Raw genomic sequence first — 141745 nt, 5'->3', positions numbered from 1 at the left:
TCCATTGACTACTTGATGGCACAATTAAACCGGCCTCCAAGAGTCATTGTATTTCCTCTTTGATGAACAACTGATTCTGATGTGACGTCCGGTAAAACCTTTGCTTGATAGGGGTCGCACTTCCGGTATCGATATTGTGTGTGACCACCGATGTCCGACCAAAATCGTTTGAGTTCCACGCAAACAGATTATTATATTTTTTTATGAATTCATGAAATTGCTGTTGCTGGTTCTCATCCAAAGTTCCGGTATGGAAATTTCCCATCTCGATCTCTTTATACTGGTAATAATAATCGTTTTCGATCAGAGCCGTTCCCCTTAGTCCATCTTCGATTTCCTGGGCTTCCTTTTGGGTGATGAACTGCGTATGACAGTATAGCTGCTCTTGAGTGGTTTCATCTTCACTCTCGTATTCTTCATCAGAATCTTCTATAGCTTCATCATCCGGTTCATCATCTGGTTCCTTATCGGGTTCTATATCCGGTACTTCGATACTGATGATGTGATGTGGCGTCTCCCGACATTCGGTTGATACTTTAATTACATCACCTTTCCATTTAATTGTCATAGTATCATTATCATAATCCAAGATGGCCTTAGTTTTTCGCAACCAGTCATTACCGACTATTGCTGCGTAAGAATCAGCATCAGTCACGATAGCGTCCATAGGGATGATCTGATCGTGTATTTTTAAAGGAATATCTGATACGGCTCCTAGTGGTCTTCGCCGTTCACCATTTACGTTTACCATTACCGTTTTTGATGCTCTAGTTATCTCCATATCTAGATCTTTTAACAAAGACAGGGAGATAATACTACCGGCGGATCCAGAATCCAAGATCAACGGAAATTGTATATGTTTGATCGAGGCGTCACAATATAAGGCGGAGGACTTGCTGTTACTTGATGTGTTCGCCTGCATCAAATCTTGTAGTTCCGCTATACCTCCGTCTTCTGGCGTCTCGTTATTAACAGCGTTTTTGGTTTGAATTTTCTCGGAATCCTCATCTTTCTTTCGCATGACCGGTTTTCGTAGCTGTTTTGCTATCGTTAGACCGAACTTAGGATTCATCGCCAACAATTGTCCATTCGTGATGTTGGCTACCTGGTCGAAAAACTGTTGCGGGGTATAGGGTTCGACCATTTTATTGATCGGAGCGGTAGTGGTGGGTTTCTTCTTGGTATTTTTTTGTAATACCGTTCTTCTGGGCTCTGCAGTCTTTATAGGTTGTTTCTTTTTCGGATGAAATTGCGTAACCCGTATCTGAGCTTCATCCTCTTCTAACGTTTTATCCTTTGCTATTCCTTCCAAAGGATTTAACCTTGCCTTGCTCCTCGTAGTTCTGGTGGCGGGATAGGTTTCTAATAATGTGAGGTTTGAGGGAATTGTATGTTGGCTTGTACTCTCACCCTCATGAGGTACGCCTTCTAGTTTAAAGACTGATCCTTATCAGTTTCTTGTGGGACTAATTGGGCTAGTAATTGTTGTAATTGGGCGAGTTGATTATTGTTGGAATTGCCCACACTGGTTGGTTGAGGATTAGTTCTTCCTTCACCATTATTTGCGACTGATGTCGTATTGTTATTTCGGTCAGGGCAATTCCTTACTATGTGCCCAGGCTGTCCACAAGAGTAACAAACAATCCTTCTATTTAACGATTGTTGCGGCTGTGGCGTCACTTGCTGCGGATTTCGATAATTGTTTCCCCTATATCCCTTACTTCCGGTACTCAACTGTTGTACCTGTCTGGTCAAATCTTGAATGGCTTTGTATAGGTCTTCCGTTTGAGTATTAGTGCCTGCAGGAGCGAATTTATTAAGATAGGCGTTTACCGCATGTTGGTCTTGATGGGTTAACTCATAGGCCTTCGCTCTGTCTACTGCGGCGTTCCAGGTTTGATCGTTATGTGGTTTTACGGTGACGTACAAGTCAGGCAACAACCCGTTTACAAATTTACGAGCTTTAATAGCTTCTGGATATGCGAAGGCGTTAGTCTCCACCCTTCTATATAATTCTTGTAGAGCAGCGGCGTATGTGTTTACGTCTTCGCCGGGCTGCTGTCTTCTTTGTTCCAATTCCGTGGTCCAGATTTCGATCAAGGTTTGCGTTCTGAAGGCGGCAGGGAAATTCAATATAAAATCCGTATTGTTATTGTTGCCAGTCCACGCAACAATCTTGTTCGGATCATTATTCGGCAATGCTTGGTTGGCGTTCCACCAAGTAGAAGCAGCTCCCTTTAGGTATGCTGGTACGACTTCCAATTTTCGTACATTTGCAATACCATTTGCATTACAGGATCTGGTAAAATCCTCTAACCACGCAACTGGGTCCTGGTTGCCACCATAGAAATATGGCAACTCGGCCACCTTTCCTTCTCGTCTAGGCGGGTTGGCAATGGCCTGTGTATTTCCGGCCAAAGCATTGTTGGTGTTAGGTAATGCTTGGGTCAATGCAGCAATTGCTGCGCGTAATTGCTGAAAGTCCTGTTGGTTAGGTTGTGCCATGTTAATCACTTGTGGGATTACTGGAGCTGGATTATTCGGTGTGTTGTATATAGGTGGTAGGGGAATATGTAAATGGGGAATATTTTCCTCGGAATTTTCGGATGTAGTATCACTTAAAGCTTCAGGTTCTGGTGAGGTGGTAGTCTCACTGACTTGATAAAGGACTTCGTTAGGGTCCTGTTGAAATCCGTTAGTTAAGTTATAGGCGTTGATAAGGTCCTGACGCAATAGAGTATAATCTATTGTTGGTTCTATATCAGCGTATCGGATGCTGAACAATAGGTTATGTATAGCGTTATCGATATCTGTGTTAGTAATCGAATACGCAACCTCTTCAAAATATTGTTGAGTGTATCGGGTGTATTCTACAACCGGATAGTTGGAAGAAATCCAGTCCAAAAAGTGCTGAAAAGTGGGTGTTAAGGGAATTTCTGATGGGTAACAGTTATTACACGAAAGGTCACGATGATAGGCGGTTACGTTATCTAGCCCTAACTGTCTATGTATAGCGTCGTGTATAGTATTACGATCAAAATGGTTTTGGAACATAAAAGGGGATTAAAGGTAGGGATCGGAAATTCTGGCAGAAGGCACCAATTTGTTGTATCAGTTCTTTTACGCTTAAAAATATTAAGCAATTTATGTGGTTAGGTAGCAGAAGGTTAATTAGTGTATAATTAGACAATATATTAAACAATATATCAAAATTATCCGATCAGACGTGTTGTATAGCGCTGTACGTCGGCATATACCTCCAAACACGAATAAAGGATTTCACTTGATAAAAACTGTCACTTTATAACTTAAAAAAATGAAAACTTTATTTTTTCCCTTTTTTATTACAACAAGAAAATTGACCTATATTTATAATAAATTATACATATAAGAAGAAATTTAATATATTTACTATGTATAATATGACTAACATGTTCAATACGTTGATCATAACCAACATGTTGATTAGGTTCGACATGTTAATCATGTTCGGCATATTAATTATGTCCGACATGTCAATCAAGTTAAACATTTGCAACATCGATCAATTTCGGAGTGGCACATGACGATCACATGACACTACAAAAAGTTATTTGAAGTTTTATTTTAAAATAAAAATATATTTTGGGTAGAAGTTGACTTAATTTCATACAATCTTATATACCTTTCAATGTCTATACAATGCTCTCGTTCTGCTGAAATAAAATTGCATATATTTTGAATTGCAATTCAACAATTAAGTACTGCTAACTCAGTTTGATTAAGTACTATATTATTATTATTTATTTCCAAAGCCAACTATCAAAATTATTACGAATTTTTTTTTATAGAAGTCCTTTTTTTTGGGCCGTCGCAGTTTCGGTGAGATGATCTTGACTTGTAAATCAATTGACGAGGTTTAACTTTGAATTTTTTAATAACGCCTAATTTAATTTTTTTATTATTTAAATATGTACAACGATTTTTATAAGTTTTTATAGTAAAAGTTGTTTATTTGTCTGATATAGCTTTGTATTTATACATACTCTAATTAATAGAAAATCAAAGTATGACATAAAATAAATTATATGAACTGTATATTTTTAGAAAATAAAATAAAATAAAAATCATAAAGATTTATTTGATATTCGATATTTTCAATCATTTTTATTTTTACAGTTTATTTTTTTTCAAATTCTTTTTAATTCGTTTAATTAATTCATTTAACCGCCGCGTGTCCGCAGTAAGTCCACAGGAAATTTTTTTTTTTAAAAAAAAAATTATAATAACAGATAAATCTAAAATAATAATAATAAATATTTTGACTATACAATTATACAAAATACATTTACTGTATATATATATATATTAAAAAAGATATTCGATCTTAAATTTCGATTTCAATTATTTTTATTTTACAGTTTATTTTTTTCAAATTCTTTTTAATTCGTTTAATTCATTTAACCGCAGCGTCCGCCAGCCCAGCCAGCGTGTACGCAGCGTGTCCGCAGTAAGTCCGCAGCAAAAATTTTAAAAAAATTATAATAAATCTAAAATAATAATAATAAATATTTTGATATTTCCTTTTTACAAAAAAATTAAAAATTAACAAAATTAACTATACAATTATACAAAATACATATACATATATATATATATATTAAATTTTACAGTAAAGCAATTAGACGTAACCAGAGTAAATGTTTATTTGAGTAGGGTGGACACCCGGAACATCTCAGTCCAATAACTTAATATACTGCAAGATAATAATAATAATAATATCCAAATCGCCCAAGATAGCTCTTCCGGATTTTATGGTGATGGACCTTGTGATACACCTTGTGTGGGTGGTGGACTTTGCGGTACACTCTCCTTGTGATGCATCTGCTTGTGATGCATCTGTTTGTGGCGGACCTGCTTGTGGGGCATCTGCTTGTAGTGAACCTTGTGGTGGAACTTATGGTGGACCTTGAATTTTTCCCTGATTGTTAATGACACTACTTTGTAGCGAAGGTGGAATACTGCTCAAATTATTACTTTGTAATATTTGAGGAGGATATGATGATGGTGATGTTGTAGCAAATCCGGTTGAAATATTTGTAGACGTGTTAACAAATTGTTGATAATTTCCATTTCCTATTCCACTATTCCCTCCTTTTTGTTTCTTCTCCAAAGGAATTTGACCTACTACCACATTTGGATATTGAGATCTTTGTTCTTCCGGATTTAAATTATCATTACTTCTTTTATTACCAGGGATTAAAGAGGGAGGAATTTGAATATTTTTATGATTGTTTTGAACATTTGAATCAAAACTATTCCAATTATGATGATTTGCTGGTGGTGGTGTTAAAGCTACATATTCATTATTATCATCATCATATGATGTATCAAATCCCAATTGTTCCAATTTTTTTATATCATCATCATATCTACGTAATTTAAATCCGGAAAGGTAATGACGATTTAAAGTTTGTTCTACAAACCAAAGTTTTTGATTGATTCTAGTATCAATCTTTTTATTTAATTCCTTTACTGAATAATATGATGGTGAAATCATACTATTTGGAGATAGTGAATTGGTAACTCTAGATTGCGTTGGAGTTCCTGTAGATGAGAAATAATTTGCTGAAGTAGGTCGTTCATCAATATCATCAAAATTTTTTGAACCAACAAGTGTACTATTATTATCAACATCTTTTGATTTTTCATATGTAAACGGTAATAAACTATCACTATTATCTTTTTTTTTCGCATCTGGAGAATTACGTAACAAATATCTTTGAACTAAACCCCACGAACGGTACTTTCCTCTCCTATAAAAAAAAAAGTTAAAAAAAATTAAATATTAATCATATTAATTTGATTAATTACAAATAATTCAATTAAATAATTAATAATTTATAAAAATTTACCCAAATAAAATAAACCAAATCGCCAAAGCATACGTAGTCAAACCACCAACATTAGAGATTAAATCTGAAAATGATGAAAAATATCAATAATTAATTTCTGTATTACTCCTTTTCAGGTAAGCATCATCACATAATATAAAGACTTAATTACCATATGGCGTATATTGAACCCTTTCCGTATAAGTTTGTACCTAAATTTAATATATTTAAGAAATAGTCATCAATAAAAAGTAAACAAAATTTAAATTTACTATAAAAAGAATTGACACTTACTAAATATGTATCAGGAGAATATCTAAATCTTGCAACTAAACTTTGATTCGCAAGCGGCTCTAATTCAGTAGAACTTTGTTGATTAACAAAAAAGTAAGAATGAAATTTATTTGTAATATCCACTCTTTCATAACTCGTAAAAGTATAAGTATTGGTGGAAGGAACTGGACTAATAAAGGGGTCAACCGAAGTTAAATTTCTTTCATTATTAAATATACCAAATAATAACCCAGATGAACTTGGAATAGGCCCATTATTAGCCACACCATATAAAATGATTTGATCGATTTCACCAGGTTTAAAGAACAATGTATTTCCAGGATTAAATACGAAACAAGGCCAAAATCCGGTTTGATTTGTCCAATCGCCAATAGCTAAACCTTCCGTATTAAGCCTTTGAATATAACTTTGAGGTAAATCTGTCGCTACATTTCCTGAGAAACTTCTTTTTAAAGTTTGTGCAACAGCACCAGTAAAACGTTGTCCACAAATAAACGATGACCATACCGGTATACTTGGTGAATTTTTAATTTGTAGGGTTACTAATGGCTCAGCCTTTCTTAGTCCAAATACTATAAGAATTTTGTTCATTGACATTCCTAAAATAATACATACGAATATTAAAACTAAAAGACTTCTTAACGAAGTTTCTCTGTAATCTTTTTTAAAATGCTTTAGCAGAAACATTATTATTAAAATTATAAAGTTATTAATTATTATTGTTGTTGTTATTATGCTACAAAGATCAAAAAATTTTTCTTTGAAAAGGGAGACTTTATTATTATGAAGAGGAGTTTTTATATTTGTTTTAATTTTATTTTTAGATTGATATGCAATGTAATTATTAAGTTTTCTTTGTATAATTTTTTTTTTTTTTTTCTGAAAAGAAAAAAAAATGTAAAAAATAGTAAAGTAGGTTAGAAAAAAAAAGTTTTTATTTATAAATTCGGGGTTTTTGGCGGAAAATCCACTGTCTCCGAAAAAGTATTAGATTAAATTTATTAAATTTAAAAATAAGAAATCAAGTGCGAAAATTATTTGATTGGTTGATGTATAAGATCAACCTCAGGGACCAAAAAGAGTATTATATCAAGGAAAAGAATAATCGGAATTTTTACGCAAGATTTTAAAATTACAGAATTTACGAATTAATTTATTTGTAACTTTTTTTAGTAAAAAAAAAAATAAGAATTATTAATTGGATCCGGTTTAGTTATACAAGGATTATTAAGCATTATTCAGCAGCGTATCGTGCTTTTTTTGGTAATATATATACATAACCGGTTGATAAATTATCTTTTTTACATGATCTGAAACTTTATTATTATTATTTTTTTTTTATTATATATTCTTTACATTATATATATTTACATATATATATAGATATATAATTTATATATATAATTGTGTAATTGTTTATTAATTATCAGAATGATTTTTTAAAAAACTATGTAAACAATGATTTTTTTAGTAAAGTAGAGAAACTATTATTATCGTCAAATCACATTCTCAGATTTTTAACCACATTTTGATTATTAATCATTGCCTTTTTTTTCAAAAAAAAAACAAAAAAAATTTATTATTTATCTGAAATTGAAAAAAAAAATTATTCAAACATTAATAAAAAATTTCTCAAATTATTAATATAAAGACGCAGGATGTTAAGACAAAGAACAAAAAAACTTTGTTTTATCAATATTATTTATTACTTTTATTAATTTAATTATTGCTTCATTTTTTATCCTCAAACATCAATTAATTTATTGCTTTATTTTTTATATTTAATTTTAATAAATTCTCATTGAAAAAACCATTTGAGCAAAAAAATTATTATTTGATCAATTATTAGTTATAAAAGATTTTTAATTACTTGTTGCAAGGATTTATTCAACTAAAAACAAATATCCTCAAATGGAGAAGATAAAATTAGAATCCAATAGGAATTTTAGGACCGATTGAAAAAAAAAATATAATGCATGAAGCTATTGTTATAAATTAATTATATGATTAAAATTGGAATAAATAAACCAAAAAAAAAAAAAATTATTTTTAATTATTTTTACTTTTTTATTTTCATTAAACATGTGGTGTTCGAAACTCAATGAAACATCTATATTTGTCACCTTTCAATGGTGATCATTTCTGGAATGATAATCAATCGCCATCGTCTTCGCAAAATTAATTAAATTCGCTTCAGCTTGTTGAATTTAGCACCATCGGATCATTTAACTATCAGTATTAAACATTTGAATAATTGAGAACAATTCTTTAATATTATTATGATCTATCGCTTATCTCAATTCAATGACGATAATCGATATAACATAAATAAAATCAGAAATTTTCTTACTGAAGATATTAAAATTCTGAATTCATTTGAGAATGTTCTTGATTAGGATAACTTATTTGCACGATATGAAACGAAATTCCCGTAACCGAAACGAAAATAAACACACAATGCTGCATGATTGTAATAATGTGAGCCAGATGCTTACAGTATTTGTTTCAAGCGTAACTTTCAAGCGTATCGGGACATTTCGCCGAAAGCCATTTCACCGAAAATAATCTTTGGCCTGAGTTATTCATAATACTGCATAATGTTGGCCCTATTTTTCGGCAAAACGTTCTTTCGACGAAATGGCTTTCGGCGAAATTTCCCGTAACCTGTTTCAAGTATATCTGATATGGTTAATTTACTTGAATGTCATTTTTTATTTAGAATGTAATATGATTGTACAATTGTACACTTTTCTTCGTTGAGAAAACAGTGGTATATCTAATTCTAATCGCTACATAATCAAATATTGTGGTATATTGTTCTAGAACAAGGATAACCATAAAGCGGTGTATTTGTTTTAGAAATGAAACAAGTTCGTTTATTTGTTGCATTTGATATAAATACTTGCCTTTTATCATCTCATGATAAACTCGGACCGGATTCTTTTCGCTCGCATATTATTACTCAAATGTTAAAATTTAATACATGTCATATTTATAAAAAAAAAAATTCTTTATTTTTCTTTTTACGTGAGTAATAATAATTTTATATTGATCACTGACAGTCAGAAACTGAGTATCAAAAAGTCTGTTACAAACCATTTTTTCTACGTAAAATAACAAATTAACATCAATTAACTGGTACATACTTACACAGTACTACACAGTATAGTCAAATGATCAGGTTATTTGGCCATTTGAAAATTGAAATGACCCCTGAATATCCTTTCTCATTTGTAATTTATGTTATCACGTGATATATTATCCTCGAATAAAATTGATAACCGGATTTGTTGCCAGATTACACGATTATTATTATCTGTATAGTTATACAAATTTATATTAACCAAATCTATATATATAAAACTAATATAGTAATCTATATAAAAAATATTTTTGTGTCAAAATATTATGTTTCGATCATGAAACAATTTGTATGTATTTCTTCTTTGGCAAAAAAAAAACGTTAAAAATATTTTATGTACTTTTAATTTTATTATTTATTATAATAAACTATTAAAGTACTAAATAGTTTTTGTTCTTATACGTTACAAATATTATTAAACATGCTATCTTTTCCAATAAATTTAAAATTTGGCTAAATATTTTTAACCATAGATGAAATTTTGGCTTACTATGTGAGTACTCTAATAACAAATCCTTCACAATCCTTCAGATTAATAAAAAAAGCTTATAATTACCGAAACCAATTACCCGGATCATGTGCGCAGTTTATGGTTGCAAAATAATTTTTTAGCAAGAATTATGATGTAATTTTTAAATGATGATCCAAATGGCATGTGACCAGTCATTTGAGTCACTCAGAGGGATCGGCATGATTTTAGCCTAAAATAAGCAACTTTTCTGATCTGAAGTGATCTGGAATATAAAAAGATGCTATTTTTGTGATACGGTAATTTTGGGCTGATTTATGTAAATCCCGTGATCTAAATAAATAAACATAGTTCTACGAATCCATAAAGCATTCTTAGAATTCTAAAAAATGTGATCTAAATAAATAAACATTCCATTTACCTTATTTATAATTCTACAGATCCATAAAGCATTCTTAGAATTTTAAAAATGTTCTAGAATTCTGGAATCTGAAAAGCCCTGATTTATTATGTTGCTTTTATGCTTAATATGAAATATATTATGTTTAAACAAATAATTAAATAGTTTCTATCTTTTATAATTCTCCTGTAAAAAAAGTTAATCCGTTTTTTATATTTCATATTTTTTCCGTAAAAGGCTCATATCTCCGGAATTAATAACCTCATATTACGGAATTTATCAAATTATTTACATTTTCCGTGAATGGATCCGTGAAAGGCTCATTTTTACGGAGTTTTTACAGAAATAACGGATAAAATTTTTTATGGGGATCCGTATTCTAACTTGAATTTTACTTTCAATAATAATTGTAGGGAATTTTTTAATATTTAATGACGAAAAAAAAAGAGTCTTCAATCAGGTGATCTGCATGATCTACTAAATTTTTTTTTTTTGCTAATACTTTTTAGTAATAATCGATCATTTATTTTTATTTGATTTTTTCTAACACTCAGACAATATAAAATAGTTATTTATAATTTTACTTGTATTTGGGCTTTGTACAGTGACTTGCTGTCGTTGGTTCGTTTTCTTTTTTTTTAAATTTTTATTAAAATTAAATCAATTCATTTTTTTCCAAATAAAAATCAAGCATAAATACTGGTTTATTATTTCCTGTTAAGATTTTTTTTTTTTTGTTTATTCTTTTGAAGAATTTCGATTATAAAATTTTGTGTAAACATTCTTAGAATTCCATAGAAAGTCAATATAATTTCCGTTTCTAATTGATCAACATAAAATTCTATTTTTCTAATCATGATTATATAATGAATCAGTTAAAAACTATAAATATGTTGAATTTTCATATAATTGCTTATAAAATAATAAAATGGAACCTGCAAATATAAATGATGAAAATCCTTTTGATCCAACACCAAAATTAAAATCTAGTCCCGTACCAATTAATTTTGTTTCTTTTAATAATAATGATATAAAATGTTTTAATTGTGGAGAAAATTATCTTTATCTTTTTAATTTTCATCAAAAATATTGTAAAAAATGTTTATTGAGTTATTTAACTAATATAACTGATAATAATATTTACTTGGACTTATATGTATTCACGAGGAACTTAGAATGTAGTGAACATGAAATAAGTAAGACAAGGGAACCACAAAATATTCAAGAATGTTGCAGAAATTGTTTGGACATATTATGTTTTAAACAAATATTTATAGGTGATTTTCAAGTTAGTTTTTCATATATTGAACACGATATTTCATTCAGTAATATTATTGAAAGTGAAAAAGATTGCAAACTATGTGGAAAATCATTAGGTCAAAGAAGTGGATATGAATTGAAGTTATGTTCAGATTGTTATCTAATTTCTTCTGGATATGTAGAATCAGCTTTGACTAAAAAACCTACTACTCCAATTATTTATTTACCATGGTGGCATAATGTAGTTCATTGTGTTGTTTGTGGCAAATACTTAACATTTACATCAGACTGTCAAAAGTATTGTGTAAATTGCCTTATATTTTATATTGGATGTAGATATTGTTTAACAACAAACATCATTTTCGGATTAATAACTCAATCTCAATGTAAAAAATGCAAAAGAATATATAGTATTGTGATTATTTTTAGTGGAAATAGTGAATTAGATGAATTTCTCCTTAATTTATTCCCTAACGCTAACATTTACGATAATTTTGAAATAGCCGAGCTTACAGATAAAATAAAAAATATTGACAAATATTTTCTTCCATCAGAAATAAATTCTAATATTAAATTTATTTGTCAAAACTATATGAATACTCGACCAGAGAATTTGATAGATCAATCAGAAAAGTTGATGAAATGGATACCATATTCTCAATTTAATAATATAAAAAAAGTAGCAGAGGGGGGATTTAGCATCATATACCAAGCAATTTTGCATAATGGAAGTTATAATGAAACTGTTATTTTAAAAAAGTTTAAAAATTCTCAAGACTTTAGCAAATATTTTAAATGAGGTAAACATTATTTTAATCGTAAATATTCATATATTTGTTTATTAAAATTATATACTGTAATTTAAAAAATATTTAATCATGAAATTTTAGCTAAAGTCGAATCAACATTGTTATGAAATTAAACATCATATTATTAAAATTTATGGCGTTACAAAAGATCTTAAATTGGGTGATTATATGTTAGTTATGCAATATGCATCAGGAGGAGATTTACATAACTGGTTAAGAAAGAGTTTTAAAGATATTACATGGAATAAACAAAAATTGGCAATTTTATGGCAAATATCAGAAGGGTATTTATAAGATTATATTTGTTGTTTTATTCAATTTAATTCTTATAAATTTATTACATGTGTTTTTTATTTTAGACTTGAAACAATTCATAACTCAGATTTTATACATCGAGATTTTCATAGTGGAAACATATTATCCAGGTTATCAGGCATGAACCGATTACGACGACGAGGAGAAGAGGAATCAATTAAAAAAAGACACCAATGGCAAATTGGAGATCTAGGATTATCGCAACCTTCAAATAATACGTCATCAAATAATGAAATATATGGAGTGGTGCCTTATATCGCACCAGAAATATTTAGAGGATCTGGATTTTCTAAAGAATCTGATGTTTATTGTATGGGTATGATTATGTGGGAACTTACAACAGGCTGCAAACCTTTTTCTAATGTTGAGCATGATATTCAGCTTATTTATAAAATTATTGATGGAGAACGACCTAAAATTACAGAAGACACACCAGAATGTTACGCTAATTTAATGAAAGGTTGTTGGGATAATGATCCCAAAAAAAGACCTACTATGACAGAAATTCGTAAAACCTTTGGTAAATGGTTTTTTAAAAATAAAAATATTGAACCTTTTAATCAAGCTGAATTGAAAAGATTAGAATTAATAAGTTTAGAGAAACTTGGTCCTGAGTTTAGTGAAAACCCCCACCCAAGTGCTATTTATACAAGTAGATCATTAAAATCTTTTATTTCTAAAAGTTCGTCTAAATATTCTTCGAAGGGTATGTGCTATACTAAAATAAGATAGGCAAATAAATTTAAAATACTAATTTGGATGAATATGTTTAATTATTTTATAGATTATGCTTCAATCGAACTAGAGCTTGATATAGATATTGAAAGGTACTTAAAATTTTTCTCTTTTATCTTTAATTAACAATTTAAAATCATTAATACAATTTTATATAATAGTAGACCAAAGGTATTTGGAACTAAGCGAAATATTGAAGAAGCAAATATTATTTCTTGTGAAAATAACGGTAAATATTTATTTGACTAAATCCAATCCATTTATATTCATTTGCATTTTATTTATTTTTTTTTTTTCAATTAAAAATACTAGGGAAACACATTAAAATTAGCCCCTATTCAAGTACTTCTTTCACGGACTATTAAGTGGAAAAATAATAAATAAATGGGAATCTATGAAAAGAATAGAATAATTTTTGCGCATTATACGCTTGTTTAATAAATAAATAGTCCTAGCATATGACGAAATCAAAACCTATAGTATATTTAAAGATATTTTATTATAACGTAAACATTATTAAATAAACTTTTATATTAAACTATTAAATGTTACTGTATCGCAGCTAAGATCATCTAATAGAGTGATAAAGTGATGCAGCTAATTAAACTACAAAATACAGTTTTAAAACTTATTTAATTCATAGGGTTTACCTACTGTATACAGTCTAACCTCGATATACCGATATTCGATATACCGATATACTATTAAAAACTTGATATACCGATAAAATTTTATTTTCCCACTATATGTGAGGACATATAAATATCGGTATAACTTTGATATAACGATATTTTCTAAAAATTTCATATATGTCCCGACATATCGTTATATAAAGGTTTGACTGTATGAAGATAAAAAAAAGGACCGAAAAATAAAATTTGGAGAAATATTTATACACGGAACTAACCTTTTATTAAGGCTTTAATATAAGGCTTCAAGGAAACAATAAGTTTGTGATTACTGTATTGTAAATTCGCACATAATCCCGTCCATCCAGATAAAGATAACGGATAATTTTCTGGATGCATCATCCGTCACAAATGAATCCGGTTAATCCGTCAGATAATCTGGTATCCTTTATTATACGTGATGTATAGTTAGTGTGTAGAAAGAAAAAAAATACTTAACAATCGCAAAGCGGAGGCACGTGTTTTGTAATTCCGGCCGGCACTACCGATTTCCTGCCAACACTATGATTAATTTGATATCCGTAATCGGATATACGGATAGTACAATTTTACGTTTTACCCAATACGGATGTCGGATAAATTTGTTTTAAATCCATGATGGATTATCTACGATCGCATCTCTACTTTAGATAATTTCTGATGCAGTTTAAGAATTTAACATATCCATCAATGTGTTACAGATCACTATATTCATTACTGTTTATGGGTTATTGACACTTTTTTTAAATTTTTTGCATTGCGATTATATTTGTTATTATCTGCATCCAGTATAAAAGTATAAGATAATTTACACTATTGCTGCGGGGGAAATTACTTTTCAGGATCCGCAACGTTTTGCCCAGTGACTAAACTTCTGTAGCCCTAATTTGGAAACATTTCTGTAGATCAAATTGGGCGAAACTCGCTCGCAAAACTAATTTAAACAATGCCTTTAACAATTTTTGATGTAAATACTTAACAATTATGATAATCGTTTGAAATATAAAACTTTTCGAGCAATTTCCACAACATTTTTGAATATACCGTTATTCTACTTATTCCACGTTCATTACGTACATTCCATGCCCATTACGTAAATATATACCGATACGTCCAAGTATATACGTATATTATTTAGTGCAATAAATAACCTTTGCAATATTATTATATTTTTGCCAGCTATAAAGTGGTGCATCAGTATACTCTTCTTCTTAATAAATACAATTTTTATTTTTTCAACTATATTAAGAAACATATTTTAACCGGTATAGAACTCTTAGTTAAAATCATTTGTATTTACAAGCTATATATGTCATAAACAAGTATCATAATGAATTTATTTATTTCGGCGTATTTTATTTATATCATGACGATATATTAGTAAGAGATTAGAAAAAAATAGAACGTTCATCATGATACGGAAAGTATTTATTTTTCATGGGATTTTTTAAGGGTTTACCGTGGTACAACGGAAAATGAAGTCCGTTTCAAATTTAGAAGTTCATTATTGAATGTAAATGTGTAACGATAACGAACAACTTTATAATTTTTACTTAATTGTAATATTTGCTTATGGATGTGGGAAAAATGTTATTTAAGTATTGGCGTAACTATTTAAATTTTAAGCGCAGAAGTCGTAATGAAAAAAAAATGAAGTACAATTAACGAAAAAGGAAATAGAATAAAGTGAAAACTATTATGGTAACGAAAATGGAAATATTATTTTTTTTTTTTTCAATGAAAATAAGTTTGTACGACAAATTGAGTCGGACAGTTGAATGTTATTGTCCGCAAATCCACTGCTCCTGCAGCGGAAAGCTACATCAAAGGGAATATCCCAACAAGAACTTAATCGTCGATACGAAATTAAAAAATCCAAGATTTTAAAATAAATATTTTATTTTATTTTTTTTTTTTTCATTAAAACTTTTATTTATCAAAATAGTATAAGTATTTTTAGAAAATCGATCACGTGATTATAGTCTTGCACTACTACAATTGTATAAATAAAGGTAGGTCTACAGTCCATTAATACCTTATTTTCTTTTCGATTCAAACTTTAATTTAGTGTAATTTTGTTTTTTGTTTTTATAATGGCTACAATATTACATTCCAGTCTTTCAAAAGATTTATCTTTAATATTAAATGATGCAGATGATTTTAACGTAATTATTCAAGTTGGTGAAGATAATAATATAAAAGAATTTAGAGCACATTCGGTAATTTTACGTGCTCGTTCTTCATACTTTAAAAGTGCACTCTCGAATGGATGGGTGACAAAAAAGGATGATATGTACATGTATAATAAACCAAATATTGCTCCAACAGTATTTGGTATAGTTTTAAAGTAAGTTACATTTTAATTTATATTCTATCAAATTATTTTGATTGATTTATTATACAGTAATTACAGTAATTCTAAATTTTTATCTTTTAAGATACATTTACACGGGTGAACTTGACTTGGAAGAGCATAAAGGTAATGATATTCTTGAACTTCTAGTTGCATCTGATGAATTACTTCTAGAAGAATTATTTGAACATGTTCAAGAATATTTATTTAAGAAACGAGCAACCTGGATTCAGAAAAATATTTCTCTCGTTCTTAATACTGTGTTTAAACGTATGTGCATCAGTAAACTACAAGAGTGTTGCCTTAAGTCTATTTGTGCAAATCCACAACCATTTATTACTTCAGAAAGCTTTCTCTCATTAGATAAAGATATCCTCTATATTTTACTTAAAAGAGAAGACATGCAAATCGATGAAATTATTATTTGGGAATGTTTAATTAAATGGGGTATTGAACAAACTCCTAGTTTGGGAAGTATGAATAACGATAGAACTAAATGGAAAAAAGAAAATTATGAGGCATTAAAGAAAACTTTAGATAAATTTGTTCCTCTTATTCGATTCGTGGAAATTTCTCCTACTGATTGTTATGATAAAGTTCGACCTTATAAAACTATTATTCCAAATCATATTTATGATCAAATTGAAGAATTTTGTTTCAAAGGTACTTTACAAAAAGCAACAATTTTACCTCCAAGAGTTGGAAAGATTCAATTTGAATCGAAAATTATTAGAAAAAAACTTATTTATACAATCATTAATTGGATCAATAAAAAAGATGTAAAGAATGTCCTTAATAAAAAAGATTCATTATATAAGTTTGAACTTATTTATCAAGGTAGTAAAGATGGAATCTATAATCATTCATTTAAAAAGAAATGTAGTGCGGAGGAACCAATTTTGGTTTTAATTAAAAGTCAAAATTCACGAAAAATATTTGGTGGTTACACACCGATTGGGTTTAATCGTGTTTTGCCAAGAAGTATTTATACAAATAGTTGTTATATGTCTACAACAGATAGTTTTATTTTTTCTTTTGAAAAAAATGATGATAATCAAAATATTCAAAATATGAAAATAAGTCGTGTAAAATCACCTAGTTATGCTATTTATAATAATTATTATGGTAATTGTGGATTTAAATTTGGAGATGGCTGTTTATATATGCAAGATAGTATTTTGTATGTTAATAATGTTAATACTAGACAAGATTCTTATTATGAACAAAAATTAAAATGCACTGGTACCTATACTATCGATGAGATAGAAGCTTTTAGGGTAGTAAGCCAAGAATAAACAAGGTGTGTTATTTTGAATAAAATATTTTACGAAATGTAAGATTAAAATTCAACAAAGTTTGAAGTGTATAATTTCTAAGCTTTTACGTTAAGTGGGTATACAAACATGGATATACTGTATAAGTAGCTTAGAATAGCTAATCGTAGATAAATATCGTGTTGTTTGTGAAACTTCTTTTGTATTTATTTTGTTTGTTTTTTTTTAATATGTAAATTTGTGTTCATAATCTTAATAAAGTTATTGTATGCAACTGATTTAAAATAAAGCGTTGCAAATGGGACGGATATATATATATAATACCCCAAAATTTGTCCGTCATGTCAAATTAAATAAATATTTGACAGAATTTTAATCACCAAATTTTTATTTAAGTCCCAAATTTATTAGTGAACAGTCAAAAATGAGCTCTAAAAATTTTTTTTGTACCCAAATCTTGCGTCTAACCAATTTTCCCATTATCTTCCAGTGTTAAAGGCGCGTCATTATTTGACATTTTTTAGGAAAAAAGCTTAATGTTTCTATAAGTCAATTTTAATTCCCGATGGCGTGTTCCCTAGCGTAGATCCCGAAGTATGTGAAGCAGTATTTGAAGCCAATCAAGCAAATTTAGAACAAAGTATAAATGCTCTTTTGAGTATGTCTCAGCAGGTTTTCGCCAAATTTCATAAACCGCCGCAATGTGCAACAATTTGAGTAGTATTACTTATATTACGAAATTTAATTACTTACATTTATGATGCATTATAAGTTCTTAACGTATCTAAGAAAACTAGAGTTATTAGAAATTATAAATAATTGTTTATAAAATTGACTGAACACTTTTTTGAACAGATAAAAAAAATTGATTATGTTATTTTCACAATAAAGTCACGGTGGTGACCTCTGACGGAAAAGTCTCCTTACATTAACTTGACCCTTTGGAAAGATGGAGGTCGGCAGCTATATCGCCCTAGATCAACTTTCTTTTACTAACGAAGAGTTGGTTTCCTACAAGTTCAGACTTTCTGCACCAGAAATACCTTCTTTATGGACGGCCACGGCAGAGGACCGAGCAGAGACTTGGCTCTTTATCATATGCAAGAAGAGCTTCTCGAGTCTGACTACATACAAAACACCCTATAAAAAATTTTTCGGAAAAATGATCACGTGTCTGAGTTTCTTCGGAATAAAAATTAGAAAAATGATCATTTACCGGAGCTTTTTCCAGATTTTTTTTTATAGGGACAACGAACATATTTTTCAAAAAAACCCTGTAGCCCTTGAGCGATGGATATTGCATACTATCGCTGAAAACTTCGACTTTCCCACAATCCAGATGCTCGACAACGCCTACCACATGGCTCAGCTTCAAGATTTACCATTTGTGGAAATCTTCCAAAATTACGCTAACCTCCAATCGAATGTCATGTTGACATTCATGAAATTTCACTTTTAGGACACATCATTACATCACATAAGAACCTTAAAATTCTCACGTGACATACGTCACTCTAGAAGTTTTAAACACCACAAATTCCACTTCGACTTTTTTTTCGGCAATTAATAATGAGACGATCCAACCTCGAGTATAACTATACCACCGTCACGGAGTCGCTGACAAGACATCTCCGACTCCTCAAATACAGCATATTTCTGTACCCGGATTTCCTTTTTTTATTTTCGTGACGGATGTTATAGGGGTCTTATATGTCCCGTTAAATACTACACACATATAGATGATAGAAATTTATTCGGCGTCCGGGTCTATTATTACTATAGTTGGTTTTTCTTTTTTCCCTTCCCCATTTTTTTATTTGAGTTATATGGTACGTGAATCTGGCTATGCCTAGGATTCTTCGTGAATAATGGGTGGGGCAGCTCCTCTCCCAGTTCCTGGGGGTTGAATCATCCGGGGTTGTTTAGTTTTGTATCGTTTTTGTAATTCGTTCGAACCGGCGGTTCCGGTTTCCGTCTCTTATAATAAAAATAAAATAAAAAAAGCAAATGCTTATCCCGGGCCAGTCAAATTTGATTGGCTAATTCCAATCAATAAAATCAATAATAATAATTTTTTTTATACTTAGTCACACGACTTGGCAACGGTTTAAGCAAAAAAGGGCATAGTCTTATTACTAAATATCAAAAAGGCATTAAAGATAATTTAACTTTACATTACTAGATAATGAATTATCTTGCCTTTTTTGCAATCAATCTTTGCCTTAATCCTTACCAAAAAAAAATTACTTGATTATTTGAAAATATTACAGAATAAAGGTAGAAAAATAACATTTATTTATTATTATTTATTTTATGATTATGAAAATTACTCAATTTATCGTTACGTATTTGTTTTTAGATAAAAAACTGATCGCGCGGAATTTTGTTTTATGCACTATGCAGAAACTGCAATTGCACAGTAATTATTTTTGACGTAAATGATCTGTTAATGAAAAAGTTTTTAATAATAAAGTGTAATTCTTGCACGAAATAAATACATTATAAAAAATTATAGTTTAAAATTTAATTTTATTCAGTCTGTATTTTGTAGTGAAATTCTAATAGCTTGTGCTACAAAAATATAACAATTTTTGCCCAATCAAATTCGAGGTCCAGGAAACCGCAACTATCATGTGATCAGAGCAGCAATCAGGTGATTGTGCAGCATTCTATGTGCATTGGAAGCTTCCAATAAAAATTTATTGCCATTGGAAGGCTTGGAATTGGAAGAATTGGAAGATTCCAATAGCTTCCAATTTTCCATGCACATCACTGTGATTGTGTAACAAGTAAAAGATAGGTTGTTCGTTATTGTTGTTCAAATATTGGTTTTTATTTGTTTCCTTTCTTGGTCTGTGTTTCATTTCTGTTATTTTCTACGACGGAATGTTTAGTAATTACGCCCACACTTAAAAAAAATACTTTCTCTAGTTGATCATATGCGTCTTAACTAAATAAGTAAAAAATAATAAAGCCGATTTTTTGATTACATATTGTTATGCATTAGCTCTTCGATAAAGAACTTTTAAATTTCAAACGGACTTTTCCGTTATTTAAAAATTCCATGAGGAAATATAGAAATACTTTCGTATCACTAACAGAAAGTTCCATCTTTATCATAGTGTATCATTCAGATATAAATAAAATACGTTCAAATTTTTTCAAATTCATTATCATTATTGATACTTGTTAATAACATATACTAATAATTAACATAATAAAATGGAATTGGTGAATACAAATGATGAAAATTCATTTGACCCGACGCCAAGATTAAAATCTAGCCCTATACCAATTAAATTTCTTTCTTTTAATAATGAAGATAATAAGTGTTTTAATTGTGGAGAAGAATATATTGGGGCATATCTTTGTTTTTCCCAAAAATATTGCAAAAAATGTTTATCGCGTTATATTAATGATATAACTGATAATAGTACATACTTGGACGTATATATTTACACAATGGACTTGGAATGTAGTAATCATGAAATAAGTAGGACAATTGTACCACAAAATATTCAAGAATGTTGTGGAAATTGTGTGAGAATTTTATGCTTTAAACAACTATATGGGTATTTACATAATTTTGAAGATAAAGTGGTTGAAAGAGTAGTTGAAAGTGAAAATTATTGTAAATTATGTGGAAAGCCATTCGAACATCCATTTAAAGAATACGATTATTTGAGATTATGTCCAAATTGTTATCTAATCTCTTCTGAATGGATAGAATCAACTTTGGTTAAAAAGCGAACTTTGATTCTTTACTTACCATGGTGGCATAATAGTCCTTATTGTAACTCATGTCATTCAAGGTTAACATTTACATCAGACTGTCAAAAGTATTGTACAAATTGTTGTATATTTTATGTTGGATGCAGATATTGTTTAATAACAAACATTATTTTTGGATCTATACTTGAATCTAAATGTAAAAAATGTAAAAGAATATCGCTTATCATAAATAGTAGTGAACACAGCGACATTGATGATTTTCTTTTTAATGATGTTTTACACGATAACTTTGAGTTAGCCGACACTGTAAATATTGTAAAAAATATTGATAAATATTATTACCCATGGAAAATATTAAATTCTATTTTTGTAAAACAAAATAGTAAAGATAAACCAATTAATTGGACGCCATATTCTCAATTTAAAGATGTAAAAGAAATGACAAAAGGAGGTTATGGTGTTATACATAAAGCAACGTGGTTAAGTAATAATGAAACTATTATTTTAAAAAGATTTGAAAATTCTAAAAATAGTAGTAATTATTTCTTGAATGAGGTAAATATTTTAATATATTTATTGAATAATTTTTTGTCAAAAATTAATCGTTAATTAAAATCTTTAAATTTTATAGTTAAAATCATATCGACATTGTATTGATAAATCACTTTATAGTCACATAATCAAAATTTATGGCTTTACAAGAGATCCTGAATCAGAAGATTATATATTGGTTATGAAATATGCGTCAAAAGGAGATTTACATAAATACTTACAAAAGAGCTTTAAAAATATTACATGGAATAACCAAAAATTACGTATATTATGGCAAATTTCAGAAGGGTAATTATATTTTAAACGTATTCATTATATTCACAAATTTAAAATTATTAATTTTTTTTTAATTTAGACTTGAACATATCCACAAAAATCAATTTATACATCGAGATTTCCATAGCGGAAATATATTATTTGATTTATTTAATGACCAAAATGACCAAAAAAAAACTAAAGTAAGATATCAATGGAAAATTGCGGATCTAGGATTATCACATCCTGTAAATAATAAATCATCAAATAATGAAATCTATGGAGTTATACCTTATATTGCACCAGAAATATTTAAAGGGGCCGCATTTTCTAAAAAAGCTGATATTTATAGTTTGGGTATGATTATGTGGGAACTTACAACAGGTTGTAAACCTTTTGCTAATGTTAAACATGATCATAGTCTTGTTTATAAAATTCTTGATGGAGAACGACCTGAAATTACAGAAGACACACCGGAATGTTATGCTAATTTAATGAAAAGTTGTTGGGATCATGATCCAAAAAAAAGACCTTCTATAAAAGATATTCGTTTAACTTTTGGTAGTTGGGCTTTTAGAGGTAAAAATAAGGCAGAATTTGATCAAGCTGAATCAAAACGAAAGAAACTGATAGAATTAAAGAAGATTGGACCTGAATTTGCTGAAAAATATCACTCAGAAGCAATTTATACAAGTAGACTATTAAGTGATTTAATTTCTAAATGTTCATCTACCAATTCATCCTCAACAATTTCATATGACAATAAACAAGGTATTACTAAAAATAAAGATAATTATAATTTAAGTAATATTTTATAATTCATAAGATTTTTGTTACATACTTTAGATTGTAATTATATCTCACTTAATGCAGTTACTAAAAGGTATTTAAACAAATTTTTTTTTGTTTTTAAATGATATACTAACTAATTATTATATTGAATCTCTCAATTTATTTGTTTAGTTTTTCGGCACAAAATTTAAGTTCTATAATTCAAACTTGTTCAGCCTCTTTTGATTACATCTCAACAGAATTAGAGCTTGATATAGATACTGAAAGGTATTTCAATTATATTTTTAATTGGTATTACATTGTATACTAATCAATTGATATTTAAATGGTTATTTAGGTTATCGTCACAAAATTTAAGTATAAAAACTCAAATTTCACCAACCACTTTAAAAAAGCGAAACATTGAAGAATTGAATCCTGAAACTGATGACGATAATGGTAAATATTTATTTGGTTTTGATGATGTTTATTTTCATTTTTTTTGTTTATGTTAATACATATATTTTTTATTCTAATCAATTCTAAAATATTTAAAGTAGGAAAACGTATTAAAAGTTAAAACTAGATAAACAAATTATAATCCATAGAAGTCAAATATTTAACTATTTGTATAAGATTTGAAGAATATTATATTTGCTTTTGTATATTTGTAATAAATATCACTTAATTTTATTTTTATGAAACATAATTTGTGTTTTAAATGATTATATATTAACCAATGCTTAAATTCTATAGATTAATATCAAATATAAATTTCTTAACGAACTTGTTAAATAAAGTGAGGTGCATTCTTTAGAAGTTCTTGGTGGGTAAAGTATGATATTTTTTCAGTGAAAAATTTTCATTGTAAAAAAAAACAATATTCAAGAGAAATTTTTATTTGCAGAATGATCGCAAAAATCGTACTAAAACGGTGAAATATCGTTGATGCATTATATATAAATCCTTTTTCCTTTCATGAACGTTACATAAAAGTAGGCTTTGAGATATGCAATAACGAATTTCAACTCATCCGCTGTTAACGTTAACGGTATAAGAAACGGAATAACATTTCTTTGTGTTTTGCAAAATCAAAGATTACCAACTAAAACGCTGAAGTGTTGAGTTGCAAATACTTGAATTTAAAAAAATATTTCACCCGATTCACAAATTGTTTCTTGCAAAAGTTAATGATTTTTATTTCAATTATTTGATGATAGACGTGATCTTAATATTACTATTGAAGTTAGAGACAAAATAATTTTGTATCAACTCTCTTAGAACTTTACGAAAGCTCTTTCGTGGATTATATTACGAAAAAAAAAATTATCTAAGAGCCCGGAGTAAATCATTTTTCAATTAAATTTTCATTATCGAAATGTGCATCATTAAAATTTCTTAATTTGATATTATCGATTTCTATATTTTCATTATTTTTTTTATAAATCTTTTGGTAAATTGATGTAAATATTTTGTGAATATTTTTTACTACTTCCAATGTCCTCTTTTTGCTCAAAAGTTCGCTCCTCATCTAAGTTATATACCTTATAAGATCATTATTAATGTTTCTAATTCATTAAATTTTATTACAGTAATAATTTTTTTTTAAGATTTAGCAACAGTGAGTATAATGAATTATTATTACCATAAACTTTAATAATATCACCTGAATAAATACTTTCAATTAATATTCATATCTTGAATACGCATGTTGAATTTTAACCGTGTAATTAGTAAAAATGGTATATTGTAAGATCCAAAAAAAATTTTAAATTTCATTAAACAAGAAATAGATTTATCGGGGAATATCAGTATTACAATTCAATTATTCTTTCCATGTATTATTATTATTATAATCACAAGAAGTTAGTTTTTATTATCAAAGTTATTACCGTAATGATTATTATTTAAATGTTTCCACTATGGAAATATCGATGCACAAATTTGTTTTTATGAGTATATTTCAAGTCTGATAATAGCTTAATTTAAAAAATATAATAGATAAACAACTACGTTAAAAAGATTAATTCGTCAACTGCAAAGAAATCTGCGTAAAAAAATTATACTAATGATCGGCATAAATTTGTACCGAAAACATACATTGTGTAACAAAAAAAAATAAGAGACTGCGCCATGACGATCCCACTTAAAAGTTTATTGTGACGTAGGATATTAGGTATCATGTGGTTCAATAATAGCACTTGTCAAATAAAATTTTGAAAAACCTACATAGGTATTCACATGTAAAGATTATCTCCAACCCGACAAGTAGTCTTTCAGAGAGTATATCGCTTGGAAACGCTTCCTATGAAAAAGGGGACTCCTTTGCCTTGTGGAATAAACACCATGAATCTCATATAAAGTTACCCTTACTTAATGTACCTCCGTTAACGCTATCTCCACACTTTTTCAATAATTTAACTATAACGTAATTTTAGTAGCGTGAAATCTACAGTATTTGTCACGGTTACGCAGGGGTAATTATCGCTGATACTATTTAATTATATTACAATGAATGTCAATGATTTTAATATGCTATCATGGTTTATTTAAGGGATTAAGATAGGGTTGGATCGGTCCTAGCAAAGACCGGTCCTGAGTCGGTCTTGGGACCGGTCTTCACGGTCTTCCGAGATCTGAGGACCGGTCTGGACCGGGGACCGATCCATATGATTAATATCCATAAAATGACTCATTAAAATAATTAAAAAACGTCTCGAAACGTTTTTATTTGTTAAATTACTTACATGTCTCGCAACGTTCTTTAACTGTTTTAATAAAAAACGTTGCGAAACGTTTTTTATTGTTAAATTGCATGTTAAAAAACGTTTCGCAACGTTCTTTAACTGTTTTAATGAAAAAACGTTGCGAAACGTTTTTTATAGTTAAATTGCATGTTAAAAAACGTTTCGCAACGTTCTTTAATTGTTTTTAAAAAAAAGTTGCGTAATTTAGAGGCTTAAAATCATAGGGACATTTTTCTTAATTTAAATCGGTCCGGTCCAGGTGAAAGACCGGTCTTTTGGGACCGGACCGGACCGGACTAATCCAACCCTAGATTAAGATCCATTAACATGGTAGTATTTTTTGTAAACTTTTTTAAAATAATCAGTCTAGTAGTCTTAGTTAAGAAAAAAATTAAAATGGCATTTTCAATAATATTAACAAATTCGATTCGTGAGGAATTTTTCATCACCACAGATTTTTTTTGTGGATGATTTGATACTTAATAGTTATTCGGCACTGCATCAACTGATCAAACTTGATTCCCAATATAACAAGCTACCTTTAGGTAGCGCGTTAGTTATTCGGTTCGAAGTGCCGAATAAGTGATTTATCCGGTATCCCGTGATTTGATATTGCCTGATACACGAATTTTTGCCTGATACACGATTTTTTTTGCCTGATACACGAATTTTGCCTGATACACGATTTATTATAACCATTTTTAATTATAAAAAATCACGTGATACCGGATAATTAAAAATATCCCATCATATCTTCAATTTCTTTTCTACGTCTCTTAATAATTGTACTCAGTACTTGATTAAGAAATCCCATATTCTGAAGTATATCATCTGCTTTATTTTTAAAAAATGGGAAATTATATATATATATATATATTCTGCATTCTTACTATTTTTTGTCATTTTTTTGTTTTTTATATAAAAATTATTTGAATCACTTTTTTACAATAAAATTAAATATTTAATAATATTCATCCTTCCATATGTACTTTACGTATTTTTTCAATATTTTTATTGATACAATGGGATAATAACATTATTGGACGACAAATTAATGCGGTTTAACATTCAAAAAAGTCTGCCTGGTGACTTTAATACCAAAAAAATATTTTGTTTTAATGTAAAATATTGTTGATAAATATTTTTAATCATTTAATTTTATGATTTATTAAAAAAATCAGATCTAAAAATATTAAAATTTCATATAAAAACAGAAATATGAAAGTGGTAGAACTTTAAAATTCATTATAGAAATAATACTATTGATTATACCAAAAAAAAATTATATACTTATGTTGCAAGAATTCGAATCTGAATACAGTTTAAGCGTTAATAATGACTGTATTACTTCCATATTTGTTGCCTACAAAGAAGTTAACCGTTTATTTTTATTTAATTTAATTTGTTTACGACATTAGTACAAAATGGGTCTCGACCAACCATAGTGGAATATTATTACATATACAGTACATAGAATTTTGAAAGGTAATTATACATGTGGGCGTAATTATTTCAGATAATGCGGCATTAAGGCGGCGTAATTGTGAAATATATTACAACAAATTTTTATAACAGTATTACACCGGTATAATGCAGAATTGTGTAATGTGTCATAATATTTCGGCATGGTTTAAACCTAATTTAACCCATGTATAGATCGGTATTAAGAAGTATGATTGCCTAATCACTTACATAATTTTATGATTCAATGCATGTGTACGTTTTCGCAGAAAATTCTTTTTTTATTTTATAATTTCATTAATACATGAACCCTATTTTAATACACGTTATTTACTTGCATTTTATAAATTTCTATATGAAGAAATTATACAAAGATGAATATTATAATGTTTAGTGAAGTTTTAACATACGACTGAAACTGTGAATAGTCGTAACTAAATTTAATTTAGTACAATATGTAAATTTACTCATCTAAGATGTTGGTTATAAAAATTGTATTACCTATAATACTTTTTTTTTTACGCCAAAGTATTTTTTTTTTGTAATAGTGAACAATATAGATACAACAATGCGTTCATTATAGAATTTATTTAATCACGCGATCCGCAGTCATTTATGGAGATAAATTCTTAATATTGTATATTTTATAAGTTTCTGAAAAAAAAAAGAGAAAGTATAATGGCCTGCGCATTTATTATTTTTTTTGTGAAATATAAATATGAAGAAGGTGGCTGCATTCACTGATAAAACTTAACCAAAATTTGAATCATGAAACACTCCAATGAGATAAAACAGGTTTTTTACTTTTACAAATTTCTTATTTATCAATTATCATTAAGGAGTCGTTTTATGTGGTATTCAATTAATTAATTTTAATGATAAAAAAAAAAGTTTTTATTTATTACTGTTTTCGTTACTCATTTTTCTTTTTTTAGGACTTCCGATAATTTGTGCAATTTAGAGTATAGAATTGGCGATTAAACTGGTTATCATTAATAAACTTAATATTAATAAACCGGTTATCATTAAAACTTAATTTTAATAAAACCGGTTATCGTTAAAACTTAATATTAATTAATTGATAATTTAGGCCAATTTACATTACTAATTAAGGTAAATTTATGTCATTTGTATTACGTACAAATTTATCTATAAAAAATTTTTAAAGAAACACAAATTATGTTTAAGATGATAAAGGAAACACCATGTAAGTAGATTACATTTACATTAATATTATTTCCTTTGTTTTCAGAATTTCAGGGTCCAAAGCATACATTGATATTTTTTTTTTTTGCATAATAGCTGATAGGACCAGCCGAAGTGCTGTTTAAGGTAAAGTATGTACATCGTCACGTGACGGATGGACACTTCGGACTAATAAATTTGGCTCTTATGTATTACAAAAAATTTGATTAAATTTACTAAATTAAGGTATATCACGTGAATTGTAATTAAAGTTGTGTTATTTCGAAAAAATTGACGTCCAAAAATTTTAATTTCTTCGATTACCATTTGTATTTTTCAATATTTATCAATTAAATTCAATATCCAGGCGTAAATTATACGTAATTAACACAATAATGTTTTAGGAATTAAATTTGTTTATTATTAATAGTCGATGGATTGGTATCGATACCCATAAAAGAAATAATGAATGAGAACATGAATTTATATCATCATAGTATTTTTGACAAAAAAGTATAATAAGAATCTGCATCCATGGATATACAAAAAATCAACAATAAATAAACATTACCCTTATAAATTTTTTTTATTTATTTTTATTTGGTAGGGAAAGCCTTCTAAAATGTTTTGTCACACAAATAATCAATAGAATCGCAATTAGATTAGAACCGTTTACGATAAATCGGTTTAAAGCTGTTTATTGTTCAAACCGAATACCAATTAGTTGGCTGAATTCATAACAGTTGTACGGAAAAAAGTTATTTTACAATTTGTAATTTACTTTTTTTTTTTTGAAACACTATCATGAACAGTAATGATTATGGCGTTAAAAAAACAAATCTGTTATGTGATAAAAAAACGCCAACATACTTATAGCTTTATTCATGATCCTAAAAAATTTTTTTATGTTACATTATGAATTTTAATAAACTATAACACTTGTAATTATTTATTATGTATAAGACATAAAAACATATAATGTTCATTCTAATTTACTATTTTGTTAGCCACTATAACGCGTTTGTTCTTATAGTTTGACTATTATAATTTGTATTATAAATCCTAATTAAATTGCATTAACAAATGACTTAGATTTGTCTAACTTTTAAATTCTATATAAATATTACCCCGGATTTTCTTTTCTCGAAGACATTTACAAACTCATTTATAGCTTCGGATTTTCTTTTCTCAACTACATTTTCAAGCTCATTCATAGTCTCGGAATTTCTTTTCTCAACTACATTTTTATATTCATATAAAATGTTTATTCGCAGACGTAATCAAGAAATCATGAATAGAAGAAACAGACGTAGAATTATTAATAGAATACATAGAAGAAGAATACATACCAATAACGCAAATGCATTTGCAAATCTAGTTACACATTTGCCATTGCAAATTACGAATGATTCGTTCGCGAACCAATTATTTAATGGGGCCTCTTTTAAATAATTTTATAGTAATCATGTGATAATAATTTAGCTGACACTTTTTGCTGATTCACAGAATCGGAATTTCAAAAAATTTATGCATCATCCTATTTATTTTAAATAAGAGCATTTTTAAACAATTTACAAAAACTCATTTAAACACCAACAACATATGTAAAAAAAGACAAACAAACATAATCACCTTAAGTTTTCTTATAATACACCCGCTTACAAAAATATATACTTTATTTTTTACTCAACCACCAATTAATAACTTCTTTTCAAAAAATAATAATTAAACAGTACCCAAAAAAATTCTTCGATCGCGTGATCTATTTTTTTAATTTATCACATGTATCACCACCAGCTGATTTAAAATTTAATTTTAGGACATTACAATATATACTGTTTTTAATAATTACATGTTAAAATTCAACATACTTATTAGATATGAAAATTAATGATATCAACGGTAAAAAAATTTAATAGGTGATATTATTAAAATTATGTTAATCATTACAGTATATTGAACTATTATCCAAAACTTAGAAAAAATTTTTACTTTAGAAACATTATAATGTATTAATAGAAAATATTCACAAAATATTTATAGTTACGTCATCAATTTTAAGAAAATTTTAATGATGCACATTTCGATAATTGAAGAAACAATTTACTTCTTACTTTTTTTTTTGTAATCTAATCCCATGAAAGAATTATTTTTAAATTGAATTCTTAAGATTATAGAATGGGCACAAAATTATTCTGTATTTGAATTTTCTCTAATTTTAATGGTAATATTAAAATCACGTCTATCATCAAGTAATTGAAATAAATTCATTGGTTTTTTTTTTGCAAGGAATAAAAAAAAATGTGAGTCGTAAGAAATATTTTTTCAGCGCTCTAGCTAAGTTAGTAAGTCTTCGATTTCGTAAACACAGAAATGTCACTCCGTTCCTTATACCGTTAACGTTAACGGCAGATGACATTGTATATGTGCAAAATTTAATGAGATTATTTGTTAAATATAATATTATTATGTCCCTAGGTCAACAAATGCCTTATTGAAAAAATAGCAAAAGCTAATAGCGAAGTGTTACATACTTGATTTCTTTAAAGAATTTTTTATCCCTTTTTAGATTTGTATTCATTTGATATACAGTGTATATAAATACGCTATTTTGCCTTCCAGCTTCACATAAAATAAACGCTATTTTCCCTTATTAATGTATATCGTCACCAAATTACTGGCACGTGATCATTTTGCTGATCATGTCTAAAAATGGTTAGAATAATTTATCAAAACTTTTGTTCTTTTTGAATAAAACCTAATACAAATATTATTCAGCTTTCATAATCATAATTTCTATAAGAACAAATACCTTATCTACAAGTTTGATTAAGGCTAAAGGAAAGGGTTGTATATCATTTTTTGCTCTTTTATATTTAATTTTGAAAGTTAACCAATAGCAAAAAAATTGGCATTTAAAATCCATGTTTTTCTCTAAGTAAACTTGCAGAAAAAGCAAAAATACTTGTAGGATTCAATTTTTGGAGTCTGTATAGTGGTTTCGCTAAGCTTTATTTGAAAAGTAAAAACATAAAATTTTCTCGTTCACGGATTATCATCTATTTTTTTGGAAATGATCTATTTTTGATCACGTGCTGATGATTTTTTGTATTAAGGCACATGATTTTATATATTTATTCATGCTTCATGCATTGTATATATCAGATATAAACCTTAATTATTTCGGTAGTTTGACATATGTACAGTTTCTTGTTTAAAGTTTTCATTATATTATTATACGAAATTTTGTAATTTTCTATTACTTGAATAGACGCAATATATTTCTTCATTTATTAAATTCTATTTGCCTAAAAATATGATGATCAATTTAATTTCGATTGGTAAATGTGACATTTTAAGGTAAAAAAATTAGCCTTATAGGGTTTCAATCTGATTGGTCAAAACATATCCGAAAGTTTCAGAGAGTTTCAGAGAGTTTCAGAGAATTTACCCCTTTTTTCTTCAAGATCTTCAATTGATAGGAACGCCAATCATCATTTGCATTTATTTATTTTTTTACAGTATAACAAAAAATTAATCCTTAATAAGGTTTTTTCAATACAAAAAAATTATTATTTACTTTTAATACAAGAGATTTTAAAATAAATAATAAGGAATATGATACAAATATGCATTTCCTTTATTGCCTTTTGATTTTTACTCTAGTTATCATTGTCATAAAAAAATATATATATAATAAAATTAAATCCGTTGCTTTTAATGTTAACGGTTTTCTATTGAATGATTTGAATCTCGTTATTGATTGTGATACTTGAGCACAATGAACCAATGACATCTTGAGAACGGCCATAATCAATTAAGGAAAAAATAAAATTAATAATGAAAATTTTTAGCTTTGTAATTCTTTACATTATGAGACTGCAGAAATTTGAAAGAGACAGAACGCTGTAACTAGTAAATTCTGTAAAGAATATTGTATACGTTAGTTGAACATATATATATACTCATACAAAAAAAAATCAGAATGATTATTTAACTAAAATTTTACATTTATAGTTAATAAATCCACAGTTATGGTAAATTTTTTTAATATGCTATATTCGTAAACCTTCAAAGGAGTTATGCCGGCCAGAACCGAAATGTTACACAAAAATGTGGATCTAGAAAAAAAAAATTTTTACTTTGTATGATATTAGCAAATAAGGAAAATTAGTCTTTCTTTAATGCACAAACATTTCAATTACTAAGTAATTTATTGTATGTTGAAACATTATTAAATAATACAATATTCACCTTTGTTGTAATTTCTTTCAAATAGAAGGACATATTCGAGTTCATAGTAACCGAAATGAAGATTGTACTACCTTTAATACTTTTTTTTTTTTACGCCAAAAAAACAATTGTTTCCGTTATAGAATTTGTTAATCACACGTTCTATCCTTACGGAATATCGGAATACGGAGATGAGTTTTTTTATTATATAGTTTATGTTTTTCGAAAAAAAAAAGAAAGGATAAATTATTTTTTGTGTATTTAAACAAGAATTCATTGAAGAAGGAGTTTGTATTAAAAAGAGATTTTTTTTTTTCGTATAATACTATTTTATTGTTATTTTCTTTGTTAACTTTTCATTTTAGGACTTCCGAGAAAATTTTCCAATAATGGGTACATTCACAAATTCAACCTGTTATTTTGTGCTGTTATTTGTGTGACAAACCATTTTTTGCCGTTTTAGTAGCAGATCCTTTTTCATACTTATTAAAAAAAAGATAAATTTTTTAATTAATAGTCATTATTAATTTTTACATATCCATGAGATACTTATAAACAAATCAAATTTTAATAATAACAAATAAGCATAAATAAAGTTTTGAGGATCAAAAAATAGTGAAAATTGAATTCAATTCCTAAAAACATTAGTAATATATAAATATAATCTACGCCTGAAATGATAAATCTTGGAAAAATAAAAAAGAAGGGAGATTTAATATCTTTGGATTAAATATATTATGTATTAAATCAAATAACGTTAACAGTTAATCAAATCGCACGATCTAATAATATTATGAATTTAAAATTTATAAAGTTTTTTTCATAAATGAAATAAATGAAATAAAATCCGCTCGTAGAAAACTTTTCTTCCTGACGAGCCTAACATCTATAAAATAACAGGCATGACGTAATATATTGAATAGATATTAGATATTTCTAGTTATAGAAATTTTATAAATAAAAATAAAATCCGCTCGTTTCTAGAATATAATTTCCTAAATTAGTAAATTTAATCAAATCAATTGACCGTATTTAGATTAATATTTTTAGTATTAAAAATCTATGCAGAGGTCGGGCAGTTCCTCTCGCTTCTAAAAATAGATTTCACTAATTAAAACGTCAAAACACGTGACCGTGGGACAAACGGGACCGTTAATGGCTAATCTGCAGGATGCTGTACACGTCGAGGTTCGAAATATTTGATAATTATTGTAATATGTATATATCTCTTTTTATTTATATTTTTTATTATCTCTTTTTGTTTCTTTTAATCCTTTTTGTTCTTTTCATTATCTTTCATTGTTTATCGTTTCTCTATCGCTTCTCGTTTCTTTATAAATATGTCATGAACAATCGCAATTTTATAATTATTGTATAAAAAGGGATTCATTTGATAAAAAAACGCTGATTATATTTGAAAGAAAAATAGGTTCGTTCAATAATGAGAAGAATATATGGAAACAATTATTCTTGTGATCCTAAATGAGTAATTAAATAATGACCAATAAGATATTAGACCAATTTTGTTTATTTTATCAGGTGCAAAAGTCAAAATTCATGTGCTGATTTTTTTTGTGTTTACTACGTTCATTCATGATTTTACTATTTTGTTAGTTAATTGGTTAATCGGTCAGTATATTAAATTTTGTATATATAAATGCATGATTTTTTTTTATTTCCGTTTTCTTAACAACTACATCAACATTTTCATAAGCAGTAACATGCCTGTTCATAAACATCAACAAGAAATCACTAATAGAAGAATTAAACGTAGAATTACAAATAGAATATGTGCTAGAAGACAAACACCTACCAATAGCGCAAACATGTTTTTAACACTAGCTACACAATTACCATTACAAATTACTAACACTCCGTTTGCAAATCAATTGTTTAATGGGAGTAATTTTTAATATAGTAAGTATGATTCTATTACTTATATGTTTTATTAACTATAAAATTTCTTAATTATAACTGTGTTGCATTTATTTTTTGTATATTTTAAAGAAGTCATTCGTATAACGCAACCAATAGTATGCCGCCATATACAGTATAAGATCAAATATTTTAATAACATATGAAAACATAAGAGAAAAAAAATTTTTTTATGGAATTTAATGAATAAGATTAAAATATGGATTTATTATAAGACAAATTTGTTTTACATTAAGCTTATTAAGTTTTCACCGACCATATGATAATAATTTATGTGTATATCTACAGAAGGCGGATTATGTATAAAATATGAAAATTCAAAAAAATTTATATATTTTAACATCCTACAGTATTATTTAAATCAATCTAAATTATGGTCAACTAAAAGTTTTATTTAATCTTATGATAGTATTTTTACAAAAAAATGGGTTCAGATTAGTTAAGTTATTTTATTTTTATTGTATAGTACATATATATTTATCCCACAGTTTCTAGTTAAAATTTGTGATTTTTTTTTCTTGATATTCTCACGGGTGGTGTTTATTTAAGAGATGGGTAAAAAGTCTATCGATATTGGAATATAAGGTCTATCGCTATTAGTCAAAATAAGTATATTGAAGGGCTTTATGGTACGGATACCGTGGGATAAATCAGTTATTTCACGGAGTCATTGGAATATCATGATTTTCACGGCTGCGCCGTGAAATCTTTTGATATCCACAGTTCCCCATGAAATAACTATTACATATACTGTGTATATGTATATATTTCTGTAACTTATGTTTAAACTAAGCTGATTTTAATGATACTAAATAAAAATATGAGTTAAAAGAAATCACAAAAAGTTTCCCAACTATCAGATTTTAAATAATAAAAGTCCGTCTAATATTAAAATCAATTTATTACTTAAAATTTCTTCAGCAGGCAAAACTTGGTATGATTATTTCTTTTTTTTTTATACTATATTTTACCAAAAATTTAAAATCGCCTTTTTCCATTGCATCGCAATATACTGTAGCATAGACGTTTTATCATCATTCGGTCCAGCGGTATTTACTTGCACAAGGTCTGGTATTCCAGGAGCAGGTTTGTCTTCTGGACTTCATCATTTATTAATCCCTTTGCAGACTTCTTTTCCTGTTCTTCGCCTTTTCATTCAGATAACCGATTTCCCCACTGCGCGCAGACGTTACACCAAATTCTATATTAGGAATATTTTTAATTCTGACCGGAATTAATTTGACCAGAATTACTGTCAATCAGTCCACTGAATATCAGTGTGGCGCATATATAAGCCTAGCGTTTAAATAAGTGCACATCAAAATTTTAATATAAAATGTGCACATACCTTAATACTGTAATATGTTTTAATTAAAGTCAAAGCACTGAATGACAAAGTTTATTAATAAATTAAATAAAGGTTATAATCTATTTTAATGAAAATAATTCTTTTTTAAAATTGTTTATTATCATTAGAATTAATACTGAATTAATATTTATTTCTTATTTTCCATTTTTTTTTTTAATAACTACAAGATTTTCCTGCGCTGCCAGAAATTATAAAAATTTACATATAGATGACTGGATTTTTAATTATGATCGTCTCAAAACAAGCAAATCAACTCAATGATATCTTTATGATATGTACTACAAAGCTATTTTATAAGACTTATAAATATTTTTTTTGATAATTTTTAATTGTGTACACCAACAAAAAAGGAAATTCGTGTAACTGCACGATGAACAATTAAAAAAAATTTTGGACTTAAGTGTACGACAAACGTTTTTATATGGGAATCATATGAATTATTAATATTAAAATTAAATATTGGATATTTTTAGATTAATTCGGATTTTTTAGTTTATTTTCTGATATTAATTTATATTATAAATTGCCTATACTTTTTTTCTCTGGAAGCAATTTATCGCCTTGAAAATGAAGCCATTAAAAATTTCTGAAAATTTAATAATTTGGTAAATCGTGGATTATTAGTCTTTGTGCAATAATAAAAGATCCAACAAATACAAGCTTAAAAGGCTTGAATTATTTACTAGTTTTTTATTTGAAAAGGAATGTGTCGCAGAAATTGAAATGAAACCAATCTATATTTATGGACTTAATAAGAACTAGGAAAATGGGAACCGTTGAAGGTTCGTCGCCTAATAGTAACAGTATAACAGTATAAATGGTCATTACGGCGTAGTGAATTGTTTTATATTAATTTATGTATGATTAATAAAATTATTGTCATATTCATTATTGTTATATAAAAAGATTCGGAAGGAAGGAAGGAAAAATACATGTGTTAAACCGGTACTGTGAATTTATCTAGTTCCGTACAATAAATAATCTTTCGCTATGCTCCGGACAATCACTATAAATTATAATGATCGTCAAAAAAAGATGGTACACCCACCGGTTAGTCATAACTTTTCTTTTTTTTTAAATTTTTTAAAAAAATTGTCAAAAATTTTAATTAGTCCGAAAATTAATCAAGTATAATATAACCGATAACCAGTTCAAATCGGATAAAATTTTAAAATGCAAAAATTTGGGATGATTTCTTATCAAGGTAGTTTTAAATTTTCAAATAATGGTAGGGACCCTGAAAAATATTAAAACCAGCCAAAAAAAATTTATACATTTTTCAGGGCCGGAATTATGATAGTGTCAGTCAGTTACCAAAACAAATTCTGCCAAACATTATCAAAATTTGTCTAAAAAAGAAAGGATTTACATGGTTATTTTGGTCTATTCTACGCATTCTTTCCTCCTTACCTATTTCAGTATTTTTCGGGGTCATATCATAATGTCGATAATTTCTCAGCAACCAGTAATTCAAAATATTTAAATCACGATTAAATCCGTTCTACAAAACTAGGTAACGCGAAACTGCGTTGAAGTGATAAAATAATACACGTGTTCAAAATTAAGCATTTCCGATTGGTTTATCAAATGACTGACAATTCATGATTGTACTTGAAGACTTGAAGTGTCGCATCGGATAATAAAAAATTTTCTAAATTTGAATCACTGGTTATTTTTTAACAAGAAATTTAAAGTATGACTAACGGTGATTACGGTGATTAACAATACAACGTTTTTCTTCACACTACACGTAATGAGGCTTATTTGCCATTTTAACATCTTACAAAGTCCATTAGAGTTGTTAAATGTGGCGTTGTAGCACTTTCTGTATATGGCAAATCGCCGAATTACAATGTTACACGATGATTATCCCACTTATAATCTAAATGAATTTACAATTTTGGTATTAAAATGATCCTTTCCTTAAAAGCCACATTTTTCTATTATTGCTTTATTTCATTTACTTGATAAAATTACAGGCCAGGTAATATGTAAAGTCTGAAACATGTCGGAAATGACATTAATTGTAATTATCCGGGTATTATTAATTTAGTTCCTGAATAGTATTATAAGTATGCCTTAAAATAAGTCGACAAATGTCTTATTAATAAATAATGAGCAAAGTGTTGCATATTAGATTTTTAAAGGATTTTTCTGTTGCTTATTAGATTTGACGATAATATTTTTAACTGACGTAATCATTTAAAGTAACCAGCCTAAATCTTTTCATTTAAATATTTCCATACAATATGTTATTTTAATCGATCACTTATGATTTTGTTTGTTGCTCGATCATTATTCATAGTTCGATTTTTGATTAAGTATTATTGAATAAATAGAAAATAATGTGAATTATTTTACATAAAATCACACGATTTGAATTGTGATATATTAAACAATATATAAAATTTTTTACATACATGAATAAAGCCACTCGCATCATTATATAACTATACAGCTTAAATTAGTAAATTTAATACTGATCTTGTACGATTTTCGATTATTTATTGTAATACAGAAATTCAAAAGGCAATTTTATTATGCTGTGCAATGTTTTGAAGATCCGAGGTCCGATAATTATACATATATACTCTATATCCTACTATTTTTTTTTATCTTTTTTATCTTCAAAAAAAAAAAGGTATCTGTTGTATGATAGCGGAACGGACCCTGTTATCGAAAACAAAGGAAATGAAATTCAAGTAAACAAGAAATCTATTTATATGACGTTCTTTTATTATCTTAATATATAAATACATTCCTTATTTTTAATTCTTTTTTTTAAAAAAAAAAATATTATGTGTACCACTTTCATGCACAGCCACAAACTTTATGCGGTAATTATTGTGGCGTTAAAAAAAAAGTAAGTTTATTTGATAAGAAATTTCATATCTTACTTTAACTTTATTCAGAATAAATTTTCATCTACTTAAAAAGTTTCACTAATAAACATTATTAATAGTTATAATCCAAAAAATTTTAATAATAGACTTGCAGTTATCAAGAAGACAAAGAAAACTTAAACCATACAATGTCTTTTTCAATTCTGTTTGCATTTGAACGAAAAAATAGTTTCATTCAAACAATGAGACGGCAAAAATCAATAAATGAAAAACATTATCTTAAAAATGAAAACAAGATATAATACAAATGGACAAAACCTTTTTAATTCACATGTTAACTTTTTTTTATGTTGTACATTTAAGTGTTACAATTTATCAAGTATTGTTACTATTTATAATTTTTGTGCAGTACTTTATTCGTTAATTTAATCGATCGCGTTAGATAATCGATTAAATTTTGTATAAATATACCTCGCTTTTTTCTTTTTCCCAATTATATCTACTACTACTTCATATACATTAAAATGTCAATTAATAAACGTCGTCAAGTAATCATGAATAGAAGAATTAGACGTATAATTTCTTATAGTAGAAGGCAAATACCTACCAATAACGCAAACATGTTTTTAATACCAGCTACACCATTAGCACCATTGCGAATTACGAATGATCCGTTTGCAAATCAATTGTTTAATGGAATCTCTTTTCATTAACTTTTTAATATAGTAAGTATGATTCAACTACTTATGTGTCATATTAACTATGAAAATTCTTAATTTTAATTGACTTACATTATTTTTCGTAATAGAATTTAATGAAAAAGATTCTGAGCTATAATGATGTAAAGAAACATCAATTTTGAAATATAAATTTATTATTATAACAAATATTAAGCTTATTAGGTTTCTACCAATCATGCGATAATAATTTAACTGACAAACTTTTTATTACGTGGGCCAGATCTATTGGTCAAATTAAGGAATATGAAATATCATAAAATTTATTTGTTTATTTTTTATTTAAATATAAAAATATTTTATGTATATGTTATTTTAAATTTGTATAAATAGAGACCTATTTAAATATAAATTCAAAATTATGCAGATATTTTATATGAAATCATAGTATATATGGGATTATCTAAATATAAATTTACATATATATATATATATATATTAATGATTTAAATATGCTTTATTGACATTAAGTTTATATACCATACAAACAAAATTATCATGTATAAATTTACATATAAATTAAATGCTATGTAAATATCTATATACTAATTGTTAAATACAAGATACAATATGTGGTTTACTTGTATAGTAATAAGTTTAAAAAATCTTATTTCAATCCAAGTCTAACATGAATACTAATAATAAAGCTCAGGCAACTCCCCCAGCGTCACCATCAAAAAACTCTGGCACGTGATTTTGGTGGCTTAAATTAATAGTCCGTTAAATTATCCGGTTGATTGGTATTAAATTATCCGGCCGAAATAAAATATTTTTTTCTTTTGACGGCTTTCATACATTTTACCCAATTTAAATTTATTGAAATACAAAATGTAATTATAATAATAAAATATAAATTTATTTATAAAATATTTATATAACATACTAATCATTTTAATGTAAATAATGAGTGTTATTTGTATGCATGACCTTTCCATGTTAATGGCATAGTTCTCTTTCTTCGATATTGTTCAACTTCTTTAACTAACTTAATAATATCATTAAAGGACTTTTACATAATTTAATATTCCTTTAGGAAAGTAAGTGCCTTTTCAGTTGTATCAATTAAGTCATCAAACAATTCAATATCTCCTTCAGTTGATTCATCTATTATATTTAAATCTTTATGATAATTGTCTTTATCATTATCTGTATATGATAATAAATTATTTTCTATTAAAAAAGGAGGTTCGTAGTTTCGATACAATTCCTTTTTAGTGTTCACATAATCTAAACTGCTTAGTCAAATAATAAGAACATCCGCAGATCAGATCAAATTTTCTATATCAGTTATATATAATTTTTCCATTCTGATTTAAAATCTTAATCCAATCCGGCTTCTCTATTCCGTCACAAATCTGCTGCATTTTTGCTGTTGATGAGCAACAACTTGGTTCATTAAAATATATGCAACAGGATCCATCCATGGACGAAAAAACTTGTACAAGAAGTCCCTTTTGATTGTTTTCCAGTGTCCCTCAACGAACATTGTAGTTTTTAATATTGAGATCATATTTTCACAATCAAATATCGTATTTGCCCAAAAATAAGCAATATAATATTTGCACGGATGAATTTTTATAACTACGCTACTTTTTTTTAAAAAAAGAAAGAAAAGGGAAGGGGAACCAATTGATTATATATATATATACCTTTAATGTAATTCTTGGTTATTTGATGGTGTATCTTCTAAAAGAATTGTAATTACTTCACTTAAAAAATCAATATCAATGACTTCTAAGATATTAGGTTGGTTATTATTTATTTCTATAGCAGATCTTTTTCGTTTTTGGGTAAATCTTTGACGACAATTATAACACGTTTTAAGCTATTTGGAAATACCGTTAGCACCATGACCCATAAATTCATATAATGCTTTAAATGTTTCACAGCCATTACAACATGTATTTGTCAAAGAGGTTTCCATTATAACGTAAAAAAATAACACCAAGCTTCGAAAATTAAAAAAAAATGGAGTAAAAAAAGTTTCATTGTTATTATTTAATAATATAAAATTAGGTCGCACAAATTTTTTTATAAAGTAATCAACAAACAAAGTCTATAAAATTATTTAAATGATTTGCTATTATTGTTTTACGTATGTTTTATAGTCCACAGCCACGATAACAATATTACTGTGCCATTCAAATCACGTGCCTGAGCTTTTGCTAGGATATTCTGTTTAAGTCACATGACTTGTGTAAGGTTAGAATCCGTGTACGTAGCTAAACATGTGACTTTATGTTCTCACTTACGTTATCCACTTTCTACATACTCTAATTGAGTCCTACACTTATGCTTTGAACAACAAAAGAAATTTTGAGTAATATATCGACTTCAACATTTTTCCTAATACACTGTGATTACGAAGCTTATTTTATTGAACATCTTACAAAGTCCTTTTATATTGTGATATGATTATGAATCCATTTCTTTCTTTCAAGAATCAGCCCGATTAAGCAACTGAAATAAGAAAATTAAAGTACTTTTCTTTTAAAATTTTACTATATATAATACCTGCATTATAATATAACTAATAAACATCCTGCCTAATTGTTACAAGTATAAGACCTTAATTGTTGTATAAGTTTTAAACATCCTCCATTAATAATTGAAACTCGCGCAATAGAGGGAGACAAGGGTCAACTCTCCTAAATTTGTATCATTCCCGGGGTATTATGGCCCGCAAAATATGGTATTCATCAATACCTTTGAATTAAGGCGTAAAAGTCTAACATAAAAAAAGAAATATAAAAATCTTTCTTATTCAATATTACATTTATACCAATTTAATAAATCAGAAAAGTATGTACGGTAAAATAATTCGGGAGTTACTCTCCATGCATGCACGATTTGTTATATACAAAAAATACAGAAGGTACCATTACTCATTATTCCAATTGAACAATAACAAAAAAAACAAAAAATGAATTTTTAAAGTAGGCGTGGGATACTGTGGCTCGCAAAATACGGTAATACTTTATTAGATTTGATGATAACATATTAACTGACGCATTACTCATATGAAGTAAACGGTTTAAATAAATCTTTTCATGCAGTAAATAATATAATTGCGTTATTATAAAGTACTACTATAAATATAATATAATAGATAAGCTTAAATTTGAGTTAGTCATAAATTGGAATTTGGAAGTAAATAATTTTAACAAATGTACAATTCCTTACTTGAATAGACGCGGTTGGAAAAATATATTTCTTTATTTATTAAAAATTTAATTTACTAAAATATAAATAAGTAATAGTTATTCCACGGGGAACCGTGGATATTACACGACTGCACCGTGAAGATCACGTTTCCTAATAGTTGTCCGAGTTTCTCCTTATTGATGTTTTATGTGGATGTTTATTAAAAAAGATAAGCTAAAAAGTTTATTAATAATTTCAAATTGTATGCGGGACGTTAGTTTCAACCTCGATCACATTATCATCACAGCTCCGCCGTGATGAGCGAAGCAACTATTACATATTAAACCAGTACTTATGTCACCCCTTTTACTTGCAAAAATAACAGCCTACCATAGTTTTAATAGGCTGCACAGCAATATGATTTATTTGGAGGATAATCCATTGTCGTAACATCTAATCTCACAACCAGTTAAGGAAAATATAAAATTAAGAGGCTTTCTAATCGTATAAATAATAATGAAATCTTTAGCTTTGAAATATTTTACATAATGAAAAAACAGAAATATGAAAGAGGCCGAACGAAATAATTAAAATCCACCAAATAATTAAATATATTGAATATATATAAAAACGAATAGAAAATATATATACTTGTATAAAAAAAAAATAAATAAAAGTGATTAAAAATGCATGATTACCAGTATATAACCAAAAATTTTATATATGTGTTACTCGCACATACACAAAATTTCTCTTACAGTCTTAAGTTCGTAGGATAGCTGCGTAAAATTGCCGATTTACATGTGAGATAGTTATATATTATCATAAAAAGTATGACCAATGCATGTACATGTCGGTGTCAGTCCGTATCGCGCCGATCACATTTATTTCCACAGAAAAATATTTTCTCATTTTGAATCTGTCAGCAAATAAGGAAATTAAGCGTTTTTTTTTGTTACTTATAAAATGCAACATATGAGTTCACAGTAACCGTGGTTAGACCCAATTAAATCTATAACCAAGAATACTGAAATTGTAAAGAGTTGTAGCTAAATTTTATTTAGTACCATATGACCAACATTGTAAATTTACTATAATACAGTTATGTGCATTTATGCTTCCAATAGATAAAATTTGGTTAGAAGCTTCCAATCCAAATGATTTTATTAGAAAATTATGCTTCCATTCTTTCCAAAGGTGCTTCCAAAGATGCTTCCAATCTTCCAAGTGTACATCACTGCAGTTCAATACTTTATTATTTACTAATATTACAAAAAACAAATACTTTGGCGTAAAACATATATACAAAAATGCTTTCATAATATAGAATTCAATTAATCACTTTCCGTAATTCCGTTTTTGTCGTCAATTTTTTTTATTGTATATTTTTATGATTTTGAAAAAAAAAGAAAAGATAAAGAATCTGCATTTATTTTTGTACAATATAAACAAGAAATTATTATGAAGGAAGTGTTTATATCAGCCGATAAAACTTACGCAAATGAAGTCAAAGTTTTGAATTATAAAAGACGCCAACTGGTTTTTTTGTTTTGCAAACATTTTTGATTGAGTCGTTTTATGTAATATTAATTAATTAATGACAAAGAGGTTATTTTTCGGCAGAGCACTACTTTATTACTATTTACGTTATTAATTCTTCTTTTTAAGGATTTCCAACAATTTTGCAATTAATAGTGAGTATATTCGATTGGATTAGATTAGATTCTTATTTGTCCAACCCGCATTTACCAATAAAATAAATAGGTTATTTGTGTGACAAAAATTTTTACCTGTTTAAGTATTAGGTATTAAAAGGCTCTTCCTTATTAACAAAATCAAATAAAAATTTTTTAAATATTTTGATTTTTGTATACTCATGAGATGCTATCATCTTATTTATCAAATAATAAATTTATGTTGTTATTATTTCTTTTATGCTTATCTAATAATAACAAATAAGTTTGAGGATCAAAGTAGTAAATTTAAATTTAATTCCTAAAACAAATTAGTAATAAACGATTGTCATCTGCTGCGCTTGGATATTGAATTGATAAACATTGGAAATATAAAAAGAAGGAGGCTTAGTAACTTTTAATTAAATATATTATGAATTAAATCAAATAACGTTAATCGAAGAAATTAAATTTTTAGGTTCTCGTAACATGTCCGTGTCAATTTTTCGAAAAATGAAAAGTTTTTAATATAAAAATCACACTTTTCACATGCATAAAATAAAAGCCGCTCGCAACTTTGTGTTACAAGAATATAAGGTATTATTTAAATTAGTTAATCAATGGACTGTATCTCGTATGATTTTATCAATCATAGGTCCGAATATCATTAATACAGTATATACTTATTCTGCTTTTTTTTTAGAAAAAAAATGAAATTAAAGTAAAAAAGAAATCTATTCATATGGCGTTCCTTTATTATCTTAACATATACAGTTATATGAAATATATTGAAATTTTCTTTAAAAAAAGAAAAGAATACATGAACAATCACAATATTATAGTTATTGTATAAAAAAGTGAATCATTTGATAAAGCGCCAACGAAAGGACAAATAAACCTTGACTTTATTCAGAATAAATCAAAGAAAAATAGGTTTGTTCAACAATGAGAAGGCAAAATCAATAATATGAAAACTTTATTCGAAGATCTTATAATGAGAATAAATTAGTAGCAAATAATACCAATAAAATATTAGTTCAATTTTGTTTATTTTATTGATATAATCAAGGTGCAACCATTTGATAAACATTTTGTTTAATCAACAAAATTCATATTCTAACTTTTTTTATATATTGTACACCTAAATATTACAATTTATTAAGTAAATTTTTACATTCAATCATAATAATTTTACTATTTTGTTAATTACTTTAACGCGTTTGATTGGCTATGTATAATTATGCATTATTTTATTCGTTGATTTAATCGATTAAATTTTTTATAAATATCTTGTTTTTTTCTTTTTCTCCAACTTGTTACTGTTTTGCAGAAGAAATAGGACAAAAGAATTGCTAGATTGGATCTATTTGATTACAAAATCGTACCTGATCTAATCTATACAAAATACTGCAATCTTATTTATTTGTAATATACAATATAGTAAAATGTCTATTCGTAGTCGTAATCAAGGACTCTTGAATAGAAGGATTAGACGTAGGATTACTAGAAGGCAAATACCTACCAATAACGCAAATATGTTTTTAACACTAGCTGCACAATTACCATTGCAAATTACGAATGATCCGTTTTCAAATCAATTGTTTAATGGGAACTCTTTCCATTTCGTAATTTTTAATATAGTAAGTATGATTCCATTACTTATATATTGTTTTAACTATGAAAATTTCTTAATTTAACCCTCTTACATTAATTTTTGTATATTTTTAAGACAAATCATCAATAAATATGATCAACATCAATTTTATCACAATGGGTTTAAGATGCTAATTGTGTAGTAAAGTTATTAGAAGTTGTAATGTTTAGGACTTAACTAGAAATAAAATCACATCAAGTTTTGCCTGAAAAAATTTAAGCAATAATATGAATTTTTTACTAAGTACAAATGTCATTTAACTATGTAAAAAATTATTATATTGTGTTTCTTTTTTTGACCAATATTCATTCGAAGCTTTTTTTTAATTCTTTTATTATGATTATTAACAAATTTCAATTTATTAATAATTAATTATTATTATTTATAATCTATGAAATTTTCGCAAAGCTCTCATAACAAGTTTCAATTCATTCTTTAGATTCAGAAGGATTTGCTAATTGAAATTAAACCTGTTTTACTTTTACTTTTTTTTTAAAAAAAAAATACGTAAGTCTGTTTTTTTTTGTAGTTGGGATAATTTTTTTTATTGTCCCGATCACTAATACCTTCTGCTAGAAATCAGCTTTCCTCTGTTCTTGGCATGTACAGCATTTAAACAAGAATACTATCTGTTCAGTATTTTAGAAATTAAGATATAATCTTATTTTAATAGTATTAATGGCTAAAGAGTAACCATAAAATTCAGCCAGCCCTAACTAGAAAGTAAAATAATTTCTTCGTGAATATGCAATCTTTACAGGATAATCCAACTGAATTATATATGATTCCAGACCTGAAGAAATGCGTGCAGTACTAATTGAGATGTGAGGTTGTATTTAAATGAAACTTTATTACCAGTTGGTCGATTTAAAAATTAACAAACATTCGTTTATTTTTTATATCACATTGAATTATTTCATTTTTAAAGTATCTAATAATATTTAACATAAATATTCTCAGTTTTAGCCTCTTAGACATTCATTAATCTTCTTAAAATAGTTGATATGATAAAAGGAATCTAAGCATTTCATCAGTTTTTACTTAATTCGTTGTAGCGTGACTTAATCATACGACTTATCCTATTAATTTAATTTACAATAATTACCACCAACAGATTTTCTTTTAAGCAATTAAAGATTTTATTACTTTTTGTATCAATTTTAATTTGTGCATTTAATTAAATATTATTTTCAAATAATTTCTTTGCTCTATCGTTTTACTACTTTAAAGGCTTCAATCTCCTAGTGCTCCGCAAAATTCGGGTCTAACCCGGATAATTCAACCAGAGTGAATTTTAAATTGGGTCAGTACTAACAATTTTAATAACCCGTGACCCGCATGACCCGACCCGTCGGGTCGGGTTATTCATTTCCTTGACTCGGGTTTTAACCCGAATTAGACCCGGATGATCATTAAAATTACTGATCACATATTGATTACGCGTTAATATTGATTACGTTTATATAATTTTGTTAGATGAATGAGGTAGTATATCCTCACTTAGCGAAAATTGCTAGAGACACCTTGCAATTACAGGTATGTGTATGAATCATTATTATTAATTATTAACATTACATTAACTAATAAATTGATTTTGATGATTAATAAAGCAACCAGCGTTCCAGTAGAAAGAGTATTTTCCAGTGGAACCGATTTGATAGCTGCAAAAAGATGGTCTTAAAGAAGATACAATTAGAGCATGAATGTGTTCAAAGTCCTGGCAGACTAAATATAGTCAAATTTCTGTTAAAGCCAGTGATACAATTTTGATTTTATAGTTCAAATATAAAATAGGAATTGAAGATATCTTTAAATTCGTGCTTAGCTTTAGTTTTAATAATAAAAAGTTGTGTGACCTACTGTATATGATCATCTTGTAGATCAATTACTTTGCGTTATTGAAAAAATTATATTTGAAAAAACATTTTTGATATATTACTAAGCATACAGTATATTATCCAATGAAAATTACTAAAATTTCGGGTCTAACCCGGGTTATTCGAATTAAATATACTCGGGTCGGGTTTAAATTAGATCATTTCTATTTTTGCCGTGTCGAGTCGGATATATTCTCCAAACCCGACCAAATCTGACCCGGTAGGAGCACTACAATCTCCTCTATCGAATAAGAACCAGACCAACCCATGTCATACTATGCATTACGATTAGAAAGAAATAATTTATTCTCATCGTTCATACATAAATCAGCGTTTCCAATTTAATTACTATAAAAATTATTATAGATATTAAGTAAACGAAATGATTTCATGACATCATTTTCTTCATAAACTTGAGTGTTATCGCTTTCTTCATAATCTTGAGTATTACAGATTTCAAACCAGTTATAGTGGACAGCCTAATACTATACAAAATTTATAATTATATCTTTTATAAACCAACGAGCTTCTTTAATTATAATTTACTACAAAAAAATTTTTATATCTGAAATAATAATAAATTAAAAAAAAAATAAATTATCTAAATAAGTATTCCTTCCTGTTTCTCTTTTTTGGCCCATGTTACCGCGTATGTAGTTGCGCATGTTACTAAATGTAACATGCGTATATGGCAGCTCATGTTACCAAATGCAATTGTATTTTTTTTGTGCAAGTACCTTTTGAGTTATCTAAAATTTGCATGTATACCTTTAAGAAATGGTTTGAATTTATAATACTGTGGAACAGGCGACTTAAAAATAAAAAAATTTATTATGTAGATTATAGTGTACTACTGTACCTATGGCGATGAGAATCGCCATCGGAACGTACACATGATCCGACAGCCAGATTCGGATTTTAAGGTACTTGATATTTTACTTTATTTTGGTATTTATAAATTTATTGCTTCCGATCAAAATTATTTCAAATTTGTGTGATAATTGATAAATACAAAATTTATCATTTCGTGATTTATAAGCGTTAAGCGATATATTATTATGAAATGATTAGAATACGTATAATAATAATTGATAATGAAAATAAGAAAATTTTTAAAGAGTGTTTTTATAACTGCAAAGAATGTATCGTACATTTATACAGAATATATAAGACGTTAATAAATACAATACTGAATTTTAAATTTTTTTAACGTTTCCTATTAAATTTTTCAAGGTTTAATAAGTGAATCAAGTTCAAATTTATTATAACATTGCCTTCAATTACCCTTCAATTACTAACAAAAGGTTTTTTTAACTGACATATTTGACTTTTATATTTTATAATAAACTTGACGTTAGCAGAGATTGATATTAATGATAAATAAATAGTAATGTTAATTTAATTAACTAGTATTATATAATATTAAAAATATTTTGAAAGATCGAAAAAATAAAATGTTATTTGAGTATAAATTGTACAAGTTGTTGCTGCTCGATGCAGTTGCATCATGTGTAATAAATTATAAATATAAATATACTAAATGCTATAATAACCTACCTAAGTCATTTCACTGAAAAATAATACCACCTAATATAATATTCGCAGTTTTTATTGCGATGAATTAAAGGTTAATAGTAAATGTAAAAATGAATAGCTAATGATCCTTCTTATTATCAATATTAGATAAATACAATCCTATGAAGAACGTGAAAATCTTTTCGGAATTTTTTTCAAATTCTCACTTCTTATTACTTTATTGTTATTTAAATTTAATGCGTTTTCCTATTTTAAAATTATAAAATAAATAAAATGTAAACGAATATAGAAAATTTTTATCAATAAATATTTACCATTATTTTCATGAGAGCTAATATTTAATTTTTCAATATTTCGCTTAGTTCCAAGTACGTTTGATCTATTATTAAATTGTGTTTAGTTAAAGATTTTAAATTATTGAACTTTGCAAAATTATGAAATTTTAATGTTGAAATTGTACCTTTCAATATCAATGTCAAGTTCTAGTTCTAATGAAGTATAATCTAAAAAAGAAATCAATATTTATACAAAATTTAATCATGGTTAGTAGTTTATTGTATTTATATGCTTTTTTACCACATACCTTTAGAGGAATTAATAGATGAACATTTAGAAATAAAAGAGCTTAATGGTCTACTTGTAAAAATAGCATTTGGATGAGGTTTTTCGCTAAACTCGGGACCAAGTTTTCTTGAATTTATTAACTCCATTCTTTTTGATTCAGCTTGATCAAATGCTTTAATATGCTTATTTCTAAAAGTCCAACTACCAAGAGTATTGCGAACTTTCTTTATGGGTGGTCTTTTTTTAGGGTCCGAGTCCCAACAACTTTTCATTAAATTTGCATAACATTCTGGTGTATCTTCTGTAATTTCAGGTCGTTCTCCGTCAAGAATTTTAAAAACAAGCTGAATATCATGCTCTTCATTAGCAAAAGGTTTACAACCTGTTGTAAGTTCCCACATAATCATTCCCATACAATAAATATCGGTTTCTTTAGAAAATGGGGATCCTTTAAATATTTCTGGCGCAATGTAAGGTATCACTCCATATATTTCATTATTTGATGATGTATTATTTGCAGGTTGAGACAATCCCAGATCTCCAATTTTCCAATCATGTCGTCTATAAAGCATTGCAACTTCTGATGAGGAATAAGATGAATCAGTATCAAATAATATGTTACCACTATGAAAATCTCGATGTATATAATTCGCTTTATGAATAGTTTCAAGCCTAAGATAAAAAATCAACAAATTAGGAATTATTACAAGTAACTCAATTGAAATATTAATTCATTTACCCTTCTGAAATTTGCCATAGAATAGATAATTTTTTTTTATGCCATGTAATATCTGCAAAACTTTTTTGTAGCCATTTGTGCAAATCTCCTCCATTTGCATATTGCATAACCAGTATATAATCATCTAATTCAGGATCTTTTGTAAAACCATAAGTTTTAATAATATGATGCTTAATTTGATAACAATGTTGATTTGATTTTAACTATAAATTCATGATAATAAATTAGTATATTTATAAAACATTAATAGAAAGTGTAAATGTAAGATAACATTCACCTCATTTAAAAAATGTTTGTCAATATCTTTAGAATTTATAAATCTTTTTAAAATGACTGTTTCATTTCTCCTTCTAATTCTACTACCATGTTTATTGATACAAAATGAACCATCTAACCAAGTTGCTTGATATATAATACCAAACCCTCCTTTTGCTATTTCTTTTATGTTCGTAAATTGAGAATACGGTATCCATTCCATTGATAGTTCAACATCATGATAAATAATATTACATATATTATATGGATTAAAATGTGTTACTTTATTTACGTTATCAGCAAATTCAGTTATTTTTAATTTATTGTGAATACCAAGCCTCAAATTAGAAAGTAAATCATCTAAATCATTATTCCCGACGCTAATTTTTGTGATATCAAAATTAATAGATAATACTCTTTTGCATTTTTTACATTGAGATTGAATTGTAGGTCCAAAAATAACATTTGTTGTTAGACAATATCTACATCCAGTATAAAATATAAGACAATTTGTACAATACTTTTGACAGCCTGATGTAAATGATAAGGTTTTTTTACAAAAATCACAATGAGCTATATTATGCCACCATGATAAATAAATAATTGGAATGGGGTTTTCGGTTAAAGTTGATTCTATATATCCAGAAGAAATTAAATAACAATCTGAACACAATCTGTAATTACTAAGTATCATATTTTGAAATGATTTTCCACATAGTTTACATTGTTTTTCGCTTTCATCCACTAAATTATAATCAAAAGAATCAGTAATAAAATATTTGTATTTAAAACAATTCGTAAGAATTTGTTTAAAACATAAAATATCAAAGTGATTTCTACAGCATTCTGGGATATTTAGTGATTCATATATTATTCTATTTATTCCATGTTTGGTACATTCAAAATTCTTTGTAGACAAATATAAATCTAAGTAAATATTATTATCATTTATATCAGTTATATAACATGATAAACATTTTTTGCAATATTTCTGTTCACATAAAATCGCCTTAATATAATCTTCTCCGCAATAAATACACTTATTATCATTCTCATTAAATGAAACAAACAAGATCGGTATTGAGCTAGATTTTAATCTTGGCATTGGGTCAAAATAATTTCCTTCATATATGATATCCATATTATTGTTATAGGTAATTACAGAAAATTATAGTTTTGATTGTTCCATAGGGTTAAATATAGAACTTTCCATTGTCATACTATTGGCGTTATGGAATTTAAGAATTTTTCCATATCGAATAGTACAATGCAAGGGTATACGATACTACAAGTACGTTTGTAACACTTGAACTTTTTCATTTGTTTTATGAGCCGATCATTATTTGTAGTCTGTACTCATACCCTTTGTACTACTATTTTGAAACTCCGTTTGGTCTTTAATTTATGTGAACGTTATAAAATAGGAAGTTTGACAATCATAAAAAATTCGAAATAGAGAATGACACTTCGTTATAGAAAAAATTTATAATTCTAAGAAAATTGTTACTGTTTCACACACAGTATAATAGCTGAAAAGATTTTTCTGTAGTAGAAATTCCATATATAAATACAAACTTATTCATTTATGTATTTGGGAAAAGATATTCACATGTTACAATTTTGTTACAATATATAGCAACAGGACCCCGAGCAATATATGTATAGTAACAATATCATTTGCTTAGTCACATGCTATTTTAGCCACAGTTAGAGATTGGATTTACGTAAAATTAATGATATTTTTTGCTAACTTAGGTTTAATTCTAAATAGGAAGAATGTATTTAAACGTTCATTTCGAACGAGATTTTATTTATTATACAAGTGTCAACATTTACTACGGATTGAAGAATCTTTAATTATAAATCTAGATATTTATAATAGAATCTCATCGTAAACTTATGACACGTATTGTATTTTTATAGTATATTACAGACTTACAGTATATTTATAAAACATCCGGAAGTACTATTTTTGTTTTACGAAATGGTTACTGACAATAAATTTAATGGATTTTTAAGTTATCTATCTATATATTAAAAAACACTGCAATCACGTGGGCGTTATGTTTAGATTAACCATATAAATAAGTCATTTGAATTGTGTAACCCTACTCCTATTCGTCGCTAATGTTACACAAGACCAAAAAAGGAAATTTTATTTCTGGCGAAAAACTGAAATTTTGAGTTACGCAGGATTCCATAAAAGGAAATTTTCGGTTACACGAATTTCCAAAAAAAGGAAATTTTGTCTTCTGTTACTTTTCAGAGAAATTAAAAAAATTGTGTTGCTCAAATTTCCAAAAAAGGAAATTCTTTGCAGATCTTTTAATTCTGGCCGGAATTACATATTAACTGTTGTCGTAGACAACAGGTGAACACTAGTATATGTAAAAAATAATGGATTTATTGTCCGATTTGGTTAAGTGATTTAATCAATTTAAGTCATTCTTCTGATTAAAATAAATCCAATAAATTATCAATAAAAAAGAAATGGTATAATACTTGATTTCGAAAATTACATTTCTTTTATTACAGAGGAGGATTGTTCATTGTACTATATATTTTTTAAATTATAAAATTTCCTAAAAAAACATAATATTGAACATTTAGACGTTTCGCGTAAGTATTTAATACAGTATCATATTTAAGAATGTATAATGCAACTATATACTATAAACAACAATAAAGTTGAAGCTAGTTAATAGCTTATTCTACTCCAAAAGCTTCAATTCCTTCGATCTTATAATAATCACCACCCAAACTCTCTTCACAATATCCACTATAACTAATGCATGAAACCAGTAACCGCATCTGCATCGTACCAGAACCAATTATCTATATACCATATTATTAATGATTCTAACAAGAACCAAATAATGCTTGATGAAAACTAAAAAAATCAAAGTTTTAGTAGTGTATTAATTAAGAAAAAAATATTGGTTAGTTTATGAGTAGTAATAATTTTTTTTTTTTTTGATACATTTTTTTTAGAATTTTTCTATCACCGGAGGTGATGATCACTGGTGACTGAAATTATGACGATCGACCAGCATTAAAATATATAGTGCCGGTAAAAATTGATAATTCTGGCCAACGGTAATGATCACCCTTTAAAGTAAAAATCTCAAATAAAGGAATATAATTAGAAAATCGACCACGAATATTTTGTACTAATTAAAAAATAATATATAAATATGATCAAACATCATCAAACATCAACAATTATACCTTAACTATTTTTCAGTTCAAACTTTAATTTAATTTAATTGTTTTTAAATGACTTCAATGTTTCATTCTGATCTTTTTAAAGATATTTTTCCAATATTAAATGGGTGTAATGATATGGTTTCAATATTTCATTCTGGTCTTTCAAAAGATTTTTCTTTCGATACTAAAAATTCACTCACGAATGAATGGGTAAACAAAAAAAGGTGGTATTAGCTACTTTTTTGATTTTATATTCTAACAAATTATTTCGAATGGTTATTATAATTTCTTTTAAGATATATCTATACAGGTGAACTTGACTTGGAAAAGCATCAAACGTGAAGAAATTCTTGAACTTCTAGCATCCGATTAACTACTTCTTGAAGAATTATTTGATCATGTTCAAGGTTATTTAATTAAGAAGCTAACAACTTGGATTGAAGAAAAAAATTTTGATCTCGTCCTTAATTAAGGATGGTCACCGGTCCTAGAAGACCACGGTCTTACCGGTCCTACATCCCAAAAAAACGGATCGGTCCGTCTCGCGTAGGACCGCGGTCTTTCGGTCCTGGGCTAATTCTGGCCAGATACATAGTGTCGGCCGGAATTACTAAATACGGCAATCACGTGATCCCCGATAAATAGTTTAGCCACCGGGCAAAAATTTTTTACTGGTTCTGCCATTGTAACACAAAATTTTTGTGTTACACTTACTTGTAATTCTGGCCAGCACTATAAGTTCGGCTTGAATTAACAGCAGGACCGAAAAGACCGAAAGACCGCGGTCCGGTCTTAAGACCGGCAGTCCTGGGACCGAGTAGGATTAGTAGGACCGATGACCATCTTTATCCTTAATACTATTTTTAAACTTGTGAGCTGCAGAAAACTACGAGAATTTTGTCTTAAATATATTTGTATAGATCTACAACCATTTATTACTTTGAAAATTTTCCTTCTCGTTAGATAAAGATATTCTCCGTCTATAGTTTACTTGAACGGGAAGACTTGCAAATCGATGAAATTTAGTTTAGAATAGTTTAGGATAGTTTAATTAAATATGGTATTAAACAAACTCCTTGTTTGAAACGTATGGATAACGATAGTACCGAATGGAATAATGAAAATTATGAGGCATTAAAGACAACTTTATACCTCTTATTTGTTTTGTAGAAATTTCTTCTACTGATTATGATAATGAAGTCCGACCTTACAAAGTTATTATCCCTAACGCTAATTATATTTTTAAAGAAACTGAATAATTTTATCTTAAAGGTATCTTACAGAAAGAAACCATTTTACCTCAACGAGTTGGAAAAAATTCAATTTAAATCGAAAGTCATTAAAAAAACATATCTATAATCATCAATTGAATCAATGGAAAAGATGCAAGGGCTACACCTGATAAAGATGATTTCAGTTATCATATAACTTTGACCTCATTTATCAAGGTAGCAAAGTTGGAATCAATAATTACTATTAATATAGAAAGAAGTATAGCATAAGGGAACCAATTTTGGTTTTAGTAAAATGTAAAAGTTCACGAAAATATTTGGTGGTTATACTTCAATTGGGTTTCATAATAATTTATTAATCACTATTTTCATTATGAACGCAAAATAAAGTGCTCTGGTAAATATATAATTGATGAGATAGAGGCCTTTATGGTGGATTAATAAATAAAGAACAATAATCAAACAAAGTGAATTTTTGAAAAAGATTATCTTTTAAAATGGCTATATAATAATTGTAATGAGTTCCAAGTATCCTTGACCGATTAAATCATAATTTTGAAATTGGGCTAGTAATAATAATGGTATTGATAAGTTTATACATTACGCTCAGACATATGATTTGAATACTATGACGACTTATTTAATGGAATTTGTGATATTAATCAGTAATTGAGTAATTGAATAAGTTTAATAAATTGAAATTTTCAGCGTAGAAAACTATAAACTGAGTGATTTGAATTTATAAATTATAGTTTATAAAATAGACTGAATTTACATTTTTTCTTCTTCTTTTCAACTTTTTTAAATATACATTATAATCATTTTTTGAACATAAATTTTCATTCCTTACTTAGTAAGTATTTCTTATTAATGTGTTGGCAGATAAAGTAAATACTTTATGAATAGCTGATTTGCTAATTCTTAAACTACTATTCGTTGATTTATTTCTTTGAAAGTTTTTTTATTGTTTGAATATTTTCATAAATTCTTTCACTAAGACTTTTAATGGTATTTAAATTTTAATTGATCGTATTGCAGAAATGTTCAAAAGATAATTTCATCTGAACGCTTTTTGATTCAAGTTTTACTTGTATAAATATATTTAAAAGAGAATAGTTTGAATTTCAATAACTTAAACTAAATAATTTGGCCAACTTAAAAATAATGAGATGATGATAATATATATGTATCATTTAATACATAAGAAGGACCTTTTAAAAGGCCTAAATTTTAAACTAATGAGAAATAAAAAAAGATTAATGAAAGTAGCACAATCTTACCAAATTTATCTTAAAACATTGTTTTCTTATGTTTACTGATTTTAGCGAAATTTGCGAAATTTAAAATTATTTTTTTTTTATGTTCTAAGCCAATTTATTAAATGTGACCTATGTTTAAATAACAAATAATCTGATTCAAAGAATAATAATGACCTCATGTAAAATTGATGACCAAAATATTAACCAATCAAATCAAACAAGTCATTTTAATGGTCAAATAACCATATTACAGTGTTTTAAATTCATTTTATTGTTTATTTATTTAAAGTATATAAGCGTATATGAAATTTTGGATATCTTATTATTGAATTTATATTTAAGAAAGGCCCTATTTAAGTTAAAATTTTGCCAATTTATTTATTTTTGTAATAAATCATTTATTTTTGAAAAAAAAATAATTTCTCATTACAACACTTAACTAAAGGTGATTTTAATTCTGATTTTAATGGTATTAAATAAAATTTATTTTTAATTCGCCCTTCAGATTTTGAAACAATAAAATTTACCTAACTTTAAAACTATCAATAATAAAATTTTGTTATTGCTTAAAAACATGATTATATAAAATCATACCAAGTTTGAAGCTTAGCCTGAAGTTCTAAACCCTTTATAATTTCACTGCATGTTAAAACAAAAAAAAAATGGTTATTTAATAGATTCAATACGCAAATAACATGAAATTTTCGGTTATATCATAAACCTATTAAAACTTTAAAAACTGTTAATTTTCTTGTAGATTATTGTACATTATGAAATTTATTTATTTTTATTTCAAAAGCATTTTTTTTTATCGTACAGCACGGAAAAGAATGTTTAAATTTAGAATTCCATCATTGAAAGCAAATGCATAAAAAATAATGCAATTAATGCACTAACTTTATAGTTTTCATTTATTTTGTTGTGATGACGTAATTATTAAACGCTCACAAAATAAATAAGGAAAGCCATTATTTTAATAAAAATGGATATTTCAATGAGTTTTGTACGACAAATCAAGGTGCAGACTGCGGCTGCGGACAATATCAGATAGTGATATCATAATTCATAAAAAGCAAAGATTACCAAAAAAAACCGACCACATGATGATTGCTAATTTTTGTACTACTAAAATTATATAATATTCTATATAAATATGGACAGTTAATTATATCTTATCCACTTTTTCAGTTCAAACTGTAAATTAATTTTTAAAAAAATGACTTCAATATTTCATTCCGGTTTTTCAAAAGATTTTTCTTCAATATTAAATGATGTAGACGATTATAACGTTATTATTCAAGTTGGTGAAAATAACAATATAAAAGAATTTAAGGCACATTCGGCAATTTTATGTGCTCGTTCTGAATACTTTAAAGGTGCACTCTCAAATAATTGGGTAACAAAAAAGAATGGTATGATCATATATGAAAAACCAAATATTACCCCAAAAGTTTTTGATATGATTTTAAAGTAAGTTATATTTTTGAAATTTTATACTAATTTTATTTAATTATTTTATTAAATTCTAAATTATTCTCTTTTAAAGATATATCAACACAGGTGACCTTAACTTAGAAAAACATCTATTAATTAAAGATATATTTGAACTTCTAGTTGCATCTGATGAACTAATTCTTGAAGAATTATTTGAGCATGTTCAGGATTATTTGATTAAGAAGCGAAAAACTTGGATCAAGGAAAAAAATTTTGACTTCTTCTTTAATACTGCTTTTAAACTTGTTAGTTGCAAAAGACTACAAGATCTTTGTCTTGAAACTATTTGTAAAAATTCACACCTATATATTACTTCCAAAAATTTCCTCTTGTTAGATAAAGATATTCTCTATAGTTTACTTGAAAGGGAAGACTTACAGATCGATGAAATTATTATTTGGGAAAGTTTAGTTAAATGGGGTATTAAACAAACTCCTAGTTGGAGAAGTAAGAATAATAATAGAACCGAATGGAATAATGAGAAATATGAGGCATTAAAGAAAACTTTAGATGAATTGATTCCTCTTATTCGATTCGTGGATATCTCTCCCTCTAAATATTCTACTAGAGTCCGACCTTACAACGCTATTATTCCTAATCATATTTATGATGAAATTGAAGAATTTTATCTTAAAGGTACCTTAAAGAAAGCAACCATTTTACCTCCACGAGTTGGAAGAATTCGATTTAAATCAAAAATTATTAAAAAAAAACTTATTTCTATTATCATCAATTGGATCAATAAAAATGATGCAAAGGTTATTCCTGATAAAAATGATTTAACATATAATTTTAACCTTATTAGCAAAGATGGAATCAAGAGTCAATCATTTATAAATAAATGTAGAACTGGAAAACCAATTTTAGTTTTAGTTAAATGTAAAAATTCACGAAAAATATTTGGTGGTTATAAATCGATTGGATTTTATAATAATAATAATAATCCTTTACCAAATGAATTTATTTTTTCTTTTGAAAATGATGAAGATATTCAAAATATGAGATTAAGTCGTATAAAACCACATAATTATTTCTGTTATTCTGGATTTATTTTTGGAGAGCGTAATTTATATATGCAAGGTAATAATTTGTATGTTAAGTATGATCGTAAAATAGGGTGCTCTGGTACATATATAATTGATGAGGTAGAAGTTTTTAGTGTAGTAGGACGAAAAATTATCCAAAATTAAACAAATTGATTATCTGAAAGATATTTTATTGTAATCTAATCCTGCATTTCATAAAATAAATGTCATATTTTGTTCAAAATATCATTTGTATAATGCATGATAATGGACTTTAAAATTTTTTATTTGGACATCATACGCAGCCACATGGTCATAATTGATCGGCAGTAATTCCGGTCAAGTTATAATTTTGGCCAGAATTAACATATAAATTGTAATTCTGGCCGGAATTATAATTTGGCCCGAATTATGCCGATCGGAACGAAAAATGAATTATTCTTTTTGCAAAACATGGTGCAATAATTTATTACATACAGTGACGTGTCCGAGTAAATCATAAAGCGCTTGCTAAACTTTTATATTCGTTGTTGATTTTGTAAAAATAACTAGGGAATAGTTTTGATAAAATTCGCTCGTAATAAAGTTGCTTTTAAAGTAAGTGATTAGAACCTAAAAAAATGTTAGTTTATAAATTTATTGTTTATGATAATAAGAATGTTTTATTTAATTTCTTATTTATTAAATTGTTGTCGAAATAATAACGAAATATGGATAAAGATTGTAGTATACATGAATTAATTATACGGATCAATCGGATCATTATAATAATTATGATACCATTAAAAAATTTCTTAGACTTTTTTTTGAACAATTATGAACTTCTAACTTTTTTTTTTTAATCAAAGTTTTATTTCGTTAAATAATCTTTTTTCTATAATATTATACATTATAATTTATTATTTACTACCCAATCTGTTGAGTTTAAAATATTCAGAACGAGCACGTAAAATTACCGAATGTGCTTTAAATACTTTCATATTGTTATTTTCGCCAACTTATTCATCTGCATCATCTAATATTGAAGAAAAATCTTTTGAAAGATCGGAATAAAATATTGAAGTCATTTTAAAAAATCAGAGCTTAAACTGAAAGGTATATAAATTTTAATTGTAGACAATATTTTATGTATTATTTAGTAATATAAAACTAGTAGCCTTCATCACGTGTCAATTTTCCTCCTCTCCAACGACTCCACGACTCCACGTGATCTTTGTTAAATCATTGTAATAATTATAAGTTATTGTGCTTTGCAACGATTAATATCACAATTAATTGGTAAAGATTTGGCCACGTATTGCAAAGCACAATAATTTATTATATTAATAAGTGCGTTTTGACAATTCTCAATTTGTTTTTTTTTTTCGTTTACAGGTAAAATAAAAGTTTAAATAATCGGATGCGTCATTTAGAAAATGGTTCTTTTGTTTATTATACCTTATGATCAATAGTTATAATTTTTTATTTTTTTTCCTTGTTTTCCCGTTAGGATATATTTATTATTACATGTACTACAGTAATTTTAAATATCTCGATAAATAGAATAGGAATTTATATTTCCATGTTTTTTCCGTGAATGTATCGTTTTCATGGAATTTATAACCTTAAATCATGGAAATTTTCATCTCTCTAACACGGATCTCCGTGAATTGTATCATTTTCACGGAAAGACACGGAGAAATAATGGAAATATTTGGATAAAAATTTTTATAGGGATTCAAGGACTTTATTGTGAAAATAACGTAATTATTCTTTATCCGCTCAAAAAAGATTATAAATGCAGTGTGTATTTAACAGTACTATGTTAAATCTAACTTCAGGTAATTTTATAAACATTTGTAAATCTTAATCAATCATATTATAGTTTACTTCGATGTCTGAGCGTACTAAATAAATTTGTCAATACTATAATTACTATTAGTCCAACTTCAGCTTTATAATTGTCGTATTAAAGGATTATGATTATTGGAAGTATTTAAAATATACTGTAAATTCTTAAAGTATACAAGATGTATATTTATAACTTCAATAACAATTTTATATAATTAATTAAACGTCTCATTACCATGCATTAATTGCATTATACTAATTATAGCTATTACTTAAAAATAAAAACTCTTTTGAGCAACTATGAATTACGATACCTATTTTTATCAAATTTTATTGAAATTTAATTCTGTATTCCGTAAAACATCTCTTTTGTCATATCATAATTATCGATCCTGTTCTCCACTACTTTAAAAGCTTCTATTTCCTCGATTATATATGTATTAACGAATTTTATTTTACGTCCATAACGAAAATCATAATTAACATATAAATTATTATCTTGCATATATAAACTACGTTCCCCAAAATTAAATCCAAAATCACCATAATTATTATTATAAATATTATAAATATGTGATTTTACATGACTTAATCTCATATTTCGAGTATCATTATTATTTTCAAAAGAAAAAATAAAACTATCAGATGATGAAATAATTTGATTATTTTCATTTCTATTAAAACGTTTTTTAGAAATACGATAAAATCCAGCCGGTGTATAACCACCAAATATTTTTCGTGAATTTTTACATTTAATTAAAACCAATATCGGTTCCTTCATATTACAATTATTTATAAATGATTGATTATTGATTTCATCTTTACTACCTTGATAAATAAGGTTAAAATTATATGATAAATCATTTTTATCAGGAATAGCCTTAGCATCTCTTTTATTGATCCAATTGATGATTATAGATATAAGTTTTTTTTTAATAATTGTCGATTCAAATTTAATTTTTCCAACTCGTGGAGGTAAAATGATTGCTTTTTGTAAAGTACCTTTAAAATGAAATTCTTCAACTTCTTTAAAGATATGATTAGGAATAATAGCTTTATAAGGTCTAACCTTATCATAATATTGAGAAGGAGAAATTTCCACGAATCGAATAAGAGGTATAAATTTACCTAAAGTTTTCTTTAATGCCTCATAATTCTTATTATTCCATTTGACTATATCGTTATTAATATTTCCAGGAGTTTGTTTAATACCCCATTTAATTAAACATTCCCATAGAACAATTTCATCGATTTGCAAGTCTTCCCGTTCAAGTAAATTATAAAGAATATCTTTATCCAAAGAGAGGAAGTTTTCTGAAGTAATAAATGGTTGTGGATCTATACAAATAAATTTAAGACAAAAATCTTGTAATTTTCTGCAGTTCATAAGTTTAAAGGCAGTATTAAGGACGAGATCAAAATTTTTTTTCTGAATCCAAGTTGTTCGGTTTTTAATTAAATAATCTTGAACATGATCAAATAATTCTTCAAGAAGTAATTCATCAGATGCTACTAAAAGTTCAAGAATATCTTCATCTTGATACTCTTTCAAGTCAAGTTCACCTGTATAAATATATCTTAAAAAGAGAATAATTTTAAATTTTAAAAAAACTAAACAAAATAAATTTGAAGTAAATATAAAATTAAAATGATAACTTACTTTAAAAGTATATCGAAAATTGTTGGAGTAATATTTGGTTTATTATATAAGATCATACCATTCTTTTTTGTTATCCAATCAGTTGAAAGTGCACTTTTAAAATATGCAGAACGAGCACGTAAAATTACCGAATGTGCTCTATATTCTTTTATATTGTTTTTTACACCAACTTGAATAATAACATTAAAATCATCTGCATCATTTAATATTGAAGAAAGATCTTTTGAAAGACCGGAATGAAATATTGATGCCATTTTAAAAATTAAATTTTTAAATTTTTAAAATTTGAACTGAAAAGAGTATAAGGAGTATAAGGTTTGATTGTAGACCATATTTATATAATGATTAGTAATACAAAAACTAGCTAGTACAAAACTAGCCGTCGTCACGTGATGATTTTCACCTGCATTACATGATAAATTATTTTGTATGTTGAATAAAATTACAATTTATTAAATTAATACAAAGTGCGTTGTAAAGCAATCTATATAATTAAATAAATCTATGTAATTGAATAATCTATATAATTAAAAATTTGGATATTTTAGATTAACCCTGTATAAATTAATTTAAGTTGTGTAACGTGTAGCATATTTCCGTCAAATTTATTACGAATTTCTATGTCATGTTAAAATAATTTGGATCGGTAGATTAGTGTAATGAACGCCGATCATTTTCGTCGGCTATATCACTATTTTTCGTTAAAATGTTTTAATGTGACCATTTTTATTGACGATATCAACTAAAATTATGATAAATTAATAAATTGAAAAAGATTATTTTTGTTCATGATACACTGATTTAAGTTCATTGATCCCGGTGTGAACCAATTGGGTTGATGTTAGTAATAGTAATATTTTTTTTTCAATAATCTGCTGCGTCACTTACGATAACAGAAAAAGTCACTTTACCTTATGACCAATAAAAATTATTTATTTTTGTAAAAAAAATCCATATTTCTTGTAAATTCATAATGACTGTTCTATATTAAAAAATTAAAAAAAATACAATAAATTTTTGTTTCCTTTAAAAAAAATAGACCAATCATATATCTTTTTTTTTAAAAAATATAAGATATATTAAAATAAAAAAAATCTCAATCCTTATAACAAAAAAAAGTGAAAAAAAAAATTGAAAAATAAAATTTATTTTTTTTCTCAATAAAAGAGCGGAAAATTATAATTAATCAAGGTTTTTAACCCTTTTTTTTATAAAAAAAAAAAGTTCTGGTAAAAATTTTTTTAGTTAAAAACTCATATATAAAATTTTTTCTGAGAAAATAAATGAATCTTAAGAGTTAAGACTTTATATGTACAGTAATTTTATTATATTAGTAATTATTAATCCCAATAATTACTGTATACTAATTCAAATATAATTTATTGTTTAATTTATTTAATTTTTTTTTTTAAAAAAAAATGCATAATTTCTTATTCATAATAAACTATTTTACATTAAAAAATCATCAAAATTAATTTATGAAATAAATTTTGTTTTCTCTTAAAAAAAAAATAATAATTATCTAATCATATCATCATTAATTTGGTTTAAATTTAGAATTTAAATCTTACACAAATACAAAATACCAGTATATCAATACTATGATACTCTAAACATGAACACTCGTTTCATATTAAAATTCATATGAAATTCCTTTTTTAATTTTAAAAAATTCACACCAGGCATAGTAATAATACATAATTTTTTTCAATTTTTATAAAATTGACCCGATCGGACATGAGAACCTATTTTATTACTTTGTATTGCCCTATTTTCCTTATTTCCGTTAGAACAACGTCAAAATGTATTAATAATTACATTCATTTATTACGTTTCTTATTCAGTTTAATGCTCAATTTATATAGTTTAATTAATTTTACCAAAATGCAACACTAGAAATTTAACATGAGAAATCAAAGCCTTTAATTTAGACTAGCTGTAGTCTGTTGCGTTAAACCAATATAACAACAAAATTTAGTTAAATTGATCTTGTATAATATTGACCCGTTCTTTTATTTTTAAGTAAAAAAAAATATAATTATTCTAACTAAAAAAAATCATACAAAGCATGTTTATTTCATAAAGAAATATTTTATTTTGATTATATAACCGATCCAAATCTAGGAGGTGAAAGAATGAAAAAAAGAAAAAATAGAAAAAAAATTAGTGTAATAATAAAAAAAATAAATAGTCACGTTTACCATAGGATCGCAGCGTCTATCCAATCGATCCGATCACTGATCTAGATCTAAGCCTAAAAGACGAAATAAATAATAAGGATAATATAGGACCTATACATACTGTACATATATAGGTTAAAAAAAAATATGTATAAAAGTAAATAAAAATTATATAAAAAAAAATATTAGTAGAGATTCAGTTTATATTATGAAGAGAAAAAAATCGGAAAAAAAATATCAGATCTAACAAAAAGAGACCGAAAAAAAAATAATACTAGAAAAAAAAAAGATCCGGTCTATAAAAAGACAAAAAAAAAGAATATTATTAAAAAAACATACTTTTAAATCATCACAAGTGTCACACCCTCCACTGTTTATATAAATCTGAGGGACAGTTTTTTCAAGTTGGTGAAGTCCCACATTATTTGCTTGTGCATAATGCCGTAATGCAAGCCAATTGTGGAATTGTTTAAATGTTACTTAGACAGTTTACGGTATTAATGTTGTGCCCCAAATCTCAATATGCCCCAAATTGGCGATAATCATCGATGATTACTATATGTGAAAAGTAATGCTTTGAAAATTCTTAAGGTATTATAAAGATGGGCCGATAATTTAGGCCGATCGTTGATTTGGGGCAATCGTCAACTTGGGGCACAACATTAATAAGCAATAAAATTTCATTATCGGAATGACGGAACGTACGCATGACCCGACAGCCAATCAAATTAGATTGGATTTTAAGCCGGTTATCATATTTTGATATTTATAAATTTCTTGCTTCTGGTAAAAAATATATTAAATTTATGTGATAATTGACAAATACAAGTTTATCTAAGAGATAAAACTCAAAAGTTGCTCATGTTAATAATTTGTCATAAGGCCGAATTGAAGCCATTTCGTGATTTATAAGCGATATATTATTATGAAATGACTCAAAGTACGTATAATAATAATTGGTAACGAAAATAAGCAATAAACGCAGATATCGATCGATACTTCAAGTATGGAAAGTAAGACTTTGCAAAATTTTTAAAGAGTGTTTTTAAAACTACAAATAATGTATTGTACATTTAAACAGAATATATCAGACATGATCACTCGTTAATAAATACAATATTGAATTTTAAATTCTTTTAACGATCCCTATTAAATTTTTTAAGATTTAATAATTCAAATTTATTCAATTACTAACAAAAGGTTTTTTTAACTGACATTTTCGATTTTTGTATTTTACGTTAAAGAAATTGATGATAAATTAATAATAGCGTTAATTTAATTAACTAGTATTATTTAAAATTAAATATTTTGAAATATCGAAAAAATAAAATTTTATTTGAGTATAAATTGTACGAATTAAATAAATTGTTGCAGTACATTTATATGATAAATAAATTATAAATATAAATATACTATATGCTATGATATCTAAGTCATTTAAAAGTTTATGTAAAAATGAATAGTTGATTATCTTTCTTATTATCAATATTAGATAAATACAATACCATGAACGTGAAAATCTTTTCGGAATTTTTTCCAAATTCCCACTTCTTATTACTTTATATATTATTATATAATTTAATGTGTTTTCCTATTTTGAAATTATAAAATAAATAAAAATGTAAACGAATATAGAAAAATTTTTGTCAATAAACATTTACCATTATTTTCATGAGAACTAATATTTAATTTTTCAATATTTCGCTTAGTTCCAAGTACTTTTGATCTATTATTATTAATTGTGTTTAGTTAAAGAATTTAAATTTTTGAACTTTGCAAAATTATGAGAATTTTTAATGTAGAAATACCTTTCAATATCAATGTCAAGTTCTAGTTCTAATGAAGTATAGTCTAAAAAAAGAAATCAATATTTATCCAAAGTTTAATCATGGTTAGTAGTTTACATTTATTGTATTTATATGGTTTTTAATACATACCTTTAGAGGAATTGATAGATGAGCATTTAGAAATAAAAAAGCTTAATGGTCTACTTGTAAAAATAGCATTTGGATGAGGTTTTTCACTAGACTCGGGTCCAAGTTTCTTTAAATTTATTAACTCTATTCTTTTAATTTCAGCTTGATTAAATGGTTCAATATGCTTATTTTTGAAAAACCATTTACCAAAGGTTTTACGAATTTCTGTTATAGTAGGTCTTTTTTCGGGATCAGAATCCCAACAACTTTTCATTAAATTTGCATAACATTCTGGTGTATCTTCTGTTATTTCAGGCCGTTCTCCATCAAGAATTTTATAAACAAGTTGAATATCATGTTCAACATTAGCAAAGGGTTTACAACCAGTTGTTAACTCCCACATGATCATGCCTACACAATAAACATCAGACTCTTTAGAAAATGCAGATCCTTTAAATATTTCGGGCGCAATATAAGGTATTACTCCATATATTTCGTTATTCAATGAAGGTTTATTTGCAGGTTGTGATAACCCAAGATCTCCAATTTGCCATTGATTTCTTTTACCAAAATAACGACGTTCGTCTATCAAACTAGACAATATGTTTCCACTATGAAAATCTCGATGTATAAACTCCGCTTTATGAATAGTTTCAAGTCTAAATAAAATAAATAATTTAGTAATTATTATAAGCAAATACAATAGATATGCTAATATAAATACCCTTCTGAAATCTGCCATAGAATAGCTAATTTTTTTTTGTTCCATGTAATTCTTGTAAAATTCCTTTGTAACCAATTATGTAAATCTCCTCCTTTTGCATATTGCATGACTAATATGTAATCATCTAATTCAGGATCTTTTGTAAAACCATAGGTTTTAACAATATGATGCTTAATTTGATAACAATATTGATTTGATTTTAACTATAAAATTCATGATAATAAATTAGTTTATTCATAAAACTTTAATAGAAAGAGTAAATGTAAGATAACATTCACCTCATTTAAAAAATGTTTGTCAATATCTTTAGAATTTATAAATCTTTTTAAAATGACTGTTTCATTTTTACTTCTATATCTATCAACTTTATCACGATATTTATTGATGTAAGATGAACCATCTAACCAATCTGCTTGATATATAATACCAAATCCTCCTTTCGCTATTTCTTTTATATTCGTAAATTGAGAATATGGTATCCATTCCATTGATAGTTTAACATCTTTATAAATAGAATCACATATATCATATGGTTCAAAATATTTATCAATACCTTTAACTTTATCAGCAAATTCGGTTATTTTCAAATTATTGTGAATATCAAGCCTCAAATTGGAAAGTAAATCATCTAAATAATTATTTCCGACGCTAATGTTATTGATATCAAAATTAATAGATGATACTCTTTTGCATTTTTTACATTGAGATTGAATTGTAGGTCCAAAAATAACATTTGTTGTTAGACAATATCTACATCCGGTATAAAATATAAGACAATTTGTACAATACTTTTGACAATCTGATATAAATGTTAAGGATATTTTACAAGCATCACAATGAGTTATATTATGCCACCATGGTAAATAAATAATTGGAATAGGTTTTTCGGTTAAAGTTGATTCTATATACCCAGAAGAAATTAGATAACAATCTGAACACAACCTTAAAAAACCATAAATTTCTTGATATAATGATTTTCCACATAGTTTACAATGTCTTTCACTTTGGGCCATATTTGTAAATAAATTACGAAAAGATTCAAAAGATATGTATAATGTACCCGCATGTATTTGTTTAAAACATAAAATCTCCAAGCAGTTTCTACAGCATTCTTGAATATTTTGTGGTTCATACATTCTATTTATTTCATGTTCACTACATTCCAAGTTCTTTGTATATAAGTATAAGTCTAAGTAAATATTATTATCATTTATATCAGTGATATAACATGATAAACATTTTATGCAATATTTCTGTTGACATAAAATCGCCGTAATGTATCTTCCTCCACAATAAATACACTCTTCATCATTCTTATTAAATGAAACGAACAAGATCGGTATGGGACTAGATTTTAATCTTGGCGTTGGGTCAAAATAATTTTCATCATAGATTTTTATAATATCCATATTATTGTTATAGGTAATTACTGAGAATTCTACATATTTATAGTTTTGATTATTTCATAGGGTTAAATAGAACTTTCCGTTGGCGTACTGTTGGTGTTATTTCGTATGCACGGAATTTAAGAATTTTCCATAGTATAATTATATTGAGGAGTACATACGGTACTACAAGTACGTTTGTGCGTATTGTTGGCGCTAATAGAAAAATATTTCGTATGCACGGAATTTAAGAATTTCCCATAGTATAATGGAAGCAATTATATCGAAGATGGAGTACAATCGCAAGGAGTGTTACGATAACATGTAGTGCAAGAGTATACGGTACTACAAGTACGTTTGTAAAACTTGAACTTTTTCTTTTATTTGTTTTATGAGCCGATCATTATTTGTAGTCTGTACTCATACCCCTTGTACTACTATTTTGATACTCTTCCGGCTACCGTTTTGGTCTTTGTAATTTTATGTGAACGTTATAAAATAAAATCAAGAGTGGAAGTTTGACAATCATTTAATAATATAATTATAAAAAAATTCAAATAGAGAATGACACTTCGTTATAGAAAAAATTTGTAATTTCAAGAAAATTATTCCCATTATTTGTGTTGCACACACAGTATAATAGCTGAAAAGACTTTCTGAAGTAGAAATTCCATATAAATACAAACTTACTCGTTTATATATTTGGGAAAGAGATTCACGTATTACATATTAAGAAACTTTGTTACAAACTTACAATAATAGTAACTGTTTGTACAATGTATGAATATAAAGTTACTATCATACAACTGATTTGCAATATTTCTTTTCTTGAAGCTCTAATGAAAGTAAATTATTTAATTATTGCTTTATACCGAATTTAATTAAATATATCCTAATAACTAATTAATATAACTAATATCAATATTTTTATAAGAGCTTTAAACTCAAATATCCAATTATTAGGTTGATGACGATATATTTTTTTTTCTTTAGCGAGAATAGCGTGTGTTAACATTAAATATTAAGTTTTGATATATTGCTTTAGTACAAATTTCAGGTGTAGCTCTCAGTATCATACCTTATTACTTCCTTAGATTCTTGCAAATATAGTTCTTTATGTCGTTTATTATAAGTAAATGTGATATCAGATTTCTTCAAATTATTTGTTACTTTTTGTTATATAATTTTAATTTCTGGATGAATATTTTTATTTCGAATTTTTTTTATTTTGCATTCTAATAAATAATTTTTAATGCATGTGATGAATAAACAATTAACAGTATCATGCTTTTAGAAAATAAAATTAATAAACGAAAAATGATTTAAGTATCAATAGCCCTATAAAAAATTTTTATCCAAATATTTCCATTATTTCTCCGTGTCTTCCGTAAAAATTCCGTGAAAATGATACATTCACGGATATCCGTGTTAGCGAGATGAAAATTTCCATGATTTAAGGCTATAAATTCCATGAAAATGATACATTCACGGAAAAAACATGGAAAGATAAAACACGGATCAGATTTTTTACAGGGTAGTTGATTGATCAATTAATCACTCAAACACACTACTGTATTAATTATAAGAATCACGGGACAATGTTCGAAAAGTTATAACGCGATTGGTTACATAAACTAAAATCAACTGCGCCACACCTGTTTTTATTACCAAATATTTCTAGTCCAAATTTATTCAAATTAAAAGAACCCGATCTCATGATAATCCCAATTTGTAATAAATCTATTTTATACACTATGAGATTTTTTCTCATGGAGTAATTCCGTTTTCAAGCGTGAGGCGTGCAGACGAAATGTTTACATCATTTATGATTGACAATACAATAAATGTGGTATCGATAAAATTTCTTTTTTTATCATATTGTTAAAATTTCAACTTCGTTTATCAAAAATGACTTCAAAATCCAATTCGAGCCTTTCAAAAGATCTTTCATTAATGTTAAATGATTCAGATGATTATAATGTAATCATTTATGTTGGAAAAAATCCAAATATAAAAGAATTTCGTGCACATACAAATATTCTTAGAGCTCGTTCTCCTTATTTTAAAGGTGCTCTCTCAAATTTATGGATAAGAAACAGGAATAATGATAATATGATTGAGTTCAAAAAACCAAATATTAATCCTGATGTTTTCGAAATTATACTCGAGTAAGTATAATAAATTCTAGTTAAATAAGTTAATTTTATTTATTATTATTATTATTATTATTATTATTGAAATTAAATTTTCTTTTCTTTTCGAAAATGATAAAGGTATATATATACAGGTGAAGTAAATTTAACCAAAAAATCAGGAGAAAATATTCTTGCATTATTAATTGCATCTGATGAATTACTTCTTGATGAATTATTTGAATTAGTTCAAGATTATTTAATTAAAAGATCAATTTGGGTCGAACAAAATTTCGTTCTTGTTCTTCATACAATCTATAAACTTTCTAGATGTAAGAAATTACAAGACCATTGTATTGAATCTATTTGTGCAGATCCACAACTATTTTTTACTTCAAAAGACTTCCTCTCGTTAGATAAAGGTATTCTTTATTATTTGCTTAAACGAGATGATTTGGCAATTGAAGAAATTATTTTGTGGGAATATTTAATTGATTGGGGTACTATGCGAAATCCTAGTTTGAGACATAGGAAGAATCGTAAAACCAAATGGTCTAATATAAATTTTGAAACATTAAAGGAAACGTTAAGTAGATTTATTCCTCTTATTCGATTCTCGGGAATTAGTTCAGCTGATTTTTTTGATAGAGTACGTCCATTTAAACCCATTATTCCTAATTATATTTATGAAGAAATTATGGAATATCATATGAAAAATGCTTTACCAAAAACGACCTTTTTACCTCCACGAACTGGTAATATTCAAAAAATTGAATCATTTATTATCAGGCAAAAACAATTGAATATAATTATCAATTGGATTGATAAAAAAAATTCAGATTATAATCGTAATAAAGTGGATGGATTTTATAATTTTAACCTTATTTATCGTAAAAGTCGTGATAAAAATGACGAAATTCGAGATAGATTTGCTGATAAAGGACCTGTATTAATTTTAATCAAAGAATTATCAGGAAAAATATTTGGTGGATATAATCCTATTGGTTGGTGTAAGAATATTCGCAATAAATATTTATCCACTAAGGAAAGTTTTATATTTTCGTTTGAAAATAATGAGGATACTAAAGAGATGGAAATTGAAATTGGTCGTGTAATTAATTCATTATACGCTATCTATGATTATTCAAGGAATGCAGTTAACTTTGGTAAAGGTGATTTAAAATTGAAATATGATAAATTAACCTCATCTGATGGTGGTGTTTATGGACACTTAAAAAAAAATAATAATAGAGATGAATATGAAGTTGAAGAGATCGAAGCTTTCAGCGTAAGTATAACACTTTAGTTTTAGGCGCCTATCTGATTTTTATTAGATTTTAACTATTTAGTAATACAATTATATATTTGAATTAAGCAAATGTTTTATTTAAGTTGTAGATGTATAAAGTATGTAGTGTCTACTAAATTAAAATTTTAATAAATTCGTCTGCAAACTTGCTTTCATTTTCGTCAATAAGTATTGATTTTTTTAACAAACGGTTTGAGAACCTTACGTTTTACTATCCGTTATAAGTTTATTTGAGCATGATGCTGATTTTAATATTTTTATATTTACCAAAATACTATCCAATAGAAGACAAAGCTTTTCTAATATAATTATTAATTGATTAAAGGGAAAGATTCATAAATTTTATAGATATGGCCGAGTCATGATAGAAATAAAAAAAATGGGGATACAGTAGATTTTATCTCGGCTACCTTTATAAATAATATCAAACTTGTATGGTGAATCTATTAATATACTGATTCGTTTAAGAGCGATTGCTGAATGTGCTTTAGAAATTTTCTTGTATTGTTATTTTCGCCAATTTGAATAATAATCTGCATCCTAAAATCGGTTGGTTTTGTGAGTAAACCCCGTACTGCTTAATCAGTTTAAATATAACCAAATTAAATATTCTGAATGTTATTAAGAATGATTAAACAAAAACAGATCCTATAAGAATAATACTTAGCCTTTGTCGTCTTTATTATAGTACTACATATAAAATTCAAACATGTATAAACAAAATTGTCAGCCCAAAAATGCGAAAAATAGGTTTAACCTACCCACTTGTTCAATAACATAACATATTTCTAAAAAAAAACCAATTTTCGAATTTTTAATAAAAAAAACTATTTTTCATTTTTATTTAAAATATGAATTCTAGACATTTTTATAATTTATTTAAAGAATGAATATTAGACTTTGTTTTTATTTTTTGTTTAAAAAAAAAAAAATCTGGTTTTTTAATAAAATGAGTGAGTTTTTTTTAAAAAAAAGCGATTTAAATTTTTTTTTTTAAAATAAAAACTCTGAAAATTGGTTCCATTAAGAAAGTTTTGAAAAAAACATTTTTGATAAAAAATCGATCTATATATATTATAATATCATAAAAGAAAATTTTAAAAAAGGAAATCAAAATTTCAAAATTTCGATTTTCATAATTTTGTCACTTTTGGTCCCAACGGTACAGTGTTTACACTTTGAATTATAAAAGTACTTTGAATTACAAAAGAAATGAAATGATAAATGAAATTGGGATTAAATACAAATAAATTTCTTAGAAGTCAATACAAATTGAACTCTAAAATACTAATTCGAAGCCATTTGATTTCTATCAGTAATATTTTTCTTAAAAAAAATTGAAGGATCGGTGTAATGATATTACGTATCAAAGTTCACGTGATTATTTACAAGTTTATTCTCAAATAGCCGCTTTTAATAAAAAAATTGGTACGAAGAATTCTTAATAGTTTCGTTTGCATGATTTCCTTATATAATCCGAAAACGAAAAATTTTATTACGGATAGATTATATTTAGGGTTTTGCTAAAATTATTAATGAACATAAAAATTACAAAAAAGAAATGTTACTTACGCAACGTATTCATACCCTATTTTAAATTCAATAAATAATATCATAATTTTATTTTTTAACTACACTGAATACTTCAATCTCTTCAATAATAAGTGTTTTTCTTTCACCAAAAATATTCTCATAATAGTTGTTATCAAACCCAACATGAAGATTTTGTCCTTTAATAAATAAAATATTTCCAAAATTAAAGAAATTACTATAATTGTAAGCTTCATAAACAGAACAGGATGAATTAGTTACCCTACCAATTTTCATATTATGTATATCTTGATCATTTTCAAAAGAAAAGACAAAACTTTCTGTTGATGTTAACCATTGACTCAATTTACCATAACCTCCCGCATATCCAATTGGATTATAACCACCATAAATTTTCTTTGATTGAACTCTTATTAATACTACAAATGGTCCTTGTCCATTACATTTATTATAAAATGCCACGTTGTTAAGTCCATCACGACTCATCAAGTAAATAAGATTAAACTTATGTTTACTGTTATCTGCAAAAGGTGAGCTATTTCTATCAAACCAATTAGAAATAATATTTGCAAGCTTCGGTTTAATAATCGTTGATGTTAATGATCCTGATTTTCCTGTACGAGGTGGCAAGGTCGTGGTTTTTGGTAAAGCTTTTTTATAATAGAATTCTTCTAATTCTTCATAAATATGATGGGGAATAATAGTTTTATAAGGACGAACTTTATCAAAAAAATCATCAGAAGAAATTTCCACAAACCGAATTAGAGGAATAAATTGGTTCAAAGTTTTCTTTAATGCTTTATAATTTTCTTTATTCCATTTGGTTCTATCACTATTCTTACTTCCTAAACCAGGTGTTTGTTCAATACCCCATTTAATTAAATAATCCCAAGCGACAACTTCTTCAATCTGTAAATCATCTCGTTTAAGTAAACCAAAAAGGATATCCTTATCTAACGAAGGAAACATTTTTGAAGAGATGAATGGTTTCGGATCTTCACAGATAGATTCAAGACAATAATCTTGTAATTTCTTGCAACTAGTGAGTTGAAACACAGTGTGGAGAACAAGAACAAAATTTTTTTGAACCAAACTAGTTTGTTTTTCGATTAAATAATCTTGAACATGGTTAAATAGTTCATCGATAAGTAATTCATCAGATGAAACTAATAAACCGAGAATATCTTCACCCGATTGTTTAGTCAAATCAAGTTCGCCAGTATAAATATATCTTAATAAATAATAAAATAAGTTTTTTTTTTGAAAAGAAATTTTAAATTTAAAATTTAAATACTTTAATTTAATAATTCTTGCTTACTTTAAAACCACTTCAAAAACAGTTGGAGCAATATTTGGTTTATTAAATGTAATCATGTTATTTTTCTTTGAAATCCAACCGGAAGAGAAGGCACTTTTAAAATAAGGGGAACGAGCACGTAAAATTACTGAATGAGCACGAAATTCTTTTGTATTTTGGTTTTCACCAACTTGAATAATAACGTTAAAATCATCAGCATCATATAATATTGATGAAAGATCTTTTGAGAGACCGGAATGGAATATTGAGGTCATTTTTAAAGAAAGAATTATGAGTTTTTTTGTCAATGAAAATAATGGATTTTATAATTATTTGGCTACACTGCATTATTTGTGAAACCAAAGATCAACATCACCGGTCCGAAAATTAACCGGTTAAACTTAATTCGGGCCGGAATTAGATATTCAGCCAGTGTTAACATCTTCCTTAATTCTGGCCGAATTACAAATTAATGTCAGATTTTGTTTGTTTAGTAAACATGATAGTTTTCATCAAATATTTCCTAAATTTTAATTAAATTAAAATATCATTACTTCTACTTTCAATAAAAGTATAACTCGTGTTTTGGTATGTATGATTAGTAAGGAATGATGTATATGAATTGAATAAGAGACATAATTGAGTTAACATTTATAAATATTTTAATATCATGATGAATAAATTCATGAAAGTTTTCGTGGTTCAACTTAACTTTCGGTCAATAGTAAACTGTAATAATCTATCATTTTCATTAATTTGAATTATCTAAACTCTTGTTTCAAATATTTCATGTAAATTAATGTTTTCTTTATGTTCTCCAATATCGCATTTCATAATAAATTTTATACCTTGGAAATAATCGATTCCGAAATCTACGTGCTGATACTGTTTAGTCGTGTAGTCGATGTTATTATCAGAGAAACTTCTTATGTATCGGCTTGATTATTTCTTATTTAGTTGGGATGTTTTATGTTCAACTATTAGCGGAAGTACTTTTTTTAAGTATTGGCGTAATTATTAAACATTTCACCATAGAAGATAATGATGGAAACAAAATAACTATGGATGAAAAGTAATTATTGTCTAAATAAATAAAGTCAAAAAATAATTTTGTACGATTAAGTGGCTTGTGTATAATGATTTCATTCCGAAGTTTGTACAATGCAATATTTCAACATAAATATTTATTATAAAACAAATTATGAAAATTCTTATATAAAGTTTTTGAAACTTTCCGAATGTTAACTGTTTTATGAAAACGTGAAATAAACAAATTTCAGTCGACTAATTAAATAACAAGTTACACAGAGCAAATTTTTTGAAGGTAAGGTGTACAATATAATTTTTTATTCTATATATTTTGAATATTTGAAGGATTTTAAGATTGTTTTATGAATATATTTATGTATGTATAATGTTTACCAGGGTATATTAATTTATAGACTCCAAAAATTAAGATTATATAGAAAAGATGTTATGTATAGACACCTATGTATGTAGTGTATAGTGATGTGCACTATACGTTGATTTTGTGATTGTACGACATGACAAACATATTTTTTGTACGTATGTACACTAACCATACGTAATTGTTATATGTATATGCATTTATTTTTTGTGTGCCAGGTTAGTGTCGATCACTTCTATAATAGGAAGGAGTTATGTTTACGCGTCACCTGATCACGTGCAGCCACGAGTTCAAAAACACTAAGTATCTGAGGGACTTAGAATTTTTTTCGTGCCAAAAATTTATTTGTCACCCGTTATCTGTCACCGTGATCGGCATAACCTGGCACACAAAAAAGTAATGCTATGTATATATAAATGTATCCAGTGGCGCAGCATATGTGAACCGGCAAATTTTGCAAACAGGGCCGCATTACGGCGTTATGCACTAACACGTGAAAACAAAGTGACGAATAAGGGCGTGACGAATAAGTTTTTACTCACTCGAAAAAAACTAAGTCCCTCAGATAATTATAAACAGTGAAACAAGGCTCGGGCGTGACGATGTGATGAATTAAAAATAGATCACGTGACTGTGCAAAAATTGCCGGTGCGGCTGGGCTAGTACTAGTGTAGACAGTTACTGCGGCTGCGCCTTATCATTTGTATTTACGTGCGTTTGGTCTCTTATTTCATTCATACGTACGTACGTTTTGATTTAATTAATATTATTATTATTTATTTGCCATGTATGTATGTGCAGTACACTCAGTGCAACCATACGTACATAGCAAAAGATCGCCATACGCTACACACAAGGGTCTCTATACGCTACATGTTTCCTAATTGCCCAAAAATTAATATTGGTTTTATACTTTTTATTTTTTAGATACCTTACATCGTAATTTGAATGCTTAAATACTTAATTCTTAAGGGTATTGTATTGTTAATAAAAGACTTCCGTTTTCTATATAAAAAATAGAAATTTTTTAATTGCCCAAGTGTTTTCTTTTTTTCATATAATAATATTACAACTTTGGAAAAAATAAATTATTTTATATTTTATATTACAAACAATAGAAAGATATTTATTTTTCTTTATTTTTATTTTTTTTTGTTTCTTTTTCCTTATCTCGTTCGTCCATTCGTCACGTTAAAATCTTTATATGTTAACAATATTCAATTGTAAACATCAAGAATATGGGATTTTTTTATAACTAATAAAATATTTGAGGTTATAAAAATTAATTATGAATTATTTGTAACAATGAATTTTCGCTTTGCCTTCATAACAAATTTTATTTTTAATTCAAAAAAAACGACTGAAAGACAAATTGCATATAATATTTTTCTGGAAAAAAAGAAAATGTCTTATTTATATCTTTTGAATTTGTGAGCTGTGATTTTTTTATTTTTTATTTATTTATTTTTTTATTGTTCTTTCACACATTGCAGATTAACCCTGAAATTCCTCAAAATTTACGACAATCCAGCTGGATTATGTAATGAAAATGCAAGAGTTTTTTTTGAAAAAAAATTACCGAATCGATTTTAAATGTGTGAGATTTGATAAATTATTTCAAAAAAAAAAAGATGAGGCTCCGAAACTTATTAGCAGTTAAAATGTTATATTTGTTTAATAAAATGCAAAAATTTGTCAAGGACAAGGTTATAGTTAAATATTATTATAAATTATAACACGCACATTGATCTTGAAATTATTTTATTCGCAATTTTATTAATAATTATAACATGAATAATAAGTCAATTTCAACTAATCTAATTAAACAGTGGAAGAAATTGTCATTTAATCAGTTTTAAAAAAATTAAATCTTCAACACTAGTGTAGATTACTATTTTTTATAATAAATTATTAAATTTAATTTGTTTATTTCGTTAAAATATTGTTATTAACAAAAATCTTTGTTTCATCGTTTTACTACTTTAAAAGCTTCAATATCTTCGATTATAAAAATACCAGAACTTATGTTATATACACAAAAATCACCATCAGCAAGAAGTAATTCATTACCACACATAATTAAATCAGCTCCGAAATTAAACCCATAATAATTTGTTTCGTCATAAAAATTATTATAAACAGCATATTTAAAAAAATTTTCACTTACCCGACTTAATTTCATATCTTCATCTTCTTCAAAATGAAATATAAAACTATCAGTTGAAAAAATAAAACGATCATAATAATCAATATCATCGATGTCCTCTACGTCTTCCACAAAATGATAAAATCCAACTGGAGTATAACCACCAATTATTTTTTGTGAATCTTGACATTTGATTAAAACTAAAATTGGTTCTTGTAAGTTACACTTATTTTTAAATGACTCATTACTGATTCCATCTCGGCTACCTTGATAAATAAGTTCAAACTTATATAATGAATCATTATTATCACGGATAAAATCTTCATCTTTTTTATCGATCCAATTAATAATTATAGAAATAAGGTGTGGTTTAATAATATTCGATTCAATGCGATCTCGTGGAGGTAAAGTGATTGTTTTTGGTAAGGTACCTTTAATATAAAATTCTTCAATTTCTTCATAAATATCGTTAGGAATAATAGCTTTATATGGTTGAATTTTATTAAAATATTCAGTAGATGAAAAATCCACAAATCGAATAAGAGGAATAAATTGTTCCAAAGTTTTCTTTAATGCATTATAATCCTCATTATTCCATTTTGTTCTATCATTATTCATACTTCCCAAACTAGGAGTTTGTTCAATTCCCCATTTAATTAAACAATCCCAAACATCAATTTCATTAATCTGTAAATCATTACGTTCAAGTAAATAATGAAGAATATCTTCATCTAACGATAGGAAGTTTTTTGAATTAAATAATAGTTGTGGTTTTGCACAAATAATATTAAGGCAAAAATCTTGTAATATTTCGCAGACTAAAAGTTCAAAAACAGTATGAAAAATGTGATCAAAATTTTCCTGAATCCAAGTTGTATGATTTTTAATTAAATATTCTTGAACAGGTTCAAATAGTTCTTCAAGGAGTAATTCATCAGAAGTAATTAGAAGTTCAAATATGTCCTTGTCTAGATGATTTTCCAAGTCAAGTTCACCTGTGTAAATATATCTTAAAGAAAGTGAATAATTATAATAAACTAATTGATAGAATATAGAATTAAAAAAGTAAAACTTACTTTAAAATTATATCAAAAACTATTGGAGTAATATTTGGTTTATTATAATGGAGCATACCATCTTTTTTTGTTACCCACTCAGTCGAAAGTGCACTTTTAAAATATGCAGATCGAGCACGTAAAATTACCGAATGCGCTCTAAATTCATTTATATTATCATTTTCGCCAACTTGAATAATAACGTCAAAATCATCTGCATCATTTAATAATGAAGAAAAATCTTTTGAAAGGCGGGAATGAAATATTGAAGTCATTTTATAATAAAATAAGGTTTGAACCAAAAAGAGGATAAAATTTTTAAATGTAAATCATATTTATATATTTATGTTAATGGAAGTAGTACAAATTCAGCCGTAATCATGTGGTTACAAATTAGTCATCGGCCTTTTTGTCAAACATCAAAAAATTGGATCATCCACGAAATAAGTATTTTTGGTCTAGACAAAATAAAATGATTCGTATCTGTCAAACTGTCGAAATAGTTCAGTATTCATTCATTCATTCATTCATTCATTCATTTAAGCAATTAGTAATCAGCATTGGGACTATACATGTTGCCGAAACTTGGCAATTTCGGAATAATTTCAGGATTCGGTCTTCGGACAATCATTCAAAACGAAACTCCAGTCGAAAGTCGAAAGTTGGGCCGAAATTTTCTGGCCAGCATTATGCGTTTTAGCCCGCATTATAAATGTCCTTTCCCGGTGGCTAAACTTTTTCTGGTCCAGCACTAAAAATTTGCCCAGAATTATAAAATAGATTCGGCCAGAGTTTCGTTTCAGATTTCGGAACTTTTCGGATTCGGCTACATGTATAATTGGGACCGTTTACAATTTTCGTATATTTTCATCAGGTCACATAATTTCCTCAATTCTCCTTTGGTTTTATTTTATATTTGTGAGCATGCCTTTTACTTTTTAATTATGATAATTAAAGATTTTATGAGCCTATCGCGTAACTTTCATCATTCTTTCTTTAGAATTGGAAAGAATGATTGAAAATAAGTTGAAATTTAAACAGATTTTTACTCTCTTTCATAACATTTTTTTTTTTTGCCAAAATTAGCTCTTGTAAGTTACACTTATTTCTACACGATTCAACTAGATATTGCAAAAGAAATATAGTTTTATTATCGAAAAGTTCATAGTTTTATTTAAAACCTATGAAAATGACAAATAAAGATAAATCATTAAATTTAAAATTATTCTTATTCACATTTACTGATTTACATCAGGTTAAATAGAATAATTTACAGTAAATATTCAACATTTATTATCAAAATTATGATAAAAAAAAAAATAATTAATATGATACCTCTACCTTTAAACAATATTTATTGCAAATGATACAGTATGAAAATTTTCAAAGTTAAAACTGTAGCTTTTCTAATAGATATCTAATAATGAATGTCAGAGAAATTTTACATCCTTTAATTTTCATACCCTTCTAATAATAAAATATCTGAGACATATATATTATTTTACACCTTTACACCTTTTAAATTTTAATAAAAGAAATTCGTATCCCATATAATAAATTTTAAAGGAATTTTACTAAACGACTTATGTTAAAATGTTATCATACGATTTAATATCAACTTCTAAATGTTTTTATGATGGCATCAGCTAGAATGGGACGAAATTATCTATTCAATTGAAAAATAAAATTTTGCTTTTTATTTAGTCCACGGATAATCATCCAGTATAGAATGTATAGACTAAATACTCGTTACTATTATACTGCGAGTGTCCAGGACTTCTACTGTGTAACTTTCCTGGAAGGCGGTAAAATCAGGAATTCAATAAATGGACATTCTAACAGTAAATAAATTACGATTCATTATAATCAAGTATTAATAATTTTTTGCATAATAAAATGCCAGCCTAATTAATTAGCCTTTCCTTTAAGAAGGTCAGGAATAGAAGGCTTTTTGTTAAAAATAATTATATTTGTAATTTTAGTCAGAATTAAGGCTAAATTAAGGTTTATTACATTATATGATCTTTGTTTATTGGTTCGCAAAATGCACCTAATAAATTTTAGGCGTTTATCAAATATCCGATAAAGGTAGACTGTTGTCTATTGTTACCTAAAATTTCAACCAATATTTTTTTGATAATGGTTTCAAATTTTAATCGAACCTTTTAAAAGACTTTTCATTAATATCAGATTGTTCACGATCATATCATTTGTGATTATTCAAGTTGAAGACACTCAAATAACCTTATAGCTCGTTCATCTTATTATGCATTGTCAACCGTATGAAGACAATATGATTGAGTTCAAAAACCAAAAATTAATGTCTTCGAAATTATACTCAAGTAAGCAATGTAATGTGATAATATGGATTTTTTTTTATAACAAATAATTTTATTATTCTTAAATTTTCTTTTTTCAAAAATAATCAGATAAATTAGTTCCGACCATTTAAGCATATTATCCCAATCATATTATAAATTTTATATGAAAAATACCTTACCAAAAACGATCGTTTTACCTCCACGTATATGAGGACCTCGAGTTATATATATATAGGTCAGGCACACATTTTATTAGCTCTACGCATTCCTTCAGGGCCGGCACTATGTAATGCTGGTCAGCTTTATTCACAAATGGAAGCGATTTACATGATTTTTGGATTTATTCTAAGCAAATAACCAGAACCTGACCTTTCTATGTGTGGCTCGACTGGCTCATGGTCCTCGTATATGATCGTATATGAAAGATAATAATATTAAAATATAGAATTAAGTCGGTTGATTTCTGGCCAAGTCATTTATTACAATGAGTTCAGTAGCTTATATGGATTTGTGTTATATCTCAGTATGTAAAATAATTAACATGTTGATAATAATGGTTCCTGTGAAAATGATATAAGTTGTAACGATACTTATACGATAAAGGAGGTTGAAGCTTTTAGAGTATTGAAGCAGTAAGCTAAAACAAGTAAGTCGATATTTTTCTAATGTTTATCATAACAATTACATTAATGTACAATACAAGTACTGTAAATAAAATATTCATTATGTCGATATATTTTTAATTACTAAAAAAATTTTTTTTGATGGTAATTTTGAAAAGTTTCGATAAAATTCTAAACGAAAATAATAATTGACTTAATATTAATCTTAAATTTAAAATTTTTTTAAGAATTATTAACCAAATACAGATTATAAATTTTTTTTCGCTCCGCAACTTTTCATTACTATTATTAAGTATCAGCTAGATCAAGAAAAAAGTCGCTGTAAGTTAACCTTATTTGTCGAAGTGTCCGTAAAGGAATAAACTTTACCTATAATTAAGTGACGAATTCATAAAAGATATTGTTGTAATATTGGTTTAATAATTCCAATTAAATTTTTCTACGGATTATGATATAATTTGTTGATAGCTAATTAAACGATTATAAATTGTTTTTGAACTTATAAATTAAATAAATTATGAAGTTTATTATTACTAATTTTTTTTTTTTTTTGAGACATATTTAAACATTTTTGTGGCGATCAAATAATATACACCAACAATAATTTATCTCTGGCGTTAGATTCATTGTACTTTTCGTATAAATTTCGTGCGGTATTTTGAGATCATTGAATATCTATATGATCAATTTTACTTAAATTAGAATAGTCCAATATCAGGATATTATTAATTTATTAACTTAGTAAAGGAAAGTCGGATGTCGATCTAACCATTATTTGTTGCGGGCTTTTAAGTAAGCCTAAAGCCTTGTTACCCATATGGGCTGATTGGAAAAATAAAGCCAATTAATATTTAAGTTCAGTTGATGGGTTCAATAACTTATTGTCATTAGCATATAAAATTATTGGCTTTTCTGATCAGCCGATATGCTTGTTATCTAATTTTAGCAACTTTTTTTCATTTTTCTCAAGACTGATTAAATATATCGAAGCGTAGTAAAGAAAAAAATAAATGGCTTCAAAATTTCATTCAGGCCTTTCAAAAGATCTTTCATTAATGATAAATAATTCAGACGATCATAATGTAATAATTCAAGTTGGAAAAAATCGAGAATTTCGTGCACATTCATATATTCTTATATCACGTTCTCCTTATTTTAAAAGTGCATTTTTAAAAAAGGAGTTTCAGACAACTTTTATAGTTTCAGAAGACGGATTTATTACTAATGATAATGTGATGAAGTTCAAAATACCATATATTAATCCTATCGTTTTCGAAATAATTCTCAAGTAAATAATTTTTCAATTAAATAAACGTTAATTTTAATTTTTATTGTATATCATGTCCTTAATTTCTTCCTTTCTCAAAAATTAAAGGTATATATATACAGGTGAAGTAGATATAACAGGTCAATCGCGCCTAATAGTATTCGAACTTTTAGTTGCATCAGATGAATTACTCCTGGAAGAATTATTTGAACATGTTCGAGATTATTTAATTGAGAAACAAGCAATTTGGATTCAGGAAAATTTTGTTCTCGTCCTTCGTACCGTATTTAAACTTGCGAGCTATAAGAAACTGCAAAATTATTGCATCGAAACTATTTGTGCAGATCCACAACCTTTTTTCACTTCAAAAAACTTCCTCTCATTAAATAAAGTTAGTCTATATAATTTGCTTAGGCGAAATGATTTGCAGATTGATGAAATCGATATTTGGGATTGTTTAATTAAATGGGGCATCGGACAAACTCCTGGTTTTGGGATTAGGAATAGCGATAGAACCATGTGGAATAAGAAAAGTTATGAAGCATTAAAGAAAACATTAAATCACTTTATCCCTCTTATTCGGTTTGTTGAAATTTCTTCTAACGATTATTTTGATAAGGTCCGTCCTTATAAAGCTATTATTCCTGATCGTATTTATGAGGAAATTGAAGAGTTTTATTTTAAAGGTACCTTACCAAAAAAAACCACACTACCTCCACGAACAGGAATGATTAAAATGATCGAATCAAATATTATCAAACCAATATTAACTTTTATGATTACCAATTGGATTTAGAGGTTGGAACCGATTAACGTTAATCGATTAATTAATCGGTTAAGGCGGTTAATCGGTTAGAAGTATCAAAAAATCGGTTAATCGACTAAATTAACCGACTAAATTAACCGATTAATTAACCGATTAATTTAGTCGGTTAAAATACTATGCAGATCATTTTCTCAAATTAGATGATTTTTTATCCCGAAATTCAGATAAGAAGTTTTTTTAATATACAGTATTGACAAACTTGTCAAAAAAATAAACCCATTTAAACTTTTTATAAATATATCGATTATAGGCCTATTGAAAATGAATCTCTATCTGGTCATTTATTATATATTTTTTTGTAACATATTTAAATGCTTTTATAAGTATTTATTTTTATTTAAAGTTATTTATGGCGCAGCTAAATGTCATGTGATATATATTACGCAAAATATTGGCGGAATAAAAATATCAACAACATTCCTAAAAACTTGCAATTCAATTCCACTATTATTAATATTGTTAATTTCCCATTTAATTAAACCTTGAATTAAAGTCAGTTCTCATTTCCCATTAAAATTTGATATAACTTTTTGAAATAATACATGTATATTATTCATATAGGGATGCAAAATTTATATATTAACCGATTAATTAATCGGTTAACCTCATCACAAATTAACCGATTAATTAACCGATTAATTAACCGATTATTATTCGGTTATGGTAACTGATTAATCGATTATTAATCGGTTAAGGTTTTTTTGGTCGGTTCCAACCTCTAAGTATAATTTCATCCAAGCGTTTATAATTTTAATGTGGTTAATGTGAATAACATAACAGTCTATACAAGAAGATTATATTTATGTTTTACAGATGTCATTAATTCATTAAAAGAAAATTTATGTTTTAATCATTTAAAAAAAAATTAAAAAAAAACTCAACCGATCTCTTGAGTGGCTCAACTATACTCTCTGTTGCATATTAATTAGAAAATACAAATTAGAATTGACAAATGGAAATAAAATAGACAGTATTTCTTTATTATTTAGGTAATATTTATTTCTTTTAAAATGACTTTATTAATTGCGTAATCACTTCGCTAATATTATCAATGAAAAGCTCCAGCTAGTTCTTTTATGAATCTTATAGTATAAGAAACTATAGTTAAGTAAATTAAGTAAATAAATGTAATTAAAATTTTAACTTAAAAAAATCCTCTATTGACTTTTATTTATCTTGAAAATTAGAACATATCATCCATTTAAAAAGTATTTAATTGATCAAATGACACGCGATTGCTGGCTATCCTGTTGTAAACGACTAACCACTTATAGTATGATTTTCGTGCAACATAAAATACTTCCAAATACAAAAAAGAACTTTTCTGTAGTACTAAGGTAAATTCTTAAATTCTATCATATGAGAATTCTAGAATATTTTTCCATAACACCAACGGAAAATTTTATTTTTTTAACTCCTTGAAATAATCTGATAAAAAACTATAAATATAGGACCCCGAAATATATATAAAAAGGTAAGGTGACCTTCGAACTTTTTACTAATAGCTGTACGCAAGGGTTTTCTATAAGTTTAGTACGCAAAATTACCTCCTTACTTTGAATAATTGGAAAAAATACGCAAATTAATTTACTAACCACCGATAATCATGTGACTTACTGTACATATTGTTTTGTTGATCAAACTTCACGTTTATCGAAGAATTATTTTTTTAAAAAAATTTAATAACTTTATATGTCACATAATTATATAAATGTATTTATTAATGCACAAGCATTACACATCTTTTTGCACTAAATAAAGTTTTTTTGCACTAATAGTTATTTATATTTATTTTTATTTATTTCAATGAAATATATTAATATAATATATGATCAGTCAAATTACTAAAAATACGCAAAATAAACCCTTACTTAAACAAAAAACCTGTTAAAAATACGCATTTTAATAGTCTGACCGTGGCTAAAAAATCCTCAGGTTGTACGCAAATCAATACCTAACCCCATAAAATTTCTCTATGCTGGCGACGCAATTATGCACCTTACCCCTACATATATATTTCGGGGTCCTATAAATATGGTGAATTTCAATATTTGCTCATAACATAACAAAATGGAACTCATAAATGCAAATGACAAATATTTTTTTGACCCAACGCCAAAATTAAAATCTAGCCCCATACCGATCTTGTTTGTTTCATTTAATAAGAATGATAATAAGTGTATTTGTTGTGGAGAAGAATATATTGAGGCGATTTTATGTAACCAAAAATATTGCAAAAAATGTTTATCATGCTATATTAATAACATTGATGATGATAGTATTTACTTGGACATATATTTATATACAAAGAACTTGGAATGCAGTGAACATGAAATAAGTAGAGAAAATGAACCGCAAAATATTCAAGAATGCTGTAGACACTGCTTGGAAATATTGTGGTTTAAACAAATGCCTGTAAGTTTTTATAAATTCATGCATCCCACTGATTTATATTATAATTTACGTGAAAATGTAAACGAAAGTGAAAAATATTGTAAACTATGCGGAAAATCATTGCATCATCTAAGTAAATATAGTGGTTGTCTCAAATTGTGTTCAGATTGTTATCTAATTTCTTCTGGATGTGTAAAATCAACCTTAACTAAAAAACCTATTCCAATTATTTATTTACCATGGTGGCATAATATACCTTATTGTGATGCCTGTGAAATATCTTTAACATTTACAACAGACCATCAAAAGTATTGTACAAATTGTCATATATTTTATATTGGTTGTAGATATTGTTTAACAACAAATGTTATTTTTGGACCTACAATTCAATCTCAATGTAGAAAATGCAAAAGAGTGTCCTCTATTATTTTTGATATCACAAAAATTAACATCGGAAATAGTGATTTAGATAATTTTCTTTCTAATTTGAGGCTTGATGTTCATAATAATTTAAAAATAACTGAGTTTATTGGCAAAATAAAAGATATTGATAAATATTTCCGTCCATGTGATATATGTAGCTCTATTTATCAAGATATTGAAATACATATGGAATGGATACCATATTCTCAATTTAAAAATATAATGGAAATAGCAAAGGGAGGATTTGGTATTATATATCAAGCAATTTGGTTAGATGGTCCATTTTATATCAATAATAAAAATAAAAATAGAGCAAGGTGGAGAAATAAAACAGTCATTTTAAAAAAGATTTATGAATTCTCAATATATTGACAAATATTTTTTAAATGAGGTAAATATTCATATTATGCTTACACTTTCCATTGATATTTTATGAATAATCTAATTTAAAATCATGAAATTCATAGTTAAAATCAAATCAATATTGTTATCAAATTAAGCATCATATTATTAAAACTTATGGTTTTACAAAAGATCCTAATTTAAATGATTATATACTTGTTATGCAATATGCACCAGGAGGAGATTTACACAACTACTTACAAAGTAATTTTACAAAAATTACATGGAATAAACAAAAATTAACTATTTTATGGCAAATTTCAGAAGGGTATTTATACCAAAATATTATTTGTTTATTTTATGAAAATTTCTAATTTATTTATTTTATTTTAGACTTGAAACTATTCATAAAGTAGATTATATACATCGAGATTTTCATAGCGGGAATATATTATTTGATTCATATTATAACTCACCTGAATATATAAAGTTTATAGAAAGACATGAATGGAAAATTGGAGACCTAGGATTATCACAACCTGCAAATAATACATCGAATGACGAAATATATGGAGTAATACCTTATATTGCACCAGAAATTTTTAAAGGATCTTCATTTTCTAAAGAATCTGATGTTTATTGCATGGGCATGATTATGTGGGAGCTTACAACAGGTTGTAAACCTTTTGCTAATGTTGAACATGATATCAATCTGATTTTTAAAATCCTTGATGGAGGGCGGCCTGAAATTACTGAAGATACGCCGGAATGTTATGCTAATTTAATGAAAAGTTGTTGGGATTCTGATCCTAAAAAAAGACCATCTATAAAAAAAATTCGCAGTACTCTTGGTAGTTGGTCTTTTAGAAAAAAACATAATGAAGTATTTAATCAAGCTGAATTAAAGAGAAAAGAGTTAATAAGATTAGAAAAGCTTGGTCCTGAGTTTAGCGAAAAACTTCACCCAGAAGCTATTTTTACGAGTAGACTATTAAGCCCCTTCATTTCTAAATGTACATCTATCAATTCCTCAAAAGGTATGTAATAAAAAAAGCAGATGGATATTGTAATATAAAATACTAATGATTAAACTTTAGATGAATATTAATTTCTTTTTTAGATTATACTTCATTAGAATTAGATCTTGACATAGATATTGAAAGGTATTTATTTTATAATTAAAATTTTTATAATTTAAAAGCTCAACAATTCAAAAATCTTTAACCAATCGCAATTTAATAATAGACCAAACGTATTTGGAACTAAACGAAACATTAAAAAATTAAATACTAATTCTTACGAAAATAATGGTAAATATTTTTGACAAAAATTTCTATATTCGTTCACATTTTTATCTATATATTTAATTTTAAAATAGGAAAACGAATTAAATTCAAATAATAACAAAGAAATGAATGAGAATCCTTGAAAATATTTCTAAGAGTTTTTACGTTCTTTATGGATATTGTATTTATTTAATAATCAAGATCATTAAATATTATTTTTGAATTTAATAAATTTTTAATTTATGTAATACTGTAGATTTTATATTCAGTAGGTATTATTTTTTAGTAGCAATGATGACAATGATGAATATTTAGGAAATACAATATAATTGATATTGTTTTTAATGTAGCCTTGTATTAGTTTCGAAATTACCACGTAGCAAAGTACAAATTCATTAATTGATGTCACTGATTAATTAATTAAATGTTACTATTAATTTAACGTCAAATTTTCTGACGACATACTTATTATAAAATTTCAAAAATATATTAAAGCCTTTTGTTAGCAATTGAAGATATCGTTATAATGAATTTAAACTTAAATCTTAAATAGGAATCGTTATAAGAATTTAAAATTCAATATTGCGTTGATTAGCGAATGATCATATCTGATATATTCTATTTAATATATGATACATTCTTTGTGGTAATAAACACGTTCTTTAGAATTTTGCAAAGTTCTACTTTCATACTGTAGGATATTCACTGCACTTGTTTATACTACCATCAATTATCATATGTATTTCAGTCATTTCATAATAATATCGTTTATAAATCACGCAATTATGTCTTATGAAAAATTATTAACATGCGTAACCTTGAGTTTTTGTCCCTAGATAAATTATTCACATAAATTCAAAAAATTTTTATCAGAGACAGGAAATTTTTAATATCAAAAATAAAGTAAAATATCTGATATCAGGATAACCGTAATTAATGACTTAAAATCTAAATCCAAATTAAGAACTGTTTGTTAAAATAAAAAGTCCTTTTACATATATCCAAATATTTATATAAATTGCTGATTCGCGGTAGTAAAAGTAATTTATGGAGTTTTTTTGAAATATAGACGTAATTTTAAAATACTTTTAAAATTTTTTTTTTTTTTAAAAAAAAACTGTAACGCATCTTTATTAGAATTTAGTTTGATAAATAAAACATCCCAAATTACAAGATACTTAGAGCCGACCGTGCAAACACGTGACAACCCTATAACAGAGTACAGTACATCGAACAAAAAGATACATTACAAAAATAACAAATAAAAATAAATACTTACTCCTACCCTAATTAAAAATAAAAGAGACCTAACTAAATTTGTTAAACTAATTTACGTAGGGAAAAAGGTGGAAATGTAATAAATTCTAAGCCTAAGCTATATCTATGATAAATGATCCCCATTGGTCTCGCGCCTAGTATAAATATTCCACTTTTCCTCCCAACCCTACAAAAAAAGAAAGTTGGTATTCTAATCTAAAAACAAAAATTTTTAAACAGACGAAGGTAATTTTAAGTTTTTGTTATCGGAAAATTTTATAACGTGAATCACGTGACTTCGATTCTTAAAATCACAACAGTCCGTAACGTTTTACTTTTTCTTTTTCTTCCCTTTTCTCTTATTGCTCTTCCCACTCTTTTCCTTGGATGGTGATTCTAGATTCATTTCTTCTTCCTCCATTGGTGAAAAGGATAAAGTTTTCTCTTTCTCTTCGTTCTAAATATCTTTCAGTCCAGATTCTATTCCTTTCTTCATCGTCCTCAATTTCCTCTATACTCTGGTCCGGACTCCAATCTAATTTTGAAGGTGATTCTAGAATCGGTCTCTTCTCTCCGATTTCCTTTTCATCTTGGTAGCGATTTTCGTTCTTCAATCTTTGTGTAAAATCCTCCCAACTTTTTATATTTTTCTCCAAAATACTATTAAATTAAACAGCAGAAAAGAAAGAAAAAAAAATATATCGCGTTTATTTATTAACTAGCTAATTTGTGGTATAGTAACTTTAACTTTATAAATGTAACCACTAATTATGGAATCACGTGAAATAAACATCATACTTTGCACATGATGTTCACATTACAGTTTGCGAAAATAAAAAAAGGATTTATTACGTTATTATTGATTAGTAATTTTTTTTTTTTTCCAAAAAATTCAAAAGAAAAGAAAATGATTTTAAAATTTTATTCAAGATTTTCAAACCCTTTCGCTAATGTTAAATGATTCGGATTATTATAATGTAATTATTCAAGTCGGAAAAATCCAAAAAGAATTTCATGCACTTTCGTCTTATTTCAAAGTTTTTCAGATGGATGGATTAAGTTCAAAAAATCAAATAATAAGCTTATCAAAATCTCAAGTAAAGAACATATTTAACAAATACTTAGTTTTTTTGTTAATAATAATATATTGATTTTCTTCATCTTTAACAAAATTAAATGTATACTGTATATACAGGGAAAGTGAATTTAAACGATCAATTAAGCGAAATTGTTGGTTGTATCGAACGAATTGCTTCTTGAAAAATTATTTGAGCATATTTAAGATTATTTAATCGAATAACAAACAAGCTGGATTAAACGACATTATGTCCTTATTCTCCATGCAATCTACAAGCTTCTAGTTGCAAGAAAGTGCAGGTCATTGTTTTGAATCTAACTATGCAAATCCGCGACATTTTATTCCTTCAAGACCTTGCATCAAACAAAGTAAGACATGCTTTTATAATTACTAACTGAATCGAAAAAAAGATGCAAATTCTATTCGTAATCAAAAAGATTCATTATAGATTTGCCTTCAGATCGAAAAGAAACTTGGAAATTTTTTCTCATGCGTCTTCTTGGAACGCTTTACAATTTGAAAAATCATTAGTATAAAAGGACCACGTATTCATGTTATAATAAACATTACATTGCAATAGTAAAGTTTTCTTCGATAAAATCCATGTGACTATAGTGTGACTATTATATATAACTGCAGTCATTTATTTTTATTTCGAATTAGCGAAAAAATTAGAAAGAACTCTCATTAAGGTTTGAGAAATTCCTCCTTTTAAACATCCGCTACACATTCGTTTTATTGTATTCATCTTTAGTTTATAGTAATTAACAAAGCAATTTTACACATATAAAGTCAATAAAATTTTCAAGCAACTTTTAGTGGTATATTTATTAGGTTTACTTTTTAATAACTCGATCAAATATCTTATAATTCTGCGCAATACTTATCGAGATCTACATAATGTATACTGTACTATTTTATTAATCCAAGCGTCAAATTTCTTGCCATCCCCCTTATTTTCGTAAGACTTTAAACTTTTCAAATATATCACTTGGCAATACAAAGTAAATGCTAATCTCAGAATCTCTGTCTAAGATTCCCTTGATTGCTCTTAGTCCATCTTGATTGATTTTATGTCTCCTAGAAACGGTTATTTGAAACATCTTACAGTATTTTGATATATATAGCTATCAAACTTTCATACATTATCAGATTCTGGCCAATGATTTTTTTGTCTTTGATGTATATCATCTTTAATCTCACCAATATCCCAAAAAAAATATTTTCTTCTAAATTTGATTCAAATTCCAGGTTCTTTATTCGAATATCTGCCTGTGAAGAGATCCAATTTCCTTTAAATTCCTTGCACTGTCAACAAAAGTGCGGAATTTCTCCTTATTATGCTTTTTTAAGTAATTTAGGCATTTTCTTGTGGCATCGGTGTATGGATCTTTCGTTCCCCCAAGATTGGTGTGCATATGAATTATCTTGTGAGAAAATTCAAGACCAAAGAAGGATTTTCTATAATACATTGATCAATTGATTCAGATGCAGCAACAATCATTTTACGAATTTTTTCAGGAGTCATCTCACTATCAAAAATCCATCCTGGGATCCCACCACATAATTTCAACTTCGTTTTGATTCTTTCTCCAGAAATTTGTTTTTATATAGACTCTCATTTCAAGTTGGCATGTATAGTGTTTTACATCTTGGTTTATCAATATCTTTAATGATACTTCTCTTAGGCGAAGATACCATTATAAACTTTCCTGCAGACCATCAGGGCGCCCTTCCGACAATTTTGCACCAAGCATTCTCACATTGTGCAAGAAGTTGTACTCTTCACTATTCACTGTGAAATATTCACCCTGAGGGTCAATATATAACATCTTAACATGCAATCTTTATAGTCGAAAAGAACTACCTTTCCTTTTTGAAGAAGCTCCACTAATGTTAGTCTCCCAAAATATGTCTTGTCATGCCTGGATTTCTGGTGATTAAAATCGATTGTGGGCTGTACTATTGAGTACAAAGTCATTATGATAGTCATAGCAATTTCGTTTATATATCGCTGTTCTATTGACTTCTCCTAGCAATGGTGGCACAGTAAACGCTTGTTCATTTGTGTCAATAGAATCTAAGATATCAATAAGGAGTTTGATCTTCATCTTGTCTAGAAGCGGTATAAATCAAGTTGAGAATTTATCACTCTCTATAAAATTCAACATTAAACAATAAATACTTTTCTCTTGGGAATTGGGATTCCATTAGTAATCGGCAAAGATCATTTGTTTATATTAGAAGAAAATTGAAAGTGTATTTGCCAAAGAAATTCGAGTTTATCATAAAGAGATTTTGCATATTTAATATACCTAATCAATTCACGATTAATAACAATTTCGAATTATTTAATTAAAAGTAAAAGGATTAATATTTAATTATCAAAAGAGAATCGAATATGAATGTCTTTAAAGAAAGGGATACGTAAAAAAATTGATGCATTAAAAAGTTGTTTTACGAAGGTATATTTATAAATATTAGATAATACAAATAAAGCATTACTAATACTAAGGATAAATGAATCGTTCATTTAAATAAGAATTTGAAACCGAGTTTGCCAATGAATTGAGTTTATCATAAACAGATTTACATATTTAAGTTACGATTAGAAGGGAGATCCGTTAAAAAATTGGATTATTTGTGTTTTGTAATTGTAATCTCATAATACGATATAATGTGTGTATATTATTGGTACTATGTCTTAATTGTTGTCGATATCGACGATCGTAAAGAATACGATAAAACGATGAGTTGAACATAGGAAAAGACTGAGTAACGAATGACTCTTCATAATTGCTAGGTGCGTAAGATGTTGCACCTGAAAAGTCGCAAGAAATGTATCCCGTATTGGTTACACTTATTTGTTGTTGTTTATGATTCATCGTGGCAACGGAATCTATATCAGACATTTTTTCTTTAATACTAATAGAAAGAAACTAATGGAAATAATAATAAGAGAAATAATTTAAAAATGCGTGTTAATCAAAATTATTTGGATAAATTATATAAAAAAGATTCATTTAAAGTGAGAACCGAATCAAAAAAAAGTATAGTTTCTTTTTTTTTGATACAGAAATTTTTGTTAGAATTTCTACCGTACTTTCAAGATAAAAAAAAAGGAAAAATAAAAGAAGCTCGAGCGATAACCTTTTTTTTTTCAAAGAGAAGGAAACTAAATAATAAAAGAGTGGATTGCCAGGGTTTTAGCTTTTATTATTCTCCGGGATCAGAAAAAAAAATTGCCTTGATACCTTTATATAAAAGATTTCGGATTCATGACTGAGTCATGTGAGGGTGCCATCTGACACAGAATAAAAATAAAGCAGTTAGTACAATATAAATAATTTATGAGGCCGTGAAGCATTAGGAGGAATTGACTCACTTGATCAAGTAAGTCCTATTCATTAAATTTTACCGGATTAAATTATTTACATATACATATATATATTGTCGTCATTATAAGGCGGGTAATGCGGGTTACCGAACTGAACTTTAAAATCTTATATGTTCATTCTTAATTTCGTTGTTAAAATAATTGGGCTGGGTTTTTTATATTAGAACTTTTTAGTTGTATTAAAATATACATATATATATAATACTTACGATTTACTTTCATAACTTAGTCAAAATATGCATGATTAAAATAATTTTTTCTGACCCAAAATGTGATAATTAATAATATCTAATGACCCATTGAAAATTGGTAGTTGATTGTATGTAGATCCGTGCGACAAGATGATATAATTGTGTTTTTCTTGAAAGATAAAAAAAAAATTATCTAAATTTGTTCATGTATGACCATTGGCGATAAATTTTTTTTTTTTAAAAAAAACCTTATTTATTCGATAAAAAATGACAGATGACCAATCATTGAAAACGCCAACATGCATTCGTTGGAGTGAGTTTTTAAGCGTAATATATTTTGTAAAATAAATAATAAATTATTATTTTAATCCAAGTAAAAAAAAAAATATTTTCCTTTTTTAAAATCCTCATGATTTTTCTTTTTTGTGTGTCTTTTGATCAGGTTTATTATTATATCGAATTCTATACAGTATGATTTCGACAATCCTATTGTTCTCTTTTTGTAACTTGTGAAATTTTTTTTAGACGCCTAGAACATACTTATGGAATCTCTTTACCCTTTGCTGTTAGAAGTAGGGATGGGGATCGGTTCATCAGTTCTATTTCGGTTCTTCATCAGTTCCGCTTCGGTTCTCATTAAGTAAAATATGAGCTACATGCATCAAATTTAAGACGCAGGTAGAGCATGTGATGAAGATCGATTAGAAAAATTTGATTGGCCATCAAACAATGGTTGGTCCGTGATCGTAATAATTTTGATGACAACCCGATTTGGAGCGGTTCCTGTTCGGAGCCGGTTCCAGTTCACAGTTTCCAGAGTATTTCAAGTTCAGAATCTGCTAAAATTAGAATCTGTTCTAGAACCGGTTCGGAACCGCTCTGTTTGGAACTTCCCCATCTCTAGTCAGAAGCCCAAATGGGTAATTGCGATTTAAAAATTCCGGCCTGCATTAGGATCCTATTTGGCCTGCATTATCATGATCTTTGGCGGAATCCAAAAAGGAATAAATTTATAATAAAGTAGTAAATATATAGTACAATTTAAGTAAAATTTATAATGAAATGCGGAACAAATCTTCCTTATCTCCGTAGTTATTCATGTTTATGCTGGAAAAAGTGCAGAATAAGAATTTTTTTTTTTTAATGTAAAATTTTACAATACGTTATTTATATTAATATTGTGTATATTGGATGAGTTTTTTTTATGTATGTGGACATTTACCTAAAACGAAAAAAGAAATAATTACAAACTTAAAAAAAAGTGTAAGAAATATAATAATTTTATTATTCAAAAAACTTATATCATACAAATATAAAACTTGGATATACAGTATATACAGTATTTTAATTACTCTGTAAGAAATACAGAAATAATTTTTAATACAGAATCATCCTATTATCAATAATTAAACATTAAAATTAATAATTTTGAAAGTAATTGGTTAAAAATTTCACAAAAGTACGGGTGTAGGTGATATCTGTCCGCTCGATTAAGTTATTATTATTTTATGAATTTGTGGATTTGTTTATAAACAAAAATAATTAAATTGATTTTTTTTACAAGGGTAAAGAATTTATATTATTATTTAGCTAATGCTTATTTCAAGGGTTGTTGTTTATTTTATAATATATTTTAATTTTCATAAATATCAAAAATGTGATTAAAATGATTATGTTTAAATGATCTACATCACATTAAAAAAGCGTCAGAAAAAAATAAAAACTGGCTTTAAGAAAATCATTCATTATTGGTTAAAGAAGATGATTTTATGCCTATTAATGTAACTAACAGATGAAAGTTATAATAACAATGAATCAATCTATGGGAATAAATTTTATAAATTTGTCATTATTTTACAGAGGATAACATGTTTAAAACAAAATGCATATGTCTACTATGAAACGACTGAAACGTTATGATCATCAAAAATTAGAATTTTGGTAAATTGATCGAAAGTCAATCATTGAGAATAAGCAAGATTTTGATGCTGTAATTCCTGTAATAAAAATAAAATAGATTTTCTCTTTCTTCGAATATTATATAAATATCATAAACAATTTTTTTTCCATGAAAATTTCAGAGTTCAATTCTTTTGATCTTTTTCTATTATTCTACGATTATTTTTTGGTCTTTTAAATTTTACTTTTTATTGTTGTAATTCAAAGAACTAAAAACAACAAAAACAATGAAAATGAAATATAATTTTTTTTTATTTTATTTTATTTTATTTATTTATTTATTATTATTATTTTTTTTTTGTTTCAAAAAAAATTTAGAATTTTTTATCACTCGAATTTTAATTTAAAGCCTCATTCATTTTAATATACGTTAAAGTAGTATTTGGGCTGAATTGATTTGTGATATATAAACAAATATAGATAAACTTTTGACACGGAATTTTTTTTTTAATACTATAATAAGGAGTATTGTTTTAAAACGTGATGTATTTTGATATAAATAAATAAATTCTTTGAATAAAGTCGGATCCTTCTAACTTTAGAAATGCGATATGTTAATAAATGTTGTCATTTCCCATGATGTGCCTTATCCAGAAAATTTAATTTCCATAGTAATTATTAAAAAGTTTTCATTAATAAAGCAATAAATAATTGCCCGTTTCTTCCTTATTCAATGTCGACTTTTCTTTTATTCAATGTATTAAAATTGTTTCATCTTTTTCAAAAAGTGTTCTATGATATACTTTTTTTGTATTTATAGAATTTTATAACAAGGTTGAAAATAACTTTTGATCCTAGTTTAAAAACATTTTCATCCAAATTTTTAATTTACGCAGTACCAATGGTTTAGATATTCGAATGTCGATCTTGAATCAAACCGCAGTTTTAATTTTTTTTTTCTCGTTTTTTTTAGAAGTGTAAGTCGATCTTATTGATATATAAAAAAAAATATATATATATATTTTTTATTTTCGTACTTCAAGTTTAATGTACTTAAAAATAAATAATAAATAAATAAAAATAGATTTATCTCGTGAGCTTTTAAAAAAGATTATCGTTTTTTTTCTCATCATAATTTCAAGGGAACTAACCATATGACATATGACATGCTATCGTAATCTTACAAATTTTTTTTTAAAAAAATCCCATGCACGCAATTTCAAAATAAATAATAATAATAATGTATTGATGTTATCATTATTTCATCTCGCGCAAGATTAACCGTACCTATCATATGTTCCAATCAACGTTGTACATTTTACTTTATAATCTATAAAAAAAAAATTGTAAACTAGAATTTATCATATTATTTTAAAAAAGATTTATAATTATTCTGACACATATAGCACATGAATGTTGTCAATATGAACTCAAAATTTCTTTGTGTTTTAAAAGAACACACACGGACAATAAAAATTGCGATTTCCTAAGTTAGATTAGACGATAAATATGTTAAAACCGCGTTTAACAATAATTATTATGAAGTTATGACATACCGGCGGATTACCGGCATATTCGACATAATTAACATACTGTAACATTTTATAATTCTTCAAACTTAAAATATGAAAAAAACCTCCTTTTTTTATCAATAAACATTATAATAAGAATTTTACTTTATTTTTCTTGTTATATGTTACAAAAAATTTGTAAAATTAATTTAAAGATAGTACGAGAATTTTTATGATAATAAATAAATTTATCTAGCTAGCTTTGAAAGTATTATTCTCGTTTCTGTCTTCTTTTACTTGATTTGATGAAAATCTTTGCAATGTAATAATGCTTTTTTATAAACCGGTTCTATCATATAACTAGAAATTAAATTCTAAGATTATAATAATAATGATTTTGAGTAACCCATATGCACGTATGATAATATGATATACCTTTTATGAATTTTCATTATTTGTAAAGGCTTTTAGGGAACGCGTTTTAGGGTAGGGTTCAAACTAGTATCAATAGTTAAGAGGGTTCTAATTTTTTTTTTTTGAATTAAAATGAAGACAAAAAAGAAAATTATTAAAGGATTATAATAGTTTGGTAATATGACAAAAAAGAGAAAACGTTTTAGTATTTTTGGTTAATGATTTAAAATGGACCTATAAATAAATTCATGTTCAATGAATTTAAATTTATAACTTTATTTTTAGGTTCATGATATTTATGGATTAGTGATTTTTTTTTTTATCATAAAAATAAGTTCATTGATTATATGACGTTGATTACTTTTTTTCCCTTGTTTTAATGTGATTCACAATGAAAATAACTTGACATTGATATTGAAAGGTATTTCAATATTAAAAATTTCCATAATTTTGCAAAGTTCAATAATTTAAAATATTTAATGATATCGCTTACAAATCTTATGACAAATTATTAATATGAGTAACTTTGAGTTTTATCTCTTAGATAAATTTGTGTTTATCAATTATCACATAAATTTAAAATACTTTTGATCAGAAGCAAGAAATTTATAAACATCAAAATAAAGTAAAATATCAGTCAGGTACATGAAACGGCTGAAACGCCTTAAATTCCAAATCTAATTTGATTGGCTGCCGGGTCATATGTACGTTCCGATGGCCAATCTGAACGCTAATACAATTTCGTTTAAAATATTTTTTTTTTTTGTCAACTAATGAAAAAAAACTTAATTTGTCTTTTATTTCCATTGTAGCACCTGACCCATCATTAAAGATGTTTGCTACATCAGGCTACACAAAAGAATAATTTATATTTCCCGAATTAAAATGTAAAAACAAAATGAAAAGAAAGAAAATTAAAAGAAAAAAATTCTAAGTATTTCCAAAATAAATTCACCTATTTATATCTTTCAAAATTAAATAGCATTAGGAATCAATTAAAATCATTAATAAGTCAATAAATTTATACTCAAACTAAGTATAACACTGCGCCCCAAAATTAATAAATTCACTAAGTCCTATACGCAGCAAACCGATTACCGTAAACTGCCCAGTAACACCTGAAAAAATTCCGCATTAAGGCATTAAGTATTTTTTTCGGTTTTTTTTAGACTGGAACTTTTTTTTTTAATATTATTATTGATTTTCAAAATCGAGATTTTCTTTCCAATTTTTTGAATTTTTGATATTTTTCATTCCGATTTTTTCTCTTTATAATTAATCACTACTAATATTTTTTCTATGTAATTTTTTATTTATTTTTATACATATTTTTTTTTTATTGACTTATATATGTATGTATAGGTATATTATCTTTATTATTTACTTCGTCTTTTAGTGATCGGATTAGATCGACGCTGCGGTAGGGATATTCGAAAATCGAATCTTTTCAAGATTTTTCTTATAGACGACAAACCTGACTTTGAATCAGTTTCTAAAATAATCAGCACTCGGCCGGCATGAAAAATTACTTTGGAGTCAGGTTAACTTATATGCAAAAAATTGCTGAGAATCGATTCTCGAGAATCGATTTGTCGATTTTCGATTAAGCGATTCCAATCTCTTTCTACGCTGTGGTCCTATGGTAAACGTGATTTTTATTTTTTTTTATTTTACTATTTTTTTTCTTTTTTCGTTTTTTCACCTTTTAGATTTGGATCAGTGATATAATTAAAATAAAATATTTATCAGATAAATTTGCTTTATATCATTTTTTTTTAGTTAGGATAATTATATTTTTTTTACTTGAAAATAAAAACGGGCAATATTATATAACATATAATTTATCTAATTTAACTAAATATAAAACAAAAATTTTGTTGTTATATTGATTTAAACGCAGTTACAGCTAGTCTGAATTAAACTATTTATCAAAATAAAGTGCTTTACATTCCCTTTTTCAAATGTTCTAATAATATTATTATTAAGCGGTTTTGTATAAAATAACTACCAACATAAAAAAATTTTTTAATTCAAAACTTAATATAATAAACTTCATTCTTCATATTATTACACTGATATGATTACAAACTTATTTAAAAGTCAAAGACAACGGTTAGCCTGCAGACAGCAAATTAGTTACAAACGGATGAGACGTCATACTAAATAATGATCGGCACACATACTTATGCCATGTGCTCATACATAAGGTCTAGACGTACTCGTACTGTTGTACACTACTGCATGTATTGTACTCTTCGATATAGTGCTTCCAAATACATAAACGAATTTTCTATAGAAATTCTATGTAGATAAAAAAAAATTCTAGACCATCTTTTCTATAATTTCAGGTGAAAGAGTCTTTTAACAATTACGTATATTGCAACAAAGTTAATAATAATAGACTTTAAAATTATAATTTTTTTTTTCTATGATTGTCAAATGTTTAAATTATTAAGCGATCCTCAAAGCTTAATATAAAAAACTTTCATCCATTACCTTATTACACAATGTATTCACCTCTTCTAAGTAAAAATAAAAATAAATTAAATTATTACATTGATACATGGTTACAAAAGTCAAAGGCACAATGATAGTCAGTAGGTAGGATGTGAGTACGCCATATTCGGGGCAAATATTGATCGACACATATTTATGCAAAAGGATAATGTCTGATGCACTCGTACTGTAAACTTCCGCATGTACTCTTCGATATAGTGCTTCCAAATAGTACATAACCGAATTTTCTATAAAAATCCCATGTAGGTAAAAAAAATTCTAGACCATCTTTTCTAATTTTGTGAGGAGAAAGAGTCTTTTAACAATTACCGTATATATGCAACAAAGCTACTAATAATAATAGCCTTGAGATTATTTTTTTTTCTATTATGGCTAAATGTCATTCTTTAATAATTATTGAGCGATTTTGCACAAAATGATTGCCAACATAGTTCAAAACTTAATATAACAAACTTCCATCCATTACCTAGTTATTGATACTACATGGTTACAAATTTAATTAAAAGTCAAAGGCACAATGGTTGTCAGTAGGTAGCAAATTAGTACAACGGATGTGATTACGCACAAATATTGATCGACACATATTCCACTATACCATAACAGGTCCAAGTATGACAGACTTGCTCGTACTGTATGTACACACCTGCTTCGATACAGTGTTTCAAAACGTCCAATAACTAACCAATTATAGTATAATTCATGCATTTACCCTTTCGATAAAATATTTCCAAATACAAAAACGAACTTTTCTGTAATACTAAGGTAAATTCTTAAAATTCCATGCATATGAAAAAATTCTAGAATACTTTTCCATAACACCAACGGAAAGTTTTTACATTTTCAACTCCTTGAAATAATCTATTGTCTGTTAAAATTATAAATATGTTGAATTTTCAATATTTATTTAAAAACATAATAAAATGGAACTCATAAAAATCTTAAATAAATATGATGAAAATTATTTTGACCCAACTCCGAAATTAAAATCTAGCCCAATACCGATCTTGTTCGTTTCATTTAATGAGAATGATAAAAAGTGTATTTATTGTGGAGAAGAATATAGTGAGGCGATTTTATGTTACCAAAAATATTGTAAAAAATGTTTATCATGTTATATCACTGATATAAATAATAATACTAATTTATACCTAGACATATATTTGTCTACAAAGAACTTGGAATGTACTGAACATGAAATAAATAGAATACTATATGAACCACAAAATATTCCAGAATGTTGTAGAAATTTCTTTGAAATATTATGTTTTAAACAAATACTGGGTTGTTTTAAATCTATATATACAAAGGATCCTTATTATAATTTAAGCGAAAATGTGATTCAAAGTGAAAAAAATTGTAAACTATGTAGGAAATCATTACAACAAGAAGCATATTTTAATTTTAAGTTGTGTTCAGATTGTTATCAAATTTCTTCTGGATGTGTAAAATCAACCTTATCTGAAAGTCCTATTCCAATTATTTATTTACCATGGTGGCATAATAGAACTTATTGTGAAGCTTGTAAAATATCCTTAACATTTACATCAGACTGTCAAAAGTATTGTACGAATTGTCTTATATTTTATACTGGATGTAGATATTGTCTAACAACAAATGTTATTTTTGGACCTACAATTCAATCTCAATGTAAAAAATGCAAAAAAGTATCATCTATTAATTTTGATATCACAAAAATTAGCATCGGAAATAATGATTTAGATGATTTACTTTCCAATTTGAGGCTTGATATTCACAATAATTTAAAAATAACCGAATTTGCTGATAAAGTTAAAGGTATTAAAGGTATTGATAAATATTTTTTTCCACATAGTATATGTAATTCTATTTATCAAGATGTTAAACTATCAATGGAATGGATACCATATTCTCAATTTACGGATATAAAAGAAATAGCAAAAGGAGGGTTTGGTATTATATATCAAGCAACTTGGTTAGATGGTTCATTTTGTATCAATAAACATGGTAGTAGAATTAGAAGGAGAAATGAAACAGTCATTTTAAAAAGATTTATAAATTCTAAAGATATTGACAAACATTTTTTAAATGAGGTGAATGTTATCCTACATTTATACTTTCTATTAATGTTTTATAAATAAACTGATTTATTATCATGAATTTTATAGTTAAAATCAAATCAATATTGTTATCAAATTATGCATCATATTATTAAAACTTATGGTTTTACAAAAGATCCTGAATTAGATGATTATATACTAGTAATGCAATATGCAGAAGATGGAGATTTACACAAATGGTTACAAAAAAGTTTTGCAAATATTACGTGGAATAAAAAAAAATTAATTATTTTATGGCAAATTTCAGAAGGGTATTTATATTAATGCATTTATCACAATTACTTATGATAATTACTAATTTATTTATTCTATTTAGACTTGAAACTATTCATAAAGCAAATTTTATACATCGAGATTTTCATAGTGGAAACATATTATTTGGTTCTGCTGCATCTAATATCTCATCAACAGAATATGCAAAGTTTAGAGAAAGACATGAATGGAAAATTGGAGATCTAGGATTATCTCAACCTGCAAATAATACATCATCAAATAATGAAATATATGGAGTGATACCTTATATTGCACCAGAAATATTTAAAGGATCTTCATTTTCTAAAGAAACTGATATTTATTGTATGGGCATAATTATGTGGGAACTTACAACAGGTTGTAAACCTTTTGCTAATGAAGAGCATGATATTCAGCTTGTTTATAAAATTCTTGATGGAGAACGACCAGTAATTACAGAAGATACACCAGAATGTTATGCAAATCTAATGAAAAGTTGTTGGAACCCGGACCCTAAAAAAAGACCATCCATAAAGAAAGTTCGCAATACTCTTGGTAGTTGGTCTTTTAGACATAAGCATAATGAAGTATTTAATCAAGCTGAATCAAAAAGAATAGAGCTAATAAATTCAGGAAAGCTTGGACCCGAGTTTAGCGAAAAACCTCACCCAAATGCTATTTTTACAAGTAGACTATTAACTTCTTTTATTTCTGAATGTTCATCTATCAATTCCTCTAAAGGTATGTATTAAAAAAGCATAAACATATAAATGCAATAAATGTAAGTTTCTAAACAATTAACAAATAAATATTTGAATGAATATATGATTTCAATTTATAGGTTACACTTCAATAGAAAATGATCTTGATATTGATATTGAAAGGTAATTAAAAAATTGAAAATTTTTTTTAAAAAAATTTAACAATTCAAATCTTTTTAATTAAATAATCATTTATATAAAATAGATCAAACGTAATTGGAACTAAACGAAATATTGAAGAATTAAATATAAATTCTCATGAAAATAATGGTAAGTATTTATTGATATAAAATTCTTTTTTATATTCGTTTTACACTTTTATTCATTTTTTTTTTTAATTTTAATTTTAAAGTAGGAAAATACATTAAAATTGAGTAATAGTAATCAAAATATAGATTGGGAAATCAAATTACGAATAATATTTTTGCGTTTCTTGATGAATATTGTATTTCATATTTATTTTCATATTTGATAATCAAATATCATAAAATATTTAACTATATATTAATTTTTAACATTTAATAAATTTATAATTTATGCAATCAAAATTTCGAAATTATTCTGAATAATATATTAAAATAAAATACAAAAATTAAATTCTACATAACTTCGCCACAATGGTTTTTTGACGTTTAACATATTGCACGTGACATTTTTCTGGTGTTCACGTTACACATTCCAAAATTTCTTTCTATAAATAAAAAACAGGATTTAATACAAGTTATTAAAGTTATGATCTTCCAGAACAAAAGCACTATTATATATATATATTGAATTGTTTTAAATAAATTTACTCCGACCTTTTTTTTATTTTTATTTTTTTTTAAAAAAAAAAAATGGTTTCAAAATTCCATTCAAGCCTTTCAGAATCCCTTTCATTAATGTTAAATGATTCAGATGATCATAATGTAATAATTCAAGTTGGAGAAAATCAAAATATAAAAGAATTTCGTGCACATTCAAATATTCTTAGAGCTCGTTCACCTTATTTTAAAGGTGCGTTCTCAACCGGATGGATTTCTAAAAAAGATAATATGATTGAATTCAAAAAACCAAATATAAGTCCTACCGTTTTCGAAATGATTCTTAAGTAAGCAAAATAATTATAATAGTTAAATAATAATATTTAAAAATAATGATTTATATAAAAAAAAAAATTTTTTTTTCCATTTACACAATAAATAAAGATATATATATGCAGGTGAAGTGGATTTAACTAAGCAACCAGGCGAAAATATTCTTGGATTGTTAGTTGCATCTGACGAGTTGCTTCTTGAAGAATTATTGAATCACGTTCAAGGCTATTTGATTGAAAAACAATCAACATGGATTGAAAAAAATTTTGTTCTTGTCCTTCATACAGTCTTCAAACTTTCTAATTGTAAGAAACTGCAAGATCATTGCCTTGAATCTATCTGCGCTGACCCACAGCCATTCATTACTTCAAAAGATTTTCCATCACTTGATAAAGATATTCTCTACGGCTTGCTTAAACGAGATGATTTAAACATTGAAGAAAGTGTTGCTTGGGATTCTTTAATTAAATGGGGTATTGAACAAACTCCTGGTTTGGGAAATAGGAACAACGATAGAACCAAATGGAATAATGAAAATTATGAAGCATTGAAGAAAACTTTAAATAAATTCACTCCTCTTATTAGATTTACTGCAATTAGTTCTGCTGATTTTTTCGATAAAGTTCGTCCATATAAGGCAGTTATTCCTCATCATATTTACGAGGAAGCTATGGAATTTTATATGAAGAATACTTCCCCAAAGACAACGACTTTACCTCCACGTTCTGGAAATGCCCGAATCGAATCAAAACTTATTAAACCAAAACTTACTAACATAATTGCTGGTTGGATCGAAAGAAAAAATGGAAAAAACCGATCGCTCAATAAAAAGTATAAGTTTGATCTTCTTTATCGTAGTAGTCAGGATGGAAATTATGTTAATACATTTCGAAATAAATGTAATAATCAAGGTCCATGTTTAGTACTAGTCAAACATCAACAATCAGCAAAGATTTATGGAGGATATAATCCGCTTGGTTTTACACATGATGAACAATGGGATGATCAATGGCTTTATACATCTGAAAGTTTTATATTTTCTTTTGAAAATAGTGAAGATATTCAAAATATGAAAATAGGTCGTGTGAATAATAGCAGTTATGCAATATACGAATATTATAACACTGGATTTAATTTTGGAAGTGTTCTTTATATGAGTGGTCAACTAATATATTTTAATAATTCAGGCTATTATAAAAATGTTAATAATGTTTTAAGCCCATATCTGAATATCAATTTTGTTCCAGAGGAAATAGAAGTATTTAAAATAACTACTTCATAGTTATATAGGTCCCTTTTACATAAATACCATTATTGTAATACTTTGTTTATGTAACAACCATAAATAAAATATTTAATATTATTTATTTATCAAGTACAACTAACCATTAATAATTGAATATTTGTCTTTTTTACAATTAGATGGGGAGTACAGCGAAATAATTTCAATTAATAGCTGCATCCTCGTTAATTAAAAGCGTAATGCAAATAAAGAGTGGATAGGATTCGTCTTTTCCGGAGTTCTTTGGAATGGTAAATCCCTAAATCATTATATAAATCATTGAAAAATATAAATTACATTATATCTATTGATTTCAAAAAATTAAGTAATTAATACTTTGCAAGATATTCGTGATAAATCTGTAACGGACATTTATTTAATTACAATATAAAAATATAATCGCACTATCGTTGCACTACCATGGTCTTAAATATATTCAAGAAAATTTACAATCAACTTTAGTTCTTCTACAATTAAACGATGACTATATTACGGAGGAAGTAACTAGTATAATATGATGATGTTCCATCAAAATCGCATAAATTAGTTTAATAAATTATTAGAATTGCAACTAACAAAATTTAATCAAATGATAATAAATGTAAATTATAAAGTAAAAATAACTTCATCGAAAATATTTGTGCTTCTTTGAAATAGGTAAAGTTTATTTGGAAAATCTTTTTTGTTTTTTAACGAAATTAAGAAATTATAAGATCGTGAAAAATTAAAGTAATTAAATCCATCCATTAATCGATCATAATTTTACTCCCTCTTCTTTTGTAAAGTAGAACTTTCAGGATTAAAAGAACAAACTATTAACGCTATAATACTTCCAATTACATGACCGATGTAAGCACTAATCACACAAGAAATAGGCCATTCCTAAATACAATTTAAATATTAGTAATCGAGTAACCGTATAATATTTTTAAGTTTTTTTTCTTAATTAATTTAATTACCTGCCATGGTCTATCCCAATCCAATGGTATAACTATAGCACCCGCCCATGCACCTATTATCGTACCAACAGTTGGATAATAAACCATCTTTTCTGGAATTGTTTCAGGACTGAAAAAAAAACAAATTGTTTAAATTAATTGTTCGATAATAAATAAATTATTATTATAAATAAAAAATTATTTAATTACCAGAAATCAGAAAATACTCTTGACCAATAAGGAGTATGATTTTTAAAAGCAACAGCCGGAGGAAATATTCCTAATAATGATACATATACTGCGAACATCAATGTTTTTTGTGCGTTACTATTAAAATTAAAAATTTGTTTATTTTATTGTTAATAAAATCTCTTTTTTTTAACTGAAATTTTTAATTAATATTACTTACTGAATTAAAGAAGCACCGAATAAAATAGCCACAATATGTAATACGAAAACAGCAAAGGCAGTTAAAAGCAATGCTACAATAAAATTCTAAAAAAAAATAGAAAAAATAGAAATTAGATTAAAATCAAAAATCAAAAAAGAAAAGAAAATATATAAAATTTTTTTTTTTCCTCATTTTACCTGTCCTTTATTTTTTACGAAATTTATCAGAAAAACTTTTGAATTTTTTCTAGTTTCATAACCACCATTACTAGAATCATAATATAAATAAATTAACCAACGAATAGTTTCAATTATAAATTGAACGAAAAATAATAATAAATTAGTTGACTTTAAACTTTCTACGGGATCTTTTAATAAATTTTGTTGTGGAATATAAAATAAACATAACGTTGAAAATGTTAATTGTATAATAGTGATTAAACCATGCGTTTTAAAGTGAAATTTTATTGTATTATCTTCATAATTTGTTGATATAGATGGTGACGGAATTTCCGATGAAAAAGATGATGACGATGATGATGCTGTTGTGCGATTACGAGACATTTTTTTTTTTTTTTTTTTGAACAGAAAAAAATTGGATTTTTATGGAAAAAAAAATCAGACTTACCAAAATTGGTTAATCCGTGTAATTCAAAAGCCACAAAATGATCTATGAAAGGGTAACCGAAGATCGTATTTCAATGTGTAATGATTCAAACTATTTTTTTTTAAAAAAAGACTCTAAATTTCACTTCGATATTTTTATTAATGCGATGATTATTATAATGCGATTATTTAAAGTTAAAACAATTAAAGAATATTAATATTTTCAATGCTTCGTTCACAAAATTTCACAATTGTATTTAAAATGATCGATTTAAAAGATTTAAAAACATCTTTCTCTCCAAATAATAAACGATAGTATATAATGCACAATATATTAAGAAATCAGGCGTAATCTTTCTTATGTTGATGAATTACTTTCTCGATGAATGATTTATTTTATACACGTTCAAGATCATTTAAAATATAGAATTTGAATTTACGAAAATTTTTAACATTGTTTAATTTAATTTGTCTATTTGGAAATTACAAGAATTTACTTTTAAATCCATAACAATTTATCACTTTATGAATTTTTTTAAAAAATTCTATTTGTTTTATGATTCATAAAAATATTCGATTAAATGAGGTATTGAAAGTTCTAAACTTCGAACAATGATAGTCATTCATATCGGTTTTTTATATTTTGAAAAAGTTTGTCTATATAAAAACTATTATATTTATGATATGTTTGTCGGATTCTACTTTAATAATGACCACGATTTTTCCACCACGAACTTAAACCATCAAGACTACGTTACGTAATTTTTTAAACTATCCCTAAACTAAATACTAAATATGAATAAATATTTAGTAAATTAACATCGACCAATAGTACTAATACATCCAATAAATTAATAATTTTAACCGATCAGTACGATCAGTAAATAATTACTTCATAAAAAAGCCTTAATTATAAAGTAGCTTAACTTACAACATCATAATTATGTCATCCTAAATATTATGCTACATATGTTAAATCACATATGATTAATCAATTGGCGCCTCGTTTTAGAAAAATATTTTTCTAAAGTTAAAATAATATTATTAAATATTTTTAAATATTATAATATGAGAAATTCTAGTAGATTAAAATTAGACATTAAAAATTATGAAAAAATATTATCAGGAAAAATTATCCGATATACAAATCTCGTAAAATTAATTAAAAATAATATTTGGCTTCTTACAATTTCACCCATTGGTTGAAAAGGATATTAAATTATTAAAGCTTAATTTTAACAAATGAGTATAATTTTAGTGTAAAATTTTTATTAAAAAAGACTTTTATATCAGGAAGCGTTATCCAGATATCCGGTTGTATCAAAAGTGACTAACAATACAATAATGGAATATACGGTATATATTTCAATAATTATGGTAATATTGGCAGTTAAAATAACTATCGTACTTCGTGATTTATAGTATTACCGTACGATACTGTATGTAAGAAGAAATTTTACCCTTATTAGTTATTGTAAGTAACCTCAGTTTACGACTAAAGTCATTGAAATTAAATTTATTCATTAAACATTTGTATCTAAATGAATTCATTTTTAGCTTTGAGACAAATTATCCGGATATGATGTGTATGGTGTAATACCCGTTCCCCTATTTTACCCGTGAATTCGGAAATAATTAGACCTATAATGTTTTTAATTCCGCAGTTATTTCGTATTATGTAACGATTGTAACGAATGTAACGTGATTGATAAGCCTATATTTATTTATGTAATAATTCATTAGTAATCTCACAAATATTTATTACCATTCTATCAAAAACGAAAATTGATGAACAATTAACACTTTTATCATATTATTTATTCAATGATAAATTAAGGTGTAAATATGACATAATATAATTTCGTATACATCCAAATACTTTGAAAAAAATATTCTTATCCGTTATAAATTTTTTTGAGAAAAAATATAATTGATGTAAAAAAAATTGTATTCTTTTTACTTTTTTTAAAAAATCAAATATTAGAAACTAGACAGTATGCGTAAAAAAAAAATTCATAATAAAAATTATATTCATATAGAATAAGTCGATTTATCAAACGAAAATTTATCCGTAAACTGCTGATGGACTTTTCGAGAAATTATTTATATTAAATTAATCCCGAGTTTAATAATAATTTTGATCTCCTACATTAAATTTCATAATTGTAAGAAAATTGCGTGATTATTATATTTTCTATCAAATTATTTAATCGAGATTTTAATCTCATGATTTGAAATTTTTTTAATTACAACAATTACCAAGTTCTAAATTTTATATCAAAATTCGCTCATTATGCTTGTAAGAATGTCTCCTATTGATTGTTTGACTTTTGATAAAGTTCGTCCTAGTTGAGTTGCCATATATGACCGTTAAATTCTATTAATATAATACTATACAAAACTCGCAACTTTGTCACCACGAATTTAATATAATCGCGTCTTTTTATCAATAATAAAATCCCTATTAAATCATTCAGAACAAAATTTAAATATAAAAATCAACGAAAAAAAAAAATATTCTGTGGTTAGTTATACTTTGATTGAATTTTATTGTTATAGCAACGATAATTATAGATTATTTACTACTTTACTAGGAAATTTTTAATTATCAAAGCTACAAGATATCGATAAATTACTGCAAAGATATCGATAAAGTAATTATTATTCGGCAGAAGTCGTAATTATAAAATACAGGTTAGCTAATCTTATTTACATCTTAAGCCTAATTATGTAATTTTTTTCATCCCTCAATTTGTAGGAAATCATATGATTCATACATCATACACGAGATAAAATGAATCCTGACTCCTGATTGGATTAATTAAGGTTATTTAGCGCCTTATTTTGAAAAAAAAACCAACAAAAAAAGCTTATTTTGAATTACTATGTAAGTAAAATTTCATCATATTACGTGATACTACAGCGTGATAATGTATTTAAAAGTAAATATTAACAGGTTAATTGCACAATTCATTTACAAATATTGTAAATAAATGAATTGAATCTATTTAAATAATCTTTTTTTTTTGTGATTTTTTTTTTTTACTTATCGTACAATTTTTTTTTTTCAAAAAAAAAAAAAATGGATTTGGATTCAAAATTTTACGTCTATCTTTCACAAGATCTTTCGTTAATGTTGGATGATGCAGATGATTATAATGTCATCATTCAAACTGGAGAAGGCCAAAACATAAAAGAATTTAGTGCACATTCAAATATTTTAAGAGCTCGTTCACCTTATTTTAAGAGTGCACTTTCAACAAAATGGATTACCAAAAAAAATAATATGATTGAATTTAAAAAACCTAATATTCGTCCTACTGTTTTTGAAATAATTCTCAAGTATGTATGATCTTTTTCTCGTCTAAATAACTTATTATTTTGATTTATAACGTAAATTAATCTTTTTTTTTGTTCAATGATAAAATAAAGGTATATTTATACAGGTGAAGCGGATTTATCCAAACAATCAGGAGAAAATATTCTTGGAGTTTTAGTCGCGTCCGATGAATTATTAATCGATAAATTATTTAAATATGTTCAAGATTATTTAATTGAAAAACAAACAAATTGGGTTAAACAAAATTTTGTTCTTGTTCTTCATACGGTCTTTAAACTTACTAGTTGTAAGAAATTACAAGATCATTGTGTCGAATCTATATGTGCAGATCCACACCCATTTGTTACTTCAAAGGATTTTCCATCTCTTGATAAGGATATTTTTTATGAATTACTTAAACGAGATGATTTACAAATTGAAGAAGCTGTCGCTTGGGATTCTTTAATTAAATGGGGTATTGAACAAACTCCTGGTTTAGGAAGTAAGAATAATGATAGAACTAAATGGAATAATAATAATTATGATGCATTAAAGAAAACTTTAAGCCGTTTTATTCCTTTAATTCGATTTGTGGATATTTCTTCTGCTAATTTTTTTGATAAAGTTCGTCCTTATAGAGCCGTTATCCCTCATCATATTTATGAAGAGGTAGCCGAATTTTATTATAAAAATAATTTACCAAAAACCACAACTTTACCTCCAAGAAATGGAAAGATCCGAATTAAATCAGTACTTATTAAACCTGAACTTGCTAATATAATTGCTGGTTGGATCGAAAGAAAAAATGGAAAAAGCCCATCGCTCGATAAAAAGTATAAGTTTGATCTTCTTTATCGTAGTAGTCAGGATGGAATCAATCACAATACATTTCGAAATAAATGTGTTAATCAAGGTCCATATTTAGTATTAGTCAAACATCAACAATCAGCAAAAATTTATGGAGGATACAATCCAATCGGATTTATAAACTCTGGTAATCAATGGCGTAGTACAACTGAAAGTTTTATATTTTCTTTTGAAAATAGCACAGATATTCAAAATATGAAAATAAGTCGTATAAATAATAACTATTATAATTATGCAATATACGAATCTTCCAGTTATGGATTTAGTTTTGGTAACACCTTTTATATGAATAGCGACAAACGAATATATTGTAGTAATAATGGCTATTATGATGGTAATCTTAATAATGTTTTAAATCCACACATAAATCAAAATGGCTATTTTGCTCCAGAGGAGATTGAAGTATTTAGAATAACCACTACATGATTTTATGATATATTGTATATATTCCTGTGTGTTCGGTTATGTAAGAAGAATTTTAGGTTATACGTTATAACAATTCGCACGTTGTATCCTATTTCATAATAAATAAATTGTAACGTCAAATTTACATAACTATCATTTATATGGTAATCATTATTATTGATTTTTTTTTTCTAAATGAATTATCACGAATTTTATCTATCTTTAGCTTACACGAAAGGTAATACTCGATCTTTCCTTGCCGTAAATCCGGCAATAATTTAATTGATAAAAGTTATATTTATATTTACATTTTATTACGCAGTTATTTTTCTAAATGTACCATTCCGAAATTACACCACCATTTTTTTGAACTTAATTCCGGCCTAAGTGGTCGTAATTCTGGTCAAAATCATCATAATGCGGGCTAGGGTTGTACGGTATTATTTTACTTTAACAAGCTTTCTGTCACTCATGATGTGTATCTAATTATTTTATTATTATAAAGTTACTTAATTAGGTAATTTAGTTATGGTTATTCATTATTGCAACTTTCCAATTAATTGCAGCAATTATAATTCGACCGAAAATTTTATTTATTAGACAAATCCTTTTTTTCGGTCGAACAGCTCACGCGAGAAAATCCGACCTAAAAGAAATAAGTCTAACTAAATAAAAACAAACTCCAGACATCATCAACTAAAATTAATGATCATACTGATCCGGAGGAAGTGGTTGAAACCGTGAATAAATTTGGAGAAGATAACAATGGATCGAAAGGAAAAGTGGAGAAAGATAAGCGTAAAATATCAAGACAAATTTTCCATCAAAAATTGTAGAAAGTCAATCAAGTAATAGGAAATCAACACAAGGCGAGTTAAAAGAATTTGATCAGTTTGAAATTAATGATCATACTAGTCCGGAAGAAGTGGCTAAAGTCGGGAATAAATTTGGAGAAGATAAAAATGGATCGAAAAGAAAAGTGGAGAAAGATAAGCGTAAAATATCAAGACAAATTTTCCATCAAAAATTGTAGAAAGTCAATCAAGTAATAGGAAATCAACACAAGGCGAGTTAAATCAGTTTAATACAGTCTGTTCGACGAGACTCTCGATTAAGTAAGAAGAGGAAGACCAAAATGTTAGGACAAAACGTGCAAAAACTGGGAAACACAAACAGAAATTTAGAAGGATGAAAGCGAAGAAGTAAAAAGAGATTAGTTATTTTAATAAATAATAATATAAAAGAAGGATTTCTTTATGTATGATAGTCACACAAAATTAGAGTAGTAACAAAAATTTTAAAGAAAATTTTTTCTTGATACGAGGGATCCTACTTGTCACATGATTTCGCGATTATGTAAATTTAATATGTAAAATATGTAAACGTAAAAATTTTTATAATTTTGCTAATTTTTATTACATGAATATACAATAAATTTGTCATTATCCCAATTTCCTTATTTATATACTTTTAACTAACTCATAAACCAAATATCCTGACCTAACGGCTAACCCTAACGCAATAATAACGCCACGCATGACGCACCGCACTGACTCTAATCCTAAATTCCTAATGCAACAATAGCATCACGCACTGACCCTAACCCTAACGCGATAATAAATCCTAACCTTAATACAACAATAGTAATATCATGTACCCTTAATATCCTTCTCTAAGATAAGCATTTTCTTTATCATCTTTGCATTCTTTTCAGGGCAATTTCATAAATCATGATACAGACTATGGAACATTGTTTCTTGTCTGATTTGTATTCTACAGCAGATTGGTGAAAAGGAGAGTTATCATTTTTCTTGTATCCAAAGCTTCTTCTTGAACATTTTCAATTCAGGTTCATTGTCAATATCACTGAGTTCATTATCATTTTCGTACGATATGGGGTATCGTTCATCTAAATAAATATATTAATAACATTTATTTTAGCAACTTAAATTAAAAAGAAAAAACAACTTACGTACGTTAAAAGTTTTAAAGGAAAGAATATTTTTATAATCCACGTGAACAAGATTATTTAAAGGAAAGAATATTTATGAACGCGAAATTCAATAATCGATAATCATAATATCACGTGACAATTTACAAAACATGTGAAATAGGGTTACGTATATCCTTTAGTACAAACCTATTATTTACAATTTTAAAAATAACTGGCGGTAGTGACTTATATGTTGATGTGGTCTGCACTTTTTTAGGGTTAGCAATCTTTATTTCGTACACTGCTCTGTTCTGCATAATATTAAAAAATAAAAAGCAATTTTAAAAATAGTTTAGTTATTAGAATAGTGTATTGTTTGTAATTTATATGATAACGTATAAATAGTCTAATTTAGCGCAGAAACAAAAATTTTGGAAGTGGTTAAGGATTGTTATCAGATATGTATTTGTGATACAAGCGCATGTTATTGTGTTTATATATTGTTTTAAATTCCAGTTGATCAGCTGTGGCTTAATAATTGTTTGCGTGATACTTTTTTTATTAATATAAAAAAGAATTACTAAAATAATAAAATAATAAATACTTTTTAGTATAATAAAAGATGTTAGTTCATGTATATCTAACCAAAACTAAAATAGAGATTGTAAAAAAAAATTTTTACACACGTTGAACCTTATTCGTAAAAAGCTGATTACCGAAGCATAAAAATCATAAAGCCAAGCATAGAATAGGATAAGATAAGAACATGCACATGCGTATGCATATAATAGTTATAATATGTTACAACAATCTTTAGATATGGCACAAACTTTTCAGCATTCTCTTCATTTTATAAAAAAAAAAACATTCACAAAGGATAATTATAGAAGTAATGGAATGAATAGCAATTACAAAGCGCTAAAGGAAGGTTTATTATACCTCATTATATTTGTTAATATCACCACTATGTTGAATCGCATTCTTTTAAATTCAGCAGAAATCGTGAGTATAAAATGAATGTAAGATAATCTTAATTAATAACATAAGCCAAATTATGTAATTTTTTTCATCCTCAATCTGTAGGAAATCACGAGATAATAAAATTTAATGCTTACTTAAACGAATCCTTACCCATGATTGGATTATTTAAAGTTATTTAGCGCCTTATTTTGAAAACAAAAAAAAAGCCTATTTTGAATCTCCAAAAAACTTATAACTATGTGATACTCTGGCGTGGTAAATTTATATAAAATTAATATTAAGCGTTTTTTTTTTTTTCAAAAAAAAAAAAAAAAATGAGTACAAAATTTCATTCCGAACTTTCACAAGATATTTCATTATTGTTGAATGATACAGATGATTATAATGTGATTATTCAAACTGGAGAAGGCAAAAACTCAAGAGAATTTCGTGCACATTCAATTATTTTAAAAATTCGTTCACCTTACTTTAAGAACTTATCAACAAAATGGGTTGTCCAAAAAAATAATATGATCGAAATTAAAAAGCCTAATATTCGACCTACCGTTTTTGAAATAATTCTTAAGTAACGTAGCTTTTTATTCTTAAGAATTCATAAATATTATTTATGTGCAACTAATAATTTTTTTTTTTGATATTAAATAAAGGTACATTTATACGGGTGAAGTGAATTTAACTAAGCGACCGGGAGCAGATATTCTTGGGTTATTAATTGCAACAGATGAGCTTCTTCTCGAAAAATTATTTAGACATGTTCTAAATCATTTAATTAAAAATCAAACAGCCTGGATTAAACAAAATTATGTTCATATTCTTCATACGATTTCTAAACTTTCTAGTTGTAAGAAATTGCAAGATCATTGTATTGAATCGATCTGCTTAGATCCACAACCACTTATTACTTCAAAAGAATTTCTGTCACTTGATAAGGATATTTTATACGAATTATTTAAACGAGACGATTTACAAATTGAAGAGACAGTTGCGTGGGATTATTTAATGAAATGGAGTATTGAACAAACACCTGGTCTAGGAAGTAAAAATAACGATAGAACTAAATGGAATGACAACAATTATAAAGCATTAAAGGGAACTTTAAGTAAATTTATTCCACTTATTCGGTTTGCGGAAATACCTTCTGATGACTTTTATGATAAAGTTCGTCCATACAAAGCTGTTCTTCCTCTTCATATTTATGAAGAACTTGTTTTATTTTATTACAAAGATACTTTACCAAAATCCATAACCTTACCTCCACGTGTTGGTAAAGTCAAACTCGAATCAAAATTAATTAACCCAAAACAAGCTAATATAATTGCTTGTTGGATCGAAAGAAAAAATGAAAAAAACGCAACGCTCGATAAAAAGTATAAGTTTGATCTTCTTTATCATAGTAAACAGAATGGATTAAATATTAATACGTTTCGAAATAAATGTAATAATCAAGGTGCATGCTTAGTGTTAGTCAAAAGTCAACAATCAGCAAAAATCTATGGAGGATACAATCCAATTGGATTTACGAACTCTGGTGGACAATGGCGTGGTACGACTGAAAGTTTTATATTTTCTTTTGAAAATAGCGAAGATATTCAAAATATGAGAATAAGTCGTATAAATAATGGCTATAATAATTATGCAATATACGATTACAACATTTACGGATTTAGTTTTGGCAACAACTTCTATTTGAATAGTGACAAACGAATATATTGTAGTTATAATGGCTATTATGATGGTAATCTTAATAATGTTTTAAATCCATACTTAAATAGCAATTTTATTCCGGAGGACACTGAAGCCTTTAAAATAACTACTACGTGATTATGATAAGTTACATATATTCTTGTGTTTTCGGTTATTTAAGAAGAATTTTAGGTTAGAAATTATTGTATCCTATATAAATTGTATTGATTAAAATCATTAAAATTAAATATATAACTATTATAAATGAATTAGCACGAGTTCGATCTTATCTTTAGCTTACATGTCATTTCTTGCCGTAAATCCGGTAAAATTTTATGTTCACATTTTATTACGCAGTTATTTTCGATAAAAATGTCGAGCTTTCTATGGCATTTCGGTTTTGTGGGCGCGGTTTCTACTTTATGCACGATGCCGATCCTGCTGTAAATCGTATAAATAATCTTCACGTGATCATATAAAACCACGCCCACAAAACACCGGGTGTGTCTATTTATTTTATTGCAACTTTCCAATCAGTTAGAATTCGGCCGAAAATATTTCTAACAGTCGATTGGCTGAACCTAAAAAAAGGTCCAACTAAATAAATGAAAGGTTAAATTCCAATTAATAGTTTGATTATTAATTGTCGCTTATTTTTTTTTTTATTAAATGTATTATTATAAAAAAAAGTTCCATACTAAAATAATAAGTACTTTTTCGTATAATAAAAGATATTAGCTAATCGAAACATAAAGAATTTTTTTTTTTTAGAGTTAAAAAACTTTATTTGTAAAATGATTACAAATAAGATAGGATAGGAATAGGCATATGCGTATGCATACAATATGTTAAGAATATTTGGACTATAAATGGCGATTAATCTAACTAAAACTGAAAACTCTTAGTCATTATATGATCATTACATTAAAATCAAAAATTTACGAGAAATTCTCTTTATGACTAAATAATGAAGCCATTCAAAAACTCCTGGTTGGATAACTATAGAATTAATGGAATGAATAGCAGTTACGAAGCACTAAGCAAATTTTGTTATATTTTCAATATTAATATATATCATCGTAAGTTTAATATGTTCAATCGTATCCTTTAAATTCAGCAACAGAAAATCGTGAGTATAAAATAAATGCAAGATAATCTAATTTACAACATAAACCAAATTATGTAATTTTTTTCATCCCTCAATCTGTAGGACATCACGAGGTAATAAAATTCAATGCTAAATACTGACGCCTAATTGGATTATTTAAAGTTATTTTAGCGCCTTATTTTGAAAACAAAAAAAAAGCTTATCAAAAAACTCAATTAATCAAAAATATGTGATACTATGGCGTGGTAAATTTTTTAAAAATTGACAATGTAATTAACAAGTGAGACCTCATTAAATTTATTTAAACGACCGTTCTTTGTGCTCTTTTTTTTTTAAAAAAAATGGATACAAAATTTTACGACGATCTTTCACATGATTTTTTGTTAATGATGAATGATGCAGAAGATTATAATGTGATTATTCAAACCGGAGAAGACCCAAACATAAAAGAATTTCGTGCACATTCAAATGTCTTAAGAGCTCGTTCACCTTATTTTAAGAGCGCGCTTTCGACAAAATCTATTACTAAAAATAATAATATGATTGAATTTAAAAAACCTAATATTCGTCCTACCGCTTTTGAAATAATTCTCAAGTATGTGGTTTTTTCTTGTCTAAAAAAAATTATAATTTTGATTATAACGTAATTAATATTTTCGTTTAATGGCAAAATAAAGGTATATTTATACAGGTGAAATGGATTTATCCAATCATTCAGGAGAAGATATTCTTGGAGTTGTAGTCGCGTCGGATGAACTACTTCCCGAGAAATATTTTAAATATGCTCAAGACCATTTAATTGGAAAACAAGCAAATTGGATCAAGCAAAATTTTATTCTTATTCTCCATACAGTCTTCAAACTTCCTAGTTGTAAGAAATTGCTAGATTATTGTGTCAACTCCATCTGCGCAAATCCACAACCATTTATTACTTCAAAGGACTTTCCATCACTTGACAAGGATATTTTTTATGAATTACTCAAACGAGAAGATTTGCGAATTGAAGAGGCAGTCGCTTGGGAATCTTTAATTAAATGGAGTATTGAACAAACTCCTGGTTTAGGAAGTAAGAATGACGATAAAACTAAATGGAACGACAATAATTATAAAGCATTAAAAAGAACGCTAAGTCATTTTCTTCCTCTAATTCGATTTGTGGAAATTTCTCATGCTGATTTTTATGATAAAGTTCGTCCCTATAAAGCTGTTATCCCTGAAAATATTTACGAGGAGATTTCCGAATTCTATTATAAAAATACTTTACCAAAAACTACAACTTTTCCTCCACGAAAATTAAAGGTCCGAATTGAATCAAAACTTATTAGACTAAAACTTGCTAGTATAATTGCTGGCTGGATCGAAGGAACAGATGGAAATTACTTATCATATAAGTACAATTTTGATCTTCTTTATCGTGGTAGTAAGGATGGGATTAATACTAACACATTTCGAACTAAATGTAATGATCAAGGTCCATGTTTAGTATTAGTCAAATCTCAACAATCAACAAAAATTTATGGAGGATACAATCCACTTCAGTTTACAAATGATAGCGGACAATGGAAATATACACATGAAAGTTTTATATTTTCTTTTGAAAGTGGCAAAGATATTCAAGATATGAAAATAAGTCGCGTGAATAGCGCTAGTTATGCAATATACGAGTGTTCCAATTATGGATTTAGTTTTGGAAATACTTTTTATATGAATAGCGATCATAAAATATATTTCAATAATAACCAAGGCTATTATGATGATAAATTTAATAATATTAGAAGTCCATACGTAAATCAAAATGACAGTTTTGTTCCAAAGGAAATTGAAGTATTTAAATTAACTAAAGCTTCGTGAGATAGTTAATATTGTATATAAAAAAAATAACGTTATTTATATAGGATTTTTACACCCGATTCTCGTTAATAAAGAATTGCTATCAAAGTTTAACCAATATATGATATTGCAATTTATTTTCTGACATCTTTTTCCAGTACCAAAATTAGTAAATTTATGCGCCACATTTCCAAAATTCTGGTCGGTTTCATTCATACAATATATAAAGCGAAGCAACTCATTTCAAAGATAATAATTACTTACCAGGTTTTCCATAAACAAATAAGAAATATGAATTTTATCATAAAGTAAAATATTTAAATAAATTTATAATTATGATACTTAAGTTCTATAATAACCCAAAAATTCTGTTAAATAATTTTGTATCTGCAAATTGTTTAATTTCTCAAAATCACTTTTAATTTTGCAAAAAATATTAAAAATTACGTACAATTATTGTTATCCTATGTTCGATATGAAATTACAGACGCGGAAGAATCTAGTTTAACTAAAATGTCTTCTCGCATTTAAACCCGAAATTTTAATTTTTGAGCATTCGATTTATCTAAAAGATTTAAATTTGTAAAAAAAAAAAATATTTCTGTGTAACTAATGTCTCTATATCCGATAATAAGAAAAAACGTACATTTATAAATGATTCATTCAACGATTAGGACGATTAGGAACGGATGTTATTTTGGTTTATTAATGTATTCATATACGATAAAATTCTCGAGAAATTACTTAATAAAAATGTTTAAGATCTAGGTTAAAAATGATTTACTCTTCTTATTCTTCAAACTTTCTATTATGAACGGTAAGTAATACAATTAAAAAGTTTTTTAGCGAAGATTTTCAAAATATGGAAAATAGTCGTGTGTACTGGTGATAGTCTTAATTTGTAATTCAAGTTTTATGATAATGTCGGTAATTTTAAAATTTAAATCATAAAACTGGTTATTTAATAGAGTTATTGTGCTTTGTGTCACGTATAACGATATTATCGTGTGACCCATTGTATGGACTTTAGCTTAATTATAGCTTAATTATAACTTATTTTTGATTTACGAAAATAACAAAATTATCGGCAATTATATTTGATATACGGAGCACGATAATTATAAGTGATTATTCTTTCTTCTAAATATAGAAAAATAATAAAATATTCGTAATGATTAATAAAAAAATCATTGCAATATCCTAATGATACTATTGTCACTTGACTTCGGCTGTTCGACGGTTACTTCAACCAATTACATGATTTACATGTGAGAATAGGACTAATCACTTCCGAACAAATTTTCCACCCCACGTTGAACTAAAAATATTCACCACTGGCATCACACCCCACAGCGTTTTTCACTGTTTATATTTATATGAGGGAATGCCTCCCAAAATTATTTTTTTCACATCCCCTAAAAAATGCACCGGTCACGTGGTAATTGTGGTGTTACAACAACCACTCTAGCGTCGCCTAGAAAAAATGGTAGCCGGATAGGTTTTCCGGGTTATATGTGATTCGGAAACTGATTTCCGGTTAGCTTATTAATTTTTATTATAACGTAGTAAAAAAAAAAAAACTTCTGAATAAATTAATACAGTAAATATTTAAAGTTTTTTCTGAAATTTTATTTTAATATTGCTATTATTTATTTTATTTATTCCCAATACATTGTATTTTTGTTAAAGTTTTTTCATGTTTTTGGCATTGTTCAACGGTTTTCTAGTGCTTTACTATCATTATTCATCTTTTCCAACAATCTGAAATTTTTGCAAACATTCTTTAACCATAGATGTCGTTTTGGTTTGTTATATGATTCTTTTAACAGTTCTTTAGCCTAAAAAATTTCTTTTGACATTATTAAAGATTAAAAATGCATCTGTATATGAAATTTATACGTAATATTAATATGCCTTGGTCGTGGATATAACATTTATGAGAATACTTAACTTTAATTAAGTCCAGTTTTGATAAGATTTCTATATTTATTGTTCCTTCACAATGGTACCATTCTAAATAGGTAGATGCGTCTCTTTGTTTATCTAATATAGGATGCTTTACTTGCCGTTTTCCAAGCTCAATTCGACAATTGCAATAATATAATATATGAAGAGAGTATTTTTTTTATTTTTATTCCGATAAACCATGAATAGCCATCACGGCATCACCTTCCGAAATAAGTGTTATTACAGAAAAGATGATAATTCAATATCAAGATCAAGATTTAACTCCACATTTTCACCTTCATAATGTTCGTTAGTATCATTTAGAGAAATTAAATAATTAATTATTGTGTTCAGATTGTTCAGTATTTTTTTTAAACGAGCAATTTTAAGTTTATCTCGGCAGTGCAAACATTTTTTTAAAGTAACACCTTTATCATTTAGAAAATTTTCATAGCTTTGACGAATATGACATCTTTTACAAGTTCTATTTTCCTGGTTTGACATTAGTAAAATAAGAAAGAAAAGAAAAGGGTTTATAGTGACGTGTTTGGCGAGATATTGATGAAAAGGTAAAAAGGTAAAAAATTATCAATTTGTAATTAATGTAACCGGAAATCAGTTCCCGAATCACGTGTAGCCAGCGAACCTATCCGGCTACCATTTTTTCTAGGTGACGCTAGGTAAGTTGGTGTTACAACGGTAAATTCATCACATTTAAATACTTTTCGACAGAATGACCCGATTTTAATTTGAAATGACGTTAATAATTATTAATAAGCTCGTAAGAAGTTAAAAGGTCTAACTTTTGATTATATTATTTAAATACTAATCAATTTTTCTTTGTAGCTTTTATTTTATTACAAATATAACGCAATACTTGATTTTTTTTTTTTTAAAAAAAAAAATGAATTCGAGATTTCATTCTGACCTTTCAAAAGATCTTTTGTTAATGTTAAATGATAAAGAAGATTATAATGTAATTATTCAAGTTGGAGAAAATCATAATATGAAAGAATTTCGTACTCATTCAAATATCTTAAGAGCTCGTTCACCTTATTTTAAGAGTGCACTTTCAGCTAAATGGACTACTAAAAGGAACAATAATAATTCTACAAAGAACAATATTATTGAGTTTAAAAAACCAAATATTGATCCTAAAGTTTTTGAAATTATTCTTAAGTACGTGATATTTTTAATAAATATTTGATTGATTTTAAATAAAAGTCATTTTGATATAATTAATCCTTTTTTTTTAATTTAATAACAATGATAAAAGGTTTATTTATACGGGTGAAGTGGATTTATATAGGCAATCGGGCGAAAATATCCTTGGAGTTTTGGTTGCATCAGATGAACTTCTTCTCAAGAAATTATTTGATCACGTTCAAGATTATTTAATTGAAAGACAAACAAGCTGGATTAAACAAAATTTTGTTCATGTCCTCCATACGGTCTTCAAAATTCCCAATTGTGAGAGATTGAAAGATTATTGTCTTGAATCTATTTGCGCAAATCCTCAACCACTCATTACTTCAGAGGATTTTTCATTACTTGATAAAGATATTCTTCATAGCTTGCTTGAACGAGACAATTTGAATCTTGAAGAAATTGTTGCCTGGGATTGTTTGATTAAATGGGGTATTGATCAAACTTTTGGTTTAGGAAGCGAAAATAACGATAGAACAAAATGGGATGATGATGATTACGAAGCATTAAAGGAAACTATAAGTCAATTTATACCACTTATTCGATTTGTGGGAATTTCTCCTGCAGATTTTTATGATAAAGTTCGTCCTTATAAAGCTGTTATTCCTTATTATATTTATGAAGAAGTTACTGAATTCTATTATAAAAATGCCTTACCAAAGACCACAATTTTACCTCCACGATATGAGAAGACTCAAATCGAATCAAAACTTATTAAACCTAAACTTGCAGAGATAATTGCTAGTTGGATCGAAAGAAAAGACGGTAAAAATCTATCACCCCTATCATCCACGAAAACTTACAAGTTTGATCTTCTTTATCGTAGTAACCGAGATGGAATGAGTTACAAAACATTTCGTCTTAAATGCAAAGGCCAAGGACCATGTTTGGGATTAGTTAAAATGAAAAACAAAAACAAAATTTATGGAGGTTACAATTCACGTAACTTTTCGTATTCTAGAGTTGAATACTATAATCCGATTGGAAGTTTTATATTTTCTTTTGAAAATAGTGAAGATAATCATAATATGAAAATGAATCGTTTTAAAAGTGGCTTTTTTCCGCGCAATAAAGGATTTAATTTTGGTAATGCTATTTATATGAGTGGTCGATACGTACATTTTGATAGTAACCATGATAATAAAATTAGCAATGTATTAGACCTAGTGGATGTGAAGGATGAATGTATTCAATTTATTCCGGAGAATGTTGAAGTCTTTAAAGTAACTACTTCTTGATAGTGTTTATAATATATTGTATGTATTTTCTTTAACTGAATTCTTTATTTTGGTAGATAGATATAATAATACGCATTTTATGTAATAGTGTAGTAAATAGTAAATAGCTAAATAGCGTAGTACATGATGAAGAAAAATTACAAATTTGTAAATTTTGCAACCTAAAAGATTTATTGACAAAGCATTTCTATCAAAATAAATCAAATATAATTATTATAAATGATGTAATTAATATTTATTTCTATATTTGACTGCCATTTCACTGAAATGGATTATAAGAATTAAAGTAGAGTTTGATGATGTCGCTCACATGCAAAATTTCATAATTTCATAACTTCACAACCGAATCGTGAATTTCCAATGTCAGATGACTATATTTATATAAAAATTTAATTTGATTGGATATACATTTCAATCGTTTCATTATTTATCCAATCAAACTTATATTGTAATTGAAATAGTTGATAGCTAATTTATTAAATTACTCAAACAAAAATACTTAAAAAATTGACTGACTATCTTCATATCAAAAATTTTAATTTGATCGGATATGTATTTCTATCGTTTCAAACCTATATTGTAATTGAAAATTTGAAATATTTGACAATAAATTATTAAATTTCTTAATTAAGCAATAAAAAATGACTTGTTTCTTATTACAAAGCTTCGAAAAAAAATCCCTTTAAATGTAAGACATAACGTCGATAGTAATAGTAAACAAAATTCAATTAATTATCTTAATCGATTTCATTTTGTTCGTTTAATTATGTAATTTTCTTACGATCGTACGGTATATTAAGAAGAAAACTTTCTCATGTTATTTTACATAAATTGATATTTAATTACCTATTTATAATAAATGATCGGTTCTGATAAACGCGTAATATATATATTTATATATTCGAAAAAAAAATTAAATTAGACTACTAAAAGGAAGTGTATTTTTAAAAGAAGTGAAATCGGATTTAAGATATGATCTTAATGTTAATGTATAATAAAGTACGCAATTTTTTAAATTAAAATATCTAAAGATCACTTTGATATAATTAATCCTTTTATTTAACAACTATAAAAAGCAAATGAAGAGGATTTTATCCAAACAATCAAACGAAGATATTCTTGAAATTTTTGTTGCTTCGGATGAACTTATTATTCTCAAGAGATCATTTAATGGAAATTATTTAATTATGTTTAAGATAACTTTAATGAAAGTAAACAAGCTAAATAAATTTTGTTCTTGTTATCTATGTTGCAATATAGTTCATAAGGTTATATAATTATTTTCATGTACTGTAGTTTATTTTCTATGATACAAAAACAGAGTTGTACATCTAGATTTTTGATTTTGGAAAAAAAAATATGAAAAAAAAATTAAATACTAATTTTTAGTTAAAAAATTTTGATATTTTTATCAATTTAATGTTTTCAATTAAAATAATTGATTTATTTTATTTTTTGATTAAAAAATATCATATTTGACATTTTAAACTTAAAAAATGTTATACTGTTGACCTCCCTTATAAACAACTCATTATGATCCTCACCCGTATTTACAGTAGTTAAGATATGACGTCTTTCATCTTGTTCCTATTTCAGATTTATGTGTGGGTGGTGTGTATGTTTGTGCATTTTCTTGCTTTTTCCTCTTCCCCCTTTCCCTTTCGTCTTCTCTTTCCCTTTCGGTTTCTCCTTCCTTTCCCTTTCGTTTTCCCTTCCCTTCCGTTTTCACTTTCCCTTTCCCTTTCGTTTCCCCTTAGGACTACTAGCACATTGTTAACTATATGTTTTAAAAATCCTTTCGATCATATTCCTTTTTTTTTGTAACAATGATAATTTGCTATTTTTCGTAATCAATTTTTTTTGTTTAATAATTGGAACCAATTTCGATCACGATTTTTTGAGGCGATTAAATTCCTAATTTTAATATGTTTCCTGCTCTAAATTTTAATAATTATTAACATAGATATAAAATAAGATAGAATAAATAACATCGAAAGTCAGATAAATATTTACCACTATCGTTATGAATTTCTAGAACTTAAATTTTGTGATGTTAAGCTAAATAATAAATAAATTAAATAAATTCATACAATTGGAATTATAATTTAAACAATGTATTTTATTATTTTTAATCATTAACACCTTTCAAAGTCTATATCACGGTTTTCAGCAAATTCTGATCCCAATTTCTTTGATGTTACCAATTACATTCTTTTTACTTCAGCTTGATTAAATTCTGCTTCTGAAAGCCCAATCGCCAAAAGTATCACGAATTTTTATTAATCATTAATATAGAGTGAAAACATTTTTTTTGCAAGGACATCGATTTGCGTCAGATGACACCGGCCTACATTATCGGCCCAATATCATAACACCTTAAATGTTTTGACCGGCATTACCAGGCAAGCCGTCATCTGATGACGTCAGCCGTCAGCTGACAATTGACGCAACAACATTTATAACGATAATTACCTTTATTAAGAGTTAGAACTTTCTGTTAAAGTATTTTCGGATTTTTCCATGGAATTTTAAGAATTTACTACAATACTACAGAAATGTCCGTTTAAAAATTTAGAAGTACTTTATCGAAAGGTTAATGCATAACGATAGCAGATAATCAGATAATCGCATTATTTGATTTAGTTAAGATGCACATGATCAACTAGTGGAAGTACCTTTTAAATATTGGCGTAAATTATTAAACATTTCAACATAGAAGATAATGATGGAAAGTACAAATTAATGAAAAAGGAAACAAAAAAAAAAGCCACTATTGATGTTGTCGAATTGGATTGACGAAGTAAACCTTCTTACGAATTTTCATTATAGAAGAAGTTTAGATGAAATCATTTAGGGAAAAATATAAAAAATTAAAATGTTCTACAATACTTGTAATTAAATTAAATTAAAAAATTGTGATAAAATTATTGATAATAATCATTTTTATTATTTTTTCTAATATTCATTTAGATAGAAATGGTAGTTCCCTATAAAAAATTTTATCCGTTATTTCTGTAAAAACTCCGTAAAAATGAGCCTTTCACGGATCCATTCATTGAACATGTAAATAATTCGATAAATTCCGGGATATAAGGTTATTAATTCCGGAAATATGAGCCTAAAGACGGAATATAAAAATGGATCGATTTTTTTTACAGGGTTTTTTTATTTAATTTGTTAAACTTGTAACAAAATTATCAAATAAATAATTTAAGTATAAAATGTAAACAAATTAGTTATAAGTAAAGAATATTAAAACAAGATTCAACTTTTCAAGTTGAAGATATTGAATTATTTAAACCCGGTTGAATGTATGTATCATTATGTACTGTATAAATTTTTAAGTTTATGTAAAATAGACTTATTTTTTTTAGAATAATAATTATAATAATAAAAGTTAATTACTTTTTCTTTCTTTCACCGAAGGTTGAGAATATTTATATCGACATCGATGAGTTGGCGAGTTCAAAAATACTGAAATTAACTACATAATTATTATATACTATTTTAAATTCACGAGAAGCTCCGAATGCATTAATTCAGAATTAATTTATTGCTCTTTGGAAATATTGCAGTTAAAATACGCTATATTGACTGATATATATATATATAGTTAAACGGGTTTGTATAAAATGCAAAAAAAGTTTTTTATATCGTTATTCAAATAGTTTTCTTCCATTTTTCTTTGCGTTTCTCCTTTTCTTTTTTTAATTAATCAACACCATCATATAATTACATTAATGCTTTTTTTCAGAACAAGTATTGTAGCATGAAATGTTAGACACATAAATAAAGTGAATATCATGAATTTACCCTTCGATAAAGCACTTCGAATACTTTCTGTAGTACAATAGTAAATTCTTAAAATTCCATGCATATGGAAGATCAACATCATACTTTCCATAGCACAAGCAGAAAGTTCTGTCTTTTAAAATCAGAAATTATAAATATGCTTGTAAATTTCCTAAATTTTTTTATTGCATTGATAGTTATTTATACTACATAATAATAAAATGGAACTTACCGTTACTAAGATATTAAATTATGATTCTTACAATCCAACACCGAAATTAAAATCTAGTCCCATACCGATTTCATTTGTTTCATTCAATGCGAATGATTGCAATTGTATTCATTGTGGAGACGAATATACTATGTCACCTTTTAGTCAATACTATTGTGAAAAATGCTTATTGTGCTACCTTGATAATACAACTTATAAGAATTTATATGTGGACGCATATATATTAGCGGAGAACTTAATATTCCCAAGCAATTTCTGCGGCATTCTTGAAAATTATTTGGCATACGTATTTCAAGTTCACTACATCTTTTGTTTTAAACAAATACCTAGTAATTATATATTTTTTAATATTAACAATCCCATTATAATTTATTCAAAGATGTAATTGAAAGTGAGAAATACTGTAAACAATGTGGAAAATCATTATATCAAGAAACAAATAATTATGATTATTATGAGGTCAAAATGTGCTCAGATTGCTATTTAATTTCTTCTGAATGTATAGAATCAACTTTGACTAAAAAACCTACAACAATTCTTTACCTACCATGGTGGCTAAATATTAATCGTTGCAATTCTTGTAACATGCCATTAAAATTTACATCAGACCGTCAAAAGTATTGCGAGAATTGTTTCACATTTTATATCGGATGTAGATATTGTTTAACAACAAATATTGTTTTTGGAATTACAAGTCAATCACAATGTAAAAAATGCAAAAGAGTATCTTCTATTATTTTTGACATCACAAAAATTAGCAGTGGAAATAGTGATTTAGATGATTTTCTCGATAATTCAAGACTTGAAATCTACAATCAATTGAAATTAACTGAGTTTACTGATAAAATAAAGAATATTGTCAATTATTTCATTCCAAATAAATTATTTTCCTCTATTTACGAAAATTTCTCTTGTTTTAACAGTAAAGTAGGAATATCGATGGAATGGATATCATATTCTCAATTTATAAATGTAAAAGAGATAGCAAGAGGAGGATTTGGTATTATATACCTAGCAACTTGGCTAGATGGCTCAATAGAAGATAATTATTATAATCGAGTGAGACACGGTTGTGAAACTGTCATTTTAAAAAAATTCAAAAATTCTCAAGATATTAGTAAATATTTTTTAAATGAGGTAATTATTTAAGTATATTACAATATTTATATTATTTTTAAGTTTTTATAAAAAATAATTTAATTTTATCTTTGATATTTGAAAATTATAGTTAAAATCCAATCAATTTTGTTATAAATTTGAACAACATATTATTAGAACTTATGGTTTTACAAAAGATCCTAAATTTGATGATTATATATTAGTTATGCAATATGCATCAGGAGGAGATTTACATAATTGGATACAAGAAAATTTTCTAAGAATTACGTGGAGTAAACAAAAATTAGTTATTTTATGGGAGATTTCGGAAGGGTATTTACATTAATATATATTTATTATACTCATTTATAAAAATTCTAATTTACTAATTATTTCTTATTTTAGACTTGAGACTATTCATAAAGCAGATTATGTGCATCGCGATTTTCATAGTGGAAACATATTATTTAATTTGTCAAATAAAGTAGGACATCAATGGCAAATTGGAGACTTAGGATTATCACAACCTGCAAATAGCACTTCCAATAATGAAATATATGGAGTAATACCTTATATTGCACCTGAAATATTTAAAGGGTCTCCATTTTCTAAAAAATCTGATGTTTATTGTATGGGAATGATTATGTGGGAACTTACAGCAGGCTGTAAACCTTTTGCTAATGTTGAGCATGATTTCATATTGATTTTTAAAATTCTTGATGGAGAACGACCTGAAATTACATTAGATACACCAGAATGTTTTGCTAATTTAATGAAAAGTTGTTGGGATCCTGATCCTGAGAAAAGACCTTCCATGAAAGAAGTTCGTAATACTTTGGTTAGTTGGTCTTTAAGAAATATAAATATCGAACAATTTATTCAAGCAGAAATAAAAAGAAAAGAGTTAATAAAGTCAAAGAAGCTTCCTAAGTTTATTAATCCACATTCAAAAGCTATTTATACGAGTAGATTATTAAGCTTTTTTATATCTAAATGTTCGTCCATTTATTCTTCAAAAGGTATTTGCTAGAATAAGAACTGCCCGTAAGTAAAATACTAATAATTAATTTTTAACCGAAAATTTTAAATTTCTATAGATTATATTTCAAATGAACTGGACTTTGACATAGACATTAGGTATTTATAATAAAAAAAATTTCATCATTACATATTTTAAATTCAAACAATTTAAAACGTAATTTTATACTAGTAGTAGAACTAACGCACTTGGAATTAAACGAAAAATTGAAGATATAAATATTGATTTTCATGAAAATAGTGGTAAATATTAACTAGGAAAATTATTACTAATTACATTTATTATTTTATTTGTTTATTTGTTTATTTTTTTTTTTTAATTTAAAATTTAAAATAGGAAAATCCATTAAGATTAGTTCTAGTTATTCAAGGACTTCTCTCACAGACCGTAAATAGAAAAAATGAAGTGTTAACCTGTAAAAAAATTCTGAATACTTCTCTTTTTACGATTTGTATATAAAACTTTAATATGAATTATAAATCTGAAATTAAATTAACAATATTTTATTATATTTTATTATAAAAGTATATCAACTCATAAAATAAATTCATTAATTTAAAGATTATGGTTAATGTTTTTTTAAATGGCATTTTTTTTAGTTAGCAGAGGTTTAAGATATATTTATTATGCGAACACGTTCCCTTATATTATAATTAGAACAGCTGAATGCGTTTAATTCTGAATGAAATTGTTATGGTTTTATTATCATTTTCAAAAAATTATGGCAAGTTTAGTCGTAAACAGAGAAACTAATTGTATCGTATACTTTTAAGTTTAATAAAACTGAAACAAAGAAAAAAAAATTATATATCCTGAAAAAATATATAAATTTCAGTCGTGTTGACTAGATAAATCACGTGTAAATATACTGTATACTAAAAGAAATTCAAATGACAACAAAATCTGGTGCAAATCGTCACACGACATTCATTAAATCATGACGAAACTTATTTTTTCATAATTTCTTTTGACAATGATTTTAATCAGAATGAAAGATAGTACAATACATAGTTTACTTCATCACAGATATCTTGTAACGGGGAACATCATTTTGCCACTTAATAATTTAAAACATTTTTACTGAATTCTTAGTAAGAAGCTAAGAAATAAATCAAAGATCATAAAATTAAATTCAATTTTTCTCTTATTTATTCATTTTATATAAAAAAATTTTTATATAAAAAAAATCATCCTTCTATACAATTACGCTAATACCAAGATGCTTAAATATCGCATGTTGTCCTAAAAACCTCAATTTCCATTGGAACAAATTTCGTCATATTTGAATGTATGACGTTATTATCATTATAGGCCAAATTATTAACAGATATATTTTGACCTTTCATACGAAAAGTATTAGTAGGATCAAAATCACCACAAGATTTATCTAATATAATATTATAATTCATACGACATATTTTCATATTTTTAATATCAGTATCATTTTCAAAAGAAAATATAAAATTTTCAGTTGTACAGTCCCATACGTCTTTTGTAAATATACCTGAATAATATTCCCCATAGATTTTCGCCAAATTTTGCGTAGGTAATTTAGGTGTTTGTATATCCGGATTTAATACTGATCGCGTATTACAAGTATCAAGATTATTCTCACTTGTTGATTGAGTCAAATTATTTGTTGATGGTTTGATCAATATTAAACAAGGACCTTTGTTCATACATTTACTACGAAATTTCCTAACATCAAAACCGTCATTTCTTCCAGAATAAAGTAAATTGAAATTGTATCGCAAGTCATTATTATTGCGAATAGCCTTTGCATCTTTTCCTTCAATCCAATTAGCTATTACATGAGCATGTACCGGTTTAATAATTTTTGATTCAATATCTAACTTTGCAATTCGTGGTGATGAAATAGCTGAATTTACTGGTAAAGTACCTTTCATATGAAATTCTATAAATTCTTCATAAATATTGTTAGGAATAATGGCCTTAAATGGTCGAACTTTATCAAAAAAGTCTGCAGAACTAATTTCAGAGAATCGAATAAAAGGAATAAATTGACTAAATGTTTCTTTTAATGCTTCAAAATCATCATTCCAATTGGATTTATCCTTATTTTTACTTCTCAGACTGGGAATTTTTTCAATACTCCATTTAATTAAACAATCCCAAACAACAACTTCATCACCTAAAAAATCATCTCGTTTAAGTAATTCACATAGAGTATTCTTTTTGAGTAATGGAAAATCTTCAGATTTCATGAAATATTTTGAGTCCTTTAAGATCTCCATACAATAATCCTGGACCACATTACAATTAGGAAGTGTGAAAACCGTATTTAAAACGGAAATAAGATTATCTTGAATCCAATTTGATTGTTTTTTAATTAAATAACCTTGTAATTTATAAAATAATTCTTCAAGAAGTAATTCATCAGTTGCGATTAATAATTCAAAAATAAGTTCTCCTGATTGATTAGTTAATTCTACTTCACCTTTATAAATATAACTTAATTGAAAAAAAAAGTATGTTAACATTTTTTTTATTGTTAAAAATTTTTAAATTATTAAATTATTATAACTCTTACTTGAGAATTATTTCGAAAACAGCAGGATCAATATTTGGTTTTTTAAACTCAATCATATTATCTTTTTTAGTAGTCCATTCGATAGATAATGCTCTTCTAAAATAATTTGAACGAGCTTTAAGGATACTTGAGTGTGCAAAAAATTCTTTCATATTTGAATCTTCTCCAACTTTAATGATAGCATCATGATCATTTGAATCTTTTAACATTGATGAAAAGTCTCTTAAAAGAACGTCATGAAGATTTATAGACATCTTTTTAAAATTATTATGTAGAGTATACGTATTTAAGGATATCGATAAAAGTTGTGTAAATAAAAAAAGTAGAAAAAATACAGAGTAAAAAAAAAAATATTATTGCGATCTGAATATATATATATAGAAACAAAGGTTACACAACGTCTACCGCGTAACCGCGTAATCGACCAGTGACACAACGCACACGACGCGTTAATTATCTAAATTATTATATTCAAGGCAAATAATATAATAATAATAATTATTATTAGTGAAGATATTAAAAATATGAAATTAAGTCGTGTAAAAAAATTTTCTATTTATTGTGGTGCTTCAGGTTTTAATTTTGGTCATGGTTCATTACTATATATGAATAATTAAAAATTATATGCTAATAATTCTCATGGTACAGTAATTAGTATGAACTTTATTTAAATATAGATTATAGTCATAATTATTTTAATATTAAAGAAATTGAAACATTTTTGGTAATAAAAAGATGATTAAAAATAAAATAAATAAAATTAATTGTTAAAATCATAAATAAATGTTGTTATAAACCTTTTCGAATTTTTGCGTTCGTGATATTGTTCCACGTTATGTATTCCATATTTTTCCATAAATGTAACATATTTTCAAAATTTATAATGAAATCATTAGACTTGAATTTTTGTTTAACAGTAGTCTCAGAATACAATGAGAAGATTCTTATAGGAATGTTCTATAAAATTGTGACCCGTCTAATAAGCACAAAAAAGGTGATCCAAATAATGTGTAGATTTTTCCTTTTTTTGGATAATGACAGCAGCATTATGTAACTTGAGATACGTAGAACTAATAGTATATTTCTCGGATATAGGCGAAACAGTTGCATGACCGTATGCAAAATTTCATTTAAGAATAAATTTCACATTCTTTTCAAAGTTGACTTTCTACGTGGAATTCTGACAAGAATTCTTAATCTATAGCTCAATTGGAAATAGTTATTGTTTTTCTAAAATATTTTATTTTTTCATTTGAAAATAGTGAATATATTAAAAATATCGTGTAAAGAATTTTTCTAAAGTATTTATTGTGGTGCTTCAGGTTTAATTTTAGTCATGGTTCTTTATATGCGAATAATCAAAATTATATGCTAATAATTCTCATGGTAATTATGAGCGTTATTTAAATTATTTAAATATAAATTATAGTATAATTATTTTAATATTAAAGAAATTGAAACATTTTTAGTAATAAAAAGATGATTAAAAAATAAAATAAATAAATTCAAAATTGTTAAAATAAAATAAATAATGTTATAAAAATTTTTCGCTGATGACAATCAAACAATTAAATTTTTTTGAAATTCTCGTTGAGAATAATTGATAATTTTTTCACAAAGAAAAGAGGCTTTGAATTAAAAAAAAAGTTTTCTTTTTTTGATTTGAAGTAAATCTTGAATGAACCATATTATATAGATTGTGATTATCATTGTTCCACGTTATATATTCCATATTTTTCCATAAATGTAACATATTTTCAAAATTTATAATGAAATCATGAGACTTGAATTTTTGCTTAACATAGTAAGCAGTCTCGGAATGTAAAGAGAATATTCTTATAGGAATGTTCTATAAAATTGTGTCCCGTCGATCCACTAATACTCCTCTAATAATCGATGATAGTTTTATAATGGGCATTATAAGCACAAAAAAGGTGAACCAAATAATGTTAAATTTTCCATTTTTTTAGATAATGCCAGCAGCATTACGTAATCATTCTGAGATGCAATAGTAAATGGGCGCCGATCTCCATTTATATATTTCTCGGTTATAGGCGAAACAGTTGCATGACCGTATGCAAAATTATAAATTTCACATTCTTTTCAAAGTTGACTTTCTGCGTGGAATTCTGTTAATCTATAGCTCAATTGGAAATAATTATTGTTTTGCTAAAATATTTTATTTTTTTCATTTGAAAATAGTGATATATTAAAAAAATGAAATTAAGTCGTGTAAAAAATTTTTCTAAAGCATTTATTGTGGTGCTTCAGGTTTTAATTTTGGTCATAGTTCATTATGTGAATAATCAAAATTACATGCTAATAATTCTTATTTAATATTAAAATAATTATGACTATAATCTATATTTAAATAATTTAAATAACGTTCATAATTACCATAAGTTGAAACATTTTTAGTAATAAAAAGATGATTTAAAATAAAAGAAATAAATTAATTGTTAAAATAAATAAATGTAGTTAAACATTTCATCGGATATAAAAAAATTTTCGTCGTCTATTATTATACAAAATAATTATATGAAGCGATTGAAGCGTCATACTAACTAATGCATAATTTGTATAATTACAAATAAATCAAATTTTTGCGTTTGTGGTACTTTTACGTCCTCTGAAAAAAACTGTTATATACAGTATTCCGTATTTTTCCATAAATGCACGATAGAAAATTTATGACAGACCAAATTTTTTGCTGATCATGTGGCAATCTCGGAGTATATAACGAGAATATTCCGTCGATCCTATAATAACAGTTTTAGGTGGCGTTATATGCACTTCTCTGACGTTATATGCACTCCTCTAATAACTGTTTTATAGCACAAAAATAAATGTGTAGATTTTTCCTTTTTAGATAATGCTAGCAGCATTACGTAATTCTGAGATGCGTAGAACTATTAGTAAATGGGCGCCGCCTATTTATATATTCCTCGGTTATAGGTGAAACAGTTGCATGGCCGTATGCAAAATTTCATTGAAGAATAAATTTCACATTCTTTTCAAAGTTGTGTCTTTCTGCGTGGAATTCTGATAAGAATTCTTAATCTAATTGATCAACAGATTGTTCTATCTTAACGTACCAATAGTCAAAAAATTATAAATATGTCGTAGTTTTTCTTATTACATTTTATTATAGCATAAAATGGATCTTGTAAAGAGATTAAATGATTTTGACCCAACTCCAAAATTAAAATCTAGTCCAATGCCAATAAATTTTATTCCTTTTGATAATCATGAAAATAATTGTTGCATTTTTTGTGAAGAAGACTATGATCGTGCGCTTTTTTCTTATTGGCAAAAATATTGCAAAAATTGTTTATTATGTTATCTTACTAATATAACAGATAATAATATGTACTTGGATGCACATCATACAATGGACTTAAAATGTAGTGAACATGAAATTAGGACAAAAGAACCACAAGTAATTCAAGAATGTTGCAGGAATTGTTTGGTAGTATTATGTTTCAAACAAATTTTTAGTACCGTTATTTCTGGTTTTTATTCAAATGAAAATTTATACAATAGTGTAATCGAAATTGAAAAGTATTGCAAACTGTGTGGAAAATCATTATATCAAGGAAATGATAATTTCGTGAAGAAATTCAAATTATGTTCGAACTGTTATCTAATTTCTTCTGAATATATAGAATCAACTTCGGCCAAAAAAAATATTCTAATTATTTATTTACCATGGTGGCATAACATAGATCGTTGTAATGCTTGTAATTTAGATTTAACATTTACGTCAGATTGTCAGAAATATTGTGGGAAATGTCTTATATTTTATACTGGATGTAGATATTGCTTAACAACAAATATTATTTTTGGATTAACAACTCAATCTCAATGTAAAAAATGCAAAAGAATATCTATCATTTCTGATCCCACAAATATTTTGAATGAAAATAATAATGAAAATAGAAAATTATATGATTTTACTCACATATCTCACATATCTCATTGTAAAGCTTGTGGCAAATCCTTAACACTTATATCAGAATGCCAAAAATATTGTGAGAATTGTTTTATATATTATATTAAATGTAGATATTGTTTAACAATAAATAATATTTTTGGGCTTACAATTCAATATCTATGTAGAAAATGCAATAGAAAATCTATTGTGAATATTTTTAGTGGAAACAGTGAATTAGATGAATTTCTCTTCAACTTATTTCCTGACACGCATTTTTGCGTTAATATGAATGCAAATGAGTTTATAGACGCAGACGAGTTTATAGGCGTAGATGAGTTTATAGACAAAATAAAAAATATTGACAAATATTATTTTCCATCAGAAATAAATTTAACTATTCGTTCTATGTCTCAAAAATACATAAATAATCGATCAAAAAACTTGAGGGATCAAATAAAAAAGTTGAAGGATCAATCAGAAAAGTTGAAGGATCAATCAGAAAAGTTAACGGATCAATCTAAAAAGTTGATAGAGTGGATATCATATTCTCAATTTACAAATGTAGAGGAAATAGCAAGAGGAGGATTTGGCATCATATATTGTGCAACTAGGGATAAAAAAAGTGTCATTCTAAAAAAATTCAAAAATTCTCAAGATACCAGCAGATATTTTTTAAATGAGGTATTACAAATCTTTGTATTATTCATTTTATAGAATAACATAATTTTAATCTCTGATAATGAATTTCTTTTAGTTAAAATCAAATCAAAATTGTTATGAAATTAAGCATCATATTATTAGAGTTCATGGCATTACAAAAGATCCTAAATTAGGTGAATATATGTTAGTTATGCAATATGCACCAGGAGGAGATTTACATAACTGGTTACAGAAGGAATTTGCAGATATTACATGGAATAAAAAAAAACTAGCTATTTTGTGGCAAATTTCAGAAGGGTATTTATTGAACATAAATAAATAATTCTTGTTATTCATAATTTCTAATTTATTAATTATTTTTATTTTAGACTTGAAACCATTCATAAAGCTGATTATATACATCGAGATTTTCATAGTGGAAACATATTATATGATTTATCAAGTATAAAAAGACATCAATGGCTAATTGGAGACCTAGGATTATCACAACCTGCAGATAATACATCGTCAAATAATGAAATATATGGAGTGATACCTTATGTTGCACCAGAAATATTTAGGGGATCTGCATTTTCTAAAGAAACTGATGTTTATTGTATGGGTATGATTATGTGGGAACTTACAACAGGTTGTAAACCTTTTGCTAATGTTGAACATGATATCAATCTGATTTTTAAAATCCTTGATGGAGAACGACCTGTAATTACAGAAGATACACCAGAATGTTATGCAAATTTAATGAAAAGTTGTTGGGATCCTGACCCCAAAAAAAGACCTTCTGCGACAGAAATTCGTAAAACTTTTGGTAAATGGTTTTTTAAAAACAAAAACATCGAACCATTTAATCAAGCTGAATTAAAAAGAAGAGAGTTAATAGAATCACAGAAACTTGGTCCTGAATTTGCTAAAAAACCTCACCCAAGAGCTATTTATACGAGTAGACCACTAAGCTTTTTCATTTCTAAATGTTCATCGATTAATTCATCACAAGGTATTGTCTTAGAAAAATTTAAAAATTAATCTTGGTAACTTAAAATGTTAACCAAATGCATTAAAATTTTTTAGGCTATAGTTACATTTCAGAAGAACAAGGATTTGATATAGACATTGAAAGGTATTTAAAGTTAAAAAATTTTTTTTGGAAAAAAACCAATATTATTAATTATTTGTAATTTAATTGACGGACATCCAAATGCAAGTTATACTAGTAGGTCCTTAAGTGTACCTGTAACTTCTTTAGGAAAGCGAAATATTGAAGAATTAAATATAAAAGAGACTAATAATGATAGCGGTAAATGATTATTTATTCATAACTATTGATTTATTCAAATATACTTATTTTTTTAATTTTAAATAGGGAAACATGTTAAACTCGTGCATAGAAATATAGAATGAATCAATAAGCATACATTGTTTTAAGTTATTTAATTATTATCATATATAAATTATTTAGTGTTTATAAAATGAATAAAAGGATATTAAATGTAATGGAGCGTTATAGTGTTATTTATGCAGCATTATATAACTTCAAAAAGTATTTATATTATTAAATCATCTAAAATAAATTTTTCTTATTTTCGTACGATGATTTGGATAGGATTTAGTCATGTGATAATTCTGCATTTTATTTATTTATTTATTTTATGTCAAGCAGGAAATTGCCTACTGAGGTCATTACAATTCAGAAGAAGAGAAAGAAGCAATATAACAGGAATTTACCACCCAAAGTCGATTCAAAATCGAAATCAGGCTCTCACTTGTGTTTAAAGAAAAACCAGTTTGAACCCTAATCCGTCCGATGAGGAACAAAACAAATAATAATAAAAAGAAACCTAGCAGATAGAACATAGTAACAAATTATAAAAAGGAAGACCATATCGATAGAAACGACAGATTAGAGAAGTAAAATGGATCAAAATTAAACGTGGTAGATGTCTAAACATAAAATAAGGCGCGTCTATTATCAATTTATCAGAGTTATGAATAATATTATGAGAAATTAAAAATAAATGTTCAAAAAAAGTACTACTATGCAAAAAATTGGATGAAGTAAATAAAATGATAATAAAATCAGCCTGATTTTATTACGATAGTCGTGAAACGGACTACGATAAGGTGTATAGATTCTCGATTAAGGGATCGGCCAGGTAATTGATGCGCATTATCACTATTTCTGCGAGAATAATTTTTGAAATCGGCTTTAGTAATACCATTATTAGTTTTCCATTCTTGATAATTCTGCATTTTCTTAATTCCAACCAACAAAAAAAGCTCGGGCACATGATATAAAGTGTGACGTCTAAATTTTGATTGGTTGATCTTGTGTAACATTTAACGTTGAAAAAAAATAACTTTATAGTAAAAAAATCAATAGAAATAAAATAAATTTTTTAAGTTTTAAATAGTTTTATTATGTTTTTTATTGAATAATACTGTAAATAATACAGAAAAATTTTTACTTGAATATATAAGAATTTTTTTTCTCTGTTTTTAATTCTCTGTATAGCTGATAAAGTAACATATACCTAACTAAAAATATACAAACTTTAAAAATTCCAAAGAAACGTAAAATATTAATATAGTTAATAAAAAGAAATAAATCCCTATGAAAAAAAATCATCCAATTTTTGTACAATATTTGTTCAAGTCCGTGTGGAAATTGTACAATTATTGCAGATTTTTGGATAAAAATAGCTATGAAGTTTTTCAAAGCATATTAAAAGTATGCAATTTTTGTACAACTTAAATTTAAGATATAGAAAATGTTCAATTTTTGTGTGATTTTTATACAACTTAAATTTAGGATACAGAAAACATTCAATTTTTGTACAATAAAAATTGTGATTATTGTACAACCTGAAAATAGACTTAAATTTAGGATACAAAAAGCAATTTTTGGGTAATCCTACTATACTACTTTCCATCTTACCTGTATGGTTACATTTGACCACTTTTAGGGTCGAATAGACCACTTTTAACCATTACAAATAGATTTTCCTAAGTAAAGTGATTTATGCAGTAAGGTTACATAAAATTCAACTGCATATTTGCTTATAAATGGGCATTTTCTGGACCCATTGGTGAAATTTTTGTATCATCTTGTAACTAAAAAAAAGTCAAAAACTTTTTATT

At 26.6% G+C, this 141745-nt stretch overlaps 23 protein-coding genes across 23 annotated transcripts; 15 read left to right on the top strand and 8 right to left on the bottom strand.

Annotated features, from left to right (window-relative positions):
* Positions 1-4936: 4936 nt before the first annotated feature.
* On the bottom strand, positions 4937-6854 carry OCT59_006020 (uncharacterized protein; the record flags this gene model as incomplete). Its single annotated transcript, XM_066140987.1, has 4 exons — positions 4937-5795; positions 5895-5958; positions 6046-6085; positions 6168-6854. The coding sequence occupies 4 exons, from the start codon at positions 6852-6854 to the stop codon at positions 4937-4939; spliced, it is 1650 nt and encodes a 549-aa protein (XP_065997824.1).
* Positions 6855-11106: 4252 nt separating this feature from the next.
* On the top strand, positions 11107-13662 carry OCT59_006019 (uncharacterized protein; the record flags this gene model as incomplete). The annotated part of the gene is made up of 8 exons (XM_066140986.1): positions 11107-12117; positions 12215-12238; positions 12329-12531; positions 12607-12878; positions 12987-13268; positions 13347-13389; positions 13459-13526; positions 13610-13662. The coding sequence occupies 8 exons, from the start codon at positions 11107-11109 to the stop codon at positions 13660-13662; spliced, it is 1956 nt and encodes a 651-aa protein (XP_065997823.1).
* Positions 13663-16058: 2396 nt separating this feature from the next.
* Positions 16059-17613, top strand: OCT59_006018 (uncharacterized protein; the record flags this gene model as incomplete). Its single annotated transcript, XM_025332215.2, has 2 exons — positions 16059-16312; positions 16404-17613. 2 exons carry the CDS (start codon positions 16059-16061, stop codon positions 17611-17613), a joined length of 1464 nt encoding a protein of 487 aa, XP_025175313.2.
* Positions 17614-20814: 3201 nt separating this feature from the next.
* On the top strand, positions 20815-23482 carry OCT59_006017 (uncharacterized protein; the record flags this gene model as incomplete). Its single annotated transcript, XM_066140985.1, has 7 exons — positions 20815-21879; positions 21956-22164; positions 22232-22902; positions 22978-23014; positions 23095-23190; positions 23261-23361; positions 23460-23482. 7 exons carry the CDS (start codon positions 20815-20817, stop codon positions 23480-23482), a joined length of 2202 nt encoding a protein of 733 aa, XP_065997822.1.
* A 26037-nt stretch (positions 23483-49519) lies between these two features.
* On the bottom strand, positions 49520-51995 carry OCT59_006016 (uncharacterized protein; the record flags this gene model as incomplete). Its single annotated transcript, XM_025309395.2, has 6 exons — positions 49520-49542; positions 49611-49675; positions 49757-49799; positions 49880-50532; positions 50600-50802; positions 50877-51995. The coding sequence occupies 6 exons, from the start codon at positions 51993-51995 to the stop codon at positions 49520-49522; spliced, it is 2106 nt and encodes a 701-aa protein (XP_025175310.2).
* Positions 51996-58011: 6016 nt separating this feature from the next.
* Positions 58012-59236, top strand: OCT59_006015 (uncharacterized protein; the record flags this gene model as incomplete). The annotated part of the gene is made up of 2 exons (XM_025330489.2): positions 58012-58022; positions 58099-59236. The coding sequence occupies 2 exons, from the start codon at positions 58012-58014 to the stop codon at positions 59234-59236; spliced, it is 1149 nt and encodes a 382-aa protein (XP_025175309.2).
* Positions 59237-61196: 1960 nt separating this feature from the next.
* Positions 61197-62815, bottom strand: OCT59_006014 (uncharacterized protein; the record flags this gene model as incomplete). Its single annotated transcript, XM_025318781.2, has 2 exons — positions 61197-62478; positions 62562-62815. 2 exons carry the CDS (start codon positions 62813-62815, stop codon positions 61242-61244), a joined length of 1491 nt encoding a protein of 496 aa, XP_025175308.2. The 3' UTR covers positions 61197-61241.
* A 3485-nt stretch (positions 62816-66300) lies between these two features.
* On the bottom strand, positions 66301-68790 carry OCT59_006013 (uncharacterized protein; the record flags this gene model as incomplete). The annotated part of the gene is made up of 7 exons (XM_066140984.1): positions 66301-66332; positions 66403-66467; positions 66550-66592; positions 66679-67068; positions 67225-67316; positions 67382-67584; positions 67660-68790. 7 exons carry the CDS (start codon positions 68788-68790, stop codon positions 66301-66303), a joined length of 1956 nt encoding a protein of 651 aa, XP_065997821.1.
* Positions 68791-70674: 1884 nt separating this feature from the next.
* OCT59_006012 (uncharacterized protein) lies at positions 70675-72204 on the top strand (the record flags this gene model as incomplete). Its single annotated transcript, XM_025330488.2, has 2 exons — positions 70675-70934; positions 71040-72204. 2 exons carry the CDS (start codon positions 70675-70677, stop codon positions 72202-72204), a joined length of 1425 nt encoding a protein of 474 aa, XP_025175306.1.
* Positions 72205-73827: 1623 nt separating this feature from the next.
* OCT59_006011 (uncharacterized protein) lies at positions 73828-75330 on the bottom strand (the record flags this gene model as incomplete). Its single annotated transcript, XM_066140983.1, has 4 exons — positions 73828-73937; positions 74025-74477; positions 74601-74989; positions 75077-75330. The coding sequence occupies 4 exons, from the start codon at positions 75328-75330 to the stop codon at positions 73828-73830; spliced, it is 1206 nt and encodes a 401-aa protein (XP_065997820.1).
* A 3099-nt stretch (positions 75331-78429) lies between these two features.
* OCT59_006010 (uncharacterized protein) lies at positions 78430-79939 on the bottom strand (the record flags this gene model as incomplete). The annotated part of the gene is made up of 4 exons (XM_066140982.1): positions 78430-78809; positions 78876-79040; positions 79605-79618; positions 79686-79939. 4 exons carry the CDS (start codon positions 79937-79939, stop codon positions 78430-78432), a joined length of 813 nt encoding a protein of 270 aa, XP_065997819.1.
* Positions 79940-83618: 3679 nt separating this feature from the next.
* On the top strand, positions 83619-84671 carry OCT59_006009 (uncharacterized protein; the record flags this gene model as incomplete). The annotated part of the gene is made up of 3 exons (XM_066140981.1): positions 83619-83896; positions 83984-84266; positions 84495-84671. The coding sequence occupies 3 exons, from the start codon at positions 83619-83621 to the stop codon at positions 84669-84671; spliced, it is 738 nt and encodes a 245-aa protein (XP_065997818.1).
* Positions 84672-86771: 2100 nt separating this feature from the next.
* Positions 86772-89261, top strand: OCT59_006008 (uncharacterized protein; the record flags this gene model as incomplete). Its single annotated transcript, XM_066140980.1, has 6 exons — positions 86772-87851; positions 87986-88188; positions 88254-88897; positions 88981-89023; positions 89106-89170; positions 89239-89261. 6 exons carry the CDS (start codon positions 86772-86774, stop codon positions 89259-89261), a joined length of 2058 nt encoding a protein of 685 aa, XP_065997817.1.
* Positions 89262-94105: 4844 nt separating this feature from the next.
* On the bottom strand, positions 94106-94393 carry OCT59_006007 (uncharacterized protein; the record flags this gene model as incomplete). Its single annotated transcript, XM_066140979.1, has 1 exon — positions 94106-94393. The coding sequence occupies one exon, from the start codon at positions 94391-94393 to the stop codon at positions 94106-94108; it is 288 nt and encodes a 95-aa protein (XP_065997816.1).
* Positions 94394-102330: 7937 nt separating this feature from the next.
* Positions 102331-104876, top strand: OCT59_006006 (uncharacterized protein; the record flags this gene model as incomplete). Its single annotated transcript, XM_066140978.1, has 6 exons — positions 102331-103479; positions 103555-103757; positions 103823-104478; positions 104579-104621; positions 104704-104768; positions 104851-104876. The coding sequence occupies 6 exons, from the start codon at positions 102331-102333 to the stop codon at positions 104874-104876; spliced, it is 2142 nt and encodes a 713-aa protein (XP_065997815.1).
* Positions 104877-105323: 447 nt separating this feature from the next.
* OCT59_006005 (uncharacterized protein) lies at positions 105324-106952 on the top strand. The gene is made up of 2 exons (XM_025326594.2): positions 105324-105588; positions 105686-106952. Exons 1-2 carry the CDS (start codon positions 105335-105337, stop codon positions 106854-106856), a joined length of 1425 nt encoding a protein of 474 aa, XP_025175300.1. The 5' UTR covers positions 105324-105334; the 3' UTR covers positions 106857-106952.
* Positions 106953-107203: 251 nt separating this feature from the next.
* Positions 107204-108748, bottom strand: OCT59_006004 (uncharacterized protein; the record flags this gene model as incomplete). The annotated part of the gene is made up of 5 exons (XM_025332212.2): positions 107204-107738; positions 107816-107924; positions 108005-108121; positions 108204-108289; positions 108383-108748. 5 exons carry the CDS (start codon positions 108746-108748, stop codon positions 107619-107621), a joined length of 798 nt encoding a protein of 265 aa, XP_025175299.1. The 3' UTR covers positions 107204-107618.
* Positions 108749-111825: 3077 nt separating this feature from the next.
* Positions 111826-113549, top strand: OCT59_006003 (uncharacterized protein). The gene is made up of 2 exons (XM_025318780.2): positions 111826-112132; positions 112223-113549. Exons 1-2 carry the CDS (start codon positions 111873-111875, stop codon positions 113400-113402), a joined length of 1440 nt encoding a protein of 479 aa, XP_025175298.1. The 5' UTR covers positions 111826-111872; the 3' UTR covers positions 113403-113549.
* A 3044-nt stretch (positions 113550-116593) lies between these two features.
* OCT59_006002 (uncharacterized protein) lies at positions 116594-118275 on the top strand. Its single transcript, XM_025318779.2, has 2 exons — positions 116594-116860; positions 116943-118275. The coding sequence occupies exons 1-2, from the start codon at positions 116610-116612 to the stop codon at positions 118114-118116; spliced, it is 1425 nt and encodes a 474-aa protein (XP_025175297.2). The 5' UTR covers positions 116594-116609; the 3' UTR covers positions 118117-118275.
* Positions 118276-119420: 1145 nt separating this feature from the next.
* OCT59_006001 (uncharacterized protein) lies at positions 119421-121036 on the top strand. Its single transcript, XM_025318778.2, has 2 exons — positions 119421-119681; positions 119764-121036. The coding sequence occupies exons 1-2, from the start codon at positions 119428-119430 to the stop codon at positions 120935-120937; spliced, it is 1428 nt and encodes a 475-aa protein (XP_025175296.1). The 5' UTR covers positions 119421-119427; the 3' UTR covers positions 120938-121036.
* A 2731-nt stretch (positions 121037-123767) lies between these two features.
* Positions 123768-125307, top strand: OCT59_006000 (uncharacterized protein; the record flags this gene model as incomplete). The annotated part of the gene is made up of 2 exons (XM_025332211.1): positions 123768-124042; positions 124140-125307. The coding sequence occupies 2 exons, from the start codon at positions 123768-123770 to the stop codon at positions 125305-125307; spliced, it is 1443 nt and encodes a 480-aa protein (XP_025175295.1).
* A 4013-nt stretch (positions 125308-129320) lies between these two features.
* On the top strand, positions 129321-131863 carry OCT59_005999 (uncharacterized protein; the record flags this gene model as incomplete). The annotated part of the gene is made up of 7 exons (XM_025323544.2): positions 129321-129435; positions 129711-130468; positions 130560-130762; positions 130835-131448; positions 131527-131566; positions 131643-131710; positions 131805-131863. The coding sequence occupies 7 exons, from the start codon at positions 129321-129323 to the stop codon at positions 131861-131863; spliced, it is 1857 nt and encodes a 618-aa protein (XP_025175294.2).
* A 5313-nt stretch (positions 131864-137176) lies between these two features.
* Positions 137177-140099, top strand: OCT59_005998 (uncharacterized protein; the record flags this gene model as incomplete). Its single annotated transcript, XM_066140977.1, has 7 exons — positions 137177-138634; positions 138708-138910; positions 138982-139055; positions 139323-139604; positions 139679-139727; positions 139813-139904; positions 139971-140099. The coding sequence occupies 7 exons, from the start codon at positions 137177-137179 to the stop codon at positions 140006-140008; spliced, it is 2196 nt and encodes a 731-aa protein (XP_065997814.1). The 3' UTR covers positions 140009-140099.
* Between the last annotated feature and the right edge of the window lie 1646 nt (positions 140100-141745).

This window comes from Rhizophagus irregularis, chromosome 14 (assembly GCF_026210795.1).
Source record: "Rhizophagus irregularis chromosome 14, complete sequence".
NCBI lineage: Eukaryota > Fungi > Glomeromycota > Glomeromycetes > Glomerales > Glomeraceae > Rhizophagus > Rhizophagus irregularis.
This window is presented reverse-complemented; position numbering and strand designations above follow the sequence as displayed.

Bases quoted from the DNA above. Each gene is read 5' to 3' on its own strand.
- OCT59_006005 (XM_025326594.2), top strand. From the start codon at position 105,335: ATGGTTTCAAAATTCCATTCAAGCCTTTCAGAATCCCTTTCATTAATG. The intron at 105,589-105,685 runs GTAAGCAAAATA...CAATAAATAAAG, and splicing joins GTTTTCGAAATGATTCTTAA to ATATATATATGCAGGTGAAG.
- OCT59_006003 (XM_025318780.2), top strand. From the start codon at position 111,873: ATGGATTTGGATTCAAAATTTTACGTCTATCTTTCACAAGATCTTTCG. The intron at 112,133-112,222 runs GTATGTATGATC...GATAAAATAAAG, and splicing joins GTTTTTGAAATAATTCTCAA to GTATATTTATACAGGTGAAG.
- OCT59_006002 (XM_025318779.2), top strand. From the start codon at position 116,610: ATGAGTACAAAATTTCATTCCGAACTTTCACAAGATATTTCATTATTG. The intron at 116,861-116,942 runs GTAACGTAGCTT...TATTAAATAAAG, and splicing joins GTTTTTGAAATAATTCTTAA to GTACATTTATACGGGTGAAG.
- OCT59_006001 (XM_025318778.2), top strand. From the start codon at position 119,428: ATGGATACAAAATTTTACGACGATCTTTCACATGATTTTTTGTTAATG. The intron at 119,682-119,763 runs GTATGTGGTTTT...GGCAAAATAAAG, and splicing joins GCTTTTGAAATAATTCTCAA to GTATATTTATACAGGTGAAA.